The 144,179-nt window shown below is 45.7% G+C and overlaps 3 protein-coding genes and 2 long non-coding RNA genes across 5 annotated transcripts; 3 read left to right on the forward strand and 2 right to left on the reverse strand.

Moving 5' to 3' along the window:
• Positions 1 to 4,872: 4,872 nt before the first annotated feature.
• On the reverse strand, positions 4,873 to 31,982 carry LOC120843608. The gene is made up of 4 exons (XR_005798553.2): positions 30,123 to 31,982; positions 14,211 to 14,316; positions 11,168 to 11,231; positions 4,873 to 4,905 (listed from the first exon to the last, which is right to left on the reverse strand). It is a non-coding gene; the product is annotated as an uncharacterized LOC120843608 (long non-coding RNA).
• Positions 31,983 to 33,358: 1,376 nt separating this feature from the next.
• LOC120843610 lies at positions 33,359 to 49,443 on the forward strand. Its single transcript, XM_040215023.3, has 5 exons — positions 33,359 to 33,484; positions 48,530 to 48,703; positions 48,781 to 48,948; positions 49,021 to 49,188; positions 49,269 to 49,443. Exons 1-5 carry the CDS (start codon positions 33,359 to 33,361, stop codon positions 49,431 to 49,433), a joined length of 801 nt encoding a protein of 266 aa, XP_040070957.1. The 3' UTR covers positions 49,434 to 49,443.
• Positions 49,444 to 51,749: 2,306 nt separating this feature from the next.
• LOC121837726 lies at positions 51,750 to 54,121 on the forward strand. Its single transcript, XM_042293520.1, has 6 exons — positions 51,750 to 51,962; positions 52,776 to 52,962; positions 53,130 to 53,375; positions 53,453 to 53,624; positions 53,734 to 53,882; positions 53,946 to 54,121. Exons 1-6 carry the CDS (start codon positions 51,750 to 51,752, stop codon positions 54,119 to 54,121), a joined length of 1,143 nt encoding a protein of 380 aa, XP_042149454.1.
• Positions 54,122 to 92,769: 38,648 nt separating this feature from the next.
• LOC121837717 lies at positions 92,770 to 93,668 on the forward strand. The gene has a single exon (XM_042293505.1). It carries the CDS (start codon positions 92,770 to 92,772, stop codon positions 93,511 to 93,513), a length of 744 nt encoding a protein of 247 aa, XP_042149439.1. The 3' UTR covers positions 93,514 to 93,668.
• Positions 93,669 to 112,651: 18,983 nt separating this feature from the next.
• Positions 112,652 to 114,476, reverse strand: LOC115310798. Its single transcript, XR_005716222.3, has 3 exons — positions 114,382 to 114,476; positions 113,988 to 114,109; positions 112,652 to 112,723 (listed from the first exon to the last, which is right to left on the reverse strand). It is a non-coding gene; the product is annotated as an uncharacterized LOC115310798 (long non-coding RNA).
• Between the last annotated feature and the right edge of the window lie 29,703 nt (positions 114,477 to 144,179).

Genomic DNA, 144,179 nt, shown 5'->3' on the forward strand with positions numbered 1-144,179 from the left:
ACTCAGCAAAAACTAATAACACTTTATGACAAGGGAAATTATGAAGCTATTAACGCTGAACTACAAAAGTTTTACGATGCCTACGAGGTCGGTTTTCCAACGCGGGATGTTAATGATAATTGGCTTTTATTTAAGGATACTATGCGGGATCTCATTAATATATATATACCAACGCGTCTAATTAAGTCAAATCCGCAGGCACCATGGTTTAACTCGTCACTAAAGCGTCTTAATAATAAAAAGAAAAGGTTATTTAGGTCGGCAAGTAAATATAACACCCCCGCTGCATGGAATAAATACTACTCTGCCGATGAAGCATACAGGTCTGCTTTAGAATCCACCAAGCGATCATTTTATTACCAACGTCTGCCTAATATGCTAATAAACACCCCTAAACAGTTCTGGAAAGTTATTAATCCATCTCCAACAACATTAATTACTTTAATTGATAAGGAGGGAATAAGCATCGACGTTGAAAATTGTGCTAATATTCTTAATGAAGTGTTCAATTCGGTTTTTACAAAAGAAATTGTTGGTAATCATCCTGTAACTTCTGCCTATAACTTTCCACGTCTGTCAGCCATCGAGTTCGATGAAGAAGGCATCTACCATATAATCAAGAATCTGAAATTATCATCTTCAGCTGGTGTCGATGAGCTTAATTTGAAAGTTCTTAAAAACACAAATACTCTTACTAGTAAAATATTAACCCTCATTTTCACCCAATCACTAACTACTGGCTGTATTCCTGACGATTGGAAAGTGGGGAAGATCGTTCCTATCTCAAAAAAAGGCAACAAGTTCTCTCCTTCGAATTATAGGCCCATCTCGTTAACATGCATATCCTGCAAAATCATGGAACATGTAATCTTCTCAAAGCTAGTATCTTTTCTTGAAATGAATAAGTTCTTTTATCCTTATCAACATGGTTTTCGCAAAGGGTTTTCATGCGAGTCGCAACTTTCCGCTTTCATTCATAATCTACATTGTAATCTTGACAATAACATACAAACTGACGCAGTTTTTCTGGATTTTTCCAAGGCCTTCGATAGGGTTCCCCATAACCGACTAATGCTTAAAGTTTCACAGCTTAACTTAGATGCTAACGTCATTTCTTGGATTAACTGTTTCCTTACCGGTAGAACCCAGTTTGTACTCGCTAACATCCACTCTTCTTATCCTTCTCCCGTCACGTCTGGAGTACGTCAGGGGTCTGTTTTAGGTCCTCTTTTGTTTTTAATATATATTAATGACCTTCCAATATCTGTAGCTTCTAACATTCGTCTTTTTGCCGATGATTGCGTAATATATCGTAGCATTATTTCTCCCGCTGATAATATTATCTTGCAGAACGACCTAATAACCATCGAAAAGTGGTGCACAGACTAGCAAATGTCACTCAACACTGATAAATGCATGCTCCTTTCCTTCCACCGCCGCACTAACCCAATGTCATTTGTGTATCGCTTAAATAGTTTCGCCCTAACATCCTGCACATCGTATAAGTACCTTGGTGTATATCTCACCCCAAACCTCTCGTGGGCAACTCACATTGAGCATCTAATTAAATCTACTAACCGCTCTTTAGGTTTCCTCAAGCGTAACTTAAAGTCAGCCCCACATCACCTCAAACTTCTCGCCTTTAAAACACTTGTTCGCCCTAAACTAGAATTTGCTTCATCTGTGTGGGACCCTCATCAGTCATATCTCTCTTCCGACATCGAGGCAATTCAAAATCGCGCAGTCAGGTTCATTCATTCAAATTATTCGTATAACACTAGTGTCACAGCGTTGAAGAAACAAGATAACCTACAAGATCTCAGCATACGCCGCAAAGTAACCCGTCTTCTGCTCTTTCATAAACTATTTAATGACGCTACTAAGTGTGAGTCATACATTCAAGTAGCTGCTGAACGCCATCTCCGCAATTACCATCCTCACCAAGTCATACCTGCAAACTGTAAAACAACTACCTTCATGAATTCATTTTTTGTCAAAACTGCTAATGACTGGAACGATCTTCCCCGTGAAATCACTTCACTTGCTGACCCATTGAAATTTAAAAAAGCTCTCCTCTCATTTTTCTAACTTGTGCCTATGTTTACGTTGTCCATACAGCCAGTATTGCTATCATCAGTACACCAGTCTAACTAAACACCAGTATCATACTTAGAATTTTTCTAGCATTTTTCTAGCATTTTTTGAACCTCTCATTATTTTTTGTGCGCGTTTATTGCTTAATTTTTATTTGTATTGTATAATTTGCAAGTCCTTATTTGAGTGTCTATTTGTTACACTGTTTATTTTGTATTATCTACTTGCATTTGTTTATTATATATCACACGACCACCATGTCCACCCCTTATGTAATACCCCGCAAGGGGTCCTTAAGGTATGGAAATAAATAAATAAATAAATAAATAAATCCCTGCAGGAAATACCATTTACATTGTATGTATGCATGCACATATATCTAAATGAATACATTTTGTATATGCATCTATTTGGAAATCCAAGTATAGTAGGAATAGACATTTTTGGTTTACCATGAACGTTTACAGGTGGCTACACTTTCCCATGAAATGGGTATCCCTAGTAAATTGAGGCAAGCATGCATTTCCATCACAGACGCTTTTGACTTGCAGCTATCAGGACAATAGAATCGCTCTGCCTGCATCACCTACGGTGCAAGTGCTGGGACAGCAGCACCTGCACCATAGGTGACCCAAGAGCTGCAACACCCTATTTAACATCCGTTTATGGGGCCCACCAGGATTTCTAAAATGTTCCGACGTGCCCATTAAAAATATTGGATGTTAGAAGTGCTTGAGATGACCGTCAAAGTTTTCTAAGGGGCCTGAAGTACCCTTTAAGAATTCCTGAGAGACCCATCATAGCTTTTTGAGAGACCTGTGGGGTCTGCCCCAATCCTTTCCGTGAAACTACAGCCCCTATCAAAAATTATTTTAACGGGTCTCTAGGACAGATCGTGCGACCATTCAGGATACATTCCATCGGGGAAGCCACTCGGCCATTTTGCACTGGATTGTGCAACGAGTTTTAGAAATTGAGGAGATGTTCCCCAGTCCCTTCCCGTCGTGGCGCGGCCCCAGCGAAGGGAAAACGGGCATACACGAAACAACCCGTTGTGGAAAGGATGTTGCTCCTCTCCACTTCAGCTCTTAGTTTCTGCCATTTCCCCCTTCGCACGTTTGGCTGTTTGATTGTAGAAAACCTGTTTTAGTCAGTCAAAATGCAGTCTTTGTCAGAAGCTGATCGCCCTGTTTTTTCTCAGTTTTTGGAGACCAAGTGTCGCGTTTCCCGGGTTCAGGGTCTAGTTGGAGGAGTCCCGCGCACGCTTATGACAGAGAGCTCTGCTTTTGCTGATTGCTTATGGGCTTGCTTCGGTATCAAGGAGGCAGTTGGGCATGCTGCCTATATTTCGTGTGCAGGCTTTTTTGCCACTACGTGCCGAACCTTCGTTTTCCCACGACAGGCTGTTTCTTACTTCCAGGATTGCATACGTCTGCTCCTTAAAAACCGACGACCAGTTTGCGCTTGCCACTATTCCCTCGCTTCCTCCTCTCCCCCTTCTACACTGCCCACCGTTGCCGGTTTCCTCCTCCCCCATGGTGAGGAGGGTATTCTGCCTTGCAGAATCTCGAGTCTGGTCGTCGGCCTTTAACACCGAAACGCAGGGCCAAACGTAAAGATTCACAGAGGAAACCAGGTCCAGGAGACAGATGAGTCGATGGCCGTGGTAGTTATCCAGCATATGTAGCAAGGGCTAGTGCATATACCCAAAAGCTAGTGACTGGAAAACCCGTGAACTCGTACGATTCCATACTCGGCGGCCGCCGCCGTGCGTGCGCTATGCCGTACTCGTCGCTTGTATACCCAAAAGCTAGCGACTGGAAAGCGACTGAACTCGTTCGGTGCCGTACTCGGCGGCTGTCGCCGTGTGTGCAGTCTTCCGTACTCGTCACTAAACCTAAATTGTCATCGGTACTCTGTGGATGGAGCGGCGTTGCTCTAGGCTGCGCTGCCGGTGACGTACAGTACTGGGGGCCCTCTCACTTTCGCGCTGCGGGTCAGTCCCAGACACGAAGCTTTGAGGCTCTACGGCGCAAGCTGCAGCGGCCGAACACACGAGGGCTGGGCTGTACTATTCTGTTTTTTCGTTCTTTTTTCCTCGGGCGCATAAAAGCCGAAGTCCAAAGTCCACTCATCGAACAGCGTTCACCCACACTTTCTTCAATTTCCGGTTTGTTGGAAACTTGTGAAGAAGCACCTTCGGGTTGCGCAGCGGGTTGTTTGAGCAGCCCACAGCGCTACAAGTTGTGCTCGGCATCTTTCGAGGAACAGCTGGGCAGTCTTGGGCGCACCGAGTTGCTCGCTAAAACGAGTCTTGAAGTCCTCACAAGCAAATAAACAAAATTCTATACCGAAGCTACACGGGCTAAAGATAAAAGCAACGGCTAAACACGCCAATCACAAGCCGAAGTAGCGGTGGTAGTGGCTCAAAGAAGCGCATTCCATGCAACTCCTGGACCGGAAGAAAAAAAGAGAACGATACTGACGTCACGGCCCAATGTTCCCTTGGCGATCGGCAAACCGCTCGCCGCCCGCTAAGGAGCAGCGACTCACGGCGAGTCGCATTTTTATTATCGGCATTAGGTGAGAATGCAGCGTCCCATGGATGTAATATTTTGGCTCGGGTCGTATTTTGCGTCACTACAGCGATACCAGAAATTTATTTCATTGTTAGTTTTGGCCGGAGCTACCCTTTAAAGAGGAGGCAACATTCACTCCAGCATTGGCTCCGCTAAAGTGGAAAGAGGTGGGAGGTGCTTCCACTTCGTTCTTGACCTGTCACTGACCATAGTGTTGAGCATTGTGTATCACCTGGAGGGATTGACTTAAAGGATTAAGAAAAAAATATTAAAACATTCAAATTTCGTTCGGAAATGAGTCAAGCATGACGGCTAATAACCGTAAATGATAATCGCATGCTTGTATTCTGAGCGAGCGGCTATATTTTTTGTTCCGAACGGTGCACTCGAGCAAGCGCTCGAAGAGAAGCGAACGGAAAGCGCGATGCGTCGGGGGATACCCGGCGCAAACAAAAACGGGAAAAAAAGATTCCCCGCATTCGTGACGTAGCAAGGCTGGCATGGTTATGGGCTTTGCCATTGCCAGCATTGTGACGGTGTCAATAGCGTCAACGCGTTACAACCGAGCCGTTCGAAGTACCCGTGGGGTGACGAGCGTGTGGCAGGCCCAAGGAGCACGTATATAGCTTTCACAGCATTGTCAGCTTAAAGGTGAACGGGGTGGGAAAAGCAACTTTTGTCCGAGTTTTGAGCAACAAGCTAATCTTCTAGGGGGAATGGCTGTGTCCAGGTACACCAATGAGGGTCTGTCTTCTTGAACTGTTTGCTACAATGTTGCGATTTCTGGGTTGAGGAGGAAAGCTATGAAGGAAAATGTTGAATTCCAAAGAGTGGCACTGCTCCGATGGAACTTGCTAAGTCATGACTTAGACTACGATGCAAGTTCCCCAACGATGCTAGATTACCTCCCATATAGGCACCATATGCAACCACCAGGTGCACATTGAAAGATTGGTTAATTAGCATTAAAATTAGTTTTCTCGTGCCTTTCAACAAAAGTGGTATTTTTGAGGTTATGCTGCAACATGCAACACATTAAAGCTAAAAAATTAGCACTGAAATTTCGTTTCCGCACCGCTTTAATCGTGCAATATGCCTAAGTTATGCTTGACTCCCAACTTAATATTTCTTTAACTCTCGCGTGTCGTATGTTGGGAGTTCATGTTTTAGACCTCAGTGCAAATGCATAATGTAGCAAGAGCTTTTCTTCTCGTCTTTATCAGAGTATAGTTCTTCCAAAGCAAGGATTTTTGGTGATGTGGAACAGCCTTTGTATTACTGCTTTCAGAAATGTGGCATATGTACAGATAAGGCTTGCTATTATTGTTTTAGACGTCATTCACATAGCTTGTAAGCACATGATGAAGCACCTAGACATTATACATTACTGACTTTGCAATAAGATGGTTTTCCACAAAGCCGGATTTATGTTTCAATGCAGTAGCACCTACTACACCAACTTCATGGTTTCATTGCATTTATTACACCTTAAAGGCCGACGACCAGACTCGAGATTCTGCAAGGCAGAAGATCCTCCTCACCGTGGAGGAGGAGGGAACAGGCAACGGTGGACAGGGTAGAAGGAGGGAGAGGAGAAAGGGTGGGAAAAGTGGAAAGCGCGAACTGGTCGCCGGTCTTTAAGGGCCCATTTAGGAACTACATAAGGGAGGGCGGGGGTCATTCCCATTATACACTCAAATAAATACAGGCTGTTAGTCAATGATGGCTTGTGGAAGGAATGATCGGTTGAAGGTGTTCGTTGAGCCAGAAATGCGTTTGATGGTACAGTCATTCCCGGCAGCACACCAATGTTGGCCCGACGTCGTGTGCTGTCTGGGTTGTTAAGGCGAGACAATGTTCGGTCGGGAGATGATAATGAGGTTGTCTTGAGGTCGGGACAGTGAGAATAGATTTCATGAAGAAGGCAGAGCTGCGAGACTTTTCTACTAAGTTCTAGGGGGAAAGGGTTACTTTACTTTATAAGGCGGAAACACTGACAGAAAGGTTGTAGATGGATAGAATGAACCGACAAGTCCTGTTTTAAACCGCTTCTAGATGATTGATGAGGTAGACTTGATGAGGGTTCCAGATAAAAATGGAATATTCGATTTTGGTTCAATAAATTTGTCGTATGCCAGGTAGCAAACAGGTGATGGTACAAATCTAAGGTTTCGTCAGAGAAGTCCAAAGGTTAAGGACCTTTTGCTGAACCTATCGGCAGAAATGGCTTCGATGTGGTTATTCCAGGAAAGGTCTGATGTTAATCTGACGCCCAGATATTTATACGACGGAGCGGCATCTATCAAATCAAAATCTAGGTAGTACTGGTAGGATAGGATTTTTTCCTAGTGAACTGGATTAGCTTACAATTAGATATACTTAACGGCATTAGCCATTCTTTGCACCATTTGTTCATTTCTGTTAAGTCCTCCTGAAGTTTAATGTTATCATGCACACATGTTGTCTTGTTATAGGCAACACAGTCATCTGAAAAGAGATGTATATTAGAGCAAATGGCAGAAGGTAGGGGGTTTATGATTATTTAAAAAAGTGGTTAATTAATTAATGATCACGATTACTTAAAAAAGATTCATGATCATTATTAACCACATACCAAACGCGGAAAGAAAGTCACATATCCATAGAAAAACCAAGGGGTCAAGAAGAAGGGATGCAAGTTTAGAGAGCAGTCGATGATGAGGAACACAATCAAAAGCTTTAGAAAAATCCAAGAAAGTGGCGTCTGAGCCGACACTCAAGGTTAGTGTGCAAGTCATGAATGAAGTCACAGAGGTGCGTATCACAGTAGACTCCCTTTCTAAGTCCATGGTGCTGTTTACAGAAAAATCTATTTGTTGTTAGGTGAGTCATGATAAGAGACTAGAGTATATGCTTAAAGGTTTGAACGGGAATGGAAGTTAAGAATATTGGACGATAGTTGGAGACAGATGAGCAACTTCCCTGCTTGAAGACTGGGATGATTTTGCCAACCTTCTAGTCAGAAGGGAGGCAGCTTTCAGGGAGGATTTCAAGACCTCACCAAAAATTGATAGCATTTTTAAAATTTTTTTGTTGATGTTGTCAGGGTCAGCGGACAACGATAGCTTGTTTAGAAACAAGATTTTGAATACCAGGTGTGTTTATATTGATGGGAGGCATGGGTTTGTAAGGCTCTTCAGAGAAGGGGGGAACAGTCTCCAAGCACTCGTTATTAAAATGGAAGAAAAATGTTCGTTAAAAACTGCAGAGCAGTCGCTTTCTTCTATGGAATCGTCATTGTCGCGGCTTAGTTTGATGGCAGTTATTGCTTTTTGGTGATACCAGGTTCCAAAACTTGCTTGGGTTACCATTCAAAATAAACAGTCATGAAAAAAAAAATTTTTTAGCCAATTTCAGCCTTTTATTGTAGTTTTTAAGGGCAAAGTTATAAGCACCCAAAGCTTGAGGTGTTAACACATTTAGCCTTTGCAAAAAGCCTTTTCTTGTTATGCAAAAAGAGCAGCATTTTGGTCAACCATGCATTATTTGAATCGAAGATGACAATTTAAATGTAATGGTCAAACAAGATTGTCAACCCATGATCTATTCATCTATAATCAGCCTCATTGTAATTGTGAATGATCTTGGAAATAGAATGTTCAATCAGAATGGAGAGCGACAACTCGAAATGTTGTAACCTATAATCACCGAGCCCGTCGCAGTATTGAATGGACTTGACAAGGTCCGGTGACGTAGTTAGTACAGGGGTGGAACTCACGAAATGTACTTGGGAACAGCCACGAGAGCAGCTGAAAAAGCTGTTTCGGAGCAGGTTGGGAGCAGCTAGAACTACATCCTGGAGCAGGCTAGAAGCAGCTCAGATCAGCTTGTGTCTTAGACACGCACGGGAGCAATTTCAATCACGCTTAGCAGCACAGATGAACATGAGTGGTTAGGGACCTAGGTAGATGGGATAACAGTGTAACATATGTGAAAACTTGAAACTTTGTGAGCCTTAATGAAAGCCAAAATGCAAGTACCCTATGTTTCTGAAGATAACGTCCTCTATAATTTCCAGACTTGTACGTAATACGTTACAAGATTACTTGTAATTGATTATTTTTACTGTAATTTTGTGACGCTTCAATTACTTCCTTTAATTTAAGGGGTAATGATCTTTTTAATTGCTCCAAGCAACGGTCTTTTTTTTTTTCGAAATTATTAAGCACAAGGCCGTGAGGATTAGTAGGCCACTCCACTATGCTTCTTTTTCCTGGGTACATTTTTTTTTTTTTACACCGGAGACTACTTATGGGTATGAAAAATGACTTTATCCAGCCTCTTGTGAGGGATTAGGTGTGTGCCATCACTCACTCAGCTTTAAGCAAAAACAGTCGAGGCTTTCTTCTTTTTTCTTTTTTAACAACTGAGCGCGGGATTCCACGGATTATGCTATCATAAAAAAAGTTTGAATGAAAGGTAACGTGGGAAGTAATTCCTTACTTTAGAGTAATTTTTCGATTACTTGTTTGAAGCTGTAATTGTAATTGTAGTCGGCTACTTTTTACAGCAAAGTGGTTGTAACTGTCATTGGTTACTTTTTTCAGTGACGGTTACAAGCCTGATTATTTTCTTAGTGGCTTTCAGCTGCTCAAAATGCAAACCAGCTCTGCTTATCACACAACCCACACATGCTCGACATAGTACTTATGTGTGCGAACCACGTGACGTGCGTAAGCAACGGACGCGGAGTTGCGCGGAGGAACAGGGCACCAGGTTTCGAGTTTATCCTATTGTGCAACTGAATATCGAAGCAGCAGACTACAATTAACGAAGTTATCGTATTCGAAGCGACAAGCAGGTGCAAGGTTAAAGTACGCCGAAGAGATCTACCGATCACGTGAAAGCTGCTGGCCAGCAAGGTTTTGGATCGGACCCCGTTTCAGTTCTATCAAATCACGATTTATCATGCGGGAATGTGGTTCCAACTTCTAACGATGAAGTACTAAAAATCTTTTGCTCGTTTGTTTTCAACTGGCCGACGTCCAGATCCCGGGCCGCAGAGCTCCAGGCAATGCGACACTTAACGACTCAACCTCACCTCGGCCGACTTGTTTAACGGCTTATAATTGAAGAATAACAATCCAGTCGCAGGTGGTGTAGCACTTGGAATTTGACCCCGAAGTTTTTTTGCGCACTTCCGACTCGGGATACACATGGAGAATAAAAAGAACAAAAGATTGCAAGGCCGATTAAGCTAAATGCGCTCCTTGCTGCCAATCGAGTCAATAAAAAACGAAACCAAGATAAAATTTTTAAAAATTGGCGCACGTTGTGATTGTATTGGCTGTGGCACAGTTTCCGCAACATGGTGCAGAATGGCACAGACAAATGCGTCTGGCGCAAAATGGCACAAATGGCGCAGCCGTTCCACCCCTGTAGTATTAGTTCAAGGATGTTTCTCAAATGAGTAGGTCGATCAACTAGCTGCGTGAGGTTAAATATAAGACATATGTCTAGAAACTTTTCAGACAGATTCTGCCAGTTCATTAGAAAAAAATTGAAAGTGCCAAATAATTGCATATCAGCCCTAGGAAAATAACCTTATATATCAGCTAGGAAAGATCAGTATGGAATGTTAATGTACCTTTTTGTGGCCTATAACACACGCCTATTATAACCTTATTCGGTGGCGTACAAGCACATATGCAAGTAAATTCTAAGTCATGATTTGCTAAACAGATATCAAAAGAAGATATAGAAGAGAAAATATAGAATATATAAAAAAAAGAGACAGGGGTGGTGGTGCGCAATGAGCACACCACCACCCATGCCGAAAAACATTACAACATGAATTCTCGGAAAAAGCTCCTCATCTTCAAGATGAGGTTTCAACCAAGTTTCTGTTAGGATGACTATGACTAACAAACTGTCCTCTAATATGCTCTAAAACTCCTTATGTTTTGGCATGAAGCTGCGAATGTTAGTGAAGAGGACAGAAATACTTTGATTTTTATCGCACACAGCAGTAGCTTGAGGGCATGGAGGTAACAGTTTATTTTTATTACAAGCATGTAGCCATGACAGGTCAACTACAGTCTGAGACACAAGGTCAATGACGAAACATTTGTAGCCAACATTTGTTGAAATGAACCTTAAATTGTACATTCATACTTTTTCTGTACTCAAAAGGTTTACTGCGGGCAAGTCGTACAGACGCAGAAATATCCTTTGCATAGGGAATAAGGGGCGTCTTTCAATTTGAAATTGGAGGCCAAAATGCTTTCTCCGTCTTATAAATGGGCAAACTTAACGATGATCGGCCTAGTTTTCTCGGGCTGGAATTTCCCTAGCTGGTGCGATTTCTCCAGATTAGAGGGGCCAAGCTGTACACCTAACATAAGCGCACAGAACTCGACAACTTCTTCTGATTGCCCCTATGCTTCAGTGCAAGTATCCAAGAAGCCAAACAGCTGCATATGTGTATTTCGCCACCAGGGGGACTTCCCGCGCACGCCGCGCCATTCCTTTTCTTCTTGTTCCATGCAACTGCCATGAGGTCTCAACATGTAACCTAACCTGTTAATAAACAATATGTGACTACGTGACAAGAACATTTTTTCCTCACCGACGCAACACAAACAATAACAGATTAGACCTCCTAAGCCTATTTTCATTGTCATCATACTGTTTTCCAATATGCAGTGGTGGAACTGACAAGAGGTGATTTGGAGCAGCTCTTGTAGCAGGGAACAACACATTTTGGAGCTGATTCCCACTTTTAGAGCAAACAATGTGGAGCTTTCACCTCAAAAAGTTTTATGCAATCTCTTTAGGAGGTAGCCTGTGGGAAAAACTATAGTTGGTGTTGGAAAACTATTTAAGGCACCATACCTACAGGGACCTGGCCACTACAGATATTTATTTATTTATTGAACAATCATGCGCCAGTAACTCTCCAGATGTCTCAATTAACCTGTTAGGAGTACCGATGGCATCTTTGGTTTGTGTTTGACGCAAAAAATATGTTTGGCTACTTTGTAGGGTTTGTATCACGGTGAGGTAATTGCCACAAGTTTGACAACAAACGGACACTTTTGTGTTGAATGTCACGCTGCCCTCGCTCGTATTCAATCTACTACTGTCCATAGAGCAGCTAAGCAAACCACATAGTTACTTTAACTGATAACAATGAGTAGCGCTACCTATTCATTGCGATCGATGTGAGCACCGTTTGCACAAAAAACAACTCTTCGTTAGGCACGTGCAAATAATGGGTGTTAGGTTCGAAGCGAATTCGAATTAAATAGAGGTTTTGGCCGAATATTCTTTATTTGAATATTGAATAGTTGCTGCGTCTTTCTCCACGCTTTTCACTACTAGTACACCATGCTTAAACAAAAATTCAGCTGTACTCACAAAGCTTGTTCTCAAGCTTCTAATTGCCCGCTTATGAGCTCTGTTAAATTTAATCTAGCTATATTTATAGACTGTGGCCTCAGGCAGTCCAATACCTACATTGGGGTGGCAAGTAAATGACAGATTTGAATTAAAATGAAACCTATAAGAGAGCCCAGCCACACCTAATTGAGGGGATTTGTAAATATTCTTGCCGTATACAAATATATGTTCTTTATACCTGAATTAAAACAAAACAAGCATAAATAATGGACACAGGTTGCTAAAACATCGCTGCCTAACATATACACTTGCATAACAACCACAGTTAAATATTGAAGATTTTACTGTAAAGTAAATATCAACAATCACAATTTTTTTTCTTTTTATTACACCAGGCGCACGCATGCGTTATACCACTTTTAATGTGCGTTTTTCACCTCCGTGTGCGGCTGAGCTGCGGCAAAGCGAGCCGGAAGATCGTGGTGTCAGCTCCGCAGGTATTGCTTCTCCGCAGTGCATGAATTCTTGAGGAGAAGTGCACTCAAGGAGTTAACCCACCACAATAATTAAAATATTCGCTCAGCCCTCCTCTTTGCACATAGTCCTGGCACATGGCAATCTTGGCAACGCAAAGAATGCCATGTGCCAGCCACTTTCAGTTTCCTTTTCAAGAACAGCCTTTCAAGAACAGCCATGTAGCAGGTTATTCCTTCTGGCACAGTTTGGTGCAAATGGAGCGGCAGTTCCACCACTGAATATGCATTCATACATTTGCTAACACGTACCCAGCCGAAATGTTTATCAGCGCCTAGTAACTTCCTGTCACCGGTAGGTCAAGTTGGTAACTATTCCAAACATCTGGAATCGGTTGACGGACATTTTCACCCCAGGGTTCTATCGAATCAATAAGGGCTCTCAACATTACATAGTTAATTTAAGCACTGAAAGTATTGCATTTTCTTTTTAGGGGGGGTTGGGGGGGGGGGGGTTTGAGGACACATGCAAAGTAAAAAAACATTTTTTTGTAAACATACCAGGTGGAAAAAGAATGTTATAAAATAAAATTAGAACGAAGAAAAAAAAATTTTAGAGCTATATTTACAGCACAAAATGAATTTGTAGTTGCGCCCGTGGGAGCCGCCGCAAGTCATGTGGTAGACCTGTGCGCAGTCTCAAAGTCGACTCAAAGTCACGCCGCCGCTGCACGCTGGGCGTGATGAACCGCCGTCAACTCATTTCTCCACACTGCCACCGCCGCACAAGTTCGTCTACTCCGCAGCGCTGCCGCCGTCATCTGACCGGCACACAGGTCTATCCCGTCTGCTTCCGCTTTTTCAGGAGCTTTCTTTGGGTTCGAAAAGTTACCTATTAATGTTTGTGTTTTGTTGCACTTGAAATAAAGATGAATAACCAACTTTCAGAGACCATAAGAAGCTTCCGATAGAGCGGAAGCACCACGTGACAAATAGCGGCCAGTCACATGACAACTAGCAGCCACTTTTCCGCAGCGCCCGCCGGCGCCAACTACAAATTCGTATAGCGCCGTGAATAAAGCTCTTAAAATTTTTATTTTTCGTTGTAAATTAGTTTTATGACTTCCTTTTCCCAACCAGGCTGTTTAAAAAAACTTTATTTGTCCTTTGCATGTGTCCTTTAAGAAGTGCTCGAACTTCCTTAGTCTTTCTTGCTGGAAATGCTTTGTATTCCTGTTACTAACAAGTGCACCAAGTGAGACACTTCGGCCATTATTGAACACTTTGAATAAACAAATATGAATAGTTGGAAGATGTTACAAAGCAGTGTACATTGATAAAAATTCCTTCTTTCTGCATGTCAAGTTCTCTTGTGGCGTAATCTAAGATTACTACAACATACCAGTTAAGGAAAGTTGGTCTTCAAACGCGGACACCACACGCGAGCCACAGCGAGCTACAGTGGGGAGCAGCGCCACGCTTGAGAAGCCCATCGAGGCACAGACATTGTTTGGTCTAGCCACAGTTTACAAAATGGCCGCTGCAGCAAGAACAGCGGGACTGCGACTCCGTCTCGCTCCTAACAATTCTGCAAAGCAGACACCTATGGCAGTTTTTCAACTGAGATGTTCAAGTAACGGTGGTGTAACCCGTGCCAAAAATGAAATGGAGCATAGAGACCCACTTTATTCGGCTGACGGATGGAGATTCTGCACATCGACGAGCTGGAGCACTAGCGAAGTCAGTGCGGACGACTGGTGCACACTTGCTGCTGCTTGTCCCTCTACAGCCTGCAGGGAAAGGGGAGGGCATTATGCACAAAATACAAACTGTTACACAACACATTAGTAAAGTTAAAAGCACGCCAGAGGTTTTCAGACGCGTTGCAAGCAATACTATAGGAAACTTTTGCCAAACAACTTTTCACCTTGGTAAGCTCTGTGCAGTCATGTTGCTGAGCAGTTTTCACCATTCACCTTATTAGATTACTCGTAGACAATGATTTACTGGCATTTTAGGCACTCCTAAAGCGCAGAAGAAAAGAGAATGGCTGTGTTAACGAAAGAAGTCGAGAAGTCTGATCAAAGGCGTATGTGGGCCGAGTAAATCCACCCTTACTCGGTTCTTTTTCCATTTTGGAGCCGCCTTGGTGGCATCCTTGCCTGCGCTTGCAAATGATGCATTTTAGTTAAACTGACGGCAGAGTTGCCGCGTGACAAGTCCTTCAGTAACGAGGCCAGTTCCCTATAATTACACAAACACACGCTGGTGGCGGAATATTATTTATTTGTTTCTTTAGTTACTTAGAATTACCCTCAGGGCCCCGAAAGGCATTAATTACAGAGGGGAGTGCATGGTTAGTACAGTTCTGATTTTAGCGTTATCGGTGATGGTGACAATATCATCTGGAAGGCCATTCCAGTCTACAATAGCTTCTGGTAGAAGGGAATGTTGAAATGGTCTTGGGAAGGGCAATCTTGCACGAATGATCGAGTCTTGCAGAGATATAGCTGGGTTCGCTGAGGAGAGACTGTCGTAATGGTTCCGAATAGTACATTTTATGGAAAAGGCAAAGACGGGAAATTCTGCGACGAACGGAAAGATCAGGAAGAGCTAATTGACATTTCATTGCAGTGACACAAGAAAAGCGAGACTAATTAGAAAAAATAAATCGAGCAGCACGATTCTGGACAGATTCGATTTGCGTTAGTTAAAAAAAGACTGATGTGGGTGCCAGATAGCTGAAGCATACTCTAGTTTAGGGCGAACAAGCGTCGCGTAAAGGAAACGTTTCAGGATAGAAAAGGCAGACTTGAAATTGCAACAAATATAACCCAGTGAGCGGTTTGAGGAGGATATTGTCTCGTTGACATGAGCATTCCTGGATACATTAGTGGTTAAACGAACGCCAAGATAGTTTTACTGTGTAGCAGTCTGAATGGTAGTGCCATTGAGTGTTAACGAGCTTAAGGGCTGGAAGCAAAAATGTGTAAAGCAAAGGTGTGTGCATTTGCTAATGTTGAGACACATCTGCCATATGTGACACACTGCTTCAAGAGCTTTTTTATATAACTTGTGATTCAATTAAAATGAAATTTACATGGCTTATTTTTGGCATTACAATCTGACTACAAATACGTACTTCGTTTTCACGTAACCTAATTAGATTTATTAATATTAAAAATTTAATTTGCAAAGATTACGGGAAGGATTAAGGCAAATTAAAATACTGAGCTAAGAAAATAAACATAGATCAGTGAACTGAGAGGTATGTGCAATCCAATAAGATATATATGAAAGCTCTAGGATGATTTATAAACTACTTATGACACTTTTGAACTATCCAGTTTCAAAATTATTTTTTGCCGGATGCCTAAAAGGCACCTACAAAAAGCCTGACAGCCTACTTAATATATTTGTACCCCGTATTGCATACGTCACACATACAGCTAGCAGCGAAAGATATGCAAATGAGATATGCGCAAGTGGAGATATGGTTCCGTAAAATAGTAGAGGGTGTAAATAGTTCACTCAGAAATAATATTTTTTAAAAATCCACAGACCCATTTTACTTTGTTTCCAAGACAATACTTCAAGATAAGAGAGACTTATTTAACAAAAATCCTTCAGGACAAGATGATAAGTAAGTGCTTGCCAAACTTCAAAAAACACATTTTTTAAAATGTGTTTTCTTAGTAAAATTTTGCTTCAAAGAGCAGTGTCTCCCCTTAAATGCCATTCTGGAGTGAAATATGGTCATATGGGGTTTTTATTAGTCTATAAACAGCACAGGTCATCAGTGAAAAGATGGCCAGAAGACGAGATGTGAAGAGGGAGATCATTAATGTAGATTAAAAAGAGCAAAGGCCCAAGTACAATTTCCTGTGGAACACCGGAAGAAACGGGAGAGAAAGAGGAGGATGTGCTGTTAGTGAAAACGAAATGAGAGCGATGAATAAGGAATGACTCAATCCACTTAGGAACATGAGGATCTAGTTTTAGTGAAGAAAGTTTAAAAAGAAGGCGATTGTCCGGGACTTTAGCTAAAACTTTGGCGAAATTAAGCAAAACAGCGTCAGTAGGAAAGCTGGTGTCAAGATTTTTAAACAAATCGTTAGTTAGAATAAGTAGTTGGGTCCCAATAGAAAGGCGTTTCCAGAGGCCATGCTGCACATTGGTGAAGAAATTGCAGGAATCCAGGAAGTTAATCAGGTGCCTGTAAATGACATGCTCGAGGATCTTGTAGAGGCAGGTGAGTGATATTGGCCGATATTTTAGTAGAGATGTCCGACTGCCGGATTTCTGGATCGGAATGACCTTACCAATTTTCCGGTCAGAGGGTAACACCCCTGTGTCCACGGACTGCTCAAATATCTTTGAGGTAAAGACCGGATAAAAATTTAGTGTTAGTGAGAACCTTCGTAATGATTTCCTCTATGCCACACGATGGAGATATTTTGAGGGTTTCTATACCGCTGAAAACACTCTGAATGTTTAGAACAATTGAATCCATTGGAAAATCATTCTTTATAACAGGAGGAATTCCAGTAATGGGTGTAGAAATAGTGAAAGCATCAGAAAACGCACTACTTAAATATTCACACATTCACTATTCAATATGTTATTACAAGAGCTATTCACTAGATTAATTTCAGAGTACAGATCTCTAAAATTTGCGAGGGTTATTTATTAACATATTAGGTAGAGTTTGCAGAAAGAATTTGTGCTTAGAGTTATCAGAAAGAATGTGTGCTAACACACTTTTAACATAGTTTTTTATTTGGAAGAGCAAGTGCCATGCTTAGGCCAAGTATTTCCTTTTTTAGCGCTCCTGAAACATCTTTTCTTTTTATGAGATAAACGATGAAGTGGATTATTGAACCATGGTTTAGACGTAGTAGCTCGGATCACAATTTGCATTTTCATTTCAACCATTAAGAACCCAAGAAACAAAATGAAAGTTTTGCACATGGTTCATGCAAGACATTTGTGCATGGCATTAGGGGATAGATATTTGAATACTCACAGCTCTCCTAGGTTTCTCATATGTTGGGTCAAGCACGCACGTAACATTTGTTTATTTTAATAATTGCAGGAACGCTGTTCTGTGAAACTCTCGCAGCTCCTGTCAGGATGCCAGCCAGCCCCTCGGTTGGGGCACCTGACCCGCTGCCAGGTCACAAGAGTCATGCTGATGTAGACGGCCTGCTCTGCGTATGATCTCTTGTCAACGTGTCGATCGAAACCGAAACCGTGCCACAATCCTCCCTGGCTAACTAGTTCCATGGGTGCAAAATGTGGAGTGCTGCATGCTAGAATTTATTAAAAGTAGTGTATTTTTTTTAGACGTTTATATTCTACGTCGAATTTTTGAACGATGGTGTATTCGCCCTTAGCAACATCCCTAGCAACGGTTTGTTGTGAAACATCAGACTTGCGGCTTGCAATCCAATCCAGTGTCGTAGCTGTCTTTCGCCGTGCCCGCGGTAATAGACGCTTCGCACCATGCTTCGCACTTCGCGGTCGGAGTTATTTTGTATTGTTCCTGCGTAGTCGTGCGACGTTCTACTCGCACAGTTCATAGGCCTTCTAGTTCCATGTCGTAGACACCAGCTTTACGACACACCCCGACTCCGAGACAAGACGGGCCGAAGGGCGACACTTTCCCATCACAAGGTAGGCCCACCCGCGCTCGGTTTGCTTTTGTTGCTGCACCGAAAAACTGGCTCCCCCAGCCATTGGGCCGAAATTCTTTGTCGTGACATCCTGACAGCGTGTGCTGTATGCCATAACTAGCCGCTGTATTTCGTTCATCTTGCACAAGGGCGACTTCCACTATAGTGCTCCCTTACCATAGGTTTTAAAGTCTGCGTCAGTTGTTTTGTGGTACAGCCTCTAGATTTTCCAACAATATCGCGCGAACGTCGATTGTCCCGTGGATCAGCGCTTTATCGCGGCGTGAAACACCAGGTCAGTGGGTCTACTCGCATGTGGCAGAAGGCACAGGCTAGCCTCGCTGACCTGCTGTTTCACGCCGCGATAAGGCGTTGATCTACCGGACAATCGACGTTAGCGTGACTTCCACAGCACTCAAACCGTGCACTTGCCGCGAGAAGAATGTGGCTTCGTCTTGCGTTTCATTCGCACCCGGTTTCGTGCGAAGGATAGGCCAAACGAAGCCACAAGCAGCCGCGCTTCGGAGAGCCGGCCCCTTCCCTTTGTGCGATTGTGGTAGCGCTGGTCGTCGAGACTTTGGTCAATAGGAGGGGCAGAGCCAGGGCGTGTACGAGACGCAGATAGAAGGCTTGACACGCCAACCAGAAGCCGCAAATAATCTCCTAGCGGTAGTAGCGAGGAACATTTTAATCAGTGCCAAAGAGTTAAATGGAGTAACTGCTTATGGCTGAAAATATAGTCCACGTGATGCTTCGATTATGATCATCCAAAAAGGTGTAAGAATCGAATGTGCTGCTTGAACTCTGTTTTGCTGGGACGGAGTCTGACCGCTCGGACGTGGCTCGGACGCCTGGCGTAGAGATCATGTCGACCATTCTCCTAAATATTGATTTTGTATGACCGTGATAGTATAACCACGTGCATCATGTTTTCATTCGCGAAGGGTTACTTCAACACACTTATTAATTTTGTTTCTCGCGACCACTGCCAGGGTATTATTTGCGGCTTCTGGCTGGCCACGTTTAAATCTGTGAAGACGCCCTGGGACACGCCTAGCCCGCTTTCGGCCAATGGCGCCTCCTCATTTGCTTCCAATACTTTCCAATGAATGGACAAACTCTTTCTATGTATAAGGATGGCTAGTTGGGCTAGTTTCTTTTGCATCATGGTGTAATACGCCAAAACAACACCAATGAAAAAGAAGGGGGAACTGGACAGGACGCGGTATATTACACCATGGTTTCTATGTATAGCTTTGCCCGCCCGGTCAGGAGGTCAATATCACGAAAACTTGATCACGGAAGTGACATCAGAACTCTGCAGTGCGCACGCACGTCCCTTGTTATCTGCTGGCTTGCTTGCTTCAAAGTGACGTGCTCCTGTCTCATCGAAACGGCGGTAGACGTCGCTTCGGCAGCCGTGATTCCACAATCTTCGCTCATCACTCTGGACAGCGGCTGAGCTCACGTGCTCTGCGGCACGGGCAGTTCAAGCAACTCTCGCGCGACTCGGCGAAGTGTTAAAAACAGTTGTGTGCAATTCCGCAACTAAGCCTCGGAGGTTGCGACGAGGAGGGTTGCACGTTTGCCTTTACCGGACTCTGAGCCACGGGCATTTGCTGCTTGTGCTTCAAGCATTGTCATGCGGCAGGAACCTGTGGACGTTTCTTCAACTGCTGCCATAGTTGGCCATAGGTGGCTTCTAAGGTGTGAAGCAGAACCTAGAACTTTAGAGACCGTTTCCTCAGAACTTTACTTTTTGCTTTCCGCTCAGCTCGTGGAGCTGATATCTTGGCTACCACTTTGAGCATTTTTGTTCCGTTTGTTTTATTATACTCTTTGAACTATGCTACAGCTCATGACATTCTTATTTTTTTAGATTATTTTATTTTTCAGTTTAGGAGGGGGTTCTTTGTCTGCATGCCCTTTGTTCCTGTCCAAACCAGGTGACAAAAATGAAAATTAAAAATAATTATGACAAAAATTAAAACAAAATTAAAGAATGTCATGTTTTGTAGGATACATTTGGAAATATTGTTGTACAACCACCCTTCTATTCTTTTAAATTTTGCAGGCTCTCCACAGACTGAAGCAGAAAAGTTTGATAAACCCCACCATGGGAGTTGGATTGAAAAAGACAAAGCTCCTATACTACTATATGTGATTTTCAAGGGGATGTTTGGACTGTTTGATATCAACAAAAGTTAGAAATACCTAAGTGCGATACTAAAACCAAGCTCGCATGTATTCATTCTTAAAACAAAAAAATCTATTTCCTTTTTTCCCCTGACCAGGCTTAGAAGTTTTCCCGGATTTGGTTTCCCCGAACTTGGCGTGTATGCCTGTGTAATGTTGGAAAGTTAGGTGTGTGTGTTTCTTTGTTGTCTTGTGATACTCCACTGGGAAGGCATGTCGCTGTCAGTGTGCATGAAACCATGAGCATAAAATGACTTACTTTGTCTTGTCTTGAACACAGACCCCTACTCCATTAAGCGGAACCTGACCTACTCCATCCCGAACGAGGATATGAACCTGTTCCTCAAGCGGGCAGTCCATATACTTCCACGAGCCACAGGTCACTGTGGCCATTGACCTCATCCGTGAGAACATGCGTGCGTGTCCCTGTTGGTGCGCGGACAACTCGGAGTTTGAGGCGGACTCTGATTCGGACCAGGAGGAGTCCCAGGTGAATTCATCTATCCTCTACCACTTTGGGATTGCCCGCGTTTTCCTCAAGGTTGAGACAAGCTCGGGAGCCGACACGCATACCTGCCAACTCTCCCGAATTGTCCGGGAGCCTTCCGCGACCTGAAAACTCCCAAGAAGTTGTCGCCGTAGTTATTGTTTAAATTTTTTATGACGCCCTCCTGCTATAATCGTCCGAGTTACTCGGGAGTAGGTTTAGGTTACTCCGGCAAGTTACCACGTGACAAATCAGTTAGTGCAGCAGCGTAAAAAGAGGGTAGACTTTTAAACGCCAAGGTAGGAAGTCTCTACTCTGGAGTAAGTTTGAGCGCATTTTGGAAAACGGCTTATATGATCGTAAAAGAGCACTGCGCTAGGCTCTTTTTTTTGCTAGGTTTAGTTTTGCTGAAACTGTGATCACCCGATGCAAAGGGTTAAAGGGCATTTCCGCTCAATTCCAAAAAAATTTAGGCTTCCATGTGAATCATATTTACAAAGCACTACTAAACAACTCTACGTCTTCAGATTCGCGAAATGTGGAATATTATTTGTGTAATCCTAATTTAAACATCAGCAGATACCAAAACCGAAACTTCGGTTGCGTCAGGCAAAATTGGTCTCGGGTCGTCAGAGTCATGGCACGTCACGTCGAACCACGTGGTCTTGTGACATTCGGGAGGAAGCAAAAAACCGAGCGAGGTCTTTTTTTTTTTTTTTTATTGGAAGCAGGCAGGTCGCTCTGCATGGCGTGGACAGTGATGGCCCGGGGGCGAGGGGGAAGGGGAGAAGACGAAAGAGGAGAAAAGGAGCGGAAAAACAGACCGATAAGCGCGCAGGGCAGCGCATCCCAGGCGCATCCGTGTTACGGTGATCACGTGAACGCCCGGTCAGCCAACACCGGGAGGAGAAACTCATGACGTCATCGTTCAATTTCGCTCTGAGAAGTAAAAACAAACAAAACGTGAGAATGGCGTATGCATGCCTCTGACGTAGTGGCTCAACGTTGGCCGCTCCATCTCCGTGGCATTGACTGCACTGGTGATTGCGCCACGCGCAGCACGCTAGAGTTGGCAGATTTCGGCGACTTAGCTCGCTTGAAGGTTTGCTGGCCAGTTTTTTCAATATATAAACGGAATCGGATCGTAATATTTGACATGGGGTCTTTCTATATGATACTGAAGAGGGCTACATAGTTTTCTAAATATCAAAAATGAAGCGGAGTTGCCCTTTAAGCCACCACATCGGTATCCAGTTGGCTTTGCCAGGTCGGCGAGTGAAGTGTGGAGCGCTGAACTACTCTTTGTGTTTCCCCGAGTTAAGTTGGAACAATCGATGGCGCTTTCAAAAGCCAATAAGTACTTGCAAGTATTTCTGAGATCATACAGGATTGAGCTTCCGTGCTTTGTCACTTCGCGGAAAGATGACAAGTATGGATTGTGCACTACTTGCTCCTGTGATGCGAGCATTTCGCGCGGCGGCAAGACCGACGTCAAGATGCACATCGCTTCACAAAAACATCAGAACAATGTTTGTACCGCAGGAGGTCAGGGCACCATCGGCATTTTTGTCAAAAACAACTGTGACGAAAGTGTGATCCGCGCAGAATGCCTCTTCACAGAATTTCTTGTCGAACTAAATAAGCAGGGTTGTAAGAGTTGCTCATAAAATGGGTAATTAAGTTGCTGCTGTTGTTGCCTTTTGCGAGCACATGTAGTCAATTACTCAAACCTAATTCTAACTTAGCATTTACTGACTGATTTTTAACGAAATATGTTAGGTAGCACTTCCATAAGTATGGTACTCAGTTGAGTTTATGAGTTCGCTACTTAGTTCACTGTCCGGTTGGTACTTGGTTGACTGTCAAGTTCGTACTTGTTTGAATATGTGAGGTTGGCGCTTAGCTAAGTTAGGGAGGGTACAAAGGAGGGAATCCGAATTTTTTGCTAAATTTCCCGCTAGATTTAGCAAAAATTTCCCCGCTAAATATAGCGGGTAAATATTCACACTAATTTTAGAGTGAAATTTACCAACACTTTCCCGCTAAATCTAGTTAGAAATTTAGCGAAAATTTTCTCACTAAATTTAGCGGGCAAATTTACCGCTAAATTTAGCAAAAACATTTTTCCGCTACCTTTCACATGACGTCACGCATGATGTCACGTGTGACGTCACGAGGCTAAAGGTGTCCCGCTAAATATAGTGGAGAAACTTTGCCGGTAAATTTAGCGGAAAAATTTCCCGCCACATTTAACTGAACATTTTTACCCTCGTGACATTACGCGTGACGTCATTTTGGGAAACGTCCTATTAGCCCCGAGAAGTTCGCGTGGCGCCCCCTTACGGCAAACCGGGGTGACGTCACGGCGAGGAGAGAATTTTTCCCCGACTCGCACCGCTCGCCCTGTAGAGGCTGTGACGACGCTAGCTGTCGGCGCGCTCATTTCTATTTTGTTTTTGCGTGTATTTCGTAAGAAGTGTACATTTTTATATGTGCCTTTATTGAGGTATGGCCTGTAGCTACAGGCGAAACTTCAACCAACATTTTAAGCATGGTTGACAGGGCAGGCAATGCATAAATCGCAGCTGGTATATGAAAATAAAGAAATATGGCCACCATTGCAGGAGCATCCCTACAGATTTACATCTCACAAAATAAATGCTGCTGATGGTCTGAATAAAAGATCGCTGAAGCAGAAAAGCTACATGCTGCTCGAGCAACATGCTAAATACAGTCTGGGCCATGGGGAGAGAATCACAAGCAAGACAGCCCAAGTGCAGGGGCAAAGTAAAAAAACAAGGAATATTTATTATATACCTAGATTTTTCGCATTTGACCTTTGCTGGATTCGGATAGTATTTCAAAGAACTACATGGGTGGTATCTGTAAACTTGTTTATATCAACCCTCAAGTAAAGTATAACAAACGTAATTGAAGGTGTCTAGCTCGTTATTAGTCCCTTAAGCCCTAAAATTGAGATTTTACTTAAATCGAATTGTCCTGAAGCTAAAATATTAGAAAGCTTTTCTCATTTAAACTGTTACCCTTCACAGGTTCCACATTTTCTGCTACTAGTGCTGAATCTACTCAGACACAAAGCCTTTAAAATATTTGCGAACCAGCGCATGCAGAGTGGCAGCGCAAAGTCGGGGTCGCGAGCTAATTTGCCGACCACCCAAAGGCCCACGATATAAATGCCACTTCAAATGCCTTGAAAGCAGGATGTAATATCGTCCTAAATCATGAACATGCAAGAAACAGAATTCCAGCGTCTCAAACACTGGCGCCACTGCTTCACCGATCCCTCGCAAAATTGCCTTGTGTCGCGTGGACGGACGGGGAGGCTCATCTGCGGAATTGCCTCCGCCGATAGCTTTCGGGATTTGTAACCCAATTTTAAAAGTAAAAGGGACAAGCAGGCTTATAAAATGTACGGAAGCACGTCGATATCGGCCTAACTCAACGTCTTGTAGATTGGGTAAACGAAGTTCCGCTCCTCGAAAAGCTTGCGGCACACAACGCCACACCAGGAAACTGGCGCTGGGAAGCGAGCCGATGCGAGATCGCGGAGCGGAGTCCTTCCCCTGACGTCACAATACACCTCACCCAATCAGGGCGCGGCGACCGCAGCGACGCTTGTGTTCGCTCTCGGGGCTAATAATGAAATGCGCGGTTACGCTGACGGCGATGCTGCTCAACCCGGAAACGGGCGCTGAAGAGCTTTGCTCTAGAAAGGGGCGGAACTCCAAACTTTTTTGTCCCCTCCTTTTTAGAGCGCAGCTCTTAGGGGCCCGTTTCCAGCCTGAGTGGCGTCGGCGTCGCCGTCGGCGTAACCGGAGGGGGGTCACGTGACCCCCCCCCCCCCCGAGGTCACGCGACCCCCCGAGGTCACGCGACCCCCCGAGGTCACGCGACCTCCGAGGTCACGTGACCCCCCCGAGGTCACGTGACCCCCCCGAGGTCACGTGACCCCCCGAGGTCACGTGACCCCCCCAAGGTCACGTGACCCCCCAAGGTCACGTGGCCCCCTTGAGGTCACGTGACCTCAAGGCAGGGTCGTAACCAGGGGGGGGGTTAAGGGGTTCTGACCCCCCCCCCCCAAAAATTTTTTTCTGGGTACGGCCCTGGTCGGTGCACTTGCAGCCAGCCGATTTTAATCTCCACCTCTGCGCACGCGCACTGGCGCCGGTCGGCTACCGGGTACCAAACCGGGACCGGTTCTCCGGTTTGCTATAACTCTCCATTATATGCCACCGATGCACATGATTGATAGGCGAAAATAAGACAATAGACATTTTCTAAATGGCCGCCGTTGTCCCCGAAAACCCCCCCCCCCCCGAAATTTTTTTCTGGGTACGGCCCTGCCTCAAGGAGTCACCTATCCCTCAGTACGCTTCCATCTTCCTCCTCAAGAGCTGCGCTCTAATTGGCGTTACAGGGAATTGTAAACGGCTTTCATTTTTTTGTCCCCTGTTTACCTGCTTTAAAGGAGCTGTGCAACAATTTCAGGGCTTTGCTTAAATAATTGTGGAAGTTGATGCCTGACACTTCTGCAGTGAACTACAGAAAACAGATTTTGCCTGGATACCCTAGTTTTTACTTAAAAAAATGAAAAAGATCCAGGTTTTTGCCGCCTCTCAACTCGTGCATCGTCTTCCGGGTCACGTGCACAGTGACGTCACTAGAGTAGGCGCGGAGTTCCGGAAAAGTTCTCTCTTTAGAGCCATCAGCGAGCAGCGAGAACTCATCCGCTGCCGACCGCGTGACCACCCGTCCTTGCCCGTCCGGCGCTGTCCCCCTCCCCCTCCGGCTTCTGGCGGCTGTTCGCGGTTTTGTGGACCTAGGATAGATGGCGCCACTAAAACTCCGTATAATAAAAGTTGTCGATGATACCAGGGTGTTGACGCATTTATATATATGTTGGAACGACAAGATTTGTAAAAAGAGTTACCTTTTATCGAGCAGGTATTCGCACAACTTGCTATCTTTCTTACAACGACCCAAGTGACGTCACGCCGCTTGTTTCTCATGGCCGCCGCTCGTGGCTGCAGGTCGGGAAATATTCCAAGTTTTGCCTCGCTATTATGCGGCGGAATCGCAACATTGCGATGAAAGGAGGTGTGTTTTCTGCCATTTGTGACACAGTGAACAATATCAAAAGCAGAAAATGCCAATTCTTTCAACGTTAAAATCGTTGCACAGCTCCTTTAAGGGGGAACACTTGTCTTGGAGCTTTTTTTCTTATTCTATGACCGAACCCATTGAAAGTGCACAAGCTTGTTCAACTTTTTGTGCTGATTTCAGATATCTGGTCGTTTTCTCAGGCAGTAGAATTGTCCTCAAGATAATTAAAACTTGCCTGCCTTTGTTTGGAGGAATGATAGGAAAAAAACTGCTCAACGAAATGTCCTTTTTAACAGATGGCTAGATACTACGAAGTGTAAAGAATACAATGTTGGAAGTACTTTTAAGATAAACCATTAGTGATTTTACCACACATTGAAGTTCAGTGCTCAGTGCATGGCTAACAAGTAATAACACAAAAGATAAAATAGAAAATATTTTAGACTTTTATTAGAAAATCTGCTCTCAACATTGTACGCTTCATACATTTAGCTACAGATTTCAGGAAAGGTTATATTTCTATCTACTCTGGATGCTGAGACATCCCTCCTGCAAATTTTCAACAAGTCCAAAAATTGTGTGTTGTAAAAACAATGTTTTAGAGTCCACTTTAAAGCACATTCAGCCCGCATAGACATTATTAACTGATTTATAGCCCAAATATTCATCCACGAAATTAGAAGTCTGGTAAACTCAGAAGGACAACAGCCATCGCCATTTTCAAAAGAATGCGGGTTTAGGGTGTTCTTGGCTCCAGAGACCCATGTCCCCTTTTAGCTTGAAGTATGTTATGGCGAATTCGGGTGGTCAATCGTCGGCAAGTTATTTTGCCGGAAAACTGGCGATAGCGTTCGCGTGGTCAGTTTTCAGCCGGTGCGCATTATGCGGGTGGTGGTTCCTCGGCAAGCACCAGCAACTTTGCGGCGCTTTTTCCGCCCGAGCTCCAAACGGCCGGGCGACTAGGCGCCAGACTGTATCCGGTGTCGTCACTTCCGAAATGGGAGAGAAGGACAGTGAGAAAAAAAATGAACGAACCAACGAAACTGACCTGAAGTAACTTCAGCAGTCACTACTCGAGTCAACCCAAGCCGTTGGGACATGAGTGACGGCAGCTACGGCGGCGACAGCCTCTTACTAGTGGTGTCGCGTGGGTAAGAGGCGAAGATAACTGCCGCCGTCGACGTTTCGTGTTCGGGTGCTGAAAGTCACATGGTGTGCCGCCGGCGCGTTACTGGTTGCCGGTTTTGCCGGCTCGGTCTCGCCGGCGATTGACAACCCGAATTCGCCATTAGTTTGCTACTTTGCACGTGCAGACCCTGGACGACGAGGGCGGCTCGGAGTACGGGTTCAAGAGCCCATCCGCAAAACCCCACAGGCGGAAGGAGGCCTCCACAATCGCTGGAGCATCCCAGTTTTTCCGACCCGGCCCCCCGATGGCCCAGCAGAACATCGAAAAGTTGTCGAGGCTCTCGAAAGAGGACTTAGACTACCAATTCACCCCCGAGACCCTCTCAAACGGGCGGGTGAGGAAGGTTAAATGTTGGGGACGGATAAAGGAAAAGACCGTAAGTCATTCACGAACGATGGCCTCCCAGCCAGAGTTCCATTTCTTTTTTCTTTCTTTTTGATCGCAGTTTTTCAAGTTTTGCATACTTGACGCTACTTTCCAGGTTGCAAGCACGGCAACGCCGGCTTTCAAAGGAAGCATGCAACGATTTTTTTCTCACTTTGGCAGGCTAGTAGAGGCATGCGAATGGTTGGGTTTCGTGTTCAAATCGAACAGCGATCGAACGTATATTTCACGAGACATTCGAGGCTTGGAATGGTTAGACGCACTGAATAGCTGGACAAAATCTGAGTTTATTTGAAGACAAAGCATAGATCTTTCTGGAAGGGGTAGGACATGCTATTGACCTCGGCGAAGCCTGCAAATAAAGACTGTCCACTAAACTAACCCCTTCGATGGAAAGCAGTTTGTTCCTTATGGTCCTCCAGTGCTTCGCAGCTCTGTGTACTACTAACCTTATTTCTGATTTCTGCGACCATAATGCATAGGCCTTATTTTATATATTTATGCATTTTTTCCTATTTAGTTTTTGCACATTGCACACATAAAGTATGGGTATTCAATAGTCCGGAAGACTTTCAGGCCACCGTTTGGCCCTCTCCGTTTCGAATTCGATTTAGTATGAAATGTCACTGTTCGCACGCCTCCACTAACTACCTAGTACTGATAGTAAACCATACAGGTTCCTAAGGCGTGCAACAAGTACCGGTTTTCGCACATTTTTTGCAGAAAAGGTTTTTGAGGACCGTAGTTATTTTTCTTTGACAGCAATTTTTTTGCAGGATCCCTTATGCATTTAGGTGTTATTTGTTTAGTTTCTAGGCTTGGGGTCCGAAAGCTTGGAAAGTCCGAGTCCAGAGCCGATGGGAGCTTACTTTACTTCGTTACAGGTTTTGGTGCTCCATGCTTCGCACCACCAGCACATAGGAACTACAGACGCGAGGCGGGAGCGTCACGTTATTGAGGGTCTACTGTAGTTTGATAGTTTCACCATTGACCGAGCGTCCCAATTTGTCCACATCGGCTTTTTTGGGTTCATGAAAAGTCCGATATTATGAAGCTCGTAAGGATTACAAGTTTTCTCAAGTGCGGACCGTGTTAAATGAATATTCCGTGCGTAATTTTAGGGAATATGCTGACGCCAAATTTTCAGGGAATGTACTGATGCTTAATCTTCAAGGAATGCGGTCATCCGGTGTCTTTAAGGAATGCCATAACGCTGTATTTTCAGAAAACATATCGACGCGGAATTTCCAGGAAACATACCGGCGCATAATCGCCAGAGAATATGCCAAAGCAAAATTTTGAGCGACCGTACCGATGCAGAATTTTCAGGGAACGTTCAAATGAACAACTTTCAGGGAATCTACCGACCACTTTCCTAGGTATTCTTGCTCGTCATTCTGGGGGAGAGCTGGGAGAATTTATGGAAATTAGGGATGCAGTCTCGCTACATATTATTTTCATTGTTGCAGGAGCCTCAGATGATCTGTTCCTTTTGTATAGAGAAAGGGCACCTGAAGGAGGTGAGTAACATTATCTCCTGAAAGCCCAGATCATTTTCCTATTATCTACATGAAAACACACAATCTCAGTCAGGGAATGACATCCATGATACGACGTGATGAATGTTAAATTTGTGCTCACGGAACGACACCTTGAACGGAAAATGCACCCGGTACCAGTCGTAAGATCACTTAAAGAAATAAGCACCGTACATGATAACGTTCTCGTTAGCCAGTAGCTTGCGTCGTTACATGAAACTAGCGTTTCCACGGAATCATCACATGTCTCGGGGTGTTAATGAAATCCCTCAAATTTTCTGTCCAAATAATGTGGCCACACTGCATGAACAATGGTCATATACTGAAAGGCTCAAGCATGCTTCTGCACGGTTTATTTATTTATTTATTCAAAGTAGCTCAATGTCCTGTTGGCATTATTTGAGGGGGGAGAATACAGTCTAATTAACATGAATAAAAAATGGCGGTGAGCCCGCCGACTTCATACAAACAATAAGCAGCAGCGAGGCAGCATTACAGTGCACACCTGGAATCGCAAAAGAAACAGTGCCAGGAAAACTCGCAGCAAACAAAAAGGCAAAAAATCGTGGAAGAGGTTGAAGGCGTGCAGATGAAGAAAAAGAAGCTTGAGGCAGTTGTTGCCGATTTAATGGCCTCTGCAGATGAATATGCAGAAAAGGCTGAAGCAACTGCTGACATCAAGAAGCTGGTAAAATCAAACAGCCTAAGAAAGACCGCAAGAGCCAAGGCTGAGGAACTCAGCAGCGTTAAGACTCAACTAGCTAATAAACTAAAAGACCTGACGTGAGCTTTCGCCCTTTATGTAGTCGAATGAGACTATGTACAATCTCCAGAACTAACTTCACCTAGTCGAATGAAACTGTACGCGCAATAACTTCAAGTGAAGTCAGTTTTCTTTGTTCTGTGCAATAAAAATAATGTGTGCGATCTACTGTAGTGTTCTTTATTTTTTGAAAGGTCCTTGAAAAGTCCTTGAATTTTTTTCTTGAAAACCTGTACGAACCCTGCTGTCGATGCTCTTGCAGATTAATGGGAGGGGAGTCGTCGAGGCTGGCTAGCTGTTGGTGTTCCATTGCAGGGGCACTGCTCGGCTCTGCTGGCGCTGCAGTTTCTTTCACAGCAGTACTGGTGGATGGCTGCCCTGGCGGCTCTTTGAAGGCTTGGAAGAGAGCCACAGGCTGGCAGTTGTCTCCCAGAGACAAGAGCCCGAGCTGGTGGCAGTCATGGGCCAAGAGAAGAGAAGCGTTGGGGAAGGTCCCTCTGTATCGATGATGAACAAGGGCCTGATGCTTGCAGAAGGCACCCTGCCATCCACCTCCACATTCCCACATCAGCGTAGGGTTGGATTGCGTTTTTATGGTGCAAGGGCTGCTGAGGCCAAACAGCACCAAAGAAAAAACTATTTTATTGAGGGTAAGCAAGAAGAAAGAACTCTAGTGGTCAGGGTTAAAAATAAAGGAATGAGACATGAAACCGGATTATGTCACAAACAATAATGAGCATGAGTGAAAAGCTTTGGAAGCAGAGAGGCCGTCATGAAGAGAAAAAAGCCCGACAGCGCACAAGTTGATGCTGACAACTCGCATGACAAGCGCTTAAAGAAGCAGTTGGAGGAAAGGGTGATCTCGTGCCGTGCGTTGCTGAAGAGGGCGGAAGAGATTGTTGGCGCAGGACTGCAGTGCCAAAGCTTGGAAAAAGTAGAAGGTGGCCAAACTATGTTAGCTGAAGCCAATGCTACTTTGTCACACACTCTTTGCGAGCTGGACAAACTGAAAAAGAAATGCAAAAAGCATTGAGTCAATATTTTTTTTTCACCTGTGATATATAGCCTACAGTCAAAAGGCAAGAAGTATTAAGCAATATTTTAGTTTTCATCTGTGATATTTTGTTACATAGTTAAGCTTTAGCTGCAAGAATGTTCTGTCATAAATAAAATGGTTTTCTTATGGTGAGTTCTTTACTTTGTAAATTACTATATGAAATTCAGATGTTCGTGACACACACAGACCTATATATATATATGGGGGGTGAGGAAAGATTGACAAGGGCCGCCGTAATATATATATATATTAATAAAGACATGGCACAGAACTGCTCTATGTTCATGCTGCTCCAAAATGTTTAGTTTTCCTGATACCAAGGTGCTCCAAAACGAGCTTTTCCCTGCTCCAAAAGGGGAGTTTATGTGATACGAATTGCTCCAAAATTGGGTTTTTCTTGCTCCAAAAATTGCTCCAAAACCTAAAATGGCTGGGCCACCACTGCTTCTGTCTACCTCTGTTGCGTTCGTTTTTCGTTTGGGACGTTGGAACTTCGAAGTGTCCGCATTACGATGGACAAGTTCGCCCTGTACAGGTTTCCGGACGAGAGCCTTTCAGCTGATTCAGAGAAACTCATTCAAAACTTCGATCCAATAGTGAAGCACAATTCAAAAACGTGGCCCACTTACACCGGGCCAACCCAGAAGAACAATTGGGTAAAAGTGAACTGGCCGAACGAAGACAAGAACAAACGGGCTACAGGGACAACGAAGCTGCTGACAGCTCAGGTCGTGAAGTTCAGCCGTAAGTATGGATTTCAAGTTAACTTCGTAATGTAGATATTACAGCGAAGGGCTATGAACCCGTGCTAGCGCGTGCGCCGCGCACTGAAACGGGCATTTCTAGCGCGAGCGCTGTCAGCTAAAACTTTCTCCAAGCTGCAGCGGCCTTGTGCCTGTAGCCTTCGCTTCATTTTCGGCTTAAAGGAATACTGAACCAAACAATTTAGTGTCCATAATAAGTGGCGCACATTCTTTTCACGAGCCATGTGATCTCGCTTGCCGGGTCGTGCCGAGCATTTAGAAAGCGAAAAAGGCATAGAGTTTCGGTTGTATACTGTGCCTATAAGTTCCACGTGCTCCGCAGAAGTTTACATGCTCCTAAATGGCAGAGGGCCTTAACCAGATGGCCTCATCATGACTTGTGTACCACGTCAATTGCCAAATACATCATCGCCGTCTGCGACACAGTGTCGTTCTATGAAGTCGTCAAAATGGGAACTACCCGATCCCGATACTTAGGACAAAAATGAGTGTCGCGGGCTCTGAGCTGCGTATGTTGACATGTGGAAATTTCATGTTTGATGGCATTCGGAAGTTTGCGCATGTCCAAGAGGGCGTTGCTCACTTGTTTCTGAAGGGTGCAAATTACTAATAATTTTTTTTTAAAATTTGGTAAAGTGCCAATACAATTTTATCAGTGCCTTTACCCCACCATGCTTTTCTTTTCTTTTGATTTATTTAAAGGCTTTGTTTCCTTTTCGTCTAACGCGCTATTAGCTTAGAAGTATAGTGGAACCCCGATTATTGGACTTTCAGGGGACTGTGCAAAAGCGTCTTTTAGTCCGTGAGAATCCCAAAAACAATAATTACGACTTTGGGGCTCGGCCCCGCAGGACTAAAATACATGTAACCTCTATATTTATTTCTAAGCTAAATAGTCCGCTAAGCGAAAAGGGAACAAAGCCTTCAAGTGATTGAAATGAAATTTGCAGGGGAGATTTAACATAAGATGTAGGTGGATTGTGCAAACTTTTAGCTCTTTAGGACAATTTTAAGTACCTGCATAAGATGTGCCACTTTTCGTTAAGAAATCTATGATATGCAAATGAAGTTATTGAGCACCGTTTTGATTGCTTGAATGTAAAGTGGGGGATGTGGTACTTCAAGCTATCTAGTCTTTCAAACTCAAATGTAAATATTTCAGGAAGAGTTATTACTTAAGAAAATTAGATGCATATTTGTCTATGTAAATTTTTGAAAAGATAATTTTTTCTCTATGAGGACTTCAACTTAAAATTAAGTAGATAACCTGAATCCCCAGGATATTTCAGTTCATCTTGATTGTGGTATCAGAATACTTTTACCTTCGAACAAAAGATTCCTTCGTATCAAATAGCAGCAAAAAGTGGAACTGAGAAGAAGGCATTCAAACATTGAGCTCCTTCACTTTGTTACTGCCTCACGTGTTGAAAATATTTTATATCAACGTAACTATTTAGGTTTAGGTTAATGTCCCCGTTAAGTAAATAGTTCTATTACAGGAAAATATTTTTATTGAGAACTTCGAAACGCATGCCTCGTATGTCATATGTATTTCCTTTCTATCGCAGATGCGGTTTGGCACCATCATTTTGGCCGAGCACAGACTGCGGCGGCTGAGCTCCACCCCGTCCATATACACGCAGGAGCGCGCCGCCATGGTGTTCGGCTACGACACCCTGGCCAACAGCTGTCTGAGGGGCTCCCTGGCAGGGTGTGGAAAGGAAGTTTTGTGCAAAGACGCTGTGAGAGACGTCATCGGTGAGGGTGTTTGTACCAAGCAGGTCGTTGCTTTGTTGACTAACAGTGCGGACGATGAAACTTTCCAATATGACTCGACTCGAGGAATTGATGTACTCAGACATTCGTAAAGGAGGGGGCGGCTACTCAGAAATTGTGTTGTTCCCACATCTGTCTCTTTCGGCCTTTATTAATTGGTGTTCATATTCATTCTTTCATCAGTCTAGCCCAGGGGTCTCAAACTCAGTTGACTATGGGGGCCAGATATACTACCCCGGAAAGGTCGAGGCCCATGGTAAGGCCGGGGGGGGGGGGGGGGGGGGGGTTTAGAGAGAACTTGTGCTTATTGCGCGTGCAATTTTTAGGCTTCATTTGTTTATATGAATGCTTGCGACAGTTACTTGATGTGATAACAAGAAAAATGACACCGCCCAGCCACCGTGCTAAGCATGCACGCTTCATAGTAGTTCCAGTTGCTCAATTCACTCGGGAATTAATTAATCTCTCTCTACATGTATCGAAAAAAGAAATTATTCGTACGACGGTTTTCGTTTTCTGACGATCTTTATAGCAGCAGTATGATTGAACACTTATATTTTAATATTAATATTTTCTGAAGGCGAGAATTTTGACCTTTGTCTTTGGCTGTTGCTTCTGCTGAGCGAGAGTTTGTGCAGCCGAGGTGACAAATAGTTGGAAAGCAAGAAATAAAATTAAACACAAGACACATTAAAGCAGTATAGAATACACTATATGAATATGTTTTAGGAGCAGACTTACGTTTTGGGTGGAAATGAATCGGGGGGGGGGGGGGGGGGGGGGGTATTAGCGCGCATGCCATTTCTACAGTCCGAGTCATGGGAACAAAAGCTCACAGCCAGTTGCTTGCGGGCCGCGCCCCCAGCGAGTCGTGGGCCGCATGTTTGAGACTTCTGGTCTAGCCCCTCTCCTTGATAACGCAGTAAATAGATAAATGAAAATGTGCCAGCAGAAGTCATGCTGTGCTAGATATATTTGTGTATCCCTCTTTTATTGTCACATTTGGCTGGAGCACACCCAGTACCGAAAAAATGCAGCCCCCACTATTCTAGTGCGGCATACGCCACACAATCAAGCGAACGGGAGGCACATCTTGTATGTTGTGCCAGAAACCGTCACTTTAAGGTCAAAACATGAATGAGTAGTTGCTGAAAGAAAAATCAACTAACGTCGGGCAGTAGCTCGCAGCAGGTAGCAAAGAAACATGGCGTACAAGATTTGTTTCAAGTGGTTGCTTGAAGCTTATAGTACTTGTTGACTAAAACTTTTGCCTCCTGTTTCGAAAGATGAAAACATCAACAGGAAACAACAGGTTTATTTGTATTTATTCAGTGGTATTCACTTGTGCACCAATATTATGCAACAGGGATTGGTCACTCCTTGCAACAGGGATTGCTCTCATTATGCAACCGGGATTGCTCACTCCCAATAGCCCTTTTGCGAAATCTCCCAAGCACCCCGGTCTGCGCGCGAGGAATTGTGGGAGAGACTGTCCCTCGCCTCTGCCTTGAGATCGCATTGCCTTGTCGCTTGCCTCCTCTTAATCCTCTGTTTTTCGATTCCATTACCTATTTTTATCTATTCCAGTTTTTGCTATTGCTTCTAAGTATTTCTATTCTGTTCTGCACGCAATATTTCTTGCATATATATAGTATTTGTGTCTTTATTTTCGTTTTTCGACGGGAGTGCCGACAGACAACATGCCGCTTCACGCGTCGTTCCCCGGGTGAGTACTACCGTTGCTACCAATTCCTATCGGCTATCGCGCTGTTAGCTGTTAATTTTGGTTCAATTTGACCCGCATGCAGTTGAGAGGAGCCGTTTATGAACACCCGCGCACATGTCATCGGGGTAGGCAGAGGTCTGAATCAACAATCACGACGCGAGAGCCGAGTGCACTTTGTTTTGGCCGTCCGCGCTTGCTCCGTTGACTTGCACTGTAGCGTATGCCTTTGAGTGCCGCTTACTTGACCAATATACAGCACGCAGCTTTGTCGCCGCAGATCATTTGTCCGAATGCTTGAGAAGCTGAGGCATATGCAACGCTGCGGCGCCTGACAACTGCGTGCAGCGGTGCGAGCCTTTTGCAAGCACCGGTGGCCCAACGTCACGGCTTGTATGCGCTTATGGTATCCCTTCTTAATCTATCTGCTAAGCGGTTGTCAGTTGCAAACACCCTTTTTCAAGTGCTGACAACTGCGCGCCACTGAGTGCAGTTGTCAGCCACCGCAGCGTTGGATATGCCGAACGGCGTTACGGTTTCGCAGACATTCGGACAAATGATTCGCTGCGACAAGGCAGCGTGCTGTATGTTGGTCAAGTAAGCGGCACTCGAAGGCACACGCTACAGTGCGAGTCAACGGAGTGAGCATGGGCGGCCAAATCACAGCGCACCTGGCTCTCGCATCGCGATTGTTGATTCAGAGCTCTGCCTACCCCATATGACGTGTGCGGGTGTTCATAAACGGCTCCTCTCGACTGCACGCGGGTCATATTGAACCAAAATGAACAGCTAACAGCGCGATAGGAATCGGTAACAACTGTAGTACTCACCCCGGGAATGACGCAAGAAGCGGCGTGTTGTCCGTCAGCACTCCCGTAGAAAAAGGCAGAATAAAGACACAAATACTATATATATGCAAGAAATATCCCGCACAGAAGATAATAGAAACACTTAGAAGCAATACAAAGTACACTGGAATTGATAAAAATAGGTAATATAACCAAAAACAGAGGATCAAGAGGAGACAAGCGACAAAGCAATGCAATCTCAAGGCAGAGGGGTCAGGCGAGGGACAGTCTCTCCCACAATTCCTCGCGCGTGGGTCGGGGCACTAGACAAAATAGCAAATCGTCTATTGTCTGTAGTTCCTTCAGAACTGTAGGAAGCGTAAAACACCGACTGACTCTTTTAACCCATGGCAAAAGCAGAAAGTGATGAAATAAGAGACTTTGTCGTATCTGGCCCATACCTCTTGGTCAGAGTATATGTGAATGTCTTCTATACACCAACTCATGTTTACAAACAAACCGGAGCGCCCGGAGCGCCCCTAGCGGACGCCACCGGCGCCGCGCATGCGCGATGGAGGTGTGGGCAAGAATCTCGCCGTCGCCCATAAACAAACCATTGAAACGCGATGTTGTCGGCGTCGGTGTGAGTCCCCCTGCCCTTTTTCGCATTCGAATTGTTGGTTCTACGTCTTCCTGGCGATGTCTAGCTATCTTGAGCGGCGTCAGCGAAATTACCGAGGCTCGTTACACCACAAAACTTCGCGTGAATAATGTGACATGTGGCGATTCATTCCGCGTGGACGCCGCAGATTGTACGCTAAAGCCTGATTCGCACGATCAGATTTCGCTCAGAATTTTCAGTCGCGACTCCGCTCGGGCTGCAAAAGTGTAAACCAAAGCTGAGATGGTCGACGACGATACTGAAAATCGCAAGCAGAATCGGACCAACTGAATTAGGCATAACAAGTCGGTGTTGGCCACTGGTAACAATGACCAACATCTCCTTGTATCTTCTGTTTACATCGAGCCTGCTAACCAACCTTCAAATTTAAGTCTTTTGAGGCCTGCACTCACTTCTTATCGCAAGTACCGGGCCAACATTTGGTCTACGGACCGGCGTCGTCTAAGAGAGCAGACGACAAGCAGAAACGTTTGAAAGAGCAGACGACAATTTGAACGATCAGGCGGCCGTTTGAACTTGGAGACGTACTGAACATAGTCAGGTGGTCCGCACAACTTGAGTTTTCTGGCGTTCATGTTGGAACAAAACAAATAAATCTGATGACCACAAGAATCCGTGAATTCAGCCCAAAGTGCTTCCCGCCCAAGCAATCATTGTCCGGTGGCGTCTGCTTTTTTCTTTTCACGGCACATAACCATATTCTCGGATGAACCGAGCACGTGAAAACTGACCTTCAAACCTTTCTCGACACTTTTGGTACGGCCCCAGTCGCGGCGTTTTGACGAGAAGGCAGGTTTTCGTCTGGTTCCTTTCAAAACAACGCAGGAATACACGTCTCGCATGGGGACTTCTGCCCACAGCCCCAGACCGGAAGTGCGACCGACGCGCCACCACCGCGCCGTGACGTCACAGAGATGAGTTTGTGTATATATTTCACAATCTTTAGCCTTTTTTGGCAGCAGGAACAAGTCGTCAAACATTTTGGTGCATACGAAGCGAGGTTTTCGGTGTCGCTAACCAAGTCGTCGCTCTATCGAAGGACTTGAAAGAATGAAACGAGATACGGCGACTTGGTATTTTTGACAAGTTTACTTGGGGAGTTTGAGGATGGTGGCAAGCCAAGCGGCTGGCAAAGAAGGAAAGAACGAGGCGAAGTAGGCTTAGAGTATTAGGTCATGACCACAGCCTACGAAGCTGCACAATCTCCTGACGGTGCAGCTGGTGCAACATGGCACTGGTGTTGTGCGCCTCAAAAGCTCACAGGTAGACGTAGGCAGCCACACTCCACGACCAGGCGAGCGGGAAGCGTCTGCCAATGCAGTGTGTCGCGAGCCAGACCTATGTGGCATATGAGTTTACATTTTATAGATAGGAAGAAACTTTAACATCTATTTTCTAGATCAGGGGTTCTCAAACTGGGTTCCGGGGAACACAGGGGTTCCACGAGCTGGTCTCATGGGTTCCGCGAACACTCGAATTGCAACCCCCCTCCCCCATGCTGCAGGCTGCACGGCAGGACTATGCAAAGCGCGTCATCTCACTTTGTACTGACATCGCGATTGATATGGTGGGGATATATGGGAAGCAACTCAAGCAAAGTTGCCTACAATTGTGCATCTGTTTCTTCTCGGTCGGCAAATATAGAGGGGAGGAGGGGAGGGTTTTGCGGCAGTTTTTGAGGCTTCCTGGGGCGAGACCAAAATGTTTGAGAACCCCTGTTCTAGATAACTGGCATGTGTAACAATTTATGACCTTTGGCAGGCCCCTTTACTATTCAGAAGAGGCAAATGCACAATTGATTCATCACATTGCTTTAGGGGTTTGAATGAAACAGCGAAGGCGCCATGCCAAGCTTTTACTTTATTAAAAAAAAAACAGTGATCTGCACTTCCAATAGACTACTTCCATAAATTTCTGACTTCATGTATTGCATTCTAGGATCCTAAGGGCTAGTAGTCAAGTGCGTATGGAATTCGCTTCCCACTAAATCCCACAATGCATAATGTAGCATTACGCCTAGACCAGGTGCTTCGAGTTTTGGAATATGTTTATTGCACTGTGAACCTGAAAAGTGATGGCAACCTATTCAATTCGAACCAGTATTTTTCACACTCCTGCATAGTGTTTTCAAGAACTGAAAAACCCGCTTTTGTTCACTTGTTGCTTGTTTTCTTCTTTTCTAGCCCACGTGGTGGCCAAATTTCCAGACCAGACGGAGTCAAGTGCCCTCGCTTACTTGCGGCGCAAGTGTGATAATGCTTCGTCAGCACTAAAGAAGGATGGAGGCGGGTCCCAGGTCAGATTATCCGAGGATGCCTGCGATTAAGGAACCTCCATTCTTCTTTAGTGCTGTAAAAACTGCCCTCGTATTCTTTTGTTTGCTTTTCTGCACCACACTCGGGACAGTCATTCATTCTGATTTACAGAGAGAGCTCAGTGAATGAGGTGGACAAAAATATGATTACATATAAAATTGAAGTCTGTGGCAGGACACTGGGCATGATGTTTTGCATTGTGCAATGTCCCACCTCGGACTTCAATTTTAGGTCTAATCATATTTTCAGCCACATCATTCGCCAAGAGCTCTTTCTGTAAATTGCGGTGATTGGCTATCCTGAGGGTTGTGCGGGAAAGAAGACAAATGAAAACTCGGGATATTTTAAGGGCGGACACAAGCTTAAATTTAAAATATTTTAGAAAAAATTCACTTTTCAAGTTTGAGGTTTTCGGTTTTAGGAACCAGTTATACACCCTTATATTAAATTTGATAACCATATGCAAACAGTTAAGTTGATATAAAATATTTTCAACAAGTAAAGGAGTTCGATGTTTGAATGCATTTCCTTGGTTCCACTTTTTGCTGCAAATTTCATACATTAGGAATCCTTTGAGGGTAAAGATATTCTGATACCACAATCAAGATGAACTGAAATATACTGGGGAATTGGGTTATCTACTTTATTTTTTTTTTTTTAAGTTGAAGTCCTCATTAAGAAATAAAACTGTTTTTAAAAATTTACATAGGACATTGAAATTGACATGCATCTCATAGTTTGAGGTAATCACTCTTCCTGAAATATTTACATTTGAGTTATAAAAACTAGATACCGCGAAGTTCCACATCCCCTTTTTATTCAACCAGTGATAATGATCCCTAATAGCTTTGTTTGCATATCATAGATTTCTTAATGAAGAGTGACATATCTTCTTAGGCAGGTATATTGAATTGTCCTAGAGAGCTGAAGGGTTTCACATTACACATACGCCTTTTGTTAAATCCCCACCAGTTTCATTCTTATCATTTGAGTAGCTCAGAAGTTAAGTCTCTAGACAGTGTCCCTCCTTCAAAGTCCTTAGTGTATGGCAGTTTCTTTAGAAAGTGTGTTACGGTGATGTCTATTTGAATAAATATTGAAACTTTACTATGCCTGAGTCTGAGTTCAATGAGTGAGCACTTTTCAGTGCATTTGGTTAATATAGAACATATTCTTTTTGTAGTGCTAAAATGTATTTTAATGCATTTGGGAAGCAATATTTAAATATATTTTATATCTACATAAAGTGTGCTCCAATACATTTCCAGAACAGATTTAAATGCATTTGGGAAATACATTTAAATGTGTTTAATATATGTATTTCAAGCACATATTATATTTAAAACAGATTAAAATGCATTTGGGAAATACATTTAAATATATTTCAGATGTGTATTTTAAATGCACTTTAATACATTTTTTGCTATTTTTTATTACGTCTGGGGGTATATCTTAGTATATTTAAATGCATTTCCAGTGTGGACAAAAGAATATGAAATAATATGTGTATTAAATGCATTTGAAATGCATTTAAGTACAGTCTTTTTTTGCTAAGGGGGTGCTCGCAAAGCTTGACGTTCTTCCAGTCATCGACTACATCGCCGTCGACGGCACCTTTCTCTCCGCACACGTGTCTGAAGACCAGTCCATGTCTGTCTTTGGAGCGGGCAAACCAGCCTTCTGATGCTTTCAATGAAACAATCTTCATCTTACACTGCATACTTCTCTGCTTCACGTGAACTCACTCTTATATCAGCTGCAGCAAAGGTGAGAGACTGATGGCGAGTCGGTCCGCCGAAAGCCAAGAGAGTATCGACACTTTTGGGATTTACGGCATTCACGTGGGGAACGAAATAAGAAACTTGCCAGCCTGCCTCTGAAATGAAGCTAAGTTTCAAGTGAACTCACTTTTATATCAATTGCATTGTAAAGGTGAGAGACTAAGCAATTCTCAATCTTCGGCTTCGGAATAGGAACCCTGTATCGCTGCTTTGGGATGTGCATTAGACTCCCCTTTATGTGCGCCTGTCAGAGGGGATGCTTCTGCAGCGGCGTGAGTGCGGCAAGACCGAGAACAGCAATGAAAGCTTGCACTTCGATATGGGCACTGGCGCCAAAGCACTGCCTTGCATCACTGTTCACCGTTGAAACAGCTGTAGCTGATGAAGTTCAATGGCGGAAACAAGAAAACCTCTGCAAGGGTTCTGCAAGAACTGAATGTAACCCCTGACCCATGGAGCATGAAGCGGATGGCAGAGAAGGATGTGCGTCAAACAGCAGCATCTGCACACAAGCGTACATCAGCCGAAAACTTGCAGCAAGTCCTCAAAAAACGACATTTGCGTGCCAATAGTCAAGTGGACTATATTTTGGGTGCCAACTAGTTGGACGGCCCTCAAAAGGTGACATCTTCTTTCCCATAGTCAAGCTGACTATTCCTAGACCATATAGTGGCAAAATTGTGCTTGCACCAGTGTGTTTTTGTCCAGCTTAAATTTATGTTTTTACCCTCTGTGAGAGTTCATTTGCTAACTTGCAAATTTGGGACCCCTTACGGCTGTGGAGGACTTCGGCTTGCCCACCCTTGTTTGGATCCTTGTTTGTCGAGTTTGGCTGTGGTCGGGGCACCTGCTGAAGGTGTGGTCAAGGAGGACGGCAGGGGAAGTCACCGAAGATAGAAGAGTACTGGCTCTTTTTTCCTTCCAACCCTTCACGAACATTATTGGTAACACTGATTATGTTTAATCATAGTTTCCAATGCTTGAATCACGGCTTTTGCAAGTGCCACCACCAGCTACATTTGTTACATAGTTTGAGTGGGCATCTGTTACATTAAAATAAAAACATAACTGTCTGCCAGACAGATAATTTATGATGCACGTTTCTACAGCATTCAACAATATATTTAGTGTATAGTCTACTAGTTTTCACCTGAAGAACTGTAATAAAAAAAAGACCGGCTCCTTGCAGAGCGTTGCAAGTTTCCCCTTTTATGTAGAGAAGGGATATGTAAAAAAAGCCTTGAAACAGCGCTGAAACGGCGCTGTTTCAAGGCACTTTAGATTAGATATATGCTATTTTATCAAGACGTACATATTTCAAACACCAAAAGCATTGCTTTTGCCTCTGACAATCAAATTTTGTGAGAACTTCTTTGTGCGACATATGAAAAATGTTGGTGTTGCAACTGGTTTCTCCAGCATTGATAACATTGCAGAGACTAGCCACAACTTTGCCTTGTGACTGTCATAATTACATATTTTGAACATAATTATGAATGAATAAATTCCATTTAAATTCTTATAAATAAAATAATCCAAACAAATTATTTTCATAGGACTCCATGCTGAAGGACTTTGAATCCTCAAAGACCTGCGATTTGCTGCTACAGCTGGAGCGAAACCACGAGCTGCCGACCCCTGTGCAGCTGGTGCCAGCTCGGCCACCAGCTTCACAGCTTGCTCCAGTGCAGCAGCATCTGTTGCCTGCCCAGGCAGCTGGTCAGCCGCTGGCCAAGAAGCGGGCAAGGAAGGTGGCGCGGGCCTACTCCCGGGAGGAAGAGAGCTCCCTTCGCCGCATAGTGGAGGAGTCGACAAGGCAGATGGCGAGTCGGGCCAAAAGACAAGAGTAGCGACCCTTTTAGGATTTACTGAATTCACGTGGGGAATGAAATAAGACACTTGCCAGCCTGCCTCTGGAATAAAGCCAAGTTTCAAGTGAACTCACTTTTATACCAACTGCATTGCAAAGGTGAAAGACTGAGCAATTCTCAAGCTTCGACTTCAAAATAGGAACCGTGCATTGCTGCTTTGTGATGTGCATTAGACCCTAAGCAAGCAGTGGTTTTTCACTGACTAAATTTCAAATCTACGGCTGGGACACCAGATGACTGTCTATACTCCGCTTACCCTTATGGTGGACTGCAGCAAATGCTATGAGCCAGAGCGTGACCTTTGGGAGAGGTGTAGTCAGGTGAAACATTCACGGTGCTGGAGCGGCTGCAATGGCTCCCACATATATCGCTTTTCACATTACTCCGTTGGTTGCATATTGCAAATATTAAATAAGTAGAAGTCTCTAAAGAGAATGTTGGTTTCCAGGCAGTGCAAGAAAATAGTTCGGAATTGCTCACTACGTAAAAAGTTGTGCATCACAAAACGAAATCCAGGCAATAGCAACACACCCTCTAAGTCAAGAGTGGCCGTCACGACCCGTCCTGGTGTGCTATAGCCATGGATTACAAACTCCAAGTGTCAATGTCCTCAAAAATATCTGAATAACGCAGATTTCTACCATGCTTTACCAAAGGTTACCAAATTTTGTACGAAGGAAGTCAGGACTATAGTAATGTTGGGCTAACGTTTCATTGAGGTGTCATAAAATGATGATGCCAGCAGAACTCACCATTGTAGGGGAAGAGGGGGGTCAGTCAGTACTAGTGGAAGTACCCAAAGTCTCCATGGGATGGTGTACCCGAACTGGATTGCATGCTAAGGCAGCTAACGGTTAAGGCTCTCCACAGCGAACCATGTAGCGCAAGCCGTCACAATGATCACTGTCTCTGTTCACCACTCATCTTGCATCACTCTCTCGAGCTTCTTGGCCTGTTCGAAGTTTGTTGAGCATGCGAGAGTCTCAGACACATAACACTCTGCTGACATCTTCAGTGAGGGTACCAATACTGGCAGTGAAAGTGACCAAGATGGAAAAGATTGCACAGCCCCAAATGCCAGTCTTTCAGATTCAGTCGTGCAGCTCTACTCTAATCACGGTGAACTGTAATGGCGCGGGAGGCTCGCCATATGGCGTTTTCCGTACACTAGCCACCGCACGAGGCAGTTTTTGATGAAGAACGGTGAGCTTTCCTCAAAGTTAGACGGATGGCTCCATGCACAATCTGCAACGCACCACAGGGAAGAAGGGCCAATGAGACGTGGCGTATTCAGTGATCTATTGTGCCATGGCAATGCGGAAGCCCACTCTGCAAGCAAGAGTATGGTCTAGCAGTCAAGCTATACATCGTGTCTGCCAACTGTGGGGCCATTTCGTTTGAACAGAGTTCGCCATGCGTGAAAGGCGACCAAAAGATAAACCTGTACGCCGTGAACATCTCGCTGAGACTCGGGGCCAGACACAATCTGATGCAGACTCCAGCTTTTTGGATGAACACGTCCCAGTTGTGCTCGACCAGTGTTGACCGGAGGTAAAGCTGGAGAAGTTCCAGCTTTACCTCCGGTCAACGCTGGTCGAGCACAACTGGGACGTGTCCATCCAAAAAGCGTCTGCATCAAATCGTGTCTGCCCCCGAGTCTCAGCGAGATCTATCTCTGTGGTGGACCGAGGTATCCAGCAACATCTGCAAACCAAATCCCAAGACTGCGAAGTGTTCAGGTACGTCGATGATTATCTAATCATTCACCATAACCACACAACTCCAGAGGCTATCATCGAGGCATTCAGCGCTTTGCATGGGCATTTAACATTCAAGAGGGAAGACCCCACAGAAGGCGAACTGTAGTTCCTGGAAATTCGCCTCCAACCTTCCGAAAAAGAAGTGTGCTGGTCTTTCCAACAGCGTACAACCAAGCCGGTGCGCTTCCATTCTCAAGTGCACACTCAAAAAACGTAAAATCCGGCATAGTCAGGTGCCTGCTTTCCGCGGCATACACAAAGTCTTGCGCCCACCAACGGGAGGCCAGCTTAAGCCAACAGTGCGCACGGCTTCGGAGGGCAGGCTACCCTGCAGATTTGATTTTGACTACCTCACAAAAATTGGCTACAAACCCCCTGCCAGGCCAACCGCCGAGACTTCACCCGTCTTCAGAAGACCAGCCTGTATTCTATACATCCACACAACATCTCACAGCCTAAGAGCTCTTGCCTCAAAATACGACACAAAAGTACTTTTCAAGTACAAATCGAGACTCAGTGACATGTGTAGGGCCGTCAACAGAGAGGGACCCTCACAACCCCAGCTGTACCAAAAAATACGCAAGGAAGTTCCCCGTTAGCATGATGAAGAAAGTGTACGCGATCCCCCTGTCCTGCGGGGCCAGGTACATCGGGCAAACGGGGCGATGCCTCAAGGACCGACTGTGAGAACATCAAATGGACGCTGAAAGAGCTGCTTCGGATTCTCAGCACCCGATCGCCATTCATGGGAAAAAATGTCCTGGCTGCGCTCCTAATTTTGCCGGCACGACAACCATGGGAGGCCACTGCGAGCGAGTCAGGAAAGAAATAATTGAGGCCTATTAGATGGCGACAAGCCCACAGACCATAAGCACCCCTTCCATTTCGCTCTTAAGAAAGGAGATTACCTTTCTGAGGCCCACAATGGAAGCCGAACGCTGACAGACTAGGCAACGCGACAAGGTCACCGGCAGAAGCGGCCTTTCCTTTCATTCTGTTATCCCGCACCTACTGTCGAGCCACCCTCCTCTCCTCTCCCTTCTTTGTTTGGCAACCTCCTCCCTTTCCTCTCCTTCCCCCAAGATTTCCCTTTCCCGTACTGCCACGAAGCGGGGCGGGCTTTGAGCTTGAAGCCGAAAATAAGTGTTGTTGAAGTTGAAAGATTGTCCTGCCCGTATCGTCCCTTATGTGGCTCCACTTTCTAAATGGGTATTTGCTGTATAAAGTTTCTTGGGGGAACACACATATATATAATTTTAAAATAGTTGGGTTTGTTTGCTTTCTAAAAGTTATACGACTTGTGGTATAATTTGCCTGTGGCGTTTTAAAAGTTAACGGGGTTGTACCGAAAGGGGAAACCTAAGAGTGTCAGGGAATTTTAAGAATCTGCAAAATGAAGGTGATGTCAATGAAACCCTTGTGTTGGCCAAGCCAGGGAAATTCACAAATTAAAGCATTACGACAGTGTGCCACAACGCACTGATCGTCACATTACTCAAAGCATCACAAGACGTCGCAAGCTACTATTAAACAGACGGGAAGCACCACTGTGTTTCCAGCCTCTAGCAGGGACGATGAATAGAACGATCTTCTGGCTCCTGGTTTGTCGGACCTCGTCGGTGGACACTTCCACCTATGTGTGACCTGTGCTTCACACACATAGTTGCTTTAGACCTTCTTTTTCTGTAGTTGTGTCTTCAAAGTGAAAATATGTCAGTCAAGTCTCCACTGGAGGCTTTTTCCCCGATGCTCCTTCATTTATTTTAAAAATGAAATTATTAACAATATTGTTGTTATTATTACCATCAATATTATTATTGTGATATTGCTGTCGAAGAAGCCTTTTAAAGGGAAACTCCGCTTCATTTTCTGCTGTGAGAAAACAATGCAACTCTCTTTATTATCATCTAGAGAGACCGCATGTCAAGTATTAGAAAGTAATTCAATCTAAAAGACCGTTAAACCGGCCAACAAAGACTATGATGCCCGAAGACACCAAAATCCGCTAATTTAGCGGGCGACGTGCTGCGCAGCAAACAATGCATTTCCGTTTCCGTTGCTGACGTCTGTTACATACGTTTTGTTTTCTTGGTATTTTCTTTTCTAAGGAGCGCCTCCGCCGCTACCGGTACCGGCGCGCTGCGCTGCCTCGGCTCTGGCTTCGGCCCACTGGCTCGCTCTGGCTCCTCTGGCTCGGCGCAGGCAGGCGGGCAGGCCGGCAGGCAGAGAACAGAGAGCCGCGTGCCTTTTTACAGTTTGCGCCGTGGTGTGTGCGGTTTTGACTGTCTCCGATGCCTGGGGCGCAAGCCCCCGCGGTTGTTGCCGCGTGGGAAGTCAACCTCCACCTGCTCGTGGTGCGCCCTGCCAGCTTTATTGCTGCAACGGAGGCTCTGGCGAAAACCCCCACACCTGGGATGGGGAACCCTAGCACTGGGGTTCCGCATGTGGACGGGGGGGACAAAAAGGGCCTGGGAACCCTAGCTTACCCCATGGAAGCGGAGCCACTGAGGCGGGGTCCATACCAGGGGAAGCTATCATAAAGGTGGTGCCCCTCGTAACTTCCCACGTAGGGAGGTGCCCCCGCATGGTGGCGGGGGTGATCTCCAGGGGAGCCGAGGGATATAAAAGTGATCACTGATCGGCGGGGCTGGATGGTTCATGGTTGCCATTCAGTGACCGTCGGACCCGCTGTGAGACGCACTCATGTCTTAGTAGCGGAGCCGGACAGTGAGTCGAGCAAGTGGGTACTTTTAGTACCACTGGTTTTCCCGGGCCGTTCCACTGGCTGTACAATACAATAGTTGGTTTCATTTATAACCCCTTAATTCCAATTGGCTTTTTCCTGAAATTTTCACTTGATCACATGATCCTATTCATTTTTATTGGAATTGGGTTAAGCCTGCGGTGCGAAAGCGGGAGCGGGCAGGGGACAAGTTTTTCTTAAATTTTTTACAAGAGCCCCGACTCAAAATCTGTCTCCGATGCCTGGCGCCTTAGGTGTGATGGCCGGTAAAGGGCGGAAAGGCAGGGGCACGCGATGTTGTGTCGCCGCCTGTTCTCGCTGCCAGCTGAGCAGCCCGGGAGTTATTTTCCATTCGCTTCCTGCCGACACTGAACGCCGGAAACTGTGGACGGACGCCGTGCACCGATCGGGTTGTGAGAAGCCCCTGTCGCCGACGGCCCGGTTATTAATCTGCTCCGATCATTTCTTGCCGGAGTGCTATGAGCGAGATTTGCGCTCATTAGCGGACACTGGCTTCTCGACAAAGTACGCGAAGTTGAAGACAGACGCCGTGCCGTCCATCTTCCCTGGCAGAGCATCTTCCGAAGACAGCTCATGCGTGAAACGTCGTCGGACCCGAGTACGTACATTCGTCGGTTACTTAGTGCGTACTCAGTGCTCTCGAAAGCGCCAACACGTTGCATCGTTTCAGCAGAGTGCGAGAGATGACTGCGCGCATTGCCGCACTGCGCGCATTGCCGCACTGCGCGCATTGCCGGCAAGATTGGAAGCGCAGCTCGCTTTTCATCTCTGGCTTCGCTCGCACTTCCGCTGAAACCGCACCGTCTGGCATGCGTTTGTACCTGTTCTATAAAAACCATGCGCGCTATAATCAGGAAACACAGTGAATATCCTCTTGTGAAACAGCTGTGGAGTTTCAAAATGAGCTATATGGAGAAACTAAAACGGCCAAGTTTTGCTAAAACTGATTGTTTTTAAATGTAAGGAAACTAAAGTGGGTAGGTTATACGAGCAATACCACTGTAGTACATGAGGCAACAGGCCCAAGGCTAATCTGTTGAGCAAACAGTCGCTTTTGCCTCGTTTTCTCTTGAGGTACATTTGAGTCATGAAAACAACAAAAATAACTCCGCACTTGAAACCAAAAAACAAAATATGGTTTTCAAGATCCAGTTTTACGAAATTTCTTTTATCAAATAAGGGATCTACAGGAATTCTCAATAGTTTTATGGCTAAAAAGTTCACACAGAAAATGCATTGAATTAGTACTGTCTATGTTGAAGTTTATTTGAACTGCTTCTGCACTTCCTATAAAGCAGGCTTTTATAGGATTTTGAGTTTCATGGCCAAATGAAGAGTACTAAATATTGTTTGATTGCGTTCACAGAGTGGAGACCAAGATACAGCTAGGCAACTCAGCAGCACAACCTTGGCACATGATGGTTTGCTGGCAGGCACTACACTGGACGACGCCTCTGACAGAGGCCCAGAAGCGCTGTCGTCGCAAAGTGAACCTGCTAGCCTCCACCTGGATCCACTTGGTGTAGAATGCCCAATCCCAGTATGTATTTTGGCCTACATTGTTAGTGGTGTTTGGTGTGCCTGCAGATGCTATCACTTGGTGCACCACTCTTACAGGAAAGAGACCGAGCATGCAAGAGCCACACATTGGCCACGGCAAGGGAAACTCTGCATTTGGATGTGTCGCCCAATGATGCCTCCGAAAAAGACCGAGACCATGAGGCATCACATAGTGGACCTTCTGTCATCCAAGTGGATCCAGCTAGTGCAGAATGCCCAACCTCAGTATGTATTTTGACCTACATTGTAACGTGCTGTTTGGTGTGCCTGCTATCACTTGGTTCACCACTCTTACAGGAAAGGGACCGCACATGCAAGAACAGCACGTTAGCCACAGCAAGGGAAACTTTGCATTTGGATGCGTCGCCCAGTGATGCCTCCGAAAAAGACGGAGCCCACGAGGCGTTGCATAGTGGACCTTCTGTCGTCCGAGTGGATCCAGCTAGAGCAGAATGCCCACTCCCAGTATGTATTTCTGCCTACATTGTTACGTGCTGTGTTTGGTGTGCCTGCAGATGCTATCACTTGGTGCACCACTCTTACAGGAAAGGGACCGAGCCACTTCAGTGGCGTCGCAGGTTGCAAGCTCGAGTGAACTTACGTGCGTGTATGTCATCCGGCCACCCACATGCAGTACATGGAGCCAGACATGTTCAAAAAGGCTAATAAAAGGTGCCTGCACAGTAAGAATTTTGAAGAATGTATCCTAAATATCACGATTTTCATGTTCCAGGTACACAGACGCCAATGTCTTGGTATGTCAGCAAAGGCATACAAACAGAAAAACCTTCGCAAACATTGGTTGAAATTCAGGCGTCGACCACATCCTCCGGTATGTGATGCAGTGTCTTTACATAGGCTTACATTTGAGAGAAGAGATCATAACTGAATTTCATTTGCAATGCACTTTTGTTGCAGATGCATTGCACAGCTGTGTTCGTTCCGAGGACGAGTCCGTTTCGGAGGTGGCAGGCCCAAGTCCCCTGGGAGATGAGACCGGTGCCCCAGGACATCTACAAGCAGCAGAAGGAACTCAGGGTGAGCACTTACACGAAATTGGAACAAAACAATGAATAACTGTCTCTATGCTTATTCCTACTGTGTAGCAGAAGCAACCTTCGCACAACACGAGCAGCCACTTCAGCGGTGCTCTACGCCTATTAGTGGCACAGTCCCCAGCTCTTTGGACTTGGACGGCACTCCTCAGACTTCGCAGCCCGACACCGATCCTGTGGACATGAGCGATGAGGAGAGCGACTCTGAGGACATGTACAGCGATGCCCTGGACACCAGCTATCGGCCAAATGATTCGATCGACTCAGATGAGGAAGTGGATTCTCCAGACACCAGTCCCTGGAACGACTCCGTGACCTCGGATGATGAAGGACCTGATGCGTATGTGCTCACTGTACCTTCTCGAAACCATAATTTTATGCTACAAATAGGATATAGCTTTGATGTTCTGGATTTCGAGTGTTAAGTCCTAAATGATCACCTAACACAGGGGCTTCAGAAGTATATCTGATGCGTGGGGGCAACATCCGGGGGCTCATGTTGCATCGTGTAGTTCACCTCTCTCTCTCTCTTTATATATACACCGGGTGATTCAAGGAGACGGCAGGCTCTTTAAATCGACCGGAAAATTCGGTTTCCTAACCTATCGCGCTACGACTTTGTGCAGCGTTGCCCACAGATGGTGGATTTTTTTTTGTAAAATTTGCGAAGAGCGAACTTACCTGAGGAAAAAGTCAAGAAAGAAAAACGCTTAGCTCCTATGGAAACGCAGCGACGCCACCGGTCTTCAAACAACACGGTGCCGTTTCGCACGGGACACAAGAGATGACGCAACGAACGAGCGTTCGGCGCCAAGAGCCGGCCTCTTTAGCAGACAATCTTTTCGACTCAAAAGCGGCGCGCGTTCCGCGGGCGGCAGTTGGCGTCGCGACCGTTTGCGCCATCTCTTGTGTCCCGTGCGAAATGGCGCCGTGTTGTTTGAAGACCGGTGGCGTCGCTGGGTTTCCAGCCTTTTTCTTTCTTTACTTTTTCCTCAGGTAAGTTCACTCTTTGCAAATTTTACAAATACAATGCACCATCTGTGGGCAACGCTCCACAAAGTCGTAGCGCGATAGGTTAGAAAACTGAATTTTCTGGTCGATTTAAAGAACCTGCCGTCTCCTTGAATCACCCGGTATATCAACAGCAACTGACGAAGCACAGTGCAGAAAAATGAAGGCTGCAGTCTGATAGAATCTTTGGAGATTGATTAGTGAGAACGCACATATTGGACAAACAATGAATGACAACTTCAAACGAACGGATTAACAAGGCTTCCAAAGAAAGAATACATGTCACCAACTACTGATTAGCTTGCTTGTGGCACCTCGTCGTCTATGGAGTGCAGCCTGCTTCAACAGCCTTACGGGTGGTGAGAGGGGGGGGGGGGGGGTCGGAACAGCTTTTAGGGTGGGGGCATGCCCCCTGTGGTGTAGAACCTGTGGGGGCAACTGCCCCCCTGGTTCCGGAGCCCCTGACCTAACAACGAGCGAAAGCGTAGAGGAAATGGAAAAAACACAGCTTCTGAAGCAAGTTTTAAATGCACTGCTTGTTTTGTTTTGCAGAGAGTGCAGCACCTCTGCCACGACCACCAACCCCGTGAAAGAAAGGAAGTTCATCGTCTGCGCTTCAATGCTCCTACAGTTGCTTTCGGTCTGTAGGGAATGCTTGGCTCCTACAAATACAAGTTTGAAGGAACGGGGGACCTTGCTGCATGCCGTGACTGTGTGTGTAAGGGGCCACAAGACTGTCTGGGAAAGCCAGCCCAGGATTAATGGGAAGGCATTGATGAATCTTCTCCTACCCGCCGCCATTACATTCTCTGGGGCCAGTCCTACACGAGTTATTCGTCTCCTGAGCTCTGTAGGTGTTGCCGTTCTTCAAAAGAGCCAACTCTTCCTGATTCAAGGCTGTCTGGTGTTCCCTGCCGCTGCAAGGGTGAGTTCACCTGCCTAGAGAATTGTTGGTTAAACATGTATCTCTTTGTGTTGAGATTGATGTCATATTTCTGTATTTCAAAGGTATGGAAAGAAGAGCAGACCACCCTCCTTACAGCGATGCGTGGCAGCAAGCTTCACCTGGCAGGCGACGGCCGTGCCGATTCTCCCGGCTACTCGGCGAAGTATGGCACGTACACGCTGCTGGAAACAAACATCAACAAAATCCTACACTTCGAGGTTATCCAGGTAAGAACTGGCTAAGTAGAAAATTGCCTACTTCGATTGAGTTATTTATCTTGCTACCTTTCGTTTATAACTAAGTAGAATATTTGTTTGGGTATTGTTTTATGTAGAGTTGTGCGAATATTTGAATAGTAGTTTCGAAAGATACGATATTCGATATTCGCTTCGACATGAACTGGACTATTCGCGTTTTTCGAAGTCTTGATTGCGGCGGGTTAGCTCCGTTGAGTGCACTTCTTACCGAGCATCAGTGCACTAGCAATGCCCGCGGAAGCGAGCTCCGCAAGTAACGCTTCTCTGCATTGCATCTGTGCTCGGTAAGAAGCGCACTCAACGGGGTAACCTGCCGCAATAAAGACTTTGAAAAGTATAAATATCGCAATTGCGTGCTTGGAAGAAAAGCATACATCAAAGCGGGATGGTGCACGCGTGCCGGCTGTATTTGAAAATAAATGGAAAATTTGTGAATGTGTATATCTACATTGTAGTAAAAATTTCAAAATTAAACAGACTGTTGTGCAAGATTATAATATGTTAGGCAAAGATGCCCTTACAATCTGCATTCAGCATGCGCGATTCAGTATTTTTAACCCGAGATTAACGAAAGAACATTTTATATAGCAAGATTTGTAAATTCACTCAATTGGGTATAATTGGCCATCTCTATAGGATTCATTTTATGTCAAATCCGTCGTTTACTTGTCATCCCAAGACATCAGACCTTCCGAGGTCACAGTTCATAAATATAGACAAATTAAACTCAGCTTTTAAATGAACAAGTGTTCTATATTTTGTTACCTTTTCTTTTTATATCAGTCAACAGAAGTCAAGTCCAGCAACAACATGGAAACCGAGGGCCCCAAACGTTCCTTCGACCATCTCCAGGGCTGGGGGTTCTGCCCGCATGTGCTCGTCACGGACCGCCACTTTGGGGTGAACGCCCTGATGAAGAGCAACTACCCCAACACCAAGCACCGTTTCGATGCATGGCATGTTGCCAAAGGTAACATTATCTTACCAAACGGATTACGCAGTACAAGTGATGCTGAACTTAGTTTTTAGTTAGCTTGGTGCTGCCATTTGTTTTAGTCTGTTGAACATATATCTATATTGTCATTCAAAATGCATTGTTACTTTGCTTGCCATGCACACACCTTTTCTAATTTTAAGGCATCGGGAGCAAGCTGGCCCTCGCGGGGAAAACAAAGCGCAACAGCCTGCTAAACAAGTGGGTCAAGACTGTCCGGGCACACGTTTACTGGTGTGCCCAAACCAGTGATGACAATGGTGCACTGGTGCTGGCCAAGTGGATGTCCTTGATGCGCCATGTGGACAATGTGCACCAGCATCCCGACCCGCTCTACCCTGCTTGCACGCATGCCCCAATCGTTGAAGAACGCTGGTGGCTTCATAAGGGTAATGTTGACATATACCAGGGAATTTACAGTGTGCATCATCCTTACCATTTAACCTGGTGCTGTTTCTAACTGCAGGAACTGAGCCGTACGACGCCCTCGAAAAGGTGGTAATGTCACGACAGCTGCTGAAGGACATCCCTAAGCTGTCTGGAGATGGCCAGACGTACCGGCTCGAGTCCTTTCACAGCCTGCTGCTACGATTTACCCCGAAGTCGAGCCACTTCAGTCTGGAGGGCATGGTGGCACGGTAGGTTGAGATTTTGAAGTATTCTAGGGCAACGAGGTTCCCTTTTATGTTTGTAGAATGGTGAAATATGCTAAGGACATATTCTGCCTATTTTGCGTGGCCTTCACAGGACTGCCATTGCTGTCCTTGATTACAACGCCAACTCGGACCGAAAGCATGCCACAACCAAGGATGGCAAGGACTGCTTTGTCCTGAAATTCCCCAAGGCGAGGAAAGGCGAGTGGGTCGTCAACCGAAAAATGGAGCCTGCGTCCTACGGTAAATGCAAACGTTTTTATTGACACAATGTATGAGACTTAATTCTTATCATTCTTGACCTAGACTACACCCAGAAGCTGTTCGGCTGCTTCCTGGAACTGGCAGAGGGAGTCCGGACCTACCAGGAGGCCCAGGCCACCTACGTTCCCCGCTCACGAGGGAAGTCTCTGTGCAGCGTTTCCCAGAGGCCAAACAAGGAAGCCGCCGTCCTGGCCCACAGGTCCAGGTTCTCGACTTAGCGGTATTGGAACCCTGTGTATGTGGCCGACGGAAACTGTTCCCTGATCCTTCCGACCACACAGCATGGGAGCCTGACACGTCGGCGACGGCCCAGCCTGCCCCAAATCCACCATACAAACTCCTTGTAGGCCGTGAACCTGTATTTTCTGAAAAAGGTACATGCCATGTAGCATTTCGGTAAAACTTGCTTTACCTGAACTATCAAGTTGAGACACTCACGAACCAGCACCCTTTCATTTCAATAACAACGAGCAAGACTAGTTTATTTTCCCCACAACTTGTGTCTTTGGGGTCTGTCAGTTGCTGCACTTCGGCAACTCAGTTTGCCACAAAGGGCTTCCGTCGGTTTGCTGCCCCCTTGACCCAGTACGTTGGCACTGTGGAGTCCGTCCAGAGCCGCGTGGAAGCACTTTTCAGGTGTAGAGCTCTCGTGATTTGTGGGATAGGTGCGCACCAATTACGGCTTCCATCATCTTGAGTCGGAGCAGCAAAAGGTATTTAAGAGGGGCAACCCCGGATTTGGACATGAACAAGCTTGTGTTCACTTTCCCCGACTGAGTCTTTGTTGCCATGTATGGCACGGCGCTTTAGGCTTTTGGACTTCGTCTTGTCGCTTTTAAAATCTCGGGTGATTACTCCGGGGACAAACACGTCTCCAATGCAGAGAAGCTCCCTGCACCAGTGCTCCCACACAGCCTGCAGCGACTCCGGCTGGGGGTCATCTCAATTGACTCCGAGCTCCCGCAATCCCTGAAACATTATCTTGACGATTGCTGTTGTAGGAGCCACATAAATCCAAACGGATCTAAGATTCTCGCCAACACTAAAAGCATGGACCTCTAGCTGTCCAGTCTTGATGACAAGAAATCGATGAGAGAGCTTATCATGTACTGAAACTGGTATGTCTGAGGATTCCAGGCCACTCCCAGGACCTCTCCGAGTCCCGAATGTCCAAGGTCGGCATCGGTGTGTTGGGTCTCTCCATCTTCTAACAAATCTACCAGTTTGAGGCCATTCGACATTCACTTGCAGGTCGCATATTCCGGCTTGATTCAAGATTTTCGCTGCCTCTTCATAGAGCCCCTCGCCTCCTGTCCACTATCAACACCAGTGACGGGGTCATCAATGTACAATTGGCTCCGTATGGCGTCTGCCGTCTTTGTGAACTGCTCTAGCACGTTTTTGAGATGATGCTGTAATGTTGCAGCTAGGAGAAAGGGGCTCGACGTCACGCTGAAGGACACGCGCATCGCCTGATATGACACTATTGGTTGAAGCTCTTCCCCGCATATCGGCATTCTCTTACACCGTAGGAACTGCACCACACTTCGATCGTTGTTCGAGAGAAACACTTGCAGGAAGGCTTTCTGAATGTCCGTGATGATCCCGATGTTCTGAGTGCGGAACTTGATGAGCAGGTCGATCAGCTCCAAATTCAAATTCTGCCTGCTTTCCAGAACTTTGTTCAGTGAGAAACGACCTCCAGCGCTCGACAATGCGTCAAATACAACCCTCAATCAGGTCGTTCTGCTTTCATGACGTGCGACCACATGGGTGCGGCATGTAGTAGGCTCGACTGCTTGCAGAGCCGTTTCCTTTTTTACCTAGTTCGGCATAGCTCTTTTTTACATAGTCTCCGATGCAGGCATAGTGATCCTTGACTATCTGCTCACTCTAGCAGGCAAGTGGTTCGCTATCTAAGATGCCTTACCGCATATCTAGGTTGTAAGTTCCTCGGCCGTTTGAAGCGACACTTCGTACCGAGTCTTCGTACTTGATGATTTTGTTTCTGATGCTGAAGTATGGCTCCATAGTGAGAGGTTGTCGTTTGCTGTTCTTAGATTCCAAGGTGCTCCAGTGCCCAAACGAATCTGAGCTGAGCGGATATTTTTTTTGTCGGTCTCCTCCCTCACAATGACCCCCATCACGCTCGTGGCCGACGAAGATTGTCGTAGACTTGGTTGTTCCGACCTGGCCCTGCGGGGTCCATTTGAATACCGTATCCACTGCCATCAGTTTGTGGCTCGGCACATCACGCTTCTGGTGACGACATCCCGGTAGTGATTGGCCCCGACCAGAAGTCCAATGTTATCCTCGACGGCTTTGCCAGGTAAGATGTCAATGATGTTCTTGCCCTCCATCTTCATCTGCGTCGTCACAACATCTGAGGGGGGCCATCACAAGGTCAGCGCAGATGCAGGGCATTTCAGGAGCCTCCACCCGGACTTCTCTCCCGTCAAGCCGACTTCTAGCCAAAGCTCCACTTGGCGGCACATCACTTGATTGGCTGTTGCGTTTCCGTCGAAGGTGAAAATCCTGAGGTCCTCTTCACCCAGCACGCAGAGTTGCAGCCTCTCAGCTATGTCAAGTCCGACAAACGTGCGCCGATTGCCACCATTCAAAAAAATGTCTAAGGAGCGTGTGCCCCTGACGACCTTCGGCCCACACATATGCCGTTTGCAGGAACACCTGGTTCTTGCTTGCTCCGATTGTGTTGTCTTGGATTCTGAGTGATGACGGACTGCAAAACTGCTCCTTCTGCCACCTCCTTCACCACCATGATGGTTGCGCTCCTTTCTGCTTGTGTACTGCGTAGTGTCACATTGGGATTGCACATAACAGTGACGTGTCATCCACCACACCATGCACAGCTCGGTCATCTAGTGCCTCTGCATTCTCGTGATAAGTGCCTTCTTTTCGTGAAATGGAAACGGCGGTTTTCTCGGTGCAGGACGTCTCTTCAGACTCCCAGCGACATCCCAGAAGCGCAGGCGTCCGGGCCGTGATTGTCCATGCGACGAAACACGTATCTATTGTCTGCATCGGTTGTTGTGGTAAGCGCCGCCGCCGTTGCAACTCGAGGTTTCTGCACTGTCGATGTCGCTCCGCCAGCGGATACATGCCCTCAGTTACCGGTGGCATCCTTTCACGGCATTCCACCTCATTTCTCAAAAACCTCGCAGCTCATCCTCCAGGTATGTTGAATGCGCGTTTACCCTATAGCTGTACTCCAGGCCCACATCGGCTAGTATTGTTTTACGCAACAGCGTTAGGAGCAGCACTCCATACATTCTCTCCTCGGCCTCGAGGCTGTGAACTTTTTTGAGGCTGTGAACGCCCAGAAACGTTGAGCCTCTCAATGTTTCTGGAGTCGTGAACCGCTCGGACAGCCATCGACTGCGACATGATCCTTGACAATTAGGTCCGTTTGGCCGAATCTTTGGGTAAGAAGGTCGAGGGCAACCTTGTAGTTTTTGGTTGTCAGTTGGAGTTTCTCGATCGCTACGGCGCAGCCCTACCAATGAGGTAGCTTTTTATGTGCTTATATTTCGCAATGCCGGAAAGAGACTCGTTCTGATGGATCGTTGTGTTGAATTCGCCCCAGAAGCCAGGCCATAATCGAATGTCTCCTCCGAATTTCGCAATCTCCAATTTCAGAAGCCTGTCGTCAAGGTATGGTTAAATGAGGGCTGTCCTGAGTTGCTGCCAGGTGTCGAAGAACCAGATGTTGTATTGCTCCTTGTTTTGTGCTCCCTGAACTTCCGCTTCACCCGCCCTTCGGCTGCGCTCATGAGTTCCACATACCCTTCCATGCCACTCACTTCCTCTTCTAAAGCTTCATCTTTGATTGACTGCTCGATTTCTCTGTCAATCTCCCTTAGGTAAGCCTCTTTTAGAAGAATATCAAGCTTTTCTTCCAGCTCGCATATTTTAGTTTGATCTGAGGTCAGCAGGGTGCCGATCTTGTTGATCACTTTCGTTGTGGCAGTGTGCAGTGTTGTTCTTTGTCTTTTGAGACACTAAACTCCGTTTCAAACATCGCGTGCAACGCTGGGAAAGCTACTGAAGTAGTGCGCATGAAAAAACACACAAAATTGTGTTACTCCGCGAGATTTCGTGGACGAGCGGTACAAGGCGCTGCTCTGGCGATGCCGGCCATGCCGACATCTCGGTGACGGTGGTTCGAATCCACTTAGGGCGCAAAGGTTTTTTTGTTTTTTTTTTTTTTTCCTTGACTGATTTTTTGTGCAAGATTGTGCGTATTGCGGAAGTGCATATTTCAATTCCTCTTTTCTTGTAGATTTTTATTTATAAGAAGGCAGACCAGGGGCTGGTGTTCCGCTCGAACTTGCGCCGGCCTCGTCAAAACGGAAGAACGGTCGAGATCCAGGGCGTCTCTATTTAAAGCTGTTTATTTACATGGTAGCGTGAAAATCAGAGAGTACCTTGAGAGTGTGGTGGACGGTCCTTTATATAACGAATATTGTGATTAGGGGACCGCACTGCCATTGTTCAGACGGCTTGGCATTCCCTCACGTGATGTGACTTCATGGAAGTTTCCTTCAGAGTCAGAATACTCGCCGGTGTATGGAAGAAGTCATCCAGACGGCAGTATCTCGGTGCTCTGGTGCCGGCGCCCCAATGAACCGGGAGTGATTCACAATAGACGCGTACACAACACACGGCACTCGAGATCAGGATCGAGTGTTGTTTCCTTTTCGAGGAAAGCAGGGGCCTCGGAATACAGGCACGGGCATGTGCGTCGTTTACTTAGCCGACCAAGGTTAAGCTGCCTCAGGCAGACGGAGCCGACCATGGTTACGGTCCCGCAGGCAGAAGAACCCAGACACTTCGGAATGCAATCACGGGCACCGCCTGCTGTAAGGTCCCGCAAGCAGACGGAGCCGTAGGCACGATTCATCACCGACACAGTTCCTTCTTGAGGCTTGTTTCACTTTGAAGATTTTAACACCAGAAATAACAGGTGGCAGTTCACAAAACTGTCCGCGTGCTCGGAACTTTCACGTTGCGAGGTCTTCACTTCGGGGACGCCACCTTGCCAGACACTCCGGTGTCGTTACTGACCGTCTCCAGGACCTCACGGACCGACGTCTCCGGGAAACACGTTCTTGAACTCGCGTACACGTTGGCGATCACCTGCTTGCACTTTTGCGAGATCTTTACACAACGAATCTTCGAAAATATCCGAGCAGGAAAAGAAAGCTTCCCGCGTAAGACGCCATCTTCACGAAACCGGCGAGGCAGAGGCAGCCGCACAACCCGAAAACCCGAAGCGAGTGCGAGTGCCGCACGAACGAAAACGGAAAATAATTTGGAGTAGTTTACATTATCTTTTCCTTTTTATTGAAAAAGAATCGGTGTTCCCTCGAAATCATAACGCCACTATTAGTTATTAGCTCCAAAGATGTACACTTTTCTACTTTTTGTTTTTTTCAGGGGCCGCACTATTTTGTGGAGCGAACGTAGACGCGGTCGGCTGTGCAAACCGGCGCGCTAGCTTTGACTACATTGCACGCTATGTTTGAAACGGAGTATAGACACTCTCCTGGCTCGTGGGCAGCATGTCCTGGTTGTAGTTATTAAACCAAACCCACATAATCACGCAAATTTCATGCTCACACAAACACACAAATAGAGCAGCCGAGACATGCCACTTTCTTTGTGCAAATATTTGCATACTGCGCTCTCTGTCAGAATCAGATGCACAGTGGCGTACTCCACATGACCCCAAGCTGGTGTGCGTTAGCCTAACTAAACACTGATTGTGTCCTACTACCTACACATTACAGGCTATATCAAATTGAATTTGTGGTGCCTCAAACATCTGTTTTAAACAGCTGGTCTTACTTGTTCCGATCCCTCGCCACTGGCTCCAAGTATGCCGGCTCATAGATTTTCAGCTTCTCGTAGGCTATATCGAGTAGCCTCTCGTCCAAGCAGACGAACCCAAACACCTCGTCTATAGTGATGCAGCGACCTAAGCAGTTCCGTGCGACACGTGGAACATCGCGGCAGCATTGCCCTTCTTGTAGGGGACAGTTTTCACAGGTGCATCTGGAAGAATGTACAGTAACGAAACATTATATTTTTAGCATCCTTTGTGTTTCAGCCCTGTATTTACTAAACTATTTCAGTTGTTTGCTTTGGTATGTCTATCGATCATGAATATTGGTGTATGTAATATGTATGGACGATTAAAACAGTATTTGTAGCATATGCCTCTGCCTGTTCTCCCCAATTTTTAGACATATCACTTGCAATGAAATATTGACATAAACAAGCGTCCAGATTCAATAATGAACTTCACTGGACTTGTGACTCCTCGCTCTCGTTCCTTTCTCGTTGTTCCCTTGCTGGCAAGGGAGGGTCGTAGGCATAAGGATCTGGGACGTATATGGCCCCTTGCCTCATAACTCAAAAATCCACTTCAGGCGGCAGGCTGTCGTCGTCGGACATGGATGCTGGAAGTAAAGCATCTTAATTGGACATGAAGGCTGATTGAAGAGGTACAGATTTAATTTATCATGCATGCCTGGCAAGTTATTATTAAATGTACCACATGTCTGGTGGCAGCCTCAATGGGGTACTAGAAGTTTTCTAAAATGGTGCTAACATGATGCCAGGTAAGCAGGAAAAAAAACTTGGTGGGCTCAACATTTCGCAAAATTACGACATAAAAATATTTGGTGGGCGCAATATTTTACTAATTTGGTGGATTCATCTGTATTCAACAGCATGGGTAGTTTAGTCGCGTGATAAATTTTCCAAATTGAGAAATTCGCAAAAACAGTTGTCTCTAGTATGTGCCATAATTCTGCATGCTGCTGGGAGTGCTGGTAACAAATTTTTATGCGAGAATGTGACCAGTAAAATACATATTCGAGGCAAGGTTCTAATTCACACGTCGAGTCCCTGATTTTTGCAAGCCATTCTAATTTTTTTTTTTTTTGGGGGGGGGGCAATTGCTCTTTACAATTGCTTACAAGCTAATCCGTTACTTGTGCGGCGACGGTATCTGAACAATCTGCTAACAAAATTAAAGCACACATACCAATTTGTTACCTTACCTATTGCACCCCGCAGTACGTACGCAGACTGTTGTATATCATAAAGGCGCGCTGTATCGGGCATTGCAAAAGCATAGCGAAGGCTCCTTTGAAAGTCTAAACCGTCTGTCAGACATTCCGCTCTCTCAGTTCTTGGCCGCTTCGCGAGAACGAGAAAATCGAGTGGCTGCCGGATGACATCGCAGTTTGACATGGGAGCGACTTATAGAGCACCACTTTTTCAAGCTAAACGCGATAGCTTGCGACCGCGATCTTTCGCGACATCTTTCGTCATTGTCAGCTTACACGATGAAGAGGCCAGATTTTTTTCACGAAACGCTCCAACGAAGTAATTAGCTTTGATGAATGCAGCGAACTATTTATCGTCTTTTAGCAGAAAATGAACGAACTTACGAACGAACTCACCACGTCTTTGCTCAGGCAAAAAATGAGCACAAAAAATCAGTTTCCATAAACGTTGCTACACTCTTTCCTTTCTCAGACTCATCACAACATATTCTCGTCTTCAGCTTCTACAAATTCCTACAAAGTATACCTGCACAAAAACTTGCCTTTTGTAGTAGGAGCCGGGGAAAAGGAACGACGGGTGATGCTTCGACGACGCTACGGACGTTTGTGCAGCACATGTCAGCGTGTCAGCATGGTAGATCACGTGATTCCTTGTATCCCACGTGGGTGCGTATGCACCTGACGTCGAGGCTACAATGTTGCCCGGCTGCGCCGAGGTTTCGGTTTCGGTTTGCGATTATGGTAAATGACAAGATTGCACGAAAAATATTTGGTTTTCACGAGACAAACGCTCTAGGGTTGTTTTGGAGCATTTTTCACGTTTATGTCACCCACTATCTCAAAATTTCCGAAATCGAGCGGAGTTGCCCTTTAATGGGAACTGAGACTACCTGGACATCTTCTAAAGCACAAGCTCAGTTATACCTGTGCCAGACAGTTTGAACGGTGCTCAGTATGACATGCTCAAAGAAGTTCTCTTTGAGCAACTTGGAAAGCAATTTCAATACCTCAGCACAATTGCCAGATTGCTGTCACCCTTCTGTAACGGCCAGCGAGTTCAATCGAAGTAGTGCGTGAAAATCTAGAAAAGTAGGGGAATTTGAGAATTTGGAAAAAAAACCGATAAGACGGCATTCTAATATTTCTAAATTTGGTTGCTGTAGTCTGTTGCAGGTTAAGAATAGCAGGAGGGTGGAGAGGAGGAAACCACCCTCCTTGGCATGATTTGTGGTTTCATTTTCTCAAGTGTCGGCTCCACTAATTTGGAGAGAGACTTCTGCTATTCTTGACCTGCAACAGACTATAGGTTCGCTTGACATTTGAAAGGGCAGATGTGCTCTTGAAAGGGGGGGGGGGGGTATAGCCTTCAGTACTGTGCTTGACGCGCAGATCTGCATGAGCTACTAATTAATTTATAGCTATCTTGAGCATGAATGCTTCACTGTTGCTTTTTCCATTGTTGTTGATGAGCAACAGTTTTCATTTCGCTTTGCTTGAAAACTCCCCATTATCGTGGTTAATCCACATTAACGTGGTTCATGTGGTGAAACAATAGTTGCATTATCTGTTGAATTGGTGCTCAGCACACTGTTGTTTAAACCTATACTTCTTATGTTGCAGGCTTCCTTGAACACTACGCCAGGCAGACGACAACCCACGAGGGGGTCATTGCAGGAAGGGCAAAGAACATCCGCCGCTACCTTTCCGAGAAAGTCAGTAAGCTCCGTCGTAGAGAAAGAAGTGGGGGTGCAGAAGAAACATGAGTATAGATGAAAATCTATTTATCGTTGCCGCATGTTTCACCAAAGGCTGTAAGAGCTGAAATGACACTTTTGATCTTTTCCTTTTAGGTTGGATTGAGGAAGAGCGTCAGGCGTCACCACCATCACTGGCCTTCCCCTTCATTCACTTTTGATATAATTAGATGACATTTTCTCCCCCTTAAAATTATTCTTTCTTGAATAAAGTAGTTATGACAGCAACGTTGTTAAACTTCTCTTTGTACCCTTTTTTCTGAGCAAAGCAACAGTTAGTAAACAGGTGCTCTGGTATCACCACAGCAAAGCCTGATGTCACACTAGAGGCTGTCACACCAAAGCACCATGGCCTGATGTCACACCAGATTGCTGGTGTCACATCAGCACACCAAACTGCTGGTGTCACACCAGCACACCAAATCTCTGGTGTCACAACAGATTTCTGGTGTCACCAGAACACCAGAAAACATCTCAAAGACCGGTGTTACACCTCCAACGAGCCATCATTCACACTAGCGCCGATTTTACTCCGTGCGTGACCCCAAGTCAAATTTGGGGGTTTTACGTGCCAAACCTACGACGGGCATCTGGCACGCCCCAGCGGAGGACTGAGGTTTTTAATTTCGACCACCTGGGGATCTTTTGACGTGCAACCGAAAGCTCGGTTACACGGCGCCTTCTCCGCAATAAGCCTCCGCCATGTTGCAAGCACCTCGCACCTTTTTTTTTTTTTTGCGATGCGATTCTGACGTGACGTCAGTGACTTTCGAAACAAGATGGCACCCTTTGCTGATGAGGTGTCCAAGGAGCTGTAGTCCTAACACTGTAGTTCTAGCTTTCGACGTAATGGTCACGTCCGTCACTTGGATCCGCCGCGAAAAGAACCGAGTCGTAATTTTAGCAGTCTTCGCACCAGTGATTAGGTTCGGGTAAGAGTTTGTTTATTATTCTGGGTGCCACAGCCCAAGCTCGCTGCCTTGTTTGTGTCTGCCCGTAGAACGTCAGAAACCGCCCCCGATCAACCGAAATGTCAGATTTTCTGCCCACTAAGATAGTCGCGTGAACTATTGAAAGCTTTCGACACCGTGCTTGACCTCCATGAAGGCCGATAGAGACGTCGTGATTTTGATTGCATAGCCAACGTACTACCGCAGAGCGGGTAGGGTGCCTGCGCTAACTCGACCTGTAACATTTACTACTAACAAGGAATAAAGGATCGAGGAATAAAGTGTACGTACCAGACGATGCAGAGGTAATTCATACGCCGTTTATTCGAGCTTAATATCAAGCAAACAGTAGACTCGATCGACGTGCGAGTGACGAGTATTCGGTGCTTGCGGGTCGTGACGAAGCCACGACCCGCAAGCACCGAACACATTCCCCAGCTGCACGGTCCATCCCACTGCTCAGTTACAACTTCGAAAATGATAAGAGCAAACAACAAGGGGGGAAAACTGGCCCTCTATCCCGATAACAAGGTCAGGTATTCGTGCGGGAAGGGTCCGCTTCGAAGGAAAGGTTGGGGGCATCTTGTTCTGAGTCAGCAAGGTGCGCCTAGCTGGGCTTTGCTAGTGGAGAAAGTTGAGGGAATAGCAGGCGAGTTTGGCGGGTCCAGGCTTCTTTTTTCGCCGCCTGAACTCGTGATGCGAGCGAACATCCCGAAAAAAATCTTCAGAGTGGCAAAACAGCAAAAGTTTGGCTTCAGATCGTGGATTAAAGTAAATTGTGGATTGTAAAAAACAGGGTTGCCAAATGCAAGTCTCAAAAGATCATGCGTGATTGCCAAGAAACCGCCAACCGCCTCTCGGTGTGTCTGAACGGGGTCGCTCGCGAACTGCATCCGCTTCGTGAACATGGATCCGCTTCCAGTGTGAATGCGCCATAACTGCATGAACTGGTATACATTTAAGTATGCTTCTCGTATTCATACTTCATTTAAAGGCAACTCCCGCTTCATTCTTGCTCTTGAAAAAACAATGCAGTCCTTTTCAGTATCACATAGGAAGACCGCACAAAAAATATTATGACCTAGTTCTGTGTAAATGTTTCTTAAACGGTCCAGCAAACTTTGCAACTTGGCAGGCTGCCAAAGTTGGCTGACTCGAGCGGGCGAACCGAGGCGCAACCAACAGCGCAGTCGAGGCTACAGTGTGGACGTAGCTAACATTGAGCTAAACATCACTACCACTGCCCTATTTTTGCATGTTTTTACTTCTCTGGGCAAGGGTAATGGGTGACATCAGGGATGTTTCCTCTCGACGTGCCTGCACAGCACACCGATGTAAGGTCACGCAAGGAGGGACGGCAGAGGGGTCTTTTACCCACAGGTTGAGGCACGGATTCTACAACATAACGAGTAAATGTTGCATACAGGCCAAAGTACATACACTGAGGCTTTCTGCCGCTCCGCTCACCACTTCCCGCCCTCCGCTAACATGCACTTCTACTGCAACGACGCTCCCACTTCAAGTGTGCTTGCCTCTGCAGTGTTGTCAATGGCCGACGTTCACAGTTCTGAGCGAACTCGCAGTAACAACTACGATGGTCGACATATAAAAACACGTATCAGAATGAACGTTTTCAATCTGTGAAGGACCTCAACATGAATCTAGTGAGGTCATTTGTGTGTTCTCACAGAGCTGGAGCCATGAAGGATACCGACACGTTTTGCCAGAATTTCTTCACGCATCTGGGTGAGAAACTTCCTGCTTCCTGTGCTAGTGAATTGAGCTCAAGTTCATGCCCCAGCGTTCTTTTCCAACACGTGCTCAAAGATTGCAATGAAGGAATCGCTGGCGGCCTATCGGAGGCGACCCCGCCGAAAGTGCCGTCGGCAATTAATCCGAAATCTGGAAAGTCCTACCAGAAGAGAAAGCAACACGAACAAAAGGCTGCCTTCAGTTGAAAAGTGGCTAAAAAATTAGCTACTGCCTATGGAACAAAACCGAGCAGCCCAACCCTCCCAGCTCCTGCTTCGGATGTGACGAGTGGTGGCTTAATATACATCAAGCTTTTGCAAAGGTGTAGTCCAACCAGGAAAGATGTCAGCTCTTGGCGCTTATTCCTTCCAGCATTACGGTTGTCGAAGCAAAAAAAATATTTCCAAAAGCACCAAATGCCTGTGACGAAAGTTGAGAAATCTGCAGACAAATTTTGGTACATGGAAATTGGCAGCTTTGAGCAGTGGGGAAGAAGGTTGGTGACAAAGTATTGCAGTGGGCCACCGAGTACAACACGAATGACGATCTTGACTGTTCGGTTCAAAGTCCCAACATGAAAGATCCCGTGAAAGTCATTAAGGATGGCAAAAAGGAAGTCATAGTGAAAAGATACATGACAAGGGCCATTCAGGAGACGTGCCTGATGTTTCCCAACCCGGGGGCTAAATTGGGAATTACTAAATTTTACTTATTCCGCCCAAAGCAAACAGTATGTGCCTACATGTCCTGTACGAATTTCAACCTTTGTTTTTCTGCTTTGACCCGTTTGCGCAAAGAAGAGATCACTAAGCAGGCGCTGATATTCATGTGTCATTGTTCAGAATCGACATCTAGTTTTTGAGATGCAAATGCAAAGAATGTTTGAATGCCCGTAATCTCAAATCTCAAATTTGGGAAAATTTGTAAGAGGAAGATGTCATATTTTGCAGGCGGGAAAAACGACCGAACCACATGTCTTCCTCAAGGAACTGCAGACTTGGACCATTAGGTACATTTCGCATGACTACATTTGGAAATCATGTCGTATTACACCTGAGACTGCGGTGGAAGAAATCGGAAGAACTTTCAGTAGAAGGAACAGACACAGAAAACGTCTCAATTTGAGACGTTGCTTAGAAGGAACAGACACAGAGAACGTTGAGACGTTCTCTGTGTCTGTTCCTTCTACTGAAAGTTCTTCCGATTTCTTCCACCGCAGTCTCAGGTGTAATACGACACGATTAGCTACCACCAGCTCGCCTGCACTCTCACCGTCTTTACAATTGGAACCTTTAGAGTGACGCAATCCGATTTGCCAAAACCGAAGCAGCTCAGAAGTGCGTTGTGCTTCACTTAGATTTCACCGAGAATCGGACAGCTGCGCTACCAAACGAAATTCAAGAGTACCATTGGCACAAACACCAGATCTCAATTTTGACATGTGTTGCATCAGCTGCTAAGGGTCCACAGAGCTTCAATGTCGTGCCTGTAGATATCAGTCATGACATACCACATGCTCAGCTGACAATCCAATTGATTGAAGACTGGTTAGAAGATAACGTTCCTGTTTATTCAAGCATCACCTATGTGTCTGATGGAGCCGCATCCCTCTCAAGAAACGCTACCAGCTCTTCAAATTCGTGCAAGGTGGCTCTGACAAAGCAAGATGGCTATTCCAGGCAACCGGCCACGGCAAAAACTCATGTGACGGAGTTGGCGGCTTGCTGAAGCACCTCACCACAGTACACAATTTTCATTCGCAGGACGGCTCCTTGATACAGACTTTAAAGGACTTTGCTAAAAAAATTAAAGCAATGACAAGAAGCGTTGTGCTTTTCGACCTACCGGAGAAAGAAATTAATGCATTCAGGATGCACAGAAAAGAATGCGCCTCCGCACGTACTCGCAAAGGGATACGCTCCTGACATGTGTGGTGCACAGTTCGCGAGCCAGGCCAGGAACCTAAGAGGTGCAGAGTCTCCCACAATATGAAAGACGCATTTGCCGATGCTGTTTATGCAGCAGTGCTAAGTCCATCTTGGCCGGACGCTTTATTTTAAAGGTGAAAATAGAACAAACATTTATTTACTTCCATAATGTGTGCCTAGGCAAAGCAAATCTACCGTAGCAACCTAAAATAAAATCGTCAAATCGGTTTTCCATATTCCCGAAGGCTGTACACTCTTTGCATTGAGCTCGGTGCGACAAAGTGGAGAAACAAGTCTACAGAGACATTAAGTGACTGCTTTCGCCGCCTTCTGTGCATATTGTGTTGCTTGTGAACTGGACTATTTAGAGCACAGCAACATATTGTTTTACAAGTGCATCCCAAATATATTAAATTAGCCATAATTAATAAACATTACTTTTTAATGCAAGTTGGTGTTTCTGTTCTTAAAAGATTGTCTTTGCTTTATGTAAACTCGGTCCATTTTCCTCGCTTTTTTTTCTGTAAAATGCTTTTCTTTCTTAAAGAAGGGCATGTGATATTAGTCCTTTTTATATACACACTGCCGATAAAGAACAGGCACTTACATGGTTATTTGATCGCAAGCGACAAATCACATCATGAATTGGCAGCCTGTGCTGGGGGCTTCCGGGGTGTAACGGAGACGGGCCTATGGCCTAAGAGGGCCAGGTGTGGTGTATGTGCCTTACAAGTTGAAGGGGTCATTCAGTTTCCTCCACTCTTTGTGCCCTGGATTTACACACCGGATAATGGGACATCCGCTGCACCGCTACCGATTGGACTAAGGAATGCGAGTTGCCATGAATACAAAATTAAGAATATACAATATGTAACCAAGCACGAGTGTTCCCAATCAAAGTGAATTTATCATTTGTCTTTTAGCGCAAAAAATAAGCCGTATATTCTTTGCAGCGAAGTCGACCTCTGCAAACTGCGTTTGGCCATTCCAAGAGCGTGGGTGTGATTTCGATTATTTGTAGAGAAGACAATAAAAAAGGGGGAAATCGCATCGAGCCAATTAAAAGTTAATCTGATTGGCAGCAATATTAAAAAATTCAATGAAAGAAATTTTTTTTTAAATAAAACGGGTTCAAAATATTGCTAAATCTCATTTTTGACGATACTTCAGATTTAATAAAAAATATTCCGTGAAAATAAAATAAACTTAACTTAAGCCCGTCGATAGCCCATGTATAGGAGGATTACACCCGCATAGTTTTTGGTAAGCGACGAATATAATAACTCATAAGATACAAGGCTCTGAATATCCCACCAGATCGTCAAAGAGACGATGCTTGGCATTTCTGACCTCAGTCAAAAGCAAAACTAAAGTATTTTCCTTTCAACTAAAAAATGGTCGGCACGGTATACAAGCACACAAGATATTACTGTCAGTTTTGTATGCTTTCTGGAATCATACCAGCACACTGAACTGGGTAGCAAAATCAAGGAGTAAAAAACAAATTTTCACCCTGCTCCACTTAAGGCTGCGGTCCCACAGCGGCCATGACATATGACGCTTTCCGCACGTTTTCGAAATGCGATTGTGGCGTGTTCAAGCTTTCTAAAATTATGTGTTATATATCATCTTGTCCAGTACAACATTATCTTTCCTCTGATGTAGGATTTGTTTTCCTAGTGCAAAACGCTAATTCAGTGGGCACCCGCGAACATTGGCCTTTTCGGCAAAACATGGTTTCGTAGTACAGTGGCACAGGGTGCACAATTGGAGCAATTTATTTCAAATTTTAGAATGTTATAGAAGAAGAGTGCGTTCATTGTCATTAGAGGCCCTTTTTTCGTTTTTCATTTTTTTATTTTGACAGATATTTACTTTAAAAAATGTACCTCGCGGAAGCACATTCAGTCGCGGATTTTTGGCCGCCTACTCGGTCATTTTATTTGAAACTTTTTACATGTGTTTGCAACTATGGTAGAAAGAGCTACGCTAAATTTCATTGTAATATGGCCTAAACTTTTTTCGGAATGCTCACGTGAAAAGTGACAAAAACAGTTTTTTTTGGCAAACTTCATTTGGTAGTACAGTGGTACAGCGCTTAGTGATTGGCACATTTGAATAAAATTGTAGACCTGCAAAGAAAAACATATTCTGCTTTGTCATTACAGGCCCTTTTTCTAAATTTCACCTTTGAGTTTCCATAAAAAAAGTTTGAATATAGGCGAAATCACGAATTTGTTGATAGTCAAAACCGTGTATTTTGACCCTTTTTGGCAGACATTTAGGCCGATATTTTTAGTATTAAATGGAGATTACTGTTCCAGGTCCTGATTATTAGCCCACATTTTCACTAATCGAGCCTATTTATTGAAAAAAAATCATAAAACATACAGAAAACACAAATTGGATGTCTGGTTGCGCCCTCTATGTGGCGGTGGCTGAAATGTGACTACGCGAGGTTCAGGAAACTGCCGAGGATGGCGCTGATTCCAGCTGTGGTTGCCAGCTTCGGAAACTGGTTGTACACTTGGCTTCTTCCGTTTCTTGCAAAATAACGTGCTGGAAAACTTGGTCGAAACTCGTGAGGTCCTTTATAACACGGTACTTTCTGCTAATATAGCTTTTAGGAAGAATTTCAGTCGCTTTCATATTGTCAAACAATTTTTTTTTTTTATGCGAGGCTCCACCAGTTCAGTTTGCTGAATAAATTGTTCACGCAATCGATATCGAAGTTTCAAATTACCGAAATGCCAAAATCACCAGTTCCGCGTAGATACGCAGCGTGACACACATGCTCCTGGTGCGTGTGCACGTACGTGTTTGCTGCGTGGTTCTTCGGTTGCTGCGAGTTTTCGCGTATTTATTGTGCACTGCTTACCTCCGTCTGCGCACGCCTCTCATCCTTGTAACTACCCCTGCTCTGTTCGCCTAGAGTGAAGTTTGTGTCTGTCTTTTCGTTCGCTGACTAAGCTCGTGTCGGTGTCCTTCCTACTGGCAGCTGTTCGTGTTTGCGTACCGTGTGTGTCGCTTTGATTACTAGGTCCCCTGCTTATGGGGTGGAGCAAGCGGTGGGCGTCGCGCCAGGGGTGGGTCGTGATTGGGGAAACAGCTTAGCAGCCGACGCCAACTTCAGCGCGTTTCTTCTGCGCACGCGCGTACTGTCATTGATATCGCTACTTCGCGCCGTGACGATGCGCTGATCTACAGGCCGGTCGGCGCTCGCGTGATATTGTTGAAAATTCTCGAGCGTGTATTTACGTTTCGAAAGCCATAATAGAATTAAAGTGACTATTTGGCCGGCAGCCGGCATACCGTGGCTCTGAAAACAAATTGCTAGGAGTGTCCTCCCATTCGGGTGCGCGCAGTCCGTGCTTCTGGCCGCCCCGGCCGCCCAAATGCGTTTTTCTGATGCTTGTTTTGTTTTCAGTAAACAGACAATAGATTCCTGCTGATATTCTCCTTTATAATCTTCACTCTTGACAACTCTTTAGTGTTGGAAGGAACTCCGTCAAATTTGACGATAATGCATGTGTAAGTACAACTGGAACCTCATAGTTGCAAGAATACTTTTCCTGGATTGTCTGCATTAGAGTGCCTCCATGTGCGCTTCGCGCACATGAAGGCTCCCTAGTCTGCACCTTTCTGATAATATGGTCGGTCTCCATAAATTGCACTTCCCCGCTTCGGGAGCACGGCCAGCGGTGGTTCTCTGTCGGCCATCGAACCTCACACACGTGAAGCGTTGTCAAAGCTGTGATATACCGGGCGTTTTATTATTATGTTTTGTTTTGTTTTGTTTTGCTGAAAGAAATTATACTTTTGGTATTCCCGGGCATAACATTATCGTAAAGGAACGAGCGCAAATTGACAGTTAGTGGCCTAATAAACTAAAATTTGCCATTTGCGGAAGCTGGAGAGGGGGCGACCTCCTCTCCCCCGTTCGCTCCGCTGAAGTGGAACAGGGTGGGAGGAGCTCCCACTTCGTTCTTGACCTGTCACCGACTACAGTTGCGAATTCCACTTGTCATTTTGGAGCGATGACGAGATAGAGCTGAGTCATGTATTGCGTTCTCTGAGATGAAGAACGCAATGCGCGCGGAGTTGCTCCACGTATGCACCAGTCACCAGTAAAAACGACCTGTCCTCCGAGGAGGTCGAGCGAGACGCCGGCTGATGGGGGTCGGTCACCTCACCGTCACCACCGTCTACCGTGCCTTCAAAAACACGGGGCGCAATGTGTTTCTGCAGTATAACAAAAAATTGAACAAACAAGGTGCAAACTTTCATTTTTTTCCTAAGTGTGGTTTGCAGGGCTGAACCGAATACAAAAACGATACGCCTTGCTGGGATGACGTCGACTACAATGGTACACGATCATAACAAGAGCACAAATCCTGCCACATTATTTTGCTACAGTGATAAGAGCATATATATCTTTGTCCGCGATGCGGCAACAGAGACATTATTTCCAAATTAGAGTTCGAAGTTAGCCTTCGATGCTAGCACTGACCAACTCACTTCACTCACAGGGTGAAAACGTGAAACTGTGTATCATTCGGACAGAGATCGAAAAATAACACGCACCGTTTCAACTTGGACACCCCAAAAATAATTAACTTTAGTGGATCGCACGCAAAAGCTTCGTGTACGCAATAAAATTGCCGGTCAGAAGTACGGTTCCGCAAACAAAATCAACATATGAGTCATCAAATTATGAAGAAAAACCAGGTGTGAGCCTGCCAAAAATATTCGACATTTATTGTTGTCAATATTTGTTTTTCTATCCACGTGCTTATGTTGCAGTGGAAAGCCGTGAAACTCCCTATAAAATTATTTTGGGCGGTGTTTCCGACGGTGCTCGCTCGATCGTAAAATGCCGCTTTGTTGCTACTTTGGCGAATCAAACAAGGAAGCCACGTTCACCTACAATGCCCTGTCCACAAGAAGGGAAATCGAAATTTTCGCTTCGTTTTCTTTTTTTTAATATTCTTCTCTTCTGCACGATATAGGGTATGAATTATTATCCTTCCCTGTACTCTCGCTGCGACGAACAGTCTGATAAACGAGTCACCCTATGACAAAGATGGGGGTCCCGAAAATCTCCTAAAATCGTGTTTGTTCTCAGAGACACATCCGTGTGTAAGAAAAACCGCGGCCCTCTCCACGAAGTACGGACATATTTGATAAATAGCGTTGACTTGAGGTTGAACTTTTCATTTGCTTTGTAAACACAAGCGTGACGTCACGTGCGCATTCCACGCGACCCGACTGAAGTCTGAACTGATGTACTATGTGTGGACAATAGGGCATTATTTTGACTTCCTGGCCGCGACGACCTTGGCGAGGGAGGACAGATGGGTGTCCCGAAAACTCCTAGAATCGTGGTTTGTTCGCAGGGACACACACATCCGTGTGTAACAAAAAACGCGACCCTCTCCACGAAGCTTACACAGGCATTGTTGTGTAACTACTGAAGATGCCTCCCGCAAGGGAGGCAAAACGTCTAGTGAAATTGTTTTTTCCTGTTCTGTGAAGTCGGTGCTTTTATTTTAATTATGTTACCAGTCGGCCTGTGTGACCAGTGCTCATTTGAAGAATCGCCTTTGTCTTTCCTGAACCCTAACAAAAACACCCTCAAAACATTTTTTTTTTACTGTTCGGCTACGTTGGCATAGCCTATAATCGACATAATATTTGCGAAAGCCTACTTTTATAATTATCTGTAACCATTTCTAATTGAAGAAGTGACAAGTATAATAATTATATTATGATTTCATATCAAAATTCGACGAACTGGGAGATGTGAAATTCGGTGAAACAGCTTTTCAAAAAAATATCCGGTGCCCGAAACTTGCTTATATTAAAATGTCTAACATGTGTATGTGTTCTAATACAGAAGATGAGTGCAATGTGGAAACTGAATGGCCTCACAGACAATTGTCAACGAGTTGGAATTTTTGATGAATTACCCTTTGTCGAGTCATCCTACTACCGATTGGCCTCTTCAATCAATTGCCCGTCGACAAATATTGTTGTTTTTTTTGCTATCTGCTGTAAGGGGAGAGTGTGGGGCTCGTCAAGCCGACATCTGCCAGCATTTTCATCACGCCTCCAGCGCCTGTACCGACTGACGCCGACGAGTTGGCCTAGAAATAAATACCCACAGACTATACTATAGCCGCTAAATATCTCTACGCGAGCATGATTTGTTTTCAAAGGGGCACCCGCCTGTCGGTGCTTCTTTGAATTATACATACGTCACGGTCAAAACGTTCCGCAGCTAATGAGTGAAGGCCGACCAACCTATTTTGTCCAATTGTCCGTGTATGGAAGATGAGAATGCCACTGCGTCAAAGACAAGACGTGTGCGAGCGTTGCTAAAAATAGAGACCACTATCGATGTTTTAGTATACATGGTTTCATTCTTAGTCAGAGCGCAAACAGAGGTTAGATGTCACGAAAACACATACACAAAGACAAAAAGCACTTTATCACGGCGCATTGTATGAGTTGTTATACAGTTAAACCTCGATGTAACAAAGTCGGTAAAATTCGCAATTTACTTCGTTACATTGAAATTTCGCTAAATCGAAATTTGGCTTTAGCATGCAAAAAAACAAATTCCGAAACATTTTACGGGTATGAAAACTCACCGAAAATGACATTTATTTAGGGGCAAAATAGTCCGCGAGTTTTGCTTGCGCCTTGTCCGACAGTAGCAGCGGCGTCATACTGGTCATACGGCGTTCGAGCGCCCAGAGCGCTTGCACGGCATCTTGCTGCCCATGCGACGCCGTGTACCCCCTCAGTACGTCCATTGCGTCGAGCACTTCCCAAGTGCTCATGATCTCGGCACTTTCTTCAGGATGGCGTCCAAAACGTTTGCTTTCTCATCCAAAGAAAGAACTTTACGTTTCCCTATGGCAGCAAGCACGTGAGTGAACCGCCCAGTTCAAAAATAAAGCTGTTTAGTTTAGGCGGTGCCAATGTTTCCAACCTACACAGCACTCTTGCCCGCACAGTTTACTTGCCCCCTTGCGCCCACAGGCCCACAGTGTGCTTGCGCCTTTGCTTTGCATCACACTCGCAAGACGATAATCCAGCGATAATCGGTCTTCTCGGTCTTCTCCTAGATGGCACTGCCCGTGCGGTTGCGCCATCACGTCGCTCCCCCGCTGAAGTTGGCTCCCGCGCTACCCGCGGTACAGTGGACTATGATGATCAGTGAATGTCAGTGGTCATGCTGTTATGCCGTGTTAACTTTTTGCTCGGCATTTTCTGTCCAGCCTCGCGGAATCCGCTTTGCCGCATGCCTCGCCGGCGCTACCGGCGCCGCACCCTCGGGCAGCCTAGGGACGTTGGAAGGCCTGTCCCCGTGAAGTAACCTATCAAGCGCTCGCGTTTGCGCATAATTTTTTTTTTAACCACAATTTTTTTGCGAAGTTGTTTTTTAGAGTCTATTTATTTATTGCCTTCTATGGCAATGGCGCTTCGTTATATCGAAATAGCAGCAAAATAGACTTCGTTATATAGAGACTAAAAATACATGGGGTCTATGGGCAAAAAATTATGAAAAATAAAATACTTCGTTAAATCGAGGATTTCGTTACATTGAAGTTCGTTATATCGAGGTTCGACTGTATTAGTGGGTGGAATCACCCAAACAAAGATAGTGATTGCCGTGGCGTTTAGGTGTTGAGCTGTTGGTGATGCTTGATCGGCGCAATGTGTCAGTCGAGCTCCAACTGAGGGTGATATGAGGCGGGGCAGCTCTGTGGTTTTACTTGTTGTTTATTCTGGTGTCTTTCGTTTTTGCGCGAAATATTGCGGATCACAACAGCTAGGCATCTTCGTCCGATGAAGCTCTGTTTTATTGATTGGCGTTTCATCGAATAGTGGACATTTCATCGAACACCGCTTCATTGAACGCCAACTAAAGTAGCTTGATCGAATTATGTTTCTGCTATCAAATTATTGCAGATATAATAACTACGCTCGTCATATTTTGTAAATAACGGTAGCCTTTAGTGAAAATTGTGTTGCATAGTTAGTTTCGGCCGTCAGCAAATAGTGAAAAATATCTATCTACCTATCTCTCTCTCTCTCTCTCTCTCTCTCTCTCTCTATATATATATATATATATATATATATATATATATATATATATATATATATATATATATATATATATATATATATATATATACAAAGGCAAAAATGCGTACTGTCAGAGTTACTAATTCAAAGTTTACTACGACGTTTCGAGCGGGGACCACTCTTCGTCACCTAATGAAGAACGGTCCCCGCTCGAAACGTCGGAATAGACTTCGAATTAATCACTCCGACAGTATGCATTTTTGACTTTATATATATATATATATATATATATATATACACATTTTACTAATACAATGTCTGGACATTTACACTTACCAAGTAACCATTTTCAGCTGTGATTTGAGACTGTGTTGCGCTTATCCCGCTCTTATTTATTTATTTTTTGTTTCTCTTGTTTCTGACCTTTTTAGTATAGGCTTCCACCAGCTCGCTTGCGCGTGAACTCTAATTTCAAGTGAAACAAGTTTCTAAATTAGGGTGACACTATATAGGTTTGAAATCCTATACCAAATTTATTGCCATTTGGTGAGCCACGTACGAATTTTGAAATATATCTTTTCATCCAAATAATCGATTAGTAAATCGAATAGTGATTCGGACGAATTTACTACGACGGGAAGAACGAATTTGCAAATCTCATGGCAATTAGGAAATTTCAGCCATCCTTGGTTTCCGATTGGTCGCGCTCAGTAGCGGCTCCCTCCGTACACAGTAGCCTCGAGTCAGAATTCGCGGAGTCTCTACTGACCGGCCAAAAAAGTGCGGCGCTTCAGCTGCTCCCGCCCAGACGACTTGATGTATTTGTATACGCCCATGACATCGGCCGCGATCGGCGATTGAGGTTCCGTTAGCCGACACAAGCGTCAGCGGACGTCTCGTATTTCCATACTCTCATTTAACTACAGAAACAAAAACAAAAAAATCGTCCAGTTCATGTTCACTATGTTCACCACTGACAAGATAGTCGGTAGTCGACGAGTTTCCGTGCAAAGCCGATCAAAACGAGGCACCAGATCAACTTTTACGGCTGCCATCAGGAAAGATCTGGCTTGTCGCGTTCCCTCAACGTCACTCCGAATATTGTTTGTGCCCCGCGCACCATCCTCTTGTAGCAATATTTTTTTTGTCCCCATGTGATTTCTTTTTTATGTTCTTACTGGTGTTTGATCATAATTCGGTCATTGAAATAGTTTTTGCTGCCGACCCTACCATTATTTTGACCCTCTGGCAGCAAAGGAATCTTATGCTGGCATTACACACGAAATAAGAATGTAGACACTCCGTCCCATATCTCAAATTATATCACAATGTGTTTACACAACTGTAGTGCAGAGGTACGATGAGCAGGGTCTGAGAAAATATTAGTTTCAGTATTTTCAAAAGAGCGACGAAACAAAATAAAGAAAGGACCGCCAATCGGCAGCGCGTGCAAGTATAGGCAGTAGTGACAGGAAGCGCGAGGTGTGTCTTTCGTACGGCCGGCATCAACTCACGCACTGTCCGAAGATGTACTCTGTTTTACTCGTAGGATTGCAACGCTGCGGAAGGTAGGCGTGTGATTTCGGAAAGCGCGTCCTACCATTTCTACGCGCGAGTGCTCCTGCAACTCAAGCATTGTATAGAGTTACGTCCTCGCGCCCGTGCCTTGGCCAGCCCCGTACACAACTTATGCAGTATCGAAAAGGCATAGTTCAAAATTGACGGTCCCACTTTTCCATACCGCTTCAAAACCCCATCTCGCTCAAATCACTTGGCAGCCGGACAATTTTGGCAGGGGGCCTCAAGTTGGGGATTATCCGGTACATTGTCCTCCCAACAATGAACGTGGGTGCGACGCGCCAGAGGGTGAACACGTGAAAGGAGGGGCGTAAGAGTGGAGAAGGAAACTCAAGGTCGCAAGCGACGGGAAAAAAGGTTTCGAAATTGGCGCGCAGGTTTTGCAGCATTTGCTCATACGGACAGCCAACGCCGCCCTGGTGGTTCAACTAATGTTTTGTTCAAGATGGCCGCCGTGGTACCGCAGCCTTAATAATTTTTTTTGTGAAGAGAATATTTTTTTTTTAATTTTGAAAAACAGTTTAGTTTGTACAAACGTAGGGCAATTACATATATAAAAAAAATGTAAATACCCATTTTGACAAGCGTGTTCAATTTCAAATGAAAACACCCAAATAAGAAATAACTGATATTAAATATTGTAGTGTCTTAACTCGTTACATAAAGAGGGAGATCAGGAACGCTCTGCGAGGGGGCAAGGGCTTTTACTACGGTCCTTGAAGTGAAAACGAGTATAAAGGAAAAATGCCAAATCGCATGATCCCCATCTGGAAGCCAGGGAAAGACAGTATGAAAGAGGATCGCGACAAAAAAAAAGGAAGTTCATTGAAACTCTAATATGGCATGAAAAAAGAGTTATATTGTCCTTACAAATGTGAGCTACTCTTCTGCACTAGTATCATGAGTGCCTTGCTGAAATTGTATTTTTCAAGGGGGAACTACCGTATACACGCGTGTAAGGGCCGCACCCGTGCACGGGCCGCACCCTGTTTCTCTGAACTACATCATCGGAAAAAAAACAACCCGCGTAAGAGCTGCACCCACACTTTCATTGACCCATACGCATTTAAAATGCGTGCCTGCATGCTAGCTTCTAAGCCTTGTCGATAGATGGCGCTATCCGTATCGGCATTAGCATCACCAACTTGTGCAGTTCAGCCAGTTTAGCTGGCCACTTGCTGGAGTTGTGCACGCCGTGTTGTCTCTCATGTTTGCTTGTCTTCTATTGAGAGTTTACGTGGTGGCACAATGGGCAAGTACCTGAATAGCTACACGGCTGGCTACAAGTTAAAGGTGATCAAGTTTGCTCTCGAGAACGGGAAACGTGCCGCCGGCAGAAAATTCAACATCGACGAAAAGTGTGTTCGACGATGGTGCGCTCAAAAGGAAGCTTTGGAAAACACCAACAGCAAAAAGCGCGCTTTCCGAGGAAAGCCATGCAAGTTTCCGGAACTGGAAGAAGACTTGTTCCGCTATGTGACTGAAGTGCGGAACGATGGTTTTGCACTCACAACAGACATGCTGCGCGTGAAGGCACTAGCACTAGCCGAAGGCACGAAGAACATACCGGCCAGGACTTTCAAGGCTAGTGCTGGCTAGGCGCGAAGGTTTCTGAAAAGGAAGGGGCTCTCCTATCGGGGAAGAACCACGTTGAGCCAGCGGCTGCCAGAAGACTACAACGACAAGGTGCTTAGTTTTCATAAGTATGTCATCGGCCTTCGCCATGAACATAATTATCTACTTTCACAAATAGGGAATGCTGATCAAACTCCTGTATGGTTTGACTGTCTGGAGAACTACACAGTCGAGCTGAAAGGCAAGAAGAGCGTCACCGTGCGGACCACTGGCGCTGAGTGCCAACGCTGCACCGTGATGCTTTGTGTGACCGCGGATGGGCGTAAGTTACCTCCGTACGTTGTGTTGAAAAGGAAGAGGATTCCCAACGAAGTGTTCCCCAAGGGAATCATAGTGCGAGCCCAAGAAAAGGGGTGGATGAACGATGACTTGGTGCTCGACTGGGTGAAATGTATTTAGCAAAACCGACCGGGAGCGTTGTTGGCCAAATGGTCACTTTTAGTGTTAGACAGCTTCCGCGGTCACCTTACCGATGAGGTGAAGGAACAGCTGCGCCGTGTCGGCACAGACATGGCCGTGATTTCGGGCGGCCTCACTGGAATGCTGCAGCCGTTGGACGTCAGCGTAAATCGACCTTTTAAGATTGAATTCTGAAGGCTCTACACTCAATGGATGGCAAGCGGCAGCCATGAGCAGACGCCGACCGGACGGCTGAAGAGGGCACCGCTTGCGACTGTTCTCGGTTGGATCCTGTTAGCGTGGAGCTCGGTATCGACGGACGTTGTATCCCGAAGCTTTAAGGTCACCGGTATATCCAACAGCTTGGATGGTACTGAAGACGACTGCTTGTGGGAGGACGATGCTGCGCAACAGACCACCTTGGACTCCGAGTCTGAGGACTCGTTGAGCGACGACGATTAAGCACATATGCCGTGTACTGCAATAAACACTCTTCGTTCGCTATCTGGTACATTCTTTTTACTTTAAGAATTGCACGTTGCGTGTATGGGCCGCACCCTAAAAATTGGTCCTCATTTCTTGAAAAAAAAGTGCGGCCCTTACACGTGTCTATGCGGTAGTTTTTGGCCCACGTTGACGGAAATTGAGCTTGTAAATTAGACAATAATGGCATGTACCATCTAAACAATAAGGCCAGTTTCTGTCAATTGAGATGGGATCCCACTATTTCAGTGTAAGACCTTTCGGTGCATGGGGTTTTCAGTTAATTTAGTTTAAGGTGAATTTGTCTGTAGCACCAACTTTTAAATGCAGACGCATTTCAGTGCACGATTACCTCAAAGTGAAGCAGTTAGGTGCACAGAATTTCCTGGCTGCCCACGCTTTTACCGAAGAACTTTAGCAAGTCCGTGTCTGAGCATATCACTTTGCGCAAACATCAGGTCCAAGTTATAAGTCGTCCCCTTGGCTACAAAATATTTCGCAACATATTCTAAGCGGGCGTATTAAAAACGGTGGATGTATTTCCACCCGAGAAATTCTTCCTCACTAAGAATTTGTGGGAGAAAAACACAGATACAACTGGGCACCTGTAGCAAATAATCACATAGCCTAGGGATGTATGAACTAATTTATTGTGTGTGTTGGTTTGTCAGGCTAAAAGGGCATTAATAAAGGGTTTTTGACAGACTTTTTATGGGGGTAACTCAATCAGGCCTAATCCGCTTGTTTGTGTGTCCTTCAATAAATTTGACATTTGTTTTAGCCGATCAGCTGCCGTTATGCTTTGAAAAAGTAAACTATGCTTATTGGTTGTGCTAGTGTTGCAGAAAGCACTGGTTGGCAGAATGTACCACAATAAATAACAAACCAGTTCTCGGCTCAATACCTAAACATCCTTACTCTTGAATGTTCACGATCCAAAAAGTCTTCCCACCGAAAAGTCCCTGCTTTAAAAAGTATCTGCATTGAAATGTCAGTGTAAGGGGGTGTCCAAACAGGACACTACAAAACGCACGACTCCGACAAATCGTGAAAATTAAAGCGGGCGCGTCCGCTTCAATTTTTACGATTTGTCGGAGTCGTGCGTTTTGTAGTGTCCTGTTTGGACACCCCTTAACAAGAACTCATAGACCCAATATGAGACCTGCTGCTGGCAAGGTGCAGGCACCATATAGTGTAGGGGCCACTATGCCATAGTGCCAACTGAAGCAAACAAACTTCCACACGAGCCTCTTTACAGGTTCACCCCCGCGCACGCATGCCGGATCAGCCGCGTTGTGTCAGCCGCGCGCCCTGGATGCGGGGTGACTCTTCAGTTACCCCATCCCTTGCAAAATCATGGACGACATGGGCGAAAGCAAGTGGTTTCTTGTTGAAGGAGAGGACATGCTCAACTGCGATCATGTCATCGAGTGCAACGTTGCACCAGAGCCGACGGCGGACAGTGCTTGCATCATCACATACATACCACAGTCCTCCACACTGCATATACCTGGTTCAGAGGCATGCTTCTAGCACTGCGGTGCGCTCCATATCGCTACAAATATGCAGAGAGCACGGAAACAATGCAGTGTATGCTAGGCGAGTGCTGGCATTGGAGTTGTTCACTACACAGCAATTACGGTGATGATGATGAGAATGAAACTGCGACCCCCGAGAGGTTCGGGTGGCGCTCTCTTATGGCCCGCCGGGTAACTAGATAACCGACATCACCAAAAGATTGGTTTTTGCTCTTCCTCAAAAACTTGTGTCGTTGGTGTCTGGCATGCTTGGACTCTTTTTTATTGCATTTTTGGAACGAAGTTTGGGTGTTTGTTTCACGTTTTATAAGGCAGACAACCTTCGCAACCAGTATGACCAGAAATTGAGTCGTGGTGATCCGTTTTCACTCATGGACGGATGCAGCAGTGATCGGGTGTTGGGTAAGCAAGCTCGTTCATTCTCCGCTCCGCGCAGTGCGCCGACTGAAAATGCTGGTATGGTGTAGTTTTGTAGTGGTTGTAAGCCATACCAGTAACCGGCACTTTTTTGTTAGTTTGTTCTTTTGCAGTCGCGCTGCTGGTGAGCAGCATAAATCAATGTTGACAAGGCGTGCAAAACCAGTCGCTGCCTCAACAAGGCCAAAGATGTCTATTCTGTAGGCCATGTTGTTGAGTGCGCAGTGGGAACGATCCTCGGGAGCCGTGTTACTTTCGTGGCGCTCGTCCTGTAAGGTTGGCTGCCAGGTGGCTGGCGAGCAAGCGGATGCACCGTACATCGGCTCCGCAAACTTCGACTCTTCTCGGCAGATTATTTATGGCTTAGGTAGTCACCGAGAAAATCCGTGCCTTCAAAACGACCAGTATAAAAGGCGGAAACGCAGAGCTCCGAAGTAGTGATCGGTTTAGCGTGCTGTTGTATTGATGTTTGTATGTGCTATGTGTATGTGGTCAATGTATATGTTCAGCTGGCGCACTACGGCCCGAGTTGCTGCTGCGCCAAAAAACCCCAAATTCATTCATATGTTCAGCTGATGCTTGTAGTATGCATAATGTATCTACACGTCTGTATAATAAAGGTGCCCAAGGCGCAATGGTGGCGTGAGCAAATTAAACTTTCTTGTTGAACATGAATTGGGCGGTATCTAGCGCTACCTAGCCTAGCTATTTGCAATAACTTTGCTTGACTCTGCCATCTGGTGGCAAGAGATTTATCTTCTTTCATGCTTTGCAATAATTTCTGGTTACCGTGCAACAGCTGCTTCGAATTTGCTCTCTTGAGAGCGGCTTCTGGTTTAGCAAATGGTTTACCACTCCTCCATGATGTCCAGTTGACAAAGGAATTCTGGCTTAAGGAATAGCAAAGGTGAAGGTCCGTTCACACTCTTGCAACCGAGTACGACCGAGAGAGACCAGACCGGTTTTCAAGCCTCTTGCTATCTCTTAGGACCAGCTCCGCAGCAGTGCATCCGGTCCTAAGAAGTCGCAAAAGGCTTAAAACCGGTCTGGTTTCTCTCAGTCTTACTCGGTCGCAAGAGTGTGAACGGCGCTTAAGACGTACCGTGTTTGCACAATTATAACGCACACTTTTTTCCGGAAAATGCGAGCTCAAATTTGCATGCACGTTACAATCGAACCTATGAACCGAAATTTAAATAAAGTCGAAACTCCGTAATGGCCACATAGTATGCTAGGTGGCGCAAGCTATCACCTGTTTCAAAGGTACAGCCGCTATCTATCCATCCATCTTTCTATCACGTGATCCAACCTCATCGACATTACGCCATCTTTTTGCATTCTCAATTGTCACACCGGTCACTCCCGTTTCGCTCGTTTGTTCTTCAGTTGTATTGGCAAGATGGAGAAAAGTCGCATTCACTATGAGGCGTCTTTCACGCGCAAAGTCACCATCCTTGGGGAACAGGAAGGCAACCGAGCTGCGTCACGAGCATTGGGCGTCCCGGAGACGTGCGTGCGCGCCTGGCGTAAACAATGGGGCAGGATTTTCGCCTGCAGAGCTACGCGGAAAGGGTTCAAAGGCCCCCAACGTGGAAGCTTTCTAGAGCTCGAAGACTCTCTTGTGGACTACGTAAAGGACTTGCGACTCAATCAGCTGCCTGTCTCCTCGGATGTGATCAAGGTGAAGGCACTCCAGCTTGCAAGAAGCTGCAACATTCCCCAGTCTCGTTTTAAGGCCAGCAGGAGCTGGATCTCCAAATTCATGAAGCGAAAGGGATTTTCGCTTAGGCGAAAAACCAGTATCTGCCAGAAGCATATAAAGGGAAGCTGGTTGCATTCCAACAGTTTGTAGTCAAGCTTTGCCGGTACAGGAGCCACATGATCGGACAGATCGGAAACGCCGATCAAACTCCCATGTTTTTCGATATGCCATCAAACTACACAGTGGAATCCAAAGGCGCTAAGCAGGTGCGAATCCTCTCGATAGGAAACGAGAATAGAATTACAGCAGTGCTATGCTGCATGGCAGACGGGCGCAAGTTGGACCCCTTCCTGATCTTCAAGAGAAAGACGCTTCCGTCGAACGTTACATTCCCTAAGAATGTTGTTGTTCAGGTGCGCCCCAAAGGCTGGATGGACACAGCGCTCATGATTGACTGGATAGACTCGATGTGGAGGAAGCAACCTGGTGCCGATCTGGGCATGTGTGCATGTTGGTGCTCGACTCGTTCAGGTGCCATGTCAGCTACCGTGTGAAGGACACACTTGTGGCCAGCCTCACCGACCTCGTGATCATCCCAGGTGGCATGACCTCTCAACTTCAGCCGCTTGGCTTCTGCTTGAACAAGTTGATGAAGGACTATGTACGTACAGCATACAATGAGCGGCTGATTGATGGGGAGCACGCGCTGACGCCGGCGGGGCGTTTGAAGAGGGCGACGCTTGACGACTTAGCAAAATGGGCACACGACGCCTGGAAGGCACTTCTTCGGGCGATGGCCGTCCACTCCTTCAAAAAGTGCGACCTTGCCAAAGCCTTGGACGGCAGCAAGGACAACTGTCTGTGGACTATGGACAGCGAAAAGGAGCTATCGTCGGACAATGACAGTGACTAGTGTGGTTATTTCGAGTGTATGTGTGAGTTTACTCGTTCCATAAAATATGTCTTTCAGGTATGTGGTATTCACCCTCCATTTTTTCACCTGCACGGTGCAATCGGCATCAAGTTATTTTTAGAATATTTGAGGGCTAAATATACCTGCACGTTACAATCGTGCAAACACGGTAAAAGTGGACAAAGTAACTGGGTATCGCTTTCTGCTTTCGAAAGCTAACTTCTTTCGAAACACAAGTTTCTTTACCTGCGGGGGGAAGCTGGCATCAGAAATAAATACAGTTTGTGGTACGTTTGTTTAGGCTTTTATTTACTGCTCCTCTCGCCCCGTACAATAGACGTAGCATCCTTGTTAAGCCTTATTGAGCTTGATTTGATTGATTCAAGCCGCCATAATGAGATGAAGGTGACTCAGGAACTTTGCTACCGTTCTTTCAGAGATGACTGTTTTTCCCTTTCTGAAGGAACATGCGTGTCAAGAGAGTTCTTCTTTTAGAAAGGACTGTATAGAACCTTTTTTCTAAGAGTAGTATTTGAATCTCGTATCTATATCGCGAAGAGCATGGCAGCCTGGCGGGATAGCCTGAGTGAAGTTCAGCACGGTATGCTCGATTTTAGTGGGTCTGTGGGGCTTGTCCCCTATGCGGACATGCCGTTGAGGCATCAGGGAAGATCCTGTAGTGAAGAGGACTCGCTTGCGCCTAGCCCTAGCCTAACTCCAGACCCAGATGAATGGCGGCTCACCACGCCGGCACGGTAACAATCCCCCGTCTCATTTCATTTCCTCGTCTCGTTTCGTGCTGTTTTCAGGTAGCTTTCGTATCACATCCCTCTCGTTCAAATCACAGGCGTTCTTGTAAGCAGTGCGACGTAAGGCCGACGCCAAAGGAGTGCGTCTGCTGCCGCGAATGCCCACCCGAGTTCACGACGCACCCGGAGGGGTGCATCATGCATAACGGAGCACACACTTTGTGGCGATACGCCTGCAGCCGTCTGCTGCGTGTCACATTTTGGGCTCTGCAGGAAATGGAACGTCACCCGACAGGAGAACAGAAGTGGATAGTTTGATTGAAATGATTTGTAGAGACCTGTTGCTGGTTGCCATAAGCTTCCTATGCTATGCGGCATTGCAGGTAGTGCAGAACGCAACACCGCTAGAACATACATATACATATGCAACCGCTGATTTTGGCTTTTTTCGCTTACAGCCAAAAGTATGGTACCCTTTCGGCCAAAAAAGTATAACCAGCCTGCTCTTTAAAATTTTTTTCGAGTCAATGTGCACATTGGGCAAAATGAAATAGTTGCGGTGAACAGCCTCAAAGACCAAAAGAACACTCACTCCAAGGTATCTCAGAATGTGTTGGCTACCTTAAGGACTTGACCATTCAATGGTCAGGGTGCCTCTCTTTACTCCAGCTACTACTTTGAGGTCTGGTGTTAAGAAATTCTGTTTGTATTCCCTATGCCAAGGAGAGCTATGCCCCATTTATCATGATGCAGAACTTTCAAAATTATTGTAAGGGGCAGACTAAACCTTTGATGGGGCACACACCCCTCTTCTTGCATAATACATCACTACATGTGGGATACTGACAGGTGACTCACTTTCGAGTTGCCGAGTTTATTCAGACACATGGTATCGGGTAAGGGGGCAAAAGGCAGTTGTGCCGTCTGATGTGGCCCTGTTACCCATTTACAAGAAATGATTAAATGCAAGTGAGGCAGAAGTTTGACACATGATGCACATCTTTTATCGTAAGCCTTCAGGCCTCCTACGTACACAAGCAGTATGGTCAGGCACTCGCCTCATGTTATTCCATTCCCAGTTGGCCACAGTAAAACGCCACATCTGTGTGGTCCTGCATTCCCTTCTTAAGAATTCTGCCAACTAAATCTTGTTTAACTTTATTTTCTTTCATGTACCTTAAATAATCCTGTACTCAAATCTTCATAGTGTGTGATGCAATTTGACTGCCACCACTAACATTTGTATTATGGCGATGAGTTACCAACTTCCGAGGCTCCGTTTTGTTGCTTACAAGCAATTCACACAGTGGATGTGGTAATGACTGGGCCGCCACAATCGATGTGTCCTGCCAGCCTGTGCCGTTGGAAGAATTCGAGAAGAATTCCCGTCGGAGAGCTACACGGGATATCTGGATGTGGAATAAAACTGTTGTGGGCTCCACTTTAGCTAACACTCTTCATGGTAGTACCTCAAATCCTTACACAAAACTTCCACTTCAAATACACAGCCGCAAAAACATCTTAGCAAATAAAAATTGCTTGAATGATAAAAGAAATCATTTTGCAGCAATAAATGTGTTCCTGTATCTAACAAAAAAATTTTGTTCCTTTCATTTGATTGTGCTTGTTACGCACAACCTCTAAAGTGTTGCATGCTCATTTCATACTGTTTACTGTAGTGACCGATTACCCGGCTTGTCAAAGAGAAGGATGATTGGGCGGAAGCACAAGACACGTCATGAGAAGCATTGCTAGAATACGCCGGTGAGCTGAAGAGACGGTGCATTTGGCATTCGTGAATGGAGACAGTTCGATCCTGGTGCTCATGATGTCCAGCAACCTCAATGTGGCTCTCAGTCCAGTAATAAACTTGTACAAACAGTAACCTAAGGTCGTGTCCAATCTAAAAACAGGCAATGAAGGTTTATCTTGAGTAACTGAAGAATGGCTGAAGGTGATGAAATCATCGGGTCACGTGTGTCATGAAATTTTATGGGGACGATCTAGAACCAGGACGCCTGTTGCTACACAGAGACATGCTGATAGATATTGTAAAGCAGCACAACACTGCACCCCTACACATTCCACAACGTAGTGCTGATATTTTCGGGTGACAAAGCTCTGCACCTGAGGAATCTTTTGCCGGAAATGGCGAAGTTAATCAAAATTCTGTACACCAGTCATGCACCTATGAGAGGTCATTTTCTTGCCTGCGGCCACTTAAAAGATATATATTATTGACGATGAGGCAGACTCGACTGAATCACCTGGCGCTTCTTCACTCACAAAGAGCTCTCCTGCAAAATAAATTGAAATGACGTCGCCGACGAATTCATTAGCAGGTCAGACTTTGCAAACATCACAGTTCGTTAAAGGGTGGAGCATACTCCCATTTAGCAACACATTGTTGGGACTGTGACTGTGAACTACGGTTCAGTGACACAAATATCTTGTACAAACACCAAACTCAGTATTGTAGAGGGATTATTGAGGACTACCATATAGCAAGAAAGAAAACAATGTGCGTGAGCCAACCGTCGGTGAACCTCAGATACAGTGAGATGGCCTTTTTGGACCTTGGATAATTGAAAAAGCGACACCACAGTGAAAAAAAAAAAGAAGACCCTATAACTGCATGTTTTCAAAACAAGAAAGTTGATAGTCAGCGCCTTGTCCTGTATGTATTTCTCTCCTTTGTGTCCTTGTGTTTCGTGCTGTTTTGCATCTTTAGGTTGTTCATCACATTTTTTTCTGCTCTTGAGTTTCCTCTGAAACATTCCTTTCTTTGGTCTGTCCTGCAAGTTGTGGAGCAAGGGCCTGGCTCTGGAATTTTCATAGAATGCGGCCAACTCCAGAATAATCCAGACATATTCCAAGACCGCAATGGCCACGGCGCGTGGGCTGCTCGCCACCGTGTTCATGCAGCAGGCCCTTATCATCTGCTCGGTGAAACGTCAACGGGCCGAAGGCTCACTTAGGCCATCAGAAATCGGCCCCCACTGGACGTCTCAGCCATCACGGCTATTTTGTGTAGCTTTTTGCATTATTTTATTCTGCTTTGTTGCTGAAGGTTTTTGGCTTGGATCAGAACACTCTTCGAGCTGTGGTTCTATCATGTCGGAAAACCACAACTAGTCAGCATCACTGATGTTTCCGGCTTGTATCCCTTCCTGGACAAGCAGGAAAGCACAAGTGTTGACAGCTTTTGTCCATTCGTTATGGAACCAGCAGAAGTGGAATGATGTTGTTGATGTCGGGCAGATTGCACCACTGACACTCTGTCTAATGAATCTTGATGACAATAAAAGGCTCTTGGCATGTTTACTTGGTGTTCATATCGAAGGCAGAATTTAGCACAACGATTGACGACGTGCTAAGGTCATGTTAAACTGGCACAATTTTGATAACTTAGCTTTAGACTGAGCAAATAATTGATGACTTGCCGAGTTTATTCAGACTGTAATGGTGGCCATTACAGTCTGAATAAACTCAATCGCATGTAACGGTGGCCACTCAATCTGAATAAACTGCAATCGCAAATGGCTGCACTCCGTGCAGCCATTTGCGATTGCAGGTCAAGAAATTCTAAACGTTTTGCTTTACAATACACGGTGCTAATGTAAACTACGTAAGATTAATATAGTGCAGATTCTTGTAATGTTAAAATCGTTGCACGGTCCTGTAAATAGTGCATGCAGGTGTACTATTACTTGCATTTCACTTTCATTTTGCAGAATTGTGATATAAAGTGTATAACTCCATCAGGAAGTTATTTTTGCAGTCATTTACATTTACAAAGCTTAAGTGTGTACATTTCTGTTTTCTTATCTCAACTGCAGAGCACACGAAGGCCATGTGCAAGAACAAAGCATGGGACTACAGCGAAAAGATAATCCTGCTTTCCCTGGGAACTGAGCTGAGCAAAATCAGGAGTGGCAAGTTGAGCGAAATTAGGAGCGGTGCAAAGCAGCTATGAAGCTAACCTGCACCGTGATGCTGTGCGCCTTAGCCGACGGCACGAAACAAAGCCCCTATGTAATTTTCAAGCGCAAAACACTACGGAACATTACAGTGCCTTTTGGAATTGTTGTCCGTGTGGCAGACAACTCTTGGATGAACAGTGATCTCATCATGGACTGGTTGAAGACGACATGGGAGAACAGACCAGGGGCCATGCTCGCTAAAAGATCGATGCTGGTGCTGGACGCGTTTCGAGGCCACAGCTTTGAAGCGGTCAAGGCCCGTCTCGGAGGCTTGCACGGACCTTGTAATGATACCAGGAGGTATGACATCCGTACTCCAACCCCTCGACGTTTGCCTCGACAAACCTTTCAAGGCAAACGTGAAGCGGCAATACACGGAGTGGATGGCCGAAGAGCTCCACGAGCTGACACCGACGGGCCGGGTCAAGAGACTGGACATTATGCTCCTGTGCAAGTGGATTAATAACGCGTGGAAAGAGATTTCCGCCGAGATGGTGCGCAAGAGCTTTCAGAAGTGCTCCATCAGCAACCGTCTTGACGGTACGGAAGATGACGTTGTTTGGGATGACGACGCTTCTATCGACAGCAGCGGTGGTAGTGACAGCAGTGATGACTAAACGTTAGGAAAGGAAGTTCGACGTTATGCAAAATTTGAAAATAAACATTTCTTTTTCCTTAACTGTGAGCACTGCATTTCATAATTCATTGTGCGCGTAATATGCGTGGATTTTTTTTGTATTTTTTGCGGGTTCAAAGTTGGGGGTGCGGGTTATATGCAGGGGCGAGTTATACGTGCGAAAATACGGTATTCCTCTTGAGAACATCTACAATCTTAAGCATTCTTGACTTCCTGGTAATGATGCAAAGCTATAGATAAATTGACTATCGATACTATAGATAGTTTTTCCAAAACTATCGATAGTGTCACAAACTATCAATAGTCGACTATCAATAGAAGTATCGATAGTTTTTCGATAGTCGACAATCGATAGTACTATCGATAGTTTTTGAAGTCAACTATCAATAGTACTATTGATAGACAGATTTCTGGCGACTATCGATATTTAGGAGACACCAGCTGAACAACCCAAGCACACAAATGTAAGAAGGACGAGAGAGACGCATTCAACCGCTGGGGTCTCTCTCGTCCTTCTTACATTTGTGTGCTTGGGTTGTTCAGCTGGTGTCTCCTAAATATGTGTAACCAACGTGCTCAACTCTTTCCAGTGACTATCGATAGTTTTGCACTACTAGAGCGAACACAGTTGCCGCATCGCTGCTTGCCCCCTTTCCTCCTCTCTTCGCCCAAACTCCCATCTACATCATCACTGAAAGCTAAATCAAAGTTGGGATGGTAAGTGCTGGGGCTAGTTGGTGTCCCATTTGAAAGAAATAAAGCGAGAAAAAGAGAAGATGGACGACGGAAACTGCTAATGTCGCAAAACTATCGATAGTAAACCGTTGACGGTACTATCGATAGTTTTTCTATAGTCGACAATCGATGGTACTATCAATAGTTTTTCGATAGTCGACTACTGCTAGTACTATCACCAGTCTTTTTTACTGTTGATAGACTGATTTCTGGCGACCATCGATACTATCAATAGTTTTGCACTACTACTTCCTGGATCATTTCTTCTTGCCTTTGCACAATATTTCAAAATTGTTCCCTGCCAATGTATGTTGCATTCAACCTAATTTTTTTCCTAAAGCAAATTGTTAAGCAGTGTATGCTATCAACAATGGGATATTGTCAGAGTTTGTGCTCCTTTCTTTGAGGAATATCTGATTAAAAATTATTTAACAACAACCATGACCATTTTTTCCTAAAGCCTGAACGTTTTAAGAATGACAAGTGGTTGTGGAAGGGAGGATTTGTTTTAACATAACCATACGTCAATTTTAACAGCCATTACTAACTGCAGCTGAAATCGAGGATGGCCTTCCACTTTCTCTTTGCATCACAGCACTGGGTATATTTATGACTAGTATTTTCCGGTGTATAAGTCTCGGTTTTTTTCAAATATTTTTCTTGGTGCGACTTATACAACGATGTGACTTACATAAGATTTTTTTTTTCAAAGTGCGACATAATTTTTTTTATACGCCGCATGCCATTTTTTGTAGAGCACCATAATTATGTAACCATAGGTGGTGTTTCCTCTTCCAGGAGGCGAGATATTTTCATTTTTATGGTTTCCCCGAAGCGGCTCAATGTGGATAAGCGAGACAGTGAGAATAAAGCTTTTACAGCATTAATAAAGCTGGGACTTGGGTTTGGGCTAGTTGGTTATAGTACATATCCGAATGTGTTGCACTGCGAAGTTCTACAGAACAAACGCGTGACCAAAAAATGAAAGGAAAACAATGAATTACATTGAGATGAGGAGAAACAGAATGTACATGAATGGGCGCAGACTGACAACTGTTCATTCTTTTCTTTTTTTTTCCTTTTCCTTGCTTGAGTTTTCCCATGTGCGAGTTTGGAAAAAATAAAAATCTGAGAAATAATGAAAAATTGTCTTCATGATGATGCGTGGACTTTCAATGCTTGTGGTGCTGCTTTCTGTTCTGTACTATGCGTTCGGTTTCTATGGTGTAAGAGGAAACCTTGAAGCTGGTGCTGGTGTCCTCCTCGTTATGCAGTGTAGTGTCTAAGCAATTCAATTTCCTCTCTACAGTATGTTATTGATGTTGCCTAGTTCAGGCCATGGTTCCGTATTCTTTTGCTTCAGTACAGTAACACTGAAAAGTAAGTGGGCTGGTATACACGCCCCCCCCCCCCCCCATTGCTAAATATTTTCTCACGTATTTCTCAGTTTCCGTTTGATAAGCCGTTTTTTTGTGCCATGCTCCAGCCGTGCTGTTACATGTAAAAGGAAGGATTGTGGCTAGCCAATCTTTTAGAGGTACCAAAAAAAAGTATGTCAAGTTTTATCTTTCTGCCTGCGCATCGATGCTCGCGTCGTCTCCGGGACTTGGCCTCGGCTAGGCCTAGTGCTCCAGAGCTTGGTTCCTGAGTGTCTAGCTCCTTAATCTTTCTATCGCTCAGCATGCGTTTGCTCTAATAAATTCGACTACCCTCTTATTTTGCGCATTTCCATTTTGCTACGGAATACTGGATTGCCCCTGCCATCCAGCACCATACTATGGACCTTTCTCACAGGTCGAAATGCGCGTCAAATGGTATGTGCGATCTAGCAATTGTGTGAAACTCCGATTTCGCGATACCAATACGCATAAACTAGAGAATTCATTGCGTGAACCGTGCGAAGAGGTGCGATTTATATACCAACTTCTCCACAAAAATGGCTCAATATACGGATGTGCGACTTATACAACGGCGCGACTTATAGTCCGGAAAATGCAGTATATTGTATCATTATATGTACTAAAAATTTGCTTTTTCCCCAAACGGAGTTCCAGAAGTTCAAGTTCAAATGTTACAAATTGTAATTAATGCAGAAATAGATATTTTATGTCATGTGAATCCGCTTAGCTATAAAATGTGTAATGACTACCGTAAAATCCTGAAATAGCGCCCACACTCGATAGATCGCCCACTCCGCTTTTATGTTCGAACACGTGTTTCCCTCGAATACTGATAGGTCGCCCACCTTCCAAAAATAGCGATGCCCGAAGGTTGAGAAAGGTGCCAGAGGGTAGGGGAGAAGGTTTAGAAAGCCTAGGATTCCCTTCACAAAAAGAAGAGGCCACACACAATAAGGGAGATAAGATAACGGAAGGAACCCGGAAAGCGGTCAAGGTCACTTATTGAATGACTTCAGGAAAGCGTTGAAGGTCACTTAGTGGTTGTCGTCAGATCGCCCGAGAACCCCAGAAAATCTTTCGACCAGCAAACTGTGAAGACGCTTCTTGTGTATACTCGGGATGAGGTCCAGCTATACCATCCAGAAGAAAGTGCAAGTCGTGGAATGGCACCGCAAGAACGGAGCTAACGTGAGCAAGACTGCGCGCCATTTCGAAGTTGACCGGAAGCGTGTATGGGAATGGAATACGAGCTACCAAGTACTTCTACAACAATGCCATGGAACGAACAAGTTGAAGAGAGCAATAGGTAGGGGACGACCCGTTTTTAGTGAAGAAATCGACGACGCACTGATGGACTTCCAGGAGACTGAGAGATCCGCCGGTCGAGCAGTCAGCAATCGCCTGCTTCAAGAGCATGCGCGGAAACTGGCAGAACAGATGGGCCTAGGAAACTTCCAAGCGTCATGCAAGTACATAGCTAACTGGAAGAAGCGATTTAATGTGTCTATGCGGGTGGGGACCAACGAAAGTCAGAAGCTGCCTGCCGACTACGTTGAAGCAATTACGGTGTTCCGAAAGGCTGTGTCAACTCTGCGCCTGGAGCACAACTACTCGGACTACAACATAGCCAACATGGATCAGACTATGGTCCGGATGGATTGCCCTGCTGCGAGAACCAACAATGCTGTCGGCGAGTCGAGTATTCGCATCGCCAACACCGGCTGTGCTCGGCGAGGGATGACGGTGGCCTTGTGCGCGACGGCAGCGGGCATCAAGCTACCTGCTTTGATCATACTGAAGGAGCCAACCGGCCGGATTCCCCCCAGAGTACTCTTTTCTCTAAGGATTCCAGGTATGTTGTAATTAATCACCATTCAGGGTATAAATGTCAAAACAAAGCCTTAGAAATACGTAAAAATAAGGCTGACAGCATTTTTTTTTTTAAATAGAGCGACTGTTGCGTCATCCATTGACAAAACGCCACAGCCCGTTTTGTTTTGTATCGCCCGATTTCCGAAAGATGGCGTAGCCGTTCTGGCCGGCGCCATCTTGAGCGCACGAGCAGTTGGCGCGTGACTTGCTGGCTTTCCGAAGCTTACTCACTTGCGCGTGCTTCGGCGCTCGGCCATAAAATCGGGCAGTTCGCATATCTTCACTCATCGGCGTAGCATGTGTAATGTGCGTTTGGGGCCCGAACTGTTATTTCATGTTATACTTGTTGTACTTGTAGCAAATGTGCGAGTTACTTCTTTGAAGAACGGTTGGATGAGCTCTCCCGTCCTACTGGAGTGGACTAGGAGAGTTTGGGGCCCGAACGCCGACGACGTGAGGAGACTGCTCATACTGGACCAAGCACCCATACACAAGACAGAGGCGGCCCGAGAAGCGCTCGACGCAAAAGACACCGACGTCGTCTTGATACCGGGCGGTTGCACGTCCATATTGCAACCCGCGGACGTCTCATGGATGAAGCCCTTCAAGGACGCGCTGCGTGGAATTTGGGCATCGTTCTTCCGGAAAGGTTCGGTGACTCCAAAGGGCAACCTTCGCAAGCCGTCGCGTCAAGAGGTTGTGGACTTGGTGGCTCAGGCGTGGGCCTCCGTCTCCGAGGATACCGTGCAGAGTTCGTTCAAACGGTGCGGAATATCCACAAGGCTCGATGGTTCCGAGGACGGCGAGCTCAACGACCGTTTGGCTTCGGTAACCAATGGACCCGAGGATCCCGAGAGCCTCATTGACGAGGCGTTAGATTTAATCTTCGATAGCGAAAGCGATGTGTCGTTTGACGGTTTCAGCGATGAGAGCTAGGGAAATAAAAACCCACGCTGCTTTGGCGCACGCATTACTCGATTTTTGTTTGTGATTTTGGTTATTAAATACTGAAAGATCGCCCACCCCACTTTTTTTGCCAATTATCTACGGCGAAAAGGGGGGCGTTAATTCAGGATTTTACGGTATAGTGGGTATCTGCAATTATTTTTCTTTTTATCTTATGAGCTTGAATGTATATGAATTTTATTGTCTATTCTGTACTATATTGACAGACATTTAGTATTACTGTTCACTTGCTTTTCATATTTTCTGTAATGATGCCAAAGTTGTGCTATTTTTTCTAGTTTTACTTATTTATTTTCTATGAATCACTGCTGCTACTTGCATGGGCTCTTAGACACCCTCAAGCTGTCTACCTCAAGCTGTCTTTGACAGCTTCTTTTCTGGGGATGCCAAAGATGTTGGAAAAAATAAACTAATTGAATTGAATAGACTATAAATAGAGCCCTGCGCGGATAACAGTTTGAGTATCCGCATCCGATCCGCGTCCGCAGATTTTGTATCTACATCCAAACCGCATTCGCAAACTTTTTACATTATTCTATCGATATCCGTATCCGAACCGCATCCACGAAATGTGGAACCATGTCGATGTTCTTGCTAACCACCAGAGGTCATGATTACATTTAGAGTAGCAAAATCAGTGGAAATCACACCGACCACATTCTTCCCCGCCGCACGCGGAATCGGAAACTTTCACCTGAAGTCTGAACGCCTAAAAAAAGAGGTCATAAAAAAATTGAAAAAAAAAAAGCTTGGACAGAGAGAAGGAGAAGCAGTGGTAGGAAGACAACATCCTTTCTGTGATGTTACCGAGCGTATGTGGCCGCCTCGAGTCTCACGGTGTCTCGTGTCAGCAAGCGGGCAGATGCGCCACTAAATCAAAGGCCTGATCGGATTGACTAACGTGTTGTTCGAGGAAGATTGCGGCCTGCAGGTGCCTAAATATATATATTTATATTACAAGAAAACTTTTTTTTTTTTTTGCTTGGGGCGGTTACGGAGGTTGAGCGCGGCAGCCGCTGGCATTGCTGGCGCCCTGGCGTCGTAACCGGACGAATATCAAGTACCAGACTTTTTTGGCTAGAACTCTAAGCATACAAAAAAGAAACAGGCAATTTAAGAGCTGCCTTTGTGCGTGCGCCACTGATTCCAAAACTTTACAAACCATGGCGCCACAGGGTCGCGCTCGCTGTCGAAGCACTTCTTTTGCTTTTGGTATCATGACCACACCACTCTCTGCGGAGAGGTGGAGGTTTCTTCTACTTTCTTGTGACTTGTTCATTTGAAGTTTTCTTTGCCCGAAAAAAGTTTTCCGCTCTTTCCCTGCCGAAGAACTAGCTTTCTCGGCACGATTGATGCCCTGCATTCTTTACTTTTACTTTTTTCTTAGCACTTTTGACAAGATGAAATGCACTAACTGAAGCGATCTTCAGTAAGAATCAGATCTTTCTTAGCATCCCTATCGTTTCTTCGAAACGCGTTTTGTTGAAATACATTTCGTAGGAACCTTTTCACGGACATACGGTTCGTCGACGCCGTATGTTTTGGGGGCACATGCCCCTGCGACGTCTCATCGACAATGTATTTCTTCACTAAGCCGCTAAAAGCTAGCGCGCGATTCACTAAGGCGTGCTTAACCAAACCATGTCTCCCTCCCCCTGTAATCCAGGCGAGATGCAAAAAGTTCGCTACGAAAATAACAGGGTTGTGTACAACGAAACGTCTCAGGTTTTTCTATGAGACGAACACGAGAAGCCTTTCGATCAAACGTCACATGTTGACGAAACGATCTGTAGATGAAACGTCAGTTGACGGACTAAATGCCACCGGGCAAAAATTTAGATCCGGATCCGCGGATATCCGCATCCGGAGCCCCTGATATCCGCATCCAATCCGCAATCCGCCAAAATCCGTTTAATTTTTATGCGCATCCGCCAATTTACTGTGGATATTTGCGGATATCCGCGGATATGTAGGGCTCTAACTATAAATATAAATGGAGTTCAGCGTTTTTGGTTTAAACAAGTAAAAGTGGCAAATTCATTTTTGTAAATTGGGTTTTAACCAAGAAAAGTCAGCATTTCAGGACACTATGGCAAGGCAAGAGGAAAGGGGATATTACGTCGCACTTGACCGAGTAGCCAACTATTTTATCTACGTAACTGCAAAGTGTTCTGTTGGCGGAGGGTCTGCAGGACAACACTCTTTAGGAAGTACTTGGGTTTGTTCTGGACGCAACTTGCGTTCATTTTGTGATTGTCCTTGTGCGTCAAGTTGGCTGTAGTCTTCTAAAGGCCAGATTTGGAGTTTTTCATTGTTTGTCAAGCCGTTTGATTTAAGCTGGGTTTTTTCGTGGGGAGGGGAGCTCTTTCAACACCTTCTCAAGCTTCTCTCTGGTTAGCGAGAAGCAGTTTTGATAACCCTATGAATGGGAAGAGCACAAAAGTGCCTATGATTATGCTTGCGAAATTTGCACATTAGAATTTGTCGTCGTCCCTATGAAAGTGGTAACCAAGGTTATGTTTGTCATGTCTGCAAATGTTGCTGCAAGTATGTAATTCAGATATCCATCTAATGTACTGCATTTTGGACCGAATGTATTGAAAGATGGAACTAGTCAATGCATATTCACCAAAACAATGATAAGCTTACATCTCTAAAAATATTCACCGATAAAATCAAAAACTTCATTTCCAAATAAAAGCCGAAAAAAGTATGTAAAATTCTTGAAAAAAAAAACGAGAAACACAGATCTCTAGATATCCTCCCGAGACCCGGCAATACAAAATTTGTCTAATATATTGGACAGAGGATCTGAACGCATAGAAAAACATCAACAGTGTTTACGTTGTTGAAACCCAATGTCCAACATTGTGGACATCTGGTGGTGCCATCTGTGAAGTTGCATAAAAATCAATTCACCGGCGGGAGCTGTAGAGGATTCCAAAATGGCGGTTTTCACTTCGAGTGCGATCTACGGTGGCGACCAAAGAAGTATGTTTTTGTTAATTTTCGCTCAGTTTCGGTACTTCTTCCGTTTGGAAGTCATTGTCAACTAATTAGGGCCCACGCCGCTATACAATGTTGGTCTCCAGTTGTCTTTGTTTTACACTAATGCCTTTGAGATTGCGACATCCACTAGACGGGACAATGAGACTCAGTGCGAAGTTTGCGAGCCTGACGTAACATTCAGTTGGTCACATGCGTGCCGTACAAAAATACCGTCTTTTACATTTTTTTTCACGCGGAATGTTATTATTTTGGGTTGGTTTAGGATATTGACCACGCATCAGTGAAGAAACTGCTGACCAAATACTTGAGAAAATCGCGCAAGGACAGGCGTCTGGCATTGAGTTGTCAGACAGTGATTACAACACCGTTGAATATGACCCTCCGTTGGTTCCTGTTGAAGATGAGCCCGGTTCTGCAGAGGGAAGCAGCAGTGAGGAAGATGAGCCACAGGCTAGTACCCCTGCTACAAAGAAGAGACTTTGTGAAAAGCCTGTCAGAGGTGAGATTTACCCACTATCGAGATACATAATAAGAGAATAGATGTATGAAAATTTGATTGTTCTACATTGATAGCTACAATGATAGCAGTTTGCAACATATTTTGAGGGCGAGATGGTTTAAACAATGCGTCCGGCTCTAATCTGTGTTCAGCTTTCAGTAAGCTTTGAAGAATATTGTTTTTGTTCTGACCACTGTTTTTTGTCATACTGCTAGCTTTGCCACACTTTGTTGCCTCTACAAGGTAGTTTGCTGTGTTCTAGAAAGGTTCAGTACATATTTGTAAGAGCTGGTACAATGTTGCTTTCAGTTCTCCTCTGTCCTGGGTACCGGATTTCCAAGTCGTTCCGGACGACGTGGGAGAGAGCTAACTGCAGCCCATAAGAATATTTTCAGCAGTATGCCACTGACGAAATGTATGCAATGATGGCAATTGCTACGAACACCAAAGAAGTGGCTAAGAGAGGAAAGAGCCTTAACACCTTTGCAGATGAAATAAAAATATTTTTCGGCACCTCAGTCACGATGTTTTGTCTGGGCTATCCTCAGGTCAAAATGTATTGGATGAAAAAAAAGAGGGTGCCACTCATCGCGAACAGTATGTCACGGGACAGGTACTTTCAGCTAAGATCACGACTAAAAGTTGTGAGCGACCTCAACATAACTGATGAAGAAAAAAATCAGGACAAGCTCTGGAGGGTTCGGCCTCTCATTGCGGAGGTGCGGAAAGAATGTCGCAAACTCCCTCGTGAGGAACTGGCAAGCATAGATGAACAAATGATACCGTTTAGTGGCAGAATGCAACTAAGGCAGTTTCTACCAAGAAAGCCAAACTCCGAAAGACTAAACCACTTTGTTTTGGCAAGTCCGAGCGGCCCGATTCTCGATTTCGAGATTTATCAGGGAAAGAAGTCTTCTGTATCCAGGCAGTTCTGGGATTGCAGAATCGGCTGTCCTGAGGCTTGCCCAAACTCTTGCACCTGGTACCAGGCTTTTCTTTGACCGGTACTTTACATCCCCAGCGCTCCTAGATAAGCTTATCGGACATAGAAGGCACGAATACTGTGATGAACAATCGCCTGCCCAAGGGGGTGAAACTGTCGTCAGAAGGGCAGCTTAAAGCCATAGGATGGAGGACCTCAGAGATGTGGGTTTGCAGTGATGACCAACAGATCAATGTGCGACCTTATGTGACATTAGTGTCATTCATGCATGGGAAAGAACCGGAGGACACCTTCCACAGGTGGAATGCGAAAGAAAAAAAGATACATACCGTAATATCCCGAGTCATCGCCCATCCCCGAGCCATCGCCCACCCCATTTTTTGGGCCAATATCGATTTCCGAAAAAACACCGAGTCATCGCCCACCCCTTCAAATACCCCAGCGCGGACTCTGCGATCCGCGAACACTCATCCTACCCGAATGACGCGGCCGCGGACCTTACAGTTGGAGGACGTCCGTGACAAAGTAAAACGAAGGAGGAAAGACACTTGTTTTTGTTTACGTATTTCCTCCGTGAGCGACCCCAAAGTGGTCGTGTATCCGTGCAAAAAGAAAACAATTGAGATAACAAAATAAGAGTTTGTTAATGTAACCGCGGAGTGTTAAGTCAAAGTCTGTCTCCGCCGAAGTAAGGACACCGCGAACCCGCTCCTTCTTCCCGCCCGTCGCGACCGCGGTTGTGCAATATTTTAGGCAAAGCCATCGCGTAAATAAAGCTTTGCTGGAACGCCCTACACAGATGTTTGCAGAGCGTCCCAACCGTGCATTGATAGCCCGCCGTGCACGGACGCACGTATGTACGCACCAAACAAGAAAGTTGCGCAAGAGCTTGCGATTGACAAGGCGCCCGACTTGGCCCGACGCCAAAGTATTTGCCAACGCGACTGCCGGCTTTCCCGCTTTCCCAGGATTGCTCTTGGTCGCTTCTTTGGTCCGCTCGCTCGCTCGTTGCGCCTGGTCGGTTTTTCTATTTTCTTGTAGACTTTTCTTTTTTTTACTAACTAGGAGAACATAGTGGTGACATTCTTTCACGGAACAAACGTTCGCGCTATGTGCAGATCGGCGGTGTTTCTAGCGCGTATGCAAGCAACGGACTTCGCTATAGTAAAATATTCTTTCGTGAGCATTTTTTTCTATAAAACAATGAAACTAAATCGAGTTTTGAGTTTGATGTATCTCTTGTGCATCAGCGCTAGATACGCAGAGAAAAATAGGCGGTTTTTTCCGCTTTTTTTTCAAGTGTTTGTGCTCACCCACCGAGATATGGCCCACCCCACTTTTTTAATGAATTTGAGGCGGTAGGGGGGTGGGCGATGACTCGGGATATTACGGTAGATGTTTCTAGGCCACACATTGTACAAGTCTACAATGTGAGCATGGGGGGAGTGGACATGGCAGACAGGATGATCAGCTATTGCCGCATTAAGGATTGAGTAAAGAGATGGACCATCAGAGTCATTCTTCATGTCTGACATTGCTCTTAGTAACGCATGAATCCTCTATACGAAAGACATGAAAACAATGCAAAAGAGGCAAAAAGGATGTGTTGAAGTTCTTAGATTTTTGCTTCTACGTTGGCGAAGTGCTTGTTACACAAGGTAGTCAGGAGAGCACTGATGAGAGCGATGCAGACTATTGTCCCCCAACAAAATGGACACCCCTTCCCTTGGTCGAGAGCAGAGCCAAAACCCTGGGGCACATGACAAGGCTTGCTGATGTTTTGAACGCTGCGCGTTGCAGGTTGGAAGGGTGCAGTACGAAAACAATGTTTTTTTGCACAAAGTGCCAGCTTTTTTTTTGCATAACAAAAGAAAGACGCTGTTTTCAGACGGCTCACTTGACCAAGTAAAGGTTTCCTTGCTCTGAAGTGTGTTGTGCTAATGAAGCTAATGAAAATTTTTTTCGTTTGGTCCTGTGTTACTGATATTAAACATTTGATACAATGTTTCTGCAACTTCTCTCTGTCGTTGTTCGACATGCTAATGAATGCCCAATTTATTCGACATGAATGTGCATCAATTCTAATATTGATTTTGGAGTAGGATAATTTTTCATATCTTCTTTACATCAGATAGGGATATCCCTATAAATTTGATAAGAATCCACAATAAAAAGTTTTCCCAGGTGTCAGGAGGATATAAAGCATGTTTCACAGTTTAGCTAAAAAAAGACAAATCACTTTAAGTGTTTCACATGTCTGTTAGACAATTCATGAAATCTACAATCACTACGTATAGCCCATAGTGACAACACACATTTCCGAAGTCCTGATAAGTGACAAATCATTTGGCTTCCTTGCAACCAATACAAGTATATGCTATAGTCAGTAAAAGGTTAAGAAAAGTTTTTGAAGGAAAAGAAGGCTGAGGAGGAGGAAGCAGACTGAATGCTGGATGAGAGAGAATGAGGTTTCCTTCTCTCCTCTCCAGCATTCCGTTTACTTCCCTCTCCCCAGCTCTCCTTTCCCTCAAATGCTTTTCTTAACCTGTAACTGACTAAATATAACGATACAGTGAGTACCCATGCAAATGCGGTGGTCATATGCAACTAAGGAGGGAGGGGGTCTTCAAGCTTCCTGTTCAGTTTTGGTGACCACGTGTCTCCCCTCCACTAAAGAGGGAACATTTACCTATGTGCTTTCATTCTCCGTTTTCTTCCTTCCTGCAATAGAATTCCGACTGCGGCCTACCCTCAAGCGGGCTCACTCACAGTGGAAGCAAGGAAAATCGAGCCAATGATCTCATCCTGTCAGCAAAAAGTAATGTCGGAGGTGTTTGGAATGTGGAGGGAGGGACGAAGCTAGGCCCCTCATCTTCCCCCGCATTATTGTTAGCGTTATTTGAAATGTCCACGATGTGTAGGTGCAGCCCAGCCCCATTGATCCAATACCTTGTCAGCAACTATATTTTTATCTGAATGTTTTTAGACTTCCTTAGGGGATGATCTGTGGACCATTCACGAGTACACATTCAGCATCGATGGCAGGCTCATGGTTGAGAAGATACCAGACATCATAACGGCATGTGTTGCACTCTTGGCGAGTCACTATTCCTTTAACATCTGCAACGCTGAGGGCCTGACATTGACCCTGGAGTTCCTTCAGAGGTAATTTCCTGTTTTCGATTTTGGTATATGTATGTGGATGCCTAGTAGGACTCCATACTTTTTATCTATATAATTTCCAGGCTTAATGTTTCTATTGAAATAAAGTGAACACCTTGTACATTTACTATCATGAAAGACATGCAGCCACAATTGGTACCGCTCTCATGCGCGTAATAGAAGCGCACATACCTCACTGATGGGAAAGCTGTCCCAATTGCTTCTGCCAGCTCCAATTAACTATAGCTCCTACATCCTGCACCAGTGCTGTACCTTTTATGGAAAGTGTACCTGAGCAGAGGCCACAGACGAAGTGCACATGTTTTGCCGCAAGGCAATGCACATGTGACCTCGAGACATGAGAGTAAAAACCCTTTTTATCTGCTCTCGCAGTCAATCGAAACCATTTCTATTGCATGATCGCGTAGAAAGAAGGCCTTCGTGTTCCACTAGGCAGCTGGACTGCATTGTAACAGCAAAGCTCGGGCAGCTAAGAAATCAACTTTAGGGAAAAATTTGCACACAAAGCTAACGCTGCCTCAACCAGCATGTGGAGGGGAAAGAAATAAGCAAATTTAAATATAGAGCTTATCTTTCCAAGTGATTTGCACCTTCTGACCCTTACATGTGTTTCTAAAGTGTCCATCGACAACGAAAAAACCCCAGCAATTTTGCATATTTTGATTTGCACCCGCTTCTCACTGTAATGTTTTTGTATACAAGCTTGGTGTTTGGTCTCAGCTGTTCTAACATGAGGGTTCTCAGGTTAGAAGAGCTCCACTAGGGGAGCATGAAGAGCTGCACGTGGCTCTCATGCCGAAATCTGGCCCCCTCCTGATATTGTCTAGTCATTATTTGACTTTCTTCTAGTCTATCCCTTCGATCATGTATACATATGTGGCACACACGACTAAATCAGGGGTGGAAGCAAGCTTCAGCCTTTTGGAGCAGGCCTGGAAGCAGCAAAGGTACCCCTTTGGAGCAGCTTTGGAGCAGCTCAGGACCAACAAAAATCGAGTTTCGGAGCAGTATAAGCAAATCTTGGAGCTGCTTGGTGCTATAAGCACAGTTGTGTTTTTCGAAATACAAAAAGAAATATAAATAAAAAAGCATCTCCATGTGACGTTCCAGAACCATTTCCAAACATGACCTTTCCTTAAATATATTCCAGCCCATAGCAAAAAAAAGATATTTGAATGGCTGCCATTGAGAACTGTCCTGGTGGTAGCGGGTTGGTTCCTCTCATGGATTTACAATAGTATAGGCAACTAAAGAAAAACAACTTAAGCTTCACGAAAACAAGACATTTTCACTGTTTAACAACCTAAATCCCACGTTCCAAAGGTTAAAAACAAAACCATTTCAAGCTGCAATAGTATGGTATAAAATAAAGTCCAATGCTGACTCCTGTTTAGCAAACAAAAGTATTTCAATACCCATAAACAGAGTACAAATCAAAGGTATTCCAAAACTTGACACAGTACAAATCTACTCTATCTGATAAAAGTACAAATGCAAAATATTAAAAAATTTATGATACCACCTATACCACTTCTGCTCATACAAACGCAAAAATTAGCCCTTACTAAAAGAGGCATCACTGACTAAATAGAAACAAGAAAGCTTGATTAGGAGTTCAATAAAAAAAAACTGACTGACAAAACTAGCAAGTAAGACCATAAAACGAAAGGTTTTCCTTAAGTCAATGTGGAGCGCAGGTTTGTCTGCTTCTTCCACAGGAGTTGTGTGACATCAAAACGCCGAGCTCTTATTGACTGATCAAAAAAAATAGTGGGTATATTTCAAGGCACCTAGCATTGAGGTCTACCTACTATCATTTCAATCAAAACCAATCGGAGCTCGGCATCGTTCTGAAGTCACCCTATCTCCTGTGCAAGAAGCAGACGACTTGCTGTTCGCATTGCTTAGATGCGTTCTAGCACAACGGTTTAGAATTTGCTTCGCTCAGCAGGACATTCCTCCTGTTCTCCTCGTCCTCCTGCTGGCTTGCTGTTTGGGTGCCAGAACGTGTATCCGCCATGTACGTCATTTACAAGAAACTCTACAGATGATTGAGGCAACCAATTATCACTTCTATATGTTACGTTTACGACACGAATGAGGAGCGCGGAAGCCGTCTCAGCAAAAGCACTCACCCCAAACGCCAAATGTTTAATTTTATAGATTAGTTATCGCTTCCTCCAGAAATTAGATGATAGGTGAACAAATGCCAGTTAAGTACATTTATATACAATAAGGTCCTGAAAAAATGACCACCCAAAATGAAAAGGTAAATGGTGTGAGTGTATGTATGTGTGCGTGTGTGCGTGCATGCATCAGGGGGGAGGGGGGGGGGGGGGGGGGGCGCACTATAAGCTACGTGAAACAGGAACTCTTCAACTTCAAAGTTTCTTAACTTTTTCCCTCACCACAGCCTGGGGTTTTAAACATCATGATTAACTATCACCAGCTCGACTGCGCACTCACTGTCATTTCATTACTGATAAATATCACAGACACGGCAAACTTGCATGTGCGATCAGTATGCGGGAATTCACTATGAACTCCCCTGTCACGGGTATGGCAGCGGAACGCGGACGCAGCGCATTCGCGCTTCACAGTGCGATATAGACGCAAGAACACGGCCGCTACAAACTCAGATGTCACAGGAACCAATACCGCGCGCAAATATCAGACAAAAAAAAAAATGTGGGAACGAGTTAAGAGTTTGCATGTCATGGCAAGGGATACCCCGCATAGTGCGAATGCTGCAGATTCGCGTGTCAAGGTGCGATAAGCACGAGGGAATCCGCGGCGAGCACGCTTGTCGCGTACCGATACCGCAAATCACGCAGATGTGATTAAAAAAAGCATTGAGATGCTTTTTTAATCACATCACAAGCGGATTTTGGCGGAGGCTTTCGACAGTCACACAGCTGACAGAAACTATACACGATTTCACCACTTCGCTGGATGAAAGGGGCCAGACGGATGCAATGTGTCTGGACCTTTTAAAGGATTTTGACCGCGTTCCCCATGCACAACTTATCCAGAAGCTAAAAGTCGCCAGCATAAATTTAAAGGTACTGAGATGGATCATGGCTTACCTCACCAACCGTACTCAATTTGTCGAAGTTAATGGTGCTAGATCAGCTACATTAAAAGTCACGTCGGGGGTTCCCCAGGGATCCTAGCTGGGACCCGTATTATTCTTGTTATATTATTGACCTCGCAAATAACCTTGGCCCTAAAGTTACCGCCCGCTTATTCGCAGACGACTGCCTAATTTACTCTAGAATTACATCTCCTGAAGATCAGATCACTTTGAACAAAGCATTAAATACCATAAATGAGTGGTGCAAGTGGTCGAAAATGCAAATTGACTGAACCAAAACTGTATTCTCAAGAATCACAAACAAGATTAAAAACATTCTTGCTTATAACTACGAACTGGACGATAAACCATTAACGTTCGTCAGCACTTTTAAATACCTGGGTGTAACCGTATCGAGTGATATTAATTGGAAATTCCATATTGACAATGTTGCAAGCTTTGCAGAAAGCAAATTGTGGTTCTTAAGACATAACCTTAAATTAGCGACAGAGGAAGGAAAACTTACAGCTTATTTAACATTTGTACGCCCAGTCTCAGAATACGCAAGTGCCGTATGGGACCCACACAAACAAAAACAAATTGAAAAATCAGAAAAGGTACAAAGAAGAGCTGCCAGATTTATCACAGCACAACACCGAAAGACTCAGTCTGTCAGCGTGATGATCACTCATCTCAACTTGCAATCACTAGCAGAGCGTCGAAAAGTAGCTAGACTAAAATTTCTTTATTTGATACGAAAAAATGGTCTCAACATAGACTCACTGCGATATTTAAAGGCTCATTCTAGTAGAGAACTTAGAAAAAATCACAATGAAATGATAATGATAATGAAAGCGCTAATCGATCCTTTTAAATATTCCTTCTTCCCACGGACCAGGGATGGGCAGTATTTCAAATACAAGTATTTGAAATACGTATTTAAATTACTTTGTGTATTTTTCATCTGCATTTAATTACAAATTGGGTAATGTATTTGATGTGTGTATTTAAATACTAAAACATGGGTATTGCAAATACAATTGTAATTAAATACAATTTTTGTGGGCGAAAATACATCCCTGAAATTTATTGTCACTGTTCAGAGCAGGAAGAAAACAACGTTCTGCACCGAATGCAGTGTCTGTCAATCAAGCACAAGCGTTTAGTGACTTGGTGATTCAGGTGCTAGTCCAGGGCAAGAATAGTGACGAAATCGACGTTCACAGACTGGCTAAATAAGTGCCTGTGACAACTTGTGATGCTTTCCAGCCTGATTTCCATCCATATTTTTGCCTGGAACATTCTAAATGCGCGGGTCGTCCAGACTTTTGTAACTGATGTGAGTTGCAACAATAAAAAATTATCTAGCGAATGCTGCGCGTCTTGTTCGTCTCAGTTCTTTGTTGATCTATACCAAAATGTAATCGACAAAAAAGCTGCTTGAAGCTCTGTACTTTTTTTCACCTATTACGTCCAAGCTGATTACATTTTTTTTTAAATTATATTTCTATTACAATACTAGAGCCTCGCAGACTAACTCCCGAGTGTGCGTTGCAAAATTAAAATGAGATACCCAGGAACCCGTTGCAGGTGCCCTGAAGTCGCTGACTTTAATTTTGATAAATGTATTTGGAAAAGTATTTCGAGGAGACCAAATACATTTGGTTGTATTTGTATCTTGTATTTAAATGCTTTTTTGGAAATGTAATTAGATTTTTAATTAAATATATTTTTGACAAAGTATTTTGTATTTGTATTTCGATACATATTTGCATGTATTTTGCCCATCCCTGATACTTAGGCATGCGAAAAAACAACTGTACTTTCTTAATTTTCAGTGGCATTGCCAAGAATGCCATGTGCCAGACACTTTTTGAGAACAGCTCCCTTTTGGTGCAGACATGGCACAAATTGTGCACGAATGCAACCTTTGGAGCAGAATGTAGCAGGGTTTTCATTCTGGCGTCGTTTAGCGCAAATGGCACAGCAGTTCCACCATTGCACTCAGCCGATGTTGCAGTGTCAAGTTTGCTGTGCCATTCAGTTCAATAAAAATGCACTTAGCTCAAAGCATATTACCTTGTCAATGTATTTCTTGAAGTAAACAGCTTTTGAAAGCTTTCCGCATAAGGGCAAGCATATTGAAAAAGTATAATAAGCCGTAATTTAAAACATGTTTGCGACGAACAATAAATATGCAACACTTCACATCTGAGTTCATAGAGTATTATAAATATTCAGTTGGCAGACATAGATTATGCCAATATGGTGAAAAATGCAGCTGAATTGTCTCTACAGATCTCTCCATTTTTCCAAAATGCCTACATGGGTACCAGTATTTGAAAAGATTACTACGTCAAACGTTGCCGCATACCACACCATTTATGGGTGCGCTAAAAAGCGCGCAATCTACCTTTCTGAAGTGTCACTGGTGCTCGACAGGAAAATCACCAGGGGCACAGCCACTCACAGCACCTCAGTATGGCTGCTTGGTCCAGGGCCTCCACTCTAAGGCAGCACCGGATGTTATCTTCCTAGTCTTTGCGACTTGGAGGAGACCTGCAAAAACCAGTTGACACATTAGGCGGAACAGGAGGTGAGCGGGCATGGGCGAATGTTGCAACGTGTTTCGCCAACAGTGTACAATATAACGAGCACCAATGACTGCGTAGAGACACTAACTCCTCCCAGAAAATAATTTTTTTAAGTATGTGGATAAGACACGTACGTCAAATAATAAAAAAACATTTAGCGCAATATTTAAGTTGCGAGATTCATTTTGAGTTGGAAGCGAATTTGAAACGCACTTCTTCTCGGGAGCTTGACATGTCAAAATAGTAGACCATTTCCGAAACAATCCAAACGCAAAATGAGCCTTGTGACGTAAGGACTGTGTTAGAAATCTTTTCTCAGAGAAAATATCATTTTATGGCATAGGCATCTTATCGCGAAAACTTCACAAAAAAGGTTTTTGAGTTTTAGTGTCTTTGAATGCCAAATACGAGACTGGCTTGTCTGGTAGTGTGCATTTTGTTAGCAGTTTTGAGAAAGCTAAGAGCTCAAAACCTCCAATACCTCGCTTCCTCTTGCAGCAGTAAAAGAGCCAAAGCTACAGAGAAAACACCAGGCCTTGATCAAATATGTCTTTGTACCATGATCGCTAGGGAGCGTGCCAGAGCTGAGAGTGCACGTCAGTAGGCTTGGTTCTACCGCTACACAAAGGTGCTCCTCCACATGACCACATGCACAGCAATCATATTCTTTCAGAACCACCATTTCACGCTGCAATATAGAATCAGCGATGAAAAGATATTTGTTTTAGCTCAGGAGAGCCGTGGTGTTGCAGAAAGGCAAGCTGCCCATACCATTGAAGGCCTTCGACACCGCATCTAATGATGATCTAATGGTATAACCCCTGAGCACATGTCTAAGAGGTGCCGCAGTCGGACGATAGTCAGCGTCTCGATCGGCAAATAAGCGCAACGATGGGCAGTCGCCGTCGTGTCATCTGCTTCTGCCCTCTTGCTCGTTGCTAACTTCTAAACGTGAAAAACTACATTAACGCTGTTGAAACAGTAGTCAAGCATAATTCTATGGCTTCATATTTCACAAATTGGCCAATATGTCGCATTTTTTAATATCTTACGGTAATATATCTTGTGATTTAGAATAAATTTGTCAATATTTTCTATTTGAATAATACATTTACATGACCAACTTTTTTGCGTTTTCGATTCAAAAGATCTAGTCACAGCAATATATGGCTTGTTTAAGGTATGCAAATGCTGATTTGTTTCAACAGAAGTAGAAGCTAATAAAACATTACTGATTGCCAAGTTGGCGCATTGCAATATTATATGTTATGAGCAAATTACAATGGTGTGGAACCTTTTGCCTTAGGAGAATGTAAGACCGGAGATCAGGGGTTGGCTGTGTATTTAAAAAGCATTTAAGATACATACATACATACTTTTTAACAGAAGTGTTGTTTAGATGTTTGACGGTACTTGAACTACATATTTTACGCACCACTTAGATAAGTATGCATAATATACCGTTAAAATGTCTCGGCTTACAACTACACTAAGTCATTTGAATAGTTTAACAAATTGATTGACAGCATTGGTCAAACAACAAGTAGCAACTCTGCAAATAACACTCTGGAACTCTTCACGAAATAACAATATCAAGCGCCACAAAAACAGTGAATCCGAGTAAGAACGCTATTTTGGCATCTTTAATAGATTAAAGGCAAACATTTACCTACTTGACTCATTTCCTTTGCCGACCTCTGGTGTTCTCTTATTAAAAACAAAAAGAGCCACAAATGCAGTTTTGATGGTTTTGACTGAGCGCTACAACGAAACAAGTCAATCACTGAAAGACAGTATCAATTAAGTGATCGCAAGAGCTAAGGATATAGATCAAATAGGTAAAAAAATTCAGCATTTTATCTCCAAACATTTATTACCATGTGCCTGCCCGGACCCTTTCCCCCCCCCACACACTCCATGTACAAAAAGCAAGGACCTCATGCTTTTAAGCCTTTGCTCTTTTACACATTAGAATGAGACACAACATAGTTCTAAACGCAGACTGCAAAAAAAAAGATGCTTGTATTTTTGTGCTGCACACTCTGCCAACAGAAGCGTAGCATCTTCAAGGCACAAATGACGAAACGGATTACCCATCGTTGCAAAAGTTGCGCACTGATGGAGCAACCTGCCAGGGCAAACTCCATTGTAGGGTCTCAGCTGTACAAATGGAAGCAAAATGGTGATTACTGTTCGAGTGGAGCTTGTGGGTGTGAAGGTGAAGGGTTGATGTTGCGGGTGTTTTCGGTTTCGATCTTGTGCAGCTAGATGTGAGGTGGTCTTAATTGGGGGGGGGGGGGGGGTAGCAGGATTGTAGCAGAATTGGCTTGCATGCAAAATTCTGTCGCAAAAGTCCCGAGTCACTAGCCGCACGTTTTGAAAACCTCGAATTCAGTTACCCCATCCGAGATTCCACGTCTGCGAAAAGCCCCGTCCTTACTGCGTCCAACCCATAGTTCTCTTTGCGCTCCAACCAGTAATCTTCCATGTCTTATCCCCATACGTTGCAGGTCTACAAAGGGTCTTTTCAGTGAAAGCAACCAAATAGGGTTAACTGCATATATCTGCATTACCAGCAATGCACTCGCCCGTCATAGAGGAAGCTCAAACACAGAATTACGGCTTATTCACACAATGCATCTTTTCAACGCGCCACAATTTAGCGCAGCCGAGATTTTGCAAAATCGGCCTCTTCACGTGTCGAATTTGACGCGCGAAAACTGTGACGTATTGACTCACGAGACTTTCGCCAAACCTTGTCATCTGCAATAAGAATATCAAGCATTTCGCATCAAAATTATATGAAAGCATTTCGCATCAAAATTATATGAAATATGCAGTGTGAAGAGGCAGTCTGCTTCATTATTACCACTCCATCAACTTCCGTCAGATTCTGCTCACCTGGTTTACTAGGCTTGCCAAACCCGGGAAAGACCGTGGACAGGCGGATGATCTCGAAGCATTGCGCACATTTTTACCCAGCTGAACAAAAGTTATCCCCAGTCATCATGTTTATATGGAGTGCTTGCACTCGCCGTGACTGTTGATGGACCTGCACCATGCCAGCAATGCACCAACCCCGCCGTACACACCGCTTCTCTGCTTGGCGCTCGCCATCATGTTTGCTTTTCTCTTTTCGGCTTTGGCTCAGATACGGAATCAGCCAAAAATCACTCTTTCGAAAGCTTGCTCGGCCTCGAAGGTCAGACGTCAAAGCGAAGTCGGGCGGCCTTTGGCAGCGTCCGCATTTCTCCTTCAGGCGTTTGACATGCCTCAATGAGGTTTCAGCAAAAAATTGCTCCAGAAGCAAGGGGTACACGCAACCTTTTTGTGAGGTGCACCACTTTTTTAGTCGCGTTCACAAGGGTCATTTGTCTCCCGAAACCTAGTTTCGGGGCACAAGATTCGCCAACAAGATGCATCATGCGAATAATAGACTTTTAGACTTTATCTATCTATATCTATACATAAAGTGACCAGACGTCCCAATTTAGGCGGGACAGGTCCAGCTTTTCTGGCAGTGGTCCCGCTGTCCCATCAGCACGCTTGTGGGACAACGTTTTTTCCCGCTTCAGCTCTCCCAAACCACAAATAGATAAATTTTGCGGTTAAACGAAAGGATCGCACTAGTGAGAGGGTGCTTTCTCCGATCAAGGAACAAGATATGCTCGGCAGAGAAGATGCTGAAGGTTACTATGCCTATGACATGTGAAGAGTGCTATGGACATAGTACATGAAAATAAATACATTAATACTAAAAACAAACTCCAATCAAATGTATTAGATGTGCATGCAAATGCAAATTGCATGAAAAAGAAATGTGCCCAAAGTATACGAAACTATAGAAGGTGTGATTTGTTACCTAAATTTAAACTTTTCAAGTCTCGCAACACAATAATCCACATCCCCGTCCTCCTCCTCCCTCCCTCCCCGATATGCGTCCCACTCTAAGGCCCAAGGATTATTCGCGACTCCAGCAAACTACCGACCAACTCATGTTTACAAAACAAACCGGAGTGCCCCCCGCAGACGCCACCGGCGCCGCGCATGCGCGATGGAGTGTGGGCAAGAAGCTCGCCGTCACCCATAAACAAACCATTGGAAGGCGATGTTGTCGGCGCCGGTGTGAGTCTCCGTGCTCTTTTTCGCGTTGAAATTGTTCATTCTAAGTCTTCATAACAATGCTTCTGAATAATGTGAATAATGTGACATGCGGCGAATCATTTCACGTGGACGCCGAAGAATAGGCGCTAAAGCCTGACACGCACGATGAGATTCTAATTGCTATTTTCAGTCGCGACATCGCTCGGGCTGCAAAAGTCTTGACCATAGCCGAGATGGTCGACGTCGATGCTGAAAACCGCAAGCAGAATCGGGCATTACAAGTCGGTGATGGCCACTGGTAACAATGATCAACATCTCCTTGTATCTAATGTTTACACTGAGCCTACTTACCCCAATTAACCTTCAAACTTAAAAGACTTTTGAGGCCTGCACTTACATCTTATTGCAATTATCGGGTCCATATTTGGTCTATGGGCCGCTGCTGTTTGAACAAGCAGACAACAAAAAGCGGACAAGTGTGAAAGAGCAGACGAAAGTTCGAACGATCAGGAGGCCGTTTGAACTTGAAGACGCAGTGAACCCACGGGCGGTCGGGACAACTTGGAGGTTTTCCCTCGTTCATGTTAGAACAAAACAAATAAATCTGATGGCCACAAGCATCCCTGAATTCAACCCAAAGTGTTTCCCACACAAGCAATCGTAGTTCGACACCGTCTGGTTTGCCCTGTTCACAAGTACTATCCATGTTCTCAGACAAATGGAGAAGGCAGAAAACACATAAAAAATTATCTTCAAACCTTTTTCGACTCTTTTGGTACAGCCCCGGTTGCGGCGTTTTGATGAGAAGGCAGGCTTTTGTCTGGTATCTCCTAAAAGGAAACAGGAATGAATGTCTCGCACGGTGACTTCCACCCACCACCCCAGACCGGAAGTGCGCTTGACGCGCCTCCACCGCGGCGTGATGTAACGGAGTTGAGTTTGTGCATAGGAGGCATGCTGGTCAGGCAAAATGGCAGACGAAAAGAGGTTGTTTTTGTCGTTCAGCATGCATACAATTATAAATATCTTGCACTGCAGCGTAAAATTGGTTATTACATATGAAAGCAAAGCGATTTTTCGACGGTACAAATCATTTTTTAGTCAGTGCGTAGGAATGACATGGTGGAAGTGTCAAAATAATTATTGGAAACAATGTTTGTTTCTTTGCTGCCTACGAGAATCAGGCAGTGATAGCAGACGACGGAGTCGAAACGACCTCCTGTCATGAGTTTCTCGGCGTTGCCGCTACGCGGCGTCGATTTCGCTGGAGTCGCCAGTAGTTACTCTACGGATACAACAAATCTTTTAATGGAACTGGTGTTTGGTGCTGTGATAAGTATGGCACCATGAGCTGCAGGTTAAGTCTTGAAAGAACCCATTTCGTCGGAACTGTACATCCGCACGTGCTTCAAAGGCGACGAAGGCCTTGGTTGAATGCTTATTGATAAAAGCTGTTGCTTTAATGTTTTGCCAGTTACACCCAATTTATGTTCATCTTCCCTTTTGAGTAAAGCTATATGCACTACGTCGTGCACCTAGACTGGAAATGGCTATACATTTTGATGCATCATAGCTTGCTGGCACCAGTCTCGGGTAGTTTAAAGAAATGGTAATACTACACCAGCTCGCCTGCACTCTCACTGTTATTTCGGAGTCCCATACCATTTAGTTTAGCAAAGTTTCATCGACAACATTCTTTTTTTTTTTTTTCAGTGTTAATCGCAAAAAAAGAAATGTCGTAAATATCGCCAAATGCTAAACAAAAACAAATGTTCTAGAAAAAAAAAAAAAGTATGCCCACGTTGGGTTTTGAACCGGGTCCGCTGCGCACGAAGCAGACACCTGACCACTAAGCTACGCCACCGCTTTGGAAGCTCGTTGCAACCATTCGTTTTATAGGAGTTTCGCGTCGTGCACATAGCCATTTCTTGTCAAGATGCACGACGAAGTGCGTATATCTTTACTCTTCCCTTTTAACGTCGCAAGACGTGAATGAGTATAACGCACGACTGAAGAACGGAAAGCTTTACCCAGTTATTCCTCGAGTCCCAGGCACGTCATGATTACGTTACACAAGATCGCATGCGTACTTACCGGCTTTTACTTAAAAAGCAGACTGCACCGCCGTCACGTTGAAAACCCGGCCACCTGACACGGGGGATTCAGACGGGGATTTTGACATCGGGTGCTTTCGCGCACAACCCTTGACGGGGAACCTGGGCATCGGAATCACGTCACCGATGGGAAGCAATGAATAAACGAAAGCACGTATCGACCGTGTTGGATCTGACGCACACGAGGAATTTCTAGCTGGACTGACCACTGAGCCGACTGAGCTGTGAAAACACGCAACGAGAAGCAAAAATACACGACACTTGACGCGCCATTTGCACGAAACCCGAGATGGTTGCAGCAAGACTGTCCCTGGTTTCTAGGTAGCAGCGCGACATGCAAAAGGACAAATCTTGGGATGTGGTCGCATGCTTACCTCGTGCTGCGTCCTGCCGCATGTTCACCTAACAAAGTCAACGAAATAACCCGCCGCACAATAACACGAAAGGGCGGCCATATTTACTGATGTTTACTCGGATGAGAATTCGGAAAACGTTAAAAAGCAAACCAAGTACAGTTGCAATTAAAAACATAAACTGTACAAAAATATATTACTGTTATGTTTTTGTAAACGTTCGCGATTTTGATTGCGAACTGTATTGCATAATATCGAAATATTGTTAAAAATGCAGCATCGAAAGTCGTGCGGGCAACGCTGACAATCTGTTGTTTTGGTTTCGTTTCTAATACGAAACCAAAGCGTCTTGACGCGTCGCCGAGTTCTCGTTCTTCGCCCAAATGTAGCGTTTCTGATCCGAACCAGAACCGTTGTCTTAGTGGAGAGTTATAAGTAATTTTTAGAAATTTTAAATGGGAAGCTGGTGGCTGACGGAGCTCTAAGATAGTGCGAGGCTCGCCAACGTTGACACTCGCGGAGTGTCGCACGGAGAACTCGCCTTGAACGCCTTGAACCTTGCCTGCCTTGCCCTCGAACGAACTTTCCAAATGCACCGAGTGCAGAAGACTGATGCTGCCGCCATCTATGTTGTAGAAAGAGCACCGACCTCGAACCGAAACTAGCGCCTTTCTGGTCGACGTGATGGGTGGGAATGCGAGAGTGCAGCCGCTACGAACGTTTATCTATAAACATTGGTACCTACAACCTGTAGTTTTTTGTTTTGTTTTGTTTTTAGCGATGATTTTAAGCATTTTGGATGTTGTAGAGATCTTTACAGATAGCATAAATTTCCGCTACCAACTGACTACAAAAGAGCTGGGGTTTACACTGGAGAAAATTGATGATGCTGTCCGCGCAGAAGCTCTTTTTTTTTGTGCGTGTGTGTGTGTGTGTGTGTGTGTGTGTGTGTGTGTGTGTGTGTGTGTGTGTGTGCCTGCGGATACATCTTCCGCAGAGGGGTTCTAAGGCTAAAGGCACGCGTGCCTGACAAGGCCTTAACCCCCTCTTGGTATGCAGCGAGCATCAACATGCATATACAATACATCATACATATAATACATCAAGCACATATAATACATCATACATTAAATTAATATAAGTTCAATAGCCAAATCTTAATACTGCCAAATATTCAGTTTTATAGCCGTTTGTGCACGGCATTATGCGTTAACCACTGAATTAGGGCACTGCTTAAAACTAGTCGGTTGTAATTAGTGGCGTCACTAGGGTCAGTGGCACGCAAGGAAATGGCCCGCGGCGGCACCCAATTCCCGCTCGTTGCCCAACCCCCTCTCCGCCACCCCCCGGTCTCGTGGCCCGCCGCAACACCTCCCTGGAGTGCTGCACCCGGGGCGGGTCCACCCCCCGCACCCCCCTCGTGACGCCGCTGGTTGCAATAGGGAGTTTTCGTAGATCGTTTTCGCCGTCCCGCAAGGCCCTCCGCGACCCGCTACGATAGCGGGAACTCCACAGTCAAGGCTATCGGCGCGCAGGCGCAGTAGCAACTTCTCCGTTGCGGAACGCTTAGCGGAGGGGGCAGCGCGGTCTACGAAAACTCCCTATTATCTAGCAAAAGTTTCGTGGGACTTTCGATTTCGATCGTCGTTACAGGTGAATCAGATTTTAGCCTTGGTGAGGGCGTCGAGAGCGAGAGCTTTCTCAAACAAAATACGAAGGGGCAAGATAGCTGACGTAGGTAAGTGGTAACATGACGATGTTGCCCAAGCTTCGGGTAAAGTCACTATGTTTAGCTTTCTCGGATGCTTATTGGGCAGAAGACAGGTTTCTGCTGGGGAATCTTTGTCGACAAATGGTGAATTTTTCCACCGCACACGGTCGTTGATAAAGATCTGGGGGCCACTGATGCGTTTGTTCTGAGCATTTCTTCACACACTGGCTGGTATATTTCAGAGTCTGTACGGCAACAGAGCGACTAAAAACTTGTAAATAAAGCACGGGTTGTCAATTGTTTCCTTTACGAAATAACAGACACTCACAATTTAAACTCGCGTTTGATTGCGTTGCCCCCGGGACACGATTTCTATAATAAAACCTACTTTTTTTTTTTTTCGGTTCCCCTGTACGAACATCGTAGCAGACGACCCCTTGACGTCTGCTCTCGCTCCTCGCCTGAGCGGGGCATGACGGGATTGCATTTTGGAGCACGCTCGCAATGGGCGAGCCCGTGCCTAGATCTGGGGAGAACGCCAGCGTAGGGAAAACCGCTCGTAGGGAATCCGTTCGGGTGGTGGTGATGATGATGATAATTATGTCATATAACACCCGAGACTGTGGTCGAAGAACTTGGAAACTTTTTAGTAGAAGGATCGGACACAAAAAGGGACGTCTCAAACCCAGCTAACTGGCTTATTTCTGGACCATCCTATATCATGATAGCTTCACGAATTTTTACTTCGGCAACTGTAGTCTGATACGTCTACTCAACGACTAAGACATCACGGGGGTTCAAAGGTCCTGATGACGACTGAGCCGCCATCTTGAATTGTCGTCACTTCCAGTATGGGCGAAAACATTACTTTGCCCTCACCACGCCTGTAGAAGACATTTAGGATATAAGCCTAACCGTCACACAGTATCGTTTTGGCTCCACTCTATTTTTTTACTGGTTACAGGTTGAAACGTTTTACTTTTTTTTCGTCGCCCATACTGGAAGTGACGACAATTCAAGATGGCGGCGCCCCTGTGGAAAATGTCTATATCGCGCTTTTAAAATCGGAAGGCGTCAAAAATAGTCAACGCAAGAAGGCTATCTGTATTTATTGAAAGTATCATTTTTATTCATAATATATAAAAAAAAACAATTGATGTTGATTATGTGAGGAAACTCGTGGAGGAAAGACAACGAACGTTTAACTTGTATTTTATCTAAGGCTAAAAATATGGGCACGTCAACTTCAGGCGATTTGTTTGTTCATAATATCACACATACATGTGTATGAGGTTCTCAATCTTTTTTTGCAGTGTAAACATTCGTTTCGTCGGTTTACTTGTGAAGTTTAAGAAATTTATACCATGCTCGCTCCCATTTCGACAGTCATTTAAGTGATTTATTAATTATCTTTAGATAACCAGATCAATTTACTCAATTTATTTTAACACAAAGGTTGGGACTTCCCGTGTAACTGCCACACACAACTTAACAGTAGCGAGTTTTAGAATCGCGTGAACAAAAAAAATAACGTCGTTTCTATTTCGAAATCCAAACGCAAAAGCGGTGCGGCGCATGCGCAATAACAACAACGTTTTTTTTTTTTTTTTTTTTTTTTTGCGTGCGTTGTTTGTTAATATCTGGGGTTCGCAACATTTAGCGCCGGGAAAAACAGCGTCTGCATAACAATCACCCGAGTCCAGGACTGTCGATGGTTGATAGAGGTTTAATTTTGGTGGCTGGCGACGCCGAAATTTACAAAGCGAATCTGCTCAAACAAGTAAATGTTTGTTCACACAGACCCGTGAAGTGGTGCCTAGCGCTAAAATTCAGCCAAACTTTCCGAGGTGTTTCTCCTGCGCCCTTTAATTTTATTTCGCCAATTTTACGGATGACAAATGTCAGATTTAATTTGACGGGTCAGTCACTTACATAATGTCTTGAGTAAGCAAATGTTCACATAAGAATAATTTATTTTTAGGGCAAATATCGCGAAATGCTGCTTATGAGTGCTTTAGGAGGGCTGATAATCTAAGGAATTTACTACTCGGCCTGTCAAGATATCCTCGAATACTGAATTAAAAAAAAAAAAAAGAGGCCGAGATGATACTACTTGTTTATATAAATTATCTACGTCATTACACTATACTTTTCTAGTCCGCGAAGTTCACTAAAGGTTGGGTTCCCACGAAAACCAAAGAGTGAGTTGTAAACTCGCGAGTTCATCTGTTCTGTCCGATGCAGCACATTGCTAATCAAGGTGTCGATATGCTTCTTTACATTCCCGTGTTGGTACCTTCATTAGTTGTATTTTCTGGAAGCTAGTGTCATCAGGTACGGCCGTAGACGATTGTAATCTTCCAGAGTTGGGCAGTATTGCGATACAAATGTATCGCGATAGTATTTCAGAAATACATTTCGTATCTGTATTTCTGTATCGCGATACATATTTTTTGCCAGTATCTGTATTCCTGTACCGGAATACATTTGGAATGCTCCTTTGTGTTACAATACAATCAGGGTGAAATGTATTTCGTTACATTTCCTGAGAAATACTCCCTCCCCCCCCCCCCCCCCCCAGAGAGACAATCCAACGCTTTTTTTTTTTACTTCTGGGCACCAGGGCCAAGGAGGCGCTGGGGAATTGTTACCATACTGACCAAGGTTCCTTCCGATTTTCCAAACTATTTTCCTATGCGTCCTCTTCTCATTTCTGAGAAGTGTTGCGTAGTCGGGGACTCGAACTAGGTGGCGTGCCAGGAGTGGAGTCAGAGCATCTTCTGCCGCAGATCCTTAGGTAGGAATTTCTTGAGTTATTATTTGCTGACATCCAATGCCCGCTGCTAACCGTCTCTCTTGCCTTAGCGTGCGCAGTACACCTGGCCGGCAAAGCTGAGTCACAGTCTGTTGCAGCAAGAGCCTGGCGGTGGTTGACTTGAAATAGTAGGATGACTCACACAGTGAAGTTCAACACATATTCGAAGGCGCCTGCGGCTGCCCCCGTAATATTGCACGGCTTAAGGGTACGTCATCAGCCGACGTGAAAGTAACCTGCTGCTCTGGGGATCCGAAACCCAGGAAGGAAGTCAGACGTGGCCTCGCTGTGCCGACCCAGACTTCGTACACCTGCGACTCGTCTCGAGCTCGCTATTTCTCGGAGAGCTCGCACTTGTGCCGGCAATATCAGGTCGCAATCCACGAAGTCTATATGGAGTATGCAAGACCAAACTTGAGAACTACAATCCATGCGTCGGTGGCAGAGGGCCGACAGGAGAGACCTTTACAACAGGAATGCCACCGTATCGTTTTTTCAACCGTAAGAGAAGATAAGACAGGTGTTCCAGGTCGCTTGGGGTAGTCCACTATTCTCGAAAAATCCAAACGACACTGCCTGCTGGATCTCTTCAACGAGGTAACCTACAACGAAAGTATGTATTGTCCTTTCATACAGCAGCGTGCTAAAGTTTCATGTTCAAGGCCACACCTACAGATAAAGAATGCCAGTTCATTCCCCCGTGACGTCATGTGATAAATATTGACAGGGGCGTCCTTAGTGAAGAGGCGCGTAGTGATTTAGGATGACATATAATTTACTTAGAGGTCGAAGTCTCTTCGGATCCCTCATCAGACAGACAGGATGTCAGAGAAGAGACCACGGTCAGTCCTTGATGGAACGTTTTTTTGAGCCCACTGAAGACTCCTCGTCGTCCGAAATCACTACCTTCAAGGCAAAGTGCCAAGCCTACGGTAAAGTAATTTCGGGATCAAAAACTTCAACCTCCAACTTCAAGCTTCATCTCATTTGGCATCTCAAACAAATTTTAAAAATGTATTGCAGTATCAGTATTTCTGTATTTGTATTTCTGCCCTCCCTAAAACGTATTCCTGTATTTGTATTTCCAAATACTTTTTGCCTCTTTTTAAAATGTATTTCCGATACGTATCGCGATACACTTTTACCAATATATCTCAGTATCAGTATTTTAGCTACTATTTTAATGTATCCCAGTATTTGTATTTCCAAATACATTTTTGAGTATTCCTGCCCAACCCTGAGTCAGAAGCACTTCCATTGTATATATCTTGCTTTGAATTTGCCTGTGTTCATTAAGTTTTAGCTCGGTTACAGACGTAAACTGAACAAAATTCTTTCAGGCGTGTATAACTAGAAATATAACTAGAACGGCGCGCCGCTGGTCGTTCAAGTGAGTTTCTTTTTATTTATCTTATTTTATTTATACATATATACGGGTATAAATAAAGAACACAACGACGACGACGTTGAGAGGATGACACACCGGGCGACGGCGTGTAGTATTCTGAGTTGAGCGGTCGTACGGCTTGAATTCTGAACCAGAGAAGCGCGTGCCCCACATGCAGTGTCGCGTGCTCAGCTCGTGCATGCTAGTGTCGCTTTGGAACAGTTGACCCTGGGATTTGGAATAAACAAGTCGACAGTCACCGGTGTCCTTCCCCGCCCTCGGCGGGGCCCGCGAGGACGCGGGCCCCCGCCGCTACCGGGTCGCCTTCGCGGATGAGCCCGACGTCTACTCCCCGACCACGACGACGGCTGAAGCAGCGGCTGCCACCCCTTTCCCGACTTTAACAAGGCAAAACATCGCCACCACCGGCATTCAAGGCCATCCACGTAGCCTTGCGCCGGTACCCAACAGCACCTCTCGGACAACTACCTCGGACCAAAATCGGCCACCCCCGAAAATACAAAACGGCGGTGCCTCAATCTGAGACCTGGTTCCTCGGAAGCGGCAGCTTCTACTTTGATTGGGCTACCTCCTTGGAGCCTGATGCTTCGACCCCAGTGGACCCCAGTGAGCAACAGCGCCATCATGTTCCTGGGGCTCCTTCATGCAATTAATCTAACGGCGTGCCAGATCCCCATGGCTCGCTGCCGACCCGCCCAACCCACCTCCACGAAATCTGAACTTCTTCGAATTGGACTGCCATCCTCCCCAATACCAACAATCTATGTCGTCGTCATCATGCATGATTATTGTCGCGCGCGCAGCTGGCCAAGTAGGCAGCGCGCTCGTGGCCTAACGGTTATCGCATTCTGCATCTGGCGTTCGTACCGCTCGGACGCAGAATGGCTGGCTCCCACGGAGCAGTGATAACGGCCAACTCGGGCCGCGGTTTATCTGTTCTTTCTTCGACGGACGATTATCGTGTTGTTCTCCCACCCCTGCCAGCAGGAATTTTTGCTGTGAACACCGTCTTCCTTCATTGCGACGTGACCGGTCGCCCTTACCGGGTAGACCACTTCAGGGCCGAACTGGAACGCCTTGGCGTGATGAAGGAGATAGCGGCGATTGGTGCCTACCAAATGAACCACCTGTGGATGCTGACACTTCACACCGCAAGAGCCAAACAGAGGTTAGTGGATGCACGAGAACTCTCTGTGAAAGAAAAGAAGTGCTTAGTGCTTGACCCGGACAACTCCGAAGTCCGGTTAAAAGTGCACTGGGTGCCATTCCACGTTCCGGACGAGGCTCTTTTCCGAGCTTTTGAGCGGTACGGGAAGGTTCAGGAGGTCACTCGCGAAACCTGGAGGACGGAAGGCTTTCAGGGCATACAGTCGTCCACGAGGATGGTGCGCCTTAGCCTGAAGCAGGGCGTCACCATTGATAGCCTGCCTCACCAGCTCAAAGTCTGCGGCGGAGGTGTCCTGGTCGTGGTTCCCGGACGCGCACCCCTGTGTTTGCGGTGCAAATCGAGAAGACACATCCGGAAGGATTGCAGGGCACCCTGGTGTCAGCAGTGCCGCAGGGTTGGGCATGCACCTGAAGACTGCGTGCGTACGTACGCCACCGTCACCGGGGATCGTTCAACGGATGATGTGCAAGACCTCGAGATGGACGAGGAGGAAGCAGAGGATACGGCTCGGAGCGAATCTCAGCGACCACCGCCCGCTCCACCAACGAACAAACAGGAGGATTCCGGAACGTCAAGTTCTGCTACCGGTCCCCCCGAGTCCAACGCTGAGCCAGAACCCAAAGCTCAAGGGACAGGTATCCTCAGTGAACCAGTTGGAACACCTGTCAAATTGACTGAACAAGCCGCAGAGACCTCCGACACTCCGCTGAGCAAGGAGCGTCAAGAAGAAACTGAGATCGACACCGACGACGCACCTCTGACTGACGACTTCCCAGCCTTGCAAACCCTCGACCCGTTCTCTCTCAGCCCCTCTCCGGACAGGCCACACAAGGTAGAACAAAAGTGGAAGGGTGGTTTGACCAAGAAAGGACGCCTCAACCCAATGCCTCGTATCCCACCTGAAGACCGCCGGCGACAAGACCCAGCGTAGACAGTGACGCCGCCGAAAATCCGAGACGCCAAGAAGCGTATGCAAAGCGGTGATCTTTTTTTTATTCATTTTTCCGCAGTTTATCTCCTCACATCACGCCCCTCAAAATTAAGCAACTTAAGATCGCCACGTTTAACTCGGTCAGTTTAATTTCTAGAATAAGAAAACAGTGGCTTCTAAATTTGCTTTTGAAAGAAAATGTCGATATAATTTGTCTTCAGGAAACCAAACTTTCTTCCGAAACACATGTGAATGACATGAATTTTTTTTTTCGAAAAATATTATCACTCTTTTCACTCAAGGGCGGTCGGGCACAGTGGCGGCAGTGGAATTTTGATAAGAAAAGACAGAGGATTTGTGATCTACCCTGAATGGGAAACAGATAGGAACGGCCGGGTTTGCTCGGTGGAAGTGATTAGATATCAGGAGTCGGTAAAAATAATATCAGTACACGCCCCCTGCGACGCGGCCGACCGCAAGGCTTTCTTTGCCAACCTCCGGAAGTATCTTGACAGTCCTGTAAAGACGATTATCGCAGGAGATTTTAACTGTGTTTTAAACACGCAGGATTGCTCACGCAACTTGCAAACAGACTCCAGCCGGTCAGAACTTGATAAACTACTGCGAGACTTTGACCTCGTGGATGCGATCGAAGCGTCTCAGGGATCACGTCCTAGCTACACTCATTGGCAAGGCTGCTGCCACGCCCGGCTAGATCGCGTTTATATGTTGAGCGAAGTCATCAGGGCAGTCACCGCGTACCAGGTGTCTCCGGTGGCCTTCTCTGACCACGCAATGGTTGCGCTGCGGGTAGGAAAGGTGAACAAAACCACAACAAAACCACTCTGCTGGAGCTCTTGGAAGCTTAATGAGAGTCTCCTCGACGACGAGGCCCTCTGTTCTCAGATAAAAAACACTATATCGGAAGCAACACAGAAGGGGGATGTTGATGCTGTAGCATGGGAAGAAATCAAAGAAAAGATTAAGCTACTCTGTTATGACCACAGCAAAGAAAAGGCCAAAAGGCGCGGGAAACAAAGAATGCATTACTACAAGCCTTGCAAACTTTAATCGCCGAAGAAAACAAAACCCCGGGCGTTTTCACCGATGATATCCGTGCCTGCAAGGCGCAATTGCTTGGTCTTATGGAGAGTGAATACAGAGGAGCAATGGTTCGCAGCAGGCTCAGAGCGTTAGAACAGGAAGAAGACCCCTGTAAAATTTTTAAAACAAAGGAAAGAATGCGAGCTCAGCACAACAGAATAGACTCCCTTCAGGCCGGTGACCAAGTTTTAACAGAACAGAAAGATATGGAAGAGGAACTCGTGAGAGAGTTCCGAGAACTATTCACCAGCAAAGACGAAGGGATCAACAGGGCGCTAAATGAATGGGTGAATGCGCTCCCCAAAATTCCTATAAGTATTCAGAAACGCATGAACAAAACAATCACTAAATCTGAGATTGCTAAAGCAATAAAAGAACTACCACCACGGAAATCCCCTGGAGTAGATGGTTTAGGATCAGCGTTCTATAAAAAGTTCGCCGACGTTCTTGTTCCCGTATTATATTACGCCTTTGCTGACATTCTCCGGAGGGACCTACTACCACCCTCTATGCGACAGGCACTAACTGTGCTAATTCCAAAAAAAAGCACGGGCTCTAGCGTCTTAACATCAGATAGATTAAGGCCTATCAGCCTTCTAACGACAGATTATAAGCTGCTGGCCAGGATACTGGCAAAACGATTGGAGATGGGCCTTAAGTTCGTAGTGGGCGACCATCAGACCTACGGGTTCAAGGGGAGATCTATTACCTCTAACGTTCACACGCTCCGGGTTCTTTCCGAAACAGCTGAAACAACCGGACTCTCCGCAGCAGTTCTGCAGATTGACCTCAGTAAAGCTTTTGACCGGGTATCGCATGCCTTTCTATTCAATATGCTGGAAGCGTGTGGTGTTGGCAAAAGAATCGCGAAATATATTAAACTATGTTACAAAGATATATCGACACGATTACTGGTTAATGGGAGCGTAACAGAAAAAATCTCAGTTCAGGGCTCGGTCAGGCAAGGCTGCCCCCTCTCGCCTATACTGTTCTCGCTATATTTGGAGCCTGTCTGTAGAAGAATTATAAGCGACACCAGGATTCAGGGCGTCCCCCTTGCCAGGAATGCCACGAAGATACTAGCATATGCCGATGATGTCACTGTTGTTGCCGCCACCAGATTAGAAATTGTTCTTGCGGTCCAGCACTTTGCTGATTTCTGCGAAGTATCCGGTGCCCAAATGAACCACGCTAAGTCCACAGGTGCATGGGCATGGCTCGGAGACTGGGACGTGAAACCACAGCGCTTTATTAATATTGATTGGAGCTCTACTCTTACGAATTATCTTGGGGTCAGCTTGGACCCCTATTCGCTTAGTAGTGGTAAAGGGGGCATTCACCTCAACAGTTTGAGGGCAAAAGTGCAAGACTGGCGTGGTCGGAACCTTTCCATTCTAAATCGTGCCTTCGTATGCAACTCAGTATTCTTCTCCACTGTATGGTATGCTGCTCAACTTGTGCCATGTCACGCAAGCGAAATCCATAAAATGCACCGCTTTTGCGCAACCTTCATTTGGAATTCCAGCTTTGAGCGGATGAGGCGCACTAACATTTTTGTTAACCAAGCCAAAGGAGGATTTGGTGTTGCAAACCTAGAAATTAAACTCAAAGTTCAGAGGTTTTTATTTTTCCGCGACCAGAGGAACTCTGTTATTGTGCAGTCATTTGTTAAACTTGGCGGCCGGCTGTTAGCACCATGGCTCGTTGTAACCCAGGAAGGAGCTACGTCAGCGGCTATACTGAGGTTTTATAAAGAAATCGCTGCTGCCATCAAATTTTTCGAAGCACGTTTTTCTCGGCAGTATCTTAGCAAGGTGAAAAGAAAAACCCTGTATTGGGATACAGTCGACACGGTCTTTCCTCCGCCGCTCTATCGCTCCTTTCTTGGAACTGATGTAGAATCCACGGTTTTCAAGCGCCTCCGCAGCTACCCCGTTCGCAAAGCCGCAATCGACTTCTTTATTTCTTTTCACACCGAAGTGCTGCCAGTAAAGACGTGGCAGGAAAAGAAAGGCTTTTTTGTTCCGTGGAATTTGAACTGTGTGCTGTGTCCCACACCGGAAACTCTACAGCATGTTTTTCTTTTTTGCCCGAACGCGGAGTTATTCTGGGCGGAACTACGCTGTAGATTACAGGTTGAATTGTACATGGATTGGCGCAGCGCAAAGCTCCTTGAGTTTGGCACAGGCCCTGACAGCAAATGTCTGGAGGTATTGGCATTGCTTGGACTGCACGCAATATGGAAGTCCCGCACAGATCACCTCCTGGTTCTCGAAGAAGGCAAACCAGCATGGCGTCACTTTGAAGAAGGCTTCATGATTGCGAGTAGCCTCATTGCTGAGGTGGGAAACCCCGAAATGGCTGGCTGGGCTGAATTGGAAGGGCGATTTAAAATGCCAAAAACGCCTCGAAATCGGAGGAGATAAGTGCGGAACTTCGAAGCCACTGTATGAATGTGACTGGGTACACGAACCAGTGTTGTTTAAATGACCACATCGTGCGCTGTCTTTGCCCAAGTGTATTTTAACCATGTAAATAACCCTTGTTTTACATAAACAATAAAAAAGCCAAGTCGGCAAAAAAAAAAAAGCCTAACGGTTATCGCGCTTGCCTTCCATGCAGAAGGCCAGGGTTCGATTCCTGGCCGCAGCTACACATTTTTGTTGACACTGTAATGTGATGTTCTGGTGAAATCAGAACCGTTTTGCTGATTCGAGGTTAGAATGTTCTACGCGCCGAACCTTCTACGCCGAACGATCCAGAAACCCACGAGGGTACATAAGAGATTCCGCAAGGCGAGCGGGAGTCAGTTTCGCCCCAGCGTTCGACTCTGCTGCAACGCCGACTCGACGCCCGCGACACTCTGTTATTATCTTTTGTACCCTTTTATTTGTGGCACAAGTTCGCCACATTAACCGTTTATTTCTTCCTGTTTATTTTTTGTTTTTTTGGTCACCACCCGTGACATTTTTGGTGGAGGTGCGGGGTAGACCATTTTATGCCCGTTAATCGTACCCCTCCAAGGACATCCCGGCCAAGCGACGTGCTCAGCCCCGGAAGGCTACCCTTCACCGAAGATGCCGAAGTCCGAAGAAGCCGTCGTATCAGAGGTCAGTCCCCTGAAGTGGGTCTGCTGCCGGACAAGCCGAGGCCCAAGAAGACGTTGATGGCCAACCAGTCTCAGACACCGGCCGCTCCTGCCGTCATCTACCTGCCCGTCACACCCCGGACTCCGAAGCCTTTCCACGGGGACGCCCACGAGGAAATCGAGAACTGGCTGCAACACTATGAACGTGTGGCCCGTCATAACGGGTGGACACCTGAAAAGTGCTTGCAGAACATTTACTTCCCGCTGGAAGGTACTGCAAGGTACTGGATGGAGAACCACGAGGCTTCTTTAACTTCGTGGGAGGTGTGCAAGCAAGAGCTAATGAAGACGTTTACCAGCCAACACCGACGCGAGAGGGCCGAAGACATCCTTCGAACAAGGGCCCAAGGTCCGAATGAAAGCATCACCAGCTTCGTCGAGGATATTCTTCGCCTGAGCGCCTGCGCCGATCCTCAGGCTACAGAGGAGAAGAAGCTGCGACACCTGATGAGGGGAGTGAAATGCGAGATATTCGGAGGTCTCATTCGCAATCCTCCGACAACTGTTGACGGGTTCGTCACGGAGTCGACGAATATGGAGCGTGCTCTACTAGCACGCGCCAGACATTACGAGCGACACCCTGGCGTGACTACTCTGGCGACATCCGGATACGACCTTGGTACCGACCTCCCAGGCACCCGTGTGAAGTCGTTCGGGAAGAAATCCGCAAGATGCTCCCCGCTACGGATCGCCCGTCCTCCCTGTCGCTCGCCGTGGTCGTGCGAGAGGAAGTTCACCGGGCATTTCAACCTGAGGTTCCGATCAACACGACGACGCCAGAGGAGCCGACTTTGAGCTACGCCGCCATGGCCTGACGACCGCCGCAAGCTAACCGCCAGGCCACGGCGCCACCCCGACGAGACCCTCCGATGCCACAGTATCCTCGACGCCATGAAGGACAAGTCCAGGACGTCCGTCCGGAGCAACCCTCGTCGAGGAAGACCGACGTGTGGCGAACGGCCGACCGATGCCCGCTCTGCTACCACTGCGGGGAAGCCGACCATGTGTACCGCCGATGCCCATACCGACGACTCGGGCTGCGCGGATTCCACCCAAACGACCCGCGCCCCCGGTATGGTGAACGCCCTCGGGAGATCGACGAGTACCTGCGACGACCCCAGTCCCCCGAGCCTGCGTCCCGCCGGCGAAGCTGGACGTCGCGTCGCCGCGACGTCCAGCTTCGCCGATGCACCGATCTCGACGTGAAAGCCTGTCGCCCCTCGCTCCTCGCCGGGGAAACTAGGCGCGGCAACCCCTGGAGGTGGAGTTGCCGAAGACGACCGACGTAAAGAGCCTCCGAAAACGACGGAGCGCTCCCACTTTCCCAACGCCACGCATCGCAACGACGCTCCTGCACCGGTGTCCAACAACCTGAACGTTGTGATCGACGGCCTCGACGCATCGGCACTCGTGGACACCGGAGCAGACTACTCAGTCTTGAGTGGGAGGCTCTCCCGCCGCCTTCGAAAAGTCATGACGCCGTGGGATGGACCACAGATAAGAACTGCCGGAGGACACCTCATTACACCAGTCGGGAAATGCACTGCTCGCGTCGAGATCCATGGTGAGACATGCCCTGTGAAATTCGTCGTTCTGCAAGGCTGTTCGAGGGACGTTAACCTCGGAATGTACTTTCTCTGCGAGTATGGCGCCGTCATCGACCTTGCGGCAAACCAGTTGACACTGCGAAAGCCTGTCCTGCCGCCGGTGGAGTGACAACACGACGTCAACCGCTATCTGAGTTATCGCCGACCGTGTGAACCTACCACCGCGGTCGAGTTTTTTCGTCACCGTTATAACAGACGCAGCATGCACGGTGAAAATCTTCTGGAAATCAGCGTCCAACTGCTCCTCGAAAAAGGAATTGGTGTCGCAAGAGGCGTAACGGATCTCCAAGAAGGACGTACAACTGTTCTTGCGACCAACTTTCGAGAGGTGCTGCAGCACCTAACAAAGAGTACCACCGTGGGCCACGTCGAGGAGCTTCAGGCGCCAGCCGTGGTCACCGCAATCTTTGAGGAAACCTCGTCGGCACAGCAGAAGAGCACGACGCCACCGCCGCTCGACATCGACCCCGAGCTCCCAACTCCGAAGCGCCGGCAACTGATTGATCTCCTCGCCGAATACAGTGACTGTTTTGCCACGACATCGAAAGTTCGCCAAACACCAATGGCGAAACATCGCATTATTACTGACGACGACGCACTCCCTGTCCACCAGTCGCCGTATCGAGTCTCCTTAAAGGAAGGGAAAGTGATTCAAGATCAAGTCCAGGAGATGCTCGACGACGACATCATTCAACCCTCAAGAAGTCCATGGGCGTCCCCAGTCGTCTTTGTAAAGAAGAAGGACGGAACCCTACGGTTTTGCGTGGACTATCGTCGACTGAACGCTGTGACGAAGAAGGACGTCTATCCGCTCCCCCGCATTGACGATACGTTAGACCGACTGCGCTACTCCCGATATTTTTCGTCGATGGACCTGAAGAGTGGTTACTGGCAGATCGAAGTCGACGAACGTGACCGGGAGAAAACTGCCTTCGTCATTCCCGACGGACTGTATGAATTCAAAGTGATGCCGTTTGGACTTTGTACAGCCCCAGCCACCTTCCAGCGCGTCATGGGGACCGTGCTGGCAGGTCTGAAATGGCAGAGCTGCCTCGTCTACCTGGACGATGTCGTGGTATTCTCACGAGATTTCGACGAACACCTCAGACGACTTCGAGCCGTGCTTCAAGCCATCAAGACCGCCGGCCTGTCACTCAAGCCAACAAAGTGTCGGTTTTCCTATGGGGAACTAAAGTTCCTCGGCCACGTCGTGAACAACAAAGGTGTTCTACCTGACCCCGAGAAGACCCGCGCCGTAGCTGCATTTGCGCCGCCGTCTGACAAGAAGGCGGTGAGATATCTCGGACTCTGTGCCTACTACAGGCGTTTTGTTCGAGAGTTCGCCAAGCTATCCGCGCCGCTGACACACCTCACGAAGGACGCCGTAAAGTTCGAGTGGACAGAAGAACACCAGAGGTCATTCGACGAGCTCAAACGAAGACTCCAGACGCCCCCCATTGTTGGCCATTTCGACCAGTTTTCTGAAACCGAGATCCACACCAACGCCAGTAACACCGGACTGGGTGCGGTACTCGTCCAAGTGCAGGACGGAGCAGAGCGAGTTACCTCATACGGAAGTCGTACGCTGTCTAACGTGGAGAGGAACTATTCAACGACTGAAAAGGAGTGCCTCGCTGTCGTCTGGGCAATAACAAAGTTTCGCCCATATCTGTATGGAAGTCCTTTTCGCGTGGTCACAGACCACCACTCGCTCTGCTGGTTGGCAAATCTTAAGGACCCCTCCGGACGCCTCGCCCGGTGGAGCCTACCACTGCAGGAGTTTGACATGACCGTCGTGTACAAGTCCGACCGGAAGCACAATGACGCCGACTGCCTGTCGAGGGCACCAGTCGAGGCCAGTCCTTCCTGCACCAAAGAGGACGACGATGAGTGTTTCCTCGGCGCTCTGGATGTCAACGACATGGCAGCACTCCAACGAGACGACCCTGAGTTGCGAGCGCTCATCGAGCATCTAGAGGGACAAGGAAGCGCCGTTCCCCGCGGTTTTGTACGAACATTGCCAACCTTCTCTATCCGACAAGGTGTGCTCTACAAGGAGAACTTCAGCGACAACAGCACGGCGTGGCTGTTGGTGGTCCCTTCCAGTCTTCAAGAAGAAATTTTTCAAGCCTGCCACGATGACCCGACGGCGGGACACCTTGGTTACAGCAGGACTCTTGCCAGGATACACAAAAAGTACTACTGGCCCAAGCTTGCGAAGACATGCAGTGCACCACTACACCCGATCTTGCCACGAGTGTCAACGACGGAAGAAGCCACCGACGAGACAGGCGGGACTTCTTCAGCCTATTGCGCCGCCATCTGCCCCATTCCAACAAATCGGTATGGATCTACTCGGACCTTTCTCACCGTCGACGCAAGGAAACCGATGGATCATCGTCGCAACCGATTATCTCACGCGGTACGCCGAGACAAAAGCCCTTCCATCAGGAACTGCTGTTGAAGTCGCGAAGTTTTTCATCGAGTCCATCGTCCTCCGGCACGGCGCTCCCGAAGTCCTGATCTCAGACCGTGGATCATCATTCATAGCCCAGCTGAAGCAAGAAGTCCTTCGTCTCAGCCACACCAGCCATCGTCGCACCACGGCGTACCACCCGCAGACCAACGGGCTAACGGAGAGACTCAACAAGACCATCGCTGACATGATCTCCATGTATGTCGACGTGGAGCACAAGACATGGGACGAGGTGTTGCCGTACGTCACATTTGCCTACAACATGGCCGTACAAGAGACCACCGGAGTGACACCCTTTAACTGGTGCATGGGCGCAAGGTAACGACAATGCTGGACGCTATGTTACCCACGAACCGGCTGTCCACGCAAGCGACGACGCCCAGGTGGTTTCCCAAAGGGCAGAAGAAGTCCGTCAGCTCGCCAGATTCCGGATTAAGGCTCAACAACGTGTCGACACTGGCCGCTACAACCTTAGTCGTCGGGACGTCCACTTCCAGCCCGGTCAACTTCCAGCCCGGTCCGTTACTTTGGACCCTACACAGTGCTTCGTCGACTCGGGGATCTGAACTACAAGGTGATGCCGGACGAAACACGGACTTCGTCACGCCGCCCTCCACGACCGGAAGTCGTCCACGTCGTGCAACTGAAGCCGTACTACGTTCGATAGGACTGTGGACCTTATGTGTTCCAAATGACTCTTTAGTTAACCGTTCTTTTTATTTGCTTTGTTTTCTTTTTGGGTTGCATCGGGACGATGCACTTTTTAAAGGGGGGAGTAATGCCGCGCGCGCAGCTGGCCAAGAGGGGAGCGCGCGCGTGGCCTAACGGTTATCGCGCTTGCCTTCCCGCAGAAGGCCAGGGTTCGATTCCTGGCCGCGGCTACACATTTTTGTTGACACTGTAATGTGATGTTCTGGTGAATTCGAGAACCGTCTGGCTGATTCGAGGTTAGAATGTTCTACGCGCCGTACATTCTACGCCGAACGATCCAGAAACCCACGAGGGTACATAAGGGATTCCGCAAGGCGAGCGGAGTCATTTTTGCCCCAGCGTTCGACTCTGCTGCAACGCCGGTTTCGATGCCCGCGACGCTCTGTTATTGCTTTTGTACCCTTTTATTTGTGGCACAAGTTCGCTACATTAAACGTTTATTTCTTCCTTTTTATTTTTTGTTTTTTCGGTCACCACCCGTGACAATATACTCATCACATTATCATGTTCTCTAGACGCGGCACCGCGGGCCTCCATAGTACGGGCTGCTACCTTTCCGCGGTGCCGCGGCTCTCCAGAGCTAAATAATTAAAGACTAAAAACTAAGGACTAAAGACAAAATGCTTTGCTGACCAACAGCCGGTAGCGCCTTCAAAGAAGAAACAATAGTGTTTCCTGGTTTAGAGGATACAAATTCCAAGAGTACACCATACCAGTGGCGCACATCACTGAAATAACATAGGCATTACAGAAAATAACAGATTGTCTCTTGAACGCAAAACGGCAAAATACAGATAATTGGGGAGATTTTTTATTTCTAAAAGCCAAATTGAGAAACATAAACTGAACTAATGTTTGCTGAAACTCGGGGTATATGGTGTGTGCATCGTTTCGGAAAAGTATTAAACGTAAACACCACGCAGCACATTTGGCGTTGTTTCACACCTCGAGACACTGGCTTGCACTGGCGCACCGACCGCCGGCGTAGCATAGCGCGTAGTCGAGAAATGTCTGCGTCTGATAATGATGATAGCTTATTTGCCCCCCCCCCCCTCCAAAAAAAAAAAAAAAAAAAAGAGACTTGGCGCGGATCTTTCTTCCGCCAGGGCTGGATTCGGCGCTGTAGGCGTTCTGTGATACAAATGAGCGGAGTGGAATGTATTCCACCTAGTAAAATATTTGGCCTCACGCAAACGATGAAAAGGGTGGGAGGCCGGAGAGTGCACAGGAGAGGAGGCTCAAATAGCGGTCGCGCGCTTCGAATTCTCCGTTCATCTTGCTCTAGAGTGCCTACATGTCTGACTGTCTGAGCGTGAAGGGATCCATTGTTGCCCTGAATGAGCCAGTCGTGCACTCGGTGCGTGACTTGGGCGGTAAAATGGCGTCTACGCATTAGCCAAAGCTACGCTCTCGAGCTGAGTGATACCAGATTGCGCGCGCTTCAAAATGCAAAACAAACAAAGAAAACAAAACAAAAAAACGATTGGGCGGAAAATTAGCTGAGATTTCACCACTCAAGCAAAAGCGCGCGTGTGTATGAAGGCGCTCTATCATGCTCAAAGCTGATACGACAGGTGTCGTGAGAATCGGGAACTAAAACAGCTTGTCTCAGAAAGCTGGCCATGGTGCGGAACGGTTTTCCGTATTCTCGAAGTTTCCTTCTAGCATTTCTTACTCGAGGAGATAAATCTTTGATTATGATGCAATTAAATGCATAGGTGCAAGCGAGCTGGACAAGAATGATGAAAATAATCCCTGGAGAAGGGGAACAAGAGGGACAAAGGACAAACACAAATCTCCAAGCACAGCTAGGTTTTCCATCGTAAACCGGAGACACGGACAGCTAGGTGACTGGTGCGCGACCGTAAAAATCTGCCTGGTCTGGGTATCGAAGCCGGGACCTCTCCATTACAGGTGGAGCGCTCGACCGACTGAGCTAACCAGGGGTTGGACGTCAGTAAAACAAAAAAGGTTTTATCAGCTGCCTCCAGTGTAACACCAACAAGGGTGAAGCTTGTTGGTGTTAGACTGTTCACAAGTTCGTGGTCTCTATGTTTTTCAACAAAGGTGCACGATTAAGAATTTTCTGTTTTTTTTTTTTTGAAGTTCTGAAATTTATCGAAATTCATGTGGGAGTATTCGTTGCACTTTCTTTCCACATGGTGAGGCCGTTCGATTTCTCCGGCGGAAATTTTCAGGTGGGCTTGAATGAGTCGGTTACAATCGGTTCAGTCTGACTCCAAGTCTCCTCATGAACCTCAAGGATGCCCTTGAAAATAAGATTATTTCTTCGTAAGCGATTGTGAAGTGCATCAACCTGCTCCGCAATGTAACCAATATTCAGACTAGTTGACGACGATTCACGTTGGTTGATTTTCAGGGAAGATACGTCGTTTTTCATTGCAATTATGTCGTCATGGATGCGTCCTATTTCTTCAACCTTTGATTAGTGATAAGTATTTCTTGCAGTTAAAGCTGTTACACGGTTAGATACCGACTAAAAATTTTCCGAGTTTTGGTTTCTGATAAGACTTCGTGTTTTTTAGGAGCCTGTCAAGGGAAGCCTGCATGCAGTTCTTTTATTTTTCATTTTCTCAAGGCCAGGATTCTGCTCCATATCTCCAGAAAGGATAAGTAAAGCGCATATGCAGACTATTGTCATGGTCGCTGCCGGACAGAGAGTGAAGAGGAAAAAGAGGACGGAAGGGAAGAAAAAAGAGGATGAGGGGCTCGTGAGAGAGGGTGGCACGCAGGGCTCGGGACAGTCGAAGTAGAATCGCAGACCATCCGGGTCGAGCACCATCGACCTCCGTCGGGGTGCCCAGACCCCGAGAGATACGATTGGGCTGCTTCCAAGCGCTCGAGGCGCCGGCCCGTACGAGGTCGAATCAGCTGCGCGGAAAGCTACCGGCGACAACAAAGGGAACCCTCAAGCCCCGGACTCCGTCCGACTCGCTGACCACCCGGCTACTTAAGTGACTGACTGCTGGACCCGAACGACTGACCGACTGCACTCCGACACTCTGACCAACCGACCACCTCACTGTCTGCCCGACTGCCTACTCCCTCAACCAATCAACGACGTGCGCGTTAAGTAAAACTTTTGTGCACTAATAACTCTAACGTAATTAGCATTGTACATATTTTTTTTATTCAATCTTCTTTTGTTGCCCAGTGAAAGCTTTAATAACGCATCCAAATTGTCTCCGTGTGATTACTTGACACCTCTCAATCACAACCGACATGACACTATACAAACACACTCCGGGCTCTCGGGAGGGCCAGATCCAGTCTAGCTAACAACTCGTGTCGCTTTCCCTTCCTGGGGGCGTGGGACCGAAAGAAGCGCCCGATACATGCCCGGTAAAAAGAGATAGAAGCGCCCATATTCGTAAATAAATATAAGCGACAAAAAGAACACTCTGGGATTTGCGCCCGAACTGTTGCGATACAAAGAAAGATCCGTGGTATTCTTACCTGGAAAACCAAGCAGAGTCAGTAAGCTTTCCGGCAAGTAAACGGCCGCAAATCCCGAGGGTCCGAAAATGTATGCTGCCACATCTATATCGCTGATGAAGCCCGGAGGCGGCGTCCGCGCAGTTCGGACGACGTGAAATTTCCACTTGAGTTGACTGCTTGATCCGGTGGAACCGATGCTGTAACGAATGGGCAGCCTGGTGTTCGAAGCACGGTCGCGGGTTGCGAAGATGAATTCCGAAACTTGTATATGATAAGCGTTCGATAACTACAACACCAAGCAGTCACGTTAATGCTTTCAGCCAGCAAACAGCCGCAAATCTTCGCTTCGCTATTTTTCTTCGTCAAATATCTGCTTCGTTCAGGTGGTACTGAAGTCGTCCGCGCCCATTCATTCCGTTTCTTCTCTTCCTTTGAGCGGCGTGGTTGGCTTCTCAAAGGGCAGATGATTCTAAACGGTGTAGGGTGTCTAGGCATTCTTCTCATAATGATTACCATTCATGTAAAGACCAATCCTGAGTTCTGAAGTCGAAGCGGAAATTCTGCGGACGATCAATCGGCGTGGAAACTATAAAATGTATAGAGCTTTCGAGTTTATCCAGAGATGAGGTTTGTTCCACTGTGTGCAACGACCAATGTCATTCTGCAGAACATTTGTTTTCTAGAGCTTGCGATGCACATCAGTGGGCCGAAATCAAAATGATTAGCTTCCGAAATTTCTTGATAACAACCACTCTCATCGCGTCTGCATGCTGATCACCGTAAGACTCGTCGGAACTAGAAGACCCCGACGAAGGCAGCGACGCAGTAGACGTCGTCATCTCAAAATTGAGTGCTTAAAACACGGAAGGAAAGCGAGGAAGCTTAAACTGGAAGCGCCGGGTGAGCCAAGCCTACAAGTTCGTGCATGGGGACGGTCGAATTGCGCTCGCTGCGACGCTACGCCGCGGCGCTAGGGACCGTTAAAAGTGCGCGTCAACAATCTTTTAAACATGGCGGCCTTCCCAGATTGGTGAATGTGAGGGCCCGCGATGAAATTGGATTTACCTACAAAACTAGTGTGTTTTCTTAATATTGGATGAGTTCTGGAGGTACAGTTTATCTCGTATTTTATTTTTGTGGAGTAATAACCTCTTTAAAGAAAGCACTAATTAAATACGGCATATCTGGTTATGTACTTACAATACTGTAGTTCGTTCACATCTGAAAAATATGCACATTATCTGTTCTCAATTCATGGCGTACAAGGCAGATAAACTTTAGCGTTTTATTAGTTTATTCTGATTAATGTGGCACGGAACACTTTACGGGACCATTAAAGAATCCCAGGTAACAGCGTAACTGTTTGCTTAATATGTTTTTTTTTGGTCTTCTAATGATCTAAAGGGTACCCAGGCAGCACACGATATTGGGCCAACATTGGAATTGATGGGACAAAGAATGGCCCAACAATGGCCCAACTGAGCCATGTGTTTACCAATATTGGAATTACCTGGGCCAATAATGGACTATCATAGCCAATGTTTTTCCAATATTGGTGATGCACTGGAATAAGCTGTCCAATATTGGACTGTGAAAGCCAATGGCTTGCCAATATTAGATAAATGCTGGCATAACCTGTCCAATATTGGACTGTCAAAGCCAATGGTTTTCCAATATTGGATATATGCTGGCATAAGTTATCCAATATTGGACTGCCAAAGCCAATGGCTTTCCAATATTGGATATATACTGGCATAACCTGTCCAATATTGGACTGTCAAAGTCAATGGTTTTCCAATATTGGATATATGCCGGCATAAGTTATCCAATATTGGACTGTCAAAGCCGATAGGTTTCCGATATTGGATATATGCTGGCATAAACTACAATATTGGGCTGTCAGAGCCAATGGCTTTCCAATATTGGATACATGCCAGCATTAGCTGTCCAATATTTGACTGTTAGAGCCAATGGCTTTCCAATATCGGATGCATGCTGGCGTAAGCTGGTCAATATTCAACTGTCAAAGCCAACAGCTTTCCAAGATCAACTCATGCTGGCATAAGCTGGTCCAATAGTGGACTGTAAAAGCCAATTTGGATTTCCAATTTTGGAAGTATGCTGACTTGTGCAGGTCACATTTCACTGCCAAGGCCAAGGGCTTTCTAATATTGAATGTATGCTGTCATATGCTGTTCAATATTGGAGTGTTAAAGCCACAATTTCCAGTATTGGAAATACAGGGGCAGGGATGAAACTGGGCAAAGCAGCTTTGGAGAAATTTTGGGAGCAGAAAAAAACTATTTTCATGAGCTACTTTTAGTTTTACGAGAGTCTATCGCGCTATAAAGTCATATATTAAACTCGAGTGAAGTCTCAAGAGGGTTGCTTCGACTGCCAGTGCACATGTCATCAGTGTAGGCAGAGCAACGACGTAGCAATCGCGACGCGAGAGCATACTGCGCCTCGATCTGGCCGGCCGCGCTCGCTCTGCGGAAATGTGAGCGTGGGACTCTCGAGCCCCGTTAGCTTACTGATGCTGCAAGACGCTACTTTGTTGTAGCGAATCATTTGCCCTTCGAACGGTCGCGAAGCCGTTGCGCCCGGCGTACCCTACGCAGCATATTTCAGAAACCGTTCGCGCAGCATCGCAACCTTCTTACTGCGAGCGTCGGTGATTCATCGTGTGTTGAAAGTCGGACGATGTGCTGTACGAGGTGTCTTTTATGTGCAACTCTTTCGTAAAAAAATTTGAAGTTTAAAAACGCAAACCTAACAGTGTACAAACAGTTTTAAATTTATTGATAAAAAATATATTTATATATTTATAGATATATTTGTGTACATCGTGCGCAAAAAATAGTCGCGCTTAGTTCTTCATTCTAAATTATAATGTACGTTATACGACGCCAAACATACTGTCGTCACACTTGCCCCGTTTAGAACCACTTTTGGACTGGACAGTTTCTTTAGAAGTTCGAAAGCTGACCTTCAAAGAGCTGTCCTGTTAAATCGGTAATGACAGCAAGGTAGACGCTATGCGTGTTTAAGGCCAATCCTGTCTCCGGTTAGGGTCACGTGGCTACTGTCTCAAAGCTGGCGATAAGGCAGAGCACGGAACCTGCCTAAAGCACAAGATCACGCATAACTTCTACTGCACTATCAACCTTGGGTAGAAGTGACAAATTCTCTCGCTCCGTTCATTGTTGAGATGCCCCTGAAGATAAGCCTTTGTAAGCGCACCCCACCCCCGTTCTGGCCTGCTTGCTTTGTACTCCTTCTCTCTTTTTTCTCTCTCTCCCTAAGCTGAAGGCGCGGTTGCTGTGCGTACTCGCCGGACTTGAATCCGCTCTCTGTGCGCGGGTAACGGCAGAAGTGTGATCATGTGGTTTGACGGATGACACATTACCCGTTGACAAACTCGGAATGCCTGCGTCGCAAGGACCGGACCTAGTTTGGCGCGTGATGCGGCCTGCGGGGTGCAGGCCCGCTGTGGATTTCGCTTCTGTGGTAAATGGTATCTCGTTCAAAAAGTCCTACCCGTGTCGATTTCTTCAGAGAGGCCCAAGACATTCTTGTGAACAGTTTAGTGTCCGGTTCGGCAAATGGAAGCGTGTGCTACATTGTGTTGAATCTTCACGGATCACTTCCTTGTAGTTTTTGTGTTTGAGTGGTTGTTCTGCAGTGCCCGTGTTGACATATAAGTCGGATTACATCTTTCAAGTCCAGTATTTTCAGCGTAAGTGTGCTGCAACCTACTTGATGATCATTGTCCGTTCTTGTATGGGCAATCTTCCGGATAACCTCTAGAATTGGGCATTGCCTATCTCCTGGCAGCTGGGAGAATAATTTTCCCGCAATCTTACCGACAGTCGCCTGCCATTATCTGTCTGAAATAATGTCACAACCGCAGGTAGAATACTGACTTTTTTATTCTACCTGCGTTTCGCAAAAACACGTTTCGTTGCCACCTTTCTGGTCGACATTTACGTTTCATCGACATTCGTTACGCGAATTGCGCGCAGTAGGGGCATTTCGTCGCGCGTGTATTCCAGAGGCGCGTGCTCACCGAACCAGCCTACCCTTTCACGCCGCTTCATGCTAATCTGAAGGGGTTCATTGCAACAAAAAAAGAAGAAAACATATTTTGAGTTTTTTATGAAACATCGCGTGTTGATGAAACGATCTGTCTATGAATTGTAGTTCGATGAACTGATTGCACCGCCAATGAGGGGCGACTAGTGGTAGAATTTTGGCGAAACAATTCTGTCAGCTGCCGGGAGACTGGGCACTACCCAAGAATTACCTCGGTTGTTGCTTGCTTTGCAGTCTTTTTAATTGTATCACAGCTGAGTAGTACCTCTTCACATATTACGAACTGCTGAGATTGTGCTTGTCTACAGAATAAGCTGTGTGTAATAAACTGTTAGGAGATTTCAAAACAATCCCTTGTGTCTGTTTACCTTCCTTTTTGCAAACAACTTGGCGAGGGCACTTGCAAAGAGCTGGGCGAGTGCAACGATGGCCAAAAATCAGCATGACGGCCAACATTGGATCGGGTCGCGCTTCCAGTGTTGTCCAATATTACGCCGGTCTTCGCCAATGTGGGAGCACCTTGGCTGGAACCATGGTTTAGCGATGGCCCAACATTGGCACCAATGATGGGGCCGATATCGGTTGGAACGATGGCTGAACATTGGCCCAACATTGGCACCGATCACTAGGCCAACATTGGAAAGGGTAGCGCTTCCAATATTGGGGAATATTGAGGCCGGTCTTTGCCAATGTTAGGCCAATGTCGGACCGACATTGGTGTGCTGCCTGGGCACAGTTTGTTTGTTTGTTTGTTTATTGGTGTAACCCAGAAGGGTAATGCAACTGTGAGCGGGCATTAGCCCATACCAAGGGGTCCACAGTACCTCTATGTGAGGAAATGAAAAGAAGTAAGAAATAACTAAAGCCGGTACAAAAATGAGGAGTGTCCCTGAGTTGTGAGAGAACACAAATCGGTTTAGATGCTCCGCAGGTGGGCCGTGACGTTCTTGGAGAATATTCGATATGAGACAGTGTCGATTGGTGATGAACTGGTGACTGGCCGGGGGGGGGGGGGGGGACCTATAAAGTTGAACTGCATGGGGTGCGAAGGAGGTCTAGGGACGAGCGTACCGGTTAACAATGACTGCAGTCCACCAGTGCGAGTACGCCGCAAGGAGGAGGCAAAAGGAAGCGAGGAGTCCGGTAGCACAAAAGTGGCTAGCAGTCGCGTAGTCGCTCCTTGACGTCGATGTTGAAGCGGGTGCCTGTCGACTGAACGGAGGAGGTGCAGTGTTCGATAGGGTGGTGTTCGGGGGCCATGTTGGCGCCTCATTTAAGGTAGAAAGCGCGACGTTGCACCGACTCGAGGGAGGCAACAAGGTGCCTGGTTGCCGAATCACACACCGAGCAGCAAAACTCCAGGATGGGCAGCACCAGTGCCTTGAACAGCAATCTGGGCACATCAGGACTGGCTCTTCTTGTGGACCGAGTGACGAAGCCAGTGAGTCCCCTTTGCTCGGACACGACGTTTTCGACATAGCGATGAAAACAGAAATGCTGATCGATGATGACACCTAGGACATGGATATGCGTTGTTTTTGGGATCTCCACTCGGTTCAGGAAAAGTGTTGGAGGGGTCGAAGGCTGGCGTGAAACAGTGATGTGCATGGTAGGACATTTTGTTTAACTTTAGGGGAAGTTTGTTATCTTTTTGACCAGAGAAGAATCCGATCTAGATCAGCTTGTAGCTCTTTACGGAACGTACAATCGCAATAACGATGAAAAAATTCATTAAAAAACAGCCGATTGTCCTCAAAATGTCGCCTGTCGTGGAGCGGACACACACAGATAGACACGCGAAAGCGTCTGCTAGTGTGTTAAGCTACAGCGGAAAAAAAACGCGGTGGAGGTTCAGCGAGCTAGAGAACGTACTAAATAAGGAAACGCAAATGCTGCGCGCTGGGGCTGCATCGGCAAATTTCGTCGCCCTTATAAAGCCGGCCGTGGTCCGCACATTTTTTTAAGATTATGAAATTGGCGAAAATCGCAGTTATATATAAGGGTGGCAATAAGTTTGTTATAAACAATTATAGGGCTATTTCTGTGCTGCCTGTTTTTTCAAAGGTACTTGAAACATTTAGTTTTACGCGCGTTGACAATTTTTTTTTTGCAAAACACTGTGTGTTTACAAGCTTCGAGTTCAGTTTTCCTAAAGCTAAATGTACAGAAGCAGCATTATCATTTAAAAAAAAAAATATTCTACAAAATATAGGAAGCAGACTCATTACTTAGGCATCATTATTGATTTTAGCAAAGCGTTTGATGACCTAAACCGCAAAATTTTACTTCAGAAATGAAATCGTTACGGTGTTCCCGGCGCGCCATTTGATTTTCTTGAATCCTACTTAAATAATCGTAAACCGTGTGTTCTTATCGATGGTCGCCGCTCTCTTTTCTGAAATATTCGCACTGGTGTACCGCAAGGAAGTATACTGGGACCCCGTTTATTTAGTGTCTATATTAATGATATTGTATAACAAGGATGCCGAAGCACAGTTCATTATCTACGCGGATGACATCGACTTGTTTCTCTCTGGAGATGGAGCTGATGTAGTAGTATGTAAAGCAAATTCTATCTTAAGCAAGTTTTTGCATGTGGTCTGAAATAAACGGGGTCAAGGTAAACACAACAGATACCAAAGCAATTTTATTTAGGTCAACAAATAAACCTGTTGCTATAAATAATACAATCAATCTTAATACTTCCTCGATTTTACTTGTAGAACAGCATCAGACCTTGGGTTTAATTTTTTCGGAGCTCATGACGTTGTATAACCATATAAATTATGTGCTTGTAAAACTTTCACGGGTAGTTTGTATTATGGCTCGCTGCTGTAATATTTTGCTCTCTACATTACGCTAAATATTTATCATGCATCATTGCAGTCCCGCATAAACGATTGCCATCTTGTGTGGGCCACTACGGCCATAACAATCCTTAATAATATATTATTGCTCCAAAACAAAATTTTATGGTATATTGGAGATGTTTCATATTATGACCACACAGAACCATTATTTTCCAGATTTCCAATGCCGAATATACTGGATGATTAAAGGAGCGGCCAGGCTCTTTAAATCGACCGCAAATAGCTGTTTCTGAACCTACCGCGCTACGACTTTGTGCAGCGTCGCCCACATATGGTACATTTTTTGGTCAAATCTGCAAAGAGCGAACTTACCTGAGGAAACAGTAAAGAAAAAAAAAAGGCTTAGCTCCTACGGAAAAGCAGCGAAGCCACCGGTCTTTACACAACACGGCGCCGTTTCGCACGAGAGGCAAGAGATGGCGCAAGCGGTCGCGATGCCAACTGCCGCCAACGAACGAGCATACATCGCTGAGAGCTGGCGTCTTTAGCAGACAATCGTTTCGACTCAAAAGTGGCGCCATCTTTTCTGGTGTCAGTTGCCAAAGCATTGTTTGATCATCCTTACTAATAAAACATACTGAATGGATAGATCATCGATTAAACGAATGGTTTGTCGGGATATTTTGACTGTTTTTTTAGGGGTACTGATGTCGTCTGCTTTGCAGTTCCTTGTTGTTACCGCGCCTGTTTCTGTTTCGGCGACAGTCGCCGCCTGCGGAACGCGCGCCGCTTTTGAGTCGAAACGATCGTCTGCTAAAGACGCCGGCTCTTGGCGACGTATTCATTCGTTGAATCATTCATTTCTTGCACCCTTACGGGCCCTTCTTCAAGGGCATTACAAAAGGGGGGGGGGGGTCATACATGAAAAAATACAAAAACAAAGCACCAGGTGTTGCAGCGAACAATGCTGCACTTGCATAAGATGTGAAAAAATACAATGACTGATTCTTAGTAAAAGCGTGAAAATATGGCATCACGAAGCAACCACCTTGTTTAGTGATGCTATAATTTCACGCTTTTACTAAGAATCAATCAATGGCCACTATATCAGGTGGCAGGTCGTTCCAGTCTATGGCGGTCTATGGGAAGAAAGATTGGTTAAAATAATTACTGCGACCAGTGATCCGCGACCCATGGCGTGAGTGGTTTAGCCGTGATGATGATCTGCTAGGAGGAAGAAGCGGTGAGGAACGTAGTATAGGGTGAAAATGGTAAACATTGTGAAACAAACTTTAGCGTGTTATTTTACGTCGTACATTGAGAGTTTGGATATCGAGCTGACGTTTGAGAGATGAAACACTAGTCGTTGGGAAATAGTCGTTTAAGATAAATCTAACAGCACAATTTTGGGTGGAATCAAGATGGCTGATAAGATAGGCTTGGTGTGGGCTCCAAATGGCTGATGCGTATTCCAATTTCGGTCGCACTAATGTTTTGTAGGCCAATTTTAGTAAGTGAGAGGGCGCTTCTTTCAAGTTTTGTTTGATGTATCCCAGAGTCCGGAAGCTTCTGCCACAATAGTTTCGATGTGGTTACTCCAGATTAGATCACTTGTCAGCGTTACACCGAGGTATTTATAATAAGATGTAGAGTCAACTAGGTCGGAGCCAATTAAATATGAAAAGTTGCTTGTTTGTTTTTTTCCGAGTAAAGCGAACTAGCTTGCATTTTGACATATTGAATGACATAAGCCATTTGGAGCACCAAGCATAAATTAAACTTAAATCACTTTGCAGCTGAAGATGGTTATTTTGGTAATTAATTTTGCGATACAGAACACACTCATCTGCCAAGAGACGGATGCTAGACGTGATTGAGTTAGGTAAATCGTTAATAAATATTAGAAACAGTAAAGGTCCAAGCACGGATCCCTGAGGAACCCCAGAAGTGATGCGACTGTAGTTTGATTTACGGTTGTTAGCAACAGTGAACTGGGTACGAGAGAAAAAAAAGTCACGTATGCAGGAGACAACAAGAGGGTCAATGCCAAGACAAGAAAGTTTATCGATTAGGCGATGGTGAGGGACCCTGTCAAATGCCTTCGAGAAATCAAGGAACAAGGCATCTGTTTGGCTTAGTGAGTCAGTATTAGTAAAAAGTTCATGAGTGCACTCTACAAGTTGCGTTTCCCACGAGAAGCCCCTCCGAAAACCATGCTGGTGATTGTAAAAAAAGTTATTTTCTTTTAGGTGGGAAATAACGTGAGAAAATATTACATGCTCAAGAAGTTTGGACGCAATGCAGGTAAATGAAATGGGACGGTAGTTCGAGGGCAACTTACGATCGCCGCTTTTAAAGACTGGAACGACCTTGCCC

Source organism: Ixodes scapularis, unplaced genomic scaffold, assembly GCF_016920785.2.
Source record: "Ixodes scapularis isolate PalLabHiFi unplaced genomic scaffold, ASM1692078v2 PGA_scaffold4__175_contigs__length_147842914, whole genome shotgun sequence".
Lineage (NCBI taxonomy): Eukaryota > Metazoa > Arthropoda > Arachnida > Ixodida > Ixodidae > Ixodes > Ixodes scapularis.

Coding starts and splice junctions, on each gene's coding strand:
- LOC120843610 (XM_040215023.3), top strand. CDS start 33,359: ATGGTGTTCGGCTACGACACCCTGGCCAACAGCTGTCTGAGGGGCTCC. Junction 48,704..48,780: donor GTGTAGAATGCCCAATCCCA/GTATGTATTTTG, acceptor CCACTCTTACAG/GAAAGAGACCGAGCATGCAA. Junction 49,189..49,268: donor GAGCAGAATGCCCACTCCCA/GTATGTATTTCT, acceptor CCACTCTTACAG/GAAAGGGACCGAGCCACTTC.
- LOC121837726 (XM_042293520.1), top strand. CDS start 51,750: ATGTATCTCTTTGTGTTGAGATTGATGTCATATTTCTGTATTTCAAAG. Junction 51,963..52,775: donor TACACTTCGAGGTTATCCAG/GTAAGAACTGGC, acceptor TTTTTATATCAG/TCAACAGAAGTCAAGTCCAG. Junction 52,963..53,129: donor TGCATGGCATGTTGCCAAAG/GTAACATTATCT, acceptor TCTAATTTTAAG/GCATCGGGAGCAAGCTGGCC.
- LOC121837717 (XM_042293505.1), top strand. CDS start 92,770: ATGAGGTCCAGCTATACCATCCAGAAGAAAGTGCAAGTCGTGGAATGG.